Source organism: Vigna angularis, chromosome 4 (assembly GCF_016808095.1).
Source record: "Vigna angularis cultivar LongXiaoDou No.4 chromosome 4, ASM1680809v1, whole genome shotgun sequence".
Lineage (NCBI taxonomy): Eukaryota > Viridiplantae > Streptophyta > Magnoliopsida > Fabales > Fabaceae > Vigna > Vigna angularis.
In genome coordinates, this window is record NC_068973.1 from 1,867,176 (window position 1) to 2,011,354 (window position 144,179).

Below are 144,179 nucleotides of genomic sequence, written 5' to 3' on the forward strand. Positions count from 1 at the left end.
TTGTCAAAACGTAATAGGCATCGAAATTCCAACGGTAGTTTCTATTTTTCTTTTTTTTTTTTCATACTTATATTTTCACAACAGTGGTAAGAATTTTTCTTGGTAGGGAGAGAATTTGTTTCAGGCTAATGTATTAAACTTATATCACTTTTGGCTGATAAAAATAACATTCATCACACACATATGCAAACATTTTATCCCATAAAATTAGCCAAAAGTAGTGGCTTGCGAGGAATTATTGACACTCCAACTTGTATGACTTTTTTTCTTAATGGTAACATTGAATTATCTATTTATTTATTATATTTCTTTGACATTATTAATAATTGATAGGTAGATGTTGTCTGGCATTTAAACCACTGGAATTTACTGCTAGAAGTTCCTTGTGAATATGACCAATACATGAAAATAGGCACTCTTAATTCAGCATTAATTGTATACATAAGCAAGTAGCATTCACTGAGATGCAAGACAACTCATACCTTTTGACTCAGTTTGACTGAACATAAGATTACAACACAGTTTTTCTTTGTACTTTTCTGGTTGAACTTTATAGTAGAATCAGTATCCCAATGCATGCCTTGTAGCATCATTTCCTCAACTTCTTCATTTTGGTAGTAATTGTTCAGAGGATCCAGAGACAGAAGAAGAATACAAGAAAGCAGAAGAGAAAGAAAAACATGCCATACAAGAAATTTACTATAATTATTACAAGGATATGTAACACAAGAAAATGACTATTATTTGGTAACATTAAGAACAAAAATTTCACACAATTAGTCAAATAGTTGTGCTTGATCTATAAGTAATCCATTGTTTTGTAAAAGAATTTATTAAAACCATCATGCAGTGACATTTTCTTTTCCTTTTCTATCCAACATTCAATTATGCACACGTCATCTGAGGCTAAAAAGATGAAAAAAATCACCAATTTGGTCAATAAATGGAATTGAATGCACCAATACAATGTTCTCCATTATCCTTACACCCTATATTAGTTACTCATTATTGAATACTTTTGGGCAAAAGGAATCTTGCCTGGTGATCGCATTTCACATATTACTCCCCTCTCCAAACATGTATACAGAAACGATGACAACGGATCGGATCGGATACGGATATTATTTACCCGTAACTCGACTTATAAAAAAAATCTGATCCGTAAAAAAATACTTCAGAGTATTTTAAAACCCTCGGATATTCACAAATACCCACAAAAATTAAAAAAAATTATTTTATATATTTTTTAAATAAAATTATAAAATATATATATAATATAATATAAAGTAAATTAAATATAAATTAAAATTTAATTTTAATTAAATTTAATCTAATAAAATAAAAATTAATTTTATTTTTAATTAAATTTAACTTAAAAAATAAAAATTAATATTTTTTATTATTTTTTGCTGGTAACGAGTACCTGCGAGGTGGATAGTTTAATACCTATACCTGACCCGTTTAAAAACGGGTATTAAAATACCCGCTATCGGTTACCCGCGGATAATAAATATTCGCAGGTAATAAGTACCTGTCACGGATTTTTTTACCATCTATATATATATATTTTAATTATAAATATGCAAGTTTAACTTTCTGAATGAATTTTGTTATTTTACGTTGCTTTTGACGAAGAAAACAAAGTACAACATATTTACTATATAGGTAATACGTGAAGAAATAATTTGATTGGTGTTAGAAAATATTCAGAAGACTAAGTCAAACCTTCCCGTAAAAAGATTCACTCTAATGTGACATGCTTTACTCCCAGTAACATATGATGAAGGTACTCTCTTCCTTCTGTATGAATTAGTTATGGTGTTGGATATATGCAGTTTCACAAACCTAAAACAATTAGTTTTATCTTCATGCTTGAACCACATCTCTCTCCTAATCTTGGTTCCCTTCTGCATGAAATCTTGAATATGCAAGATTTATATAATGGATGAGACAAAGGAAAAGATGACTAGTGATATTTAAAACATATAAACATAACACAAAAACAATCAAGATTCATATAACTATAATATTAGCTTAGAAATAAAGTTGGAATAGAGGTTAAGAATAAAGTTGTCAATTTGATTCATTATTCATGGACCAACTCAGGTTCACTTTTCAAAGATGTCCCTTTTAAGAATGTTCCTGAAGTGAAGTTGAAAGAAAGTTTCTTTATTTTAAGTGGGTTATGCTTAAAATTTAGGTAAATTTGATTCTATTACAAGATTTGAATTAACTTTTGAAAAAAAAATTAGTTATATATATATAATTATATATTTCATTAGATAATCTACTGTATTATAATTTTATTATATTTAAATCAATATTTTTATATCATATTTATTATTATTCTATTAAATAAAATATATAATATATAGTTTAATGAAGTATTAATTATGATGTATTTACTAATTTTATCAATTTTTAATGAAAAAAATTTATAACATTCAATTCTATTACAAGACGTGCTAATATTTTTAGCCTACATATTTTATGCAAGACAGACCAACTCAATCTACATATTATAAGACATACAAGACATGTAATAAATAAATTGGGTTAGTCTGTCTTGCATGCCAAGTACAAAGCAAACCTAAATGCATCAGCTTCATATTTTACATATTTGATTAAGACCCTATTGTTGCTTTTGATTTTTGAAAAAATAATTCATAAAATTTACTCACCTCCTTTAACTAAAAAATTTACTATTATTTTTTTCTCCGGAAGTGGTTTTAGTCTTGCATTGAAAATAGAGATAATTATATAGTATAGTGAGTTTGGGATTTTGATTCCATTCTAATTTATACCTTTCAATCTATTTTTAGCAATAAAGTATTATAAAATCATTTTATAATCATCTTTCAATTATTTCCTAGTTTCATTTTGCGTATTCAGTTAATCAAAAAATCATTTTATAACCCGGTTCCTTTTTCAATTTGGATAGTTAAGTATTGGAACACCTTATTGCATTTTTCAACCAGTTCGCTTTGTTGAATTTTTCCCACTTTAGATAAGTAAGAGGACTCGTTGTTTTCTTCCATATTTTTACTAAACCTTAAGCACATATATATGATTATAATATTGTCAAATCTATAGCTATATTATTTTATACTTATTATTACAATTGTTTTGACTGAACTTCCTCCTCTCATGTTTTATATTTTATCATTTAAGTTAAAGATCGATAATTCAAAAAACTTAGACATATTTAATTTAAAAATAATATAAATTTATTTAGCAAATCAATATAATCTCACATCATTTTTCTCCTATTAGAGAGGTTCTAAAAAGACAGGTCTGAGTAGAATGAATAGAATGAAACATGAATTCACATTATTTAAATTCAAACTGAGACTTTGAGTACCTTCATTTTATATATATATATATATATATATATATATATATATATATATATATATATATCCAGAAACATAAATTCGAGTGTTGAAGTATTAAACGAAGTTGAAACTTTTGAAATGATTGATGTTAACATGAAGAACTACATGTCTTGTTACTTCATAAGCTATCATACAGTCTCCTTTCCTCTGGTCTGAACTGATCATTACTGAATAAAGCTTCAAGTCAATGCAATTGATCCATATAATCTACTTGAAGTTATGTTTTATGATTGCTAAATCTTTGTGTAGATTTCTAAATTTGGCATAATTAATATAGTATTTGAAATTGTGGTTATTGAAATAATGTAGTTTACTGTTTTTTTCACCGAACAAGTAAAGAAAAGAGAAAGAAGCAACTTTCTGACAGGTCTCAAGGAGAATTATGTTTATTGAAAACAACGGGTATGTGCATATCATGGTGTTCTTTCAGCAGCACGACAAGAGCTTAGAAAGTAGTTTGTCATAGATGGTTAGCAGTAACCATTCTGCAGCTTGCAGAAATGGGTGGACCAATCAACCATGTGATCAAATTTTTAGCATCTATTGTTCAACACTTCCCAGTTCAAAACTCAACCCCAACAATACAACAATGCTATTTCATATATATACATATATATAATAACATAATCAGATTTAAGATGTAATAATATCACATCATATCATATGTAAGGCCGGATGACATTATGGTCAATCACCGATGGGAAAAAAAATCTTAAACCTTTATTATTAAGTTATATGAAACTATTATAAGTGGATGAAATTAAGAGTTGTTTTTTAGTGAATAAATCAAAGAATGAAAAAAAAATGTATTAGACCTTTATTCTTAAGTTATATAAAACTATTATAAATGGTATGAAAAATATTCAATATAAAATTTAATAGTTTAAGAATCTCAAAAAGAAATTAAGAATTATGTTTTAATGAATAACTCAAGGAGAAATAATACACAACAAAAGTTCAATATAAACATTTCCAGCAGAAAATAGCTGTGAAACAATATATTTTAATGTTTAACTAATATTGAATTATCAAAGTTAACTGTATACCATCTTAAATGTAGTAACTTACTAGTCATATCAGATATATCATCTTAATTGTAGTAACTTATTAGTAGTGTATGTGCTGAATCTAATTATGAATTTAGTGTCTAAATTTTGGTTACTAATTCAATTAGAAATTTAGTCACTACATTAATTTTTAAATTGAAGTCATTCTCTCTCAATCTCAATCATTTCATCCATGTTTCAATTGTTATGATATAAGAAGTTAAATTAAGGCCCAATCAATACAAGTTAAAAATTACTTTCTAGACTATTAATTTTTTTTATGTGATCTATTTGGCTAAAAGCAACTTGTTCAGGTAGTGATTTATCTGTATTCAAACTTTCGTTTCTATTTTTATATGTTATCAATCTCTTGAAAGTAGTAGAACATCTTCTTCATGTTGTTTTTTAAGTGCTTATAAGATAGATGCAATCTTTAAATCACAATACTTTTGGTAGTTAATAATATATTAGTGTTTAAGTAATAATAATGCATATCAAAATATCGATGCAGTAAATTAAAAAGAGATCTGAATTAAACTTGTTAAACCTTAATTTTTCTAGGGACCAAGCAATTATTCATCTTTTATTTATAAAAATTAATCCCAAGTACATCTTTGTACATGCATGATAAACATTACTCGGCCAACTTGCATCAACAATTAAAATTTAAAGTTTCATCTCAATTCCCAAGTGTAGGTTCTATGCAATTTATTACACAAAAATTATTATTAGAATAAGTGAAGGAGAGAACACTTTCAAAACTGAGTCAAAAGAAAAGTTAAGAATGAAAGGGCAAATTTTCAAGTCAGCATCGGATTCTTATCACTCTTTTTTTTTTTGTCATATTCTGCTGTCTCCCTTTTAATTAAGATTACAAAACCTAAACTGTAACTATCTTTTTTTTACTTAATAGAAGTGTGATTAGTTTGGCGAATGTTCTCCAGCTGAAAATCTGTCATATGCAATTTTACAAATGTCAGCAACACTAAGATGAATTTGGAGATTGAAAACCAGACACAGCTCCCAACATTAGTAGACAGAAAGACTACAATTGGGTGTTTTGAGTCATTCAATAAATACAATAGTAACAATTTCAGAATCTCGATGAATTTAATAAAGAAAAACAAGTATACATAGTTCCAGCATTTGCAATTATATACGTGTCTTCTCTGCTGAAGATCCAGAATAAATAAATAAGAGGAGGTGAGAAACAGACCATGAATACCACTGTTTCGGATAGGTACAAAATGAAGGAGCCTTTGGTCATACGACCAGGCTAGAAACCGAGGTAGTGCTATGCCATAACATCATTAGAATAACCATTATAACAATATGTCTTTCAATTTACCACTATATAATCCACCAAATTCTTAGTTTTCTAACATTATAATAAATCTTTCAACTTGTTAAATCTAGAGTTATAATCATCCTAAATTATAACCAAATACACTCCTCACTGTCATAATATATTATTATACACAATTTGGTTCTTGCTTATGAAAAAAAAAATTTGGTACATACACTCAAACATATTATAATATTATTATATTTTGTTAATAATTAAAATGTCTCCTTGTAAACTAAAGGAAAGAAGTTCTTTAAATTTTGTCTCTAAATATTTAAGAAAATAAAAAAATAATGTTCTTATTTTTAATACATAAATTACACATGAGTTTTAATTTTTACTTAATAAGTTTTCTTGTAATTAGGGGTCATCAAGTGTATCAAATTTAGATCTCAATTTTAGTGTATTTAAATCACATAATGTGTATAATTGTTTTGAATATATTATATTTATAAATTAAATTTATAGTTGATCGTACTTTTATTTATTTAAATGATATTATTCTTTAATAAAATAACGTAGAAGAAATAGTATTGTAAGATAAAATAGTGATAAAAATAAATTTTATATTTGTAAAAAAGAAATAAAAAATAGTAGAATATAATATTGAATAAAAGTAGTAAAAATATTATTATTTTATTATTAAAATAGTAAATGATATTATTTGATTTTACTTTAAAAAACGTATTATGTTATTCACCCATACATTATTATGATTTTTGATTGATGACTGTAGCGTGATAAGAGCCAAGAGGAATGTGAACTCTTGACGTAACTGAATAAATATCATTTAAATTTGACCAACATGATTGATTGGACAGTACAGAGGCCATATTTTCCCAAGAGCTTTTGAAAGATTTAACACAATTTACTGTATATTGGTAAAAAAGAAACTGTACTTCTTTTCTTTTCTATTTTTCAAAATTCAATTTAGTCTTAAAAACCAATCATTACAATACTGCTCAATAGGGTTTTCTTTACTGTTTGGTTTTCCACAGTTTCAGTAATATCATTTTACATTACAAACCCAAGCATGTGTAAAGTGTTGCAACTTAATATCATCCAGATAATTTATATTATATGTTAGGGTATAAATCTCAATTTATAAATTAAATTTAAAACATGGAATTAATCTTAAATTTATTTGCTTGTTACAATGCAGCTCGTTGTACCAACAACAACTGTAGAAATGCAAAAAGAATTACTCATTATTCTTACTAATTAAGAGAAATCGCTAGACAGAAAAAAAAAAAAATATATATATATATATATATATATATATATATATATATATATATATATACTTATTCATATAGTTAACGGATATAACAAGGCAACAAAGAGAAATATAATAATTAATTTAATAACGAGAATTCAAAACATGTTTTATAAGATATTTCGTAAATAATATAATCAGTTCTCAATAAGTTTACTCAAAATAAATAAAAGTCATAGAAAAAACGGCAAAAGCATGTGGTGCATAATTTTTTTCTCAAAACTTGTCAAAAAGAAGTTTTTAAAAAAAATAAAATTATGAAAATAGACTACACTTGTATTGACATGAGTTCATTTAAAATAAAATGTATTAATTTTACACTATTTTAGTTGCAATATTTTTTAAATTGAAATTATGCTAAGATGACACGAAAAATCAAAGTTGTGTTAATCTCATACAATTTTTACTTTAACTAAATATTATTGTATCGTTATATCATATTAACAAAATTTTAACTTAAAAATAATTTTGCTAAAATTATTAATCTGATATGATTTTTCACAATCAAATTATACCAAACTAAAATGACTTGTCAATTTTCATAATTTTTTTAAATTGTCCAGTAATTTTGAAAAAATAAATATACATATTTTCAGGTCTTTGCTGTGAAAGACGGTAATTACAGTAAACTTTTATATATTTATAATTTTTTATTATTTTATGAATAAAATATTAGATAAAAATTGAGATTTTTAAATATTTTAAATAAATAAAAATATATTTTGAAAAAAATATATTTTGGAACAAAATTATAGTGGTTTATTTTGATTTGAAATATAATATAATTAAACGCATATCTGACTGTCAATTTTGTATGCGGCTTCCCCACATCTGATACATATATAATGAATACTTAAGTTTAATAGTTATAAATATCTATAATATAATACAGTTTTTTTTCTCTTATAATACAATTTTTAATATCTTGAAATAAACTGAAATATATAATTCTATAGATTAAAAATAACATGTATAAGGAATAAAAGGACATATTTTTTCAAGGACTTGTTTTTATAAATATTTGAAGAAAGAATTTAAAGCTGATGAATTATGTTTTTCTTTAGTTAAATTATATAGGTGACAAAAAAAAAGAAATTTTATTTTTATTTATATATTATTTCTCTAAAATCTCAATTTTTATTAGTTAGCCTCTTTTTAGATACTTTTGTGATAAATTAATAACTTTGGATGTTGATTGTTTCGAAATTTTGTATCATACTAGAGGTAGTGAACATGTAATTACACCATTTCTTCTTCTTAGCAAACAAAATTTAATTGTACAAAATATTTTCATAATTCTTAAAAACAATAATTTAGTTATTCAATTTTATGATTTAAAAAAACTGTGTTATGTGTTTTAAATTATTTAAACACTCTTGTGAAATATTTATAAATTTTATACGCTATGATTTTGATTGCTCTATTAAGTGAAAATTGTCAATATTATAAAATAATTAAAATTTAATGAAAATGGTAAATGTTATATATATAATTAAACTATGAATGAAAAAAAACGAGGTTCACTTTTTCAAATTATGTATTTTAAATTTTATTATATGATAGTAGATTATTGTATGGCTCAACACATACAATAATTTAATTTTCCTTTGCATACCCACAAAAAATATTAAAAAAAAAATAGCTACTTGTTAAATATTTAAATGATTTTTTAGATACTAATTCTAAAATAGGAAGAGCTTGATTTACACATTTCAACTTTATACAATCATAATTTAATTATTTCTTAAATTTTAAAGAGATAATATTATATATAGACACTTAAACATCAGTTTTATATTAACTAATAGGTAACTTTAAGCTCTCATAAGTACATATTCTTTATTTTAATTTCATCTATTTTATAACTTGGACATTGCTTTTCAATTTTATTTTAAAACTTTGTCTTTTATATATGATTGAATTAAATTGAAATTAAAATGTGCAATGACATATGCTATGAAACCATTCTAAAAAGATCTCATAAATTTTTGACTTATACAAAATAAATCACTCTACTATGTTTATTCACATATTCTTAAAATATAAACATTTCATGTCGGTTAAGTGATACTATTTGCATCACCGTTTCTTTGTAGAAAAATTAACATATGAAAATAAGAAAAAAAAAATAGTATCTATAATTTTTTTTATTAACATCATGGATAGCAAAATTTTATTAAAAAATTATTATTTACACCTATTTATATTTATATAAATGATTCTGGTGTTTATATTTATTTTTCAAATCTTTTAAATAATTTTTTTAACTAAAATAATTTTTTTTATTTTTTAAGTAAATATTTTTTGAATTTAACTATCTTTTTATTTCACTGTTTTTTTAAACTTAATTATTTTTAATTATAAAAGTATGTACAAAATAAATAAAAAACTATTTAAAGTGATTAAAATTATTTATATTTAATTTTATAATTATAATAATAATAATGTTATTATTTCTTTTTGTGGTTACATATGTTTATTCAATTTTTTAAAATGAATATCTTTCCTAAATTACAATAATTATTTTACTAGTTTTATTTTTTAAGTAATTATTTTTTAAAATTAATTTTTTTTATTTGATAATTTTTTTGAACTTAACTTTTTTAATTATAAATCTTTCTAAAAAGATAAAAGCTATTTACAGAAATTATTTTAATTTATAATTATAATAATAATAATAATAATAATTTTACACTCTTGGATTTTTATTGGTTTTACTGATATCTATAAAATTAAATTTTTATTATATTTCTGTTGATTACTCTCCGTTAGCACCCCCCCCCCCCCCCCACAAGATTTCAGGTAGAGTACATGTTTTTTTATTTAAAAGAATAGCACAGATAATCATTGATAAATTGGAATTCGATTGGGAAATCAAGTTTTATTCTTTTATGGACTAATAAATAAGAATAAAGCATGCGTTGTTAGAAAAAAGTATCAAAATTTAATTTATCGGTTTTATCATATTAAATGAAGATAATTTGATTGACAAATATTCTAGTTGAAAAAAAATATATACTTTTTTATCATATTCAACTTTGAAATTCAGGAGTTATAATATAGAACAGTAAAAATATAATTAAAAAATAAAAGTTAAAATTTGAATTAAATTGAGATGTTAATTAAAAAATTGAATAATTAATTATGAATTAAGAAAGTGATTGATTTACATTAGTTAGGAAGAATAAGAAAAAGAAAGAAAAGGGTTTTTATGTATGTATTTATAGAAACATACTATTTAGTTGTAAAGTGGTAAGGACATTTGGTCAAATGTAAAAGTAGAAGAAGTTAATAAATGAGTGGAGAGTGCTCAGATGACTGAGGGCAAAAATTGTTAGTATGCACAGACAGTACAGATTGGTGGGCTGTCTTCCCGCCATTAAAACCATTCATTTCTCTCTCCTTTTATTATTTATCATCATCATCATCTCTTTCTTTTCTTTCTCTCTCTCTCTCTCACCCAACCTCTTCTATAAATAGATCGAATAATACAGAGAGATATGTGTTTTTGCTAGGGTTCTCTTCAAATAAATCAAAAAGAAAGAGAGAAATCAACATCAAGCAGTTGACATAAGCAAGTAGCTAGCTAGCACAGAGGCAGAGGGCTCAACTCATAAATATCCATCATCCAAGGCTTTTCATTCATTCATCATCATCATCATCTCAGACACTCAAGAGAGAGAGAATTTCAAAACATGGTGAGAGAGAGAGACATCATGGGCACATACTCATCATCAAGAGCCTGTGGTGGGGGAGACATGAATGAGAAACCTGCATGGCTAGAGAGGTTGATGGCTGAGACATTCTTTGGTGCCTGTGGGGTCCACCAGGATCGCAGGAAGAACGAGAAGAACGTCTTTTGCTTGCACTGTTGCCTTAGCATCTGCCCCCACTGCCTCTCTTCCCACCGTTCTCACCCTCTACTCCAGGTATTATATTATTCTATTACTACATTCCAATTCTCATCATAATTTCATTCTATTTTCTCTTCTTCTTCTTCTCCTTTTCCTTCTCGTAATCCCTTAAAGTTCCCATTTTTGCTGCTTCTTCACCCTTTTTTCTTCTTCCTTTCAACTTGTCGCCTTCAAATTTCAAAAGGGTAAGTGCAGATTGTTCACGTGAACCTCTTTTTTCTTTCCAAGTTCGCTCTTTTCCTGCCTCCTCCAATTGTTTGATGGGTATTTCCAAACACCTGGACTTTTACCTGTTCCTAGCTATTTCCTCCTTTTTCTAGAATTTTCTTCTGAGCTTCTTCTTTTTACTCTTTCCTATTTTGGGAGCTTTTGCCTTTCGACTTTTTCCATTCAGATGCAGCTGGATCTCTCAGGGTTTTTATCGAAATTCTCTCTTTGAAGACTGCTTTTTTGTCACCTTATTTGCTTTCTCTCACATGCAACTTTGGAGGATATGCGTAATACCTAGCTACCACCACCTTCTGCTTTAATTTGTCTTCTTTTTTTAATTCTCTCCACTGTGCTAAAGTTGATTCCATCAATCAGCTACTGATTTCGGATGAATTACACAGCAATTTCCATGGTCACCCAAAGATGCTCTTCTCTTCTCATACAGTTCTTATCTGCCAAGATTTCACTCAAATCCCTTTTCTGGAATCTTGTAATAGTCTCAACCAAAAAAAAACAAAAAAAGAGTGAACTTAAATTTTCTCTTCCGCAGATGACGGAAATAACGAAATAAAAGATACCAAATTGAAATTATCAGTTTAACTTTGTTCATGCAATTTCACTTTTGAATGATTTCTAAGAAGTGGTCAATGGAATTACAGGGTTCTTCTGCCAGATTCTTTTTAGTATTTTTATAATCTGAAAAAGAAAAAGAACAGCAATTGAGTTTTGTTGTCTAAACTTAAAAGTAGTCTTTGGTTTGGGTGAGTAATTGCGTGGTTGAACTCACCAATATTGTCTCATTCTATTTGGTGTTTCCCCATATCTGTGTTTATGCATATTTATACATGGTTTCCATAAGGGTTCACCATGTCTTCCTTGATTCCCTTTTTGGTTTCGGTTTCTTTCCCATTAATGGAAGCTCTCTTTTTTATCCATTTCTCCCTCCAAAGGTTTCTCAGCTGTTCCTTTCATTGAAAGTGAAAAGTTTGACCCACTGGTTCCCAATTCATGCTGTGTCTCATTATTCAATAATTTGCACAGGTACCCACCACTTCTCTCAAATTATTCTCCCACTTCACACTTCATTTATTTTCTCTAGCCCCCTTGAATTCATGGAAGATTTACACCCTCTCTTACAACCAGATCCCTTTAACTTCTCACAATTTACCCTTTCCCTCTCAAAAAATATCACATTTCATTAATGGTGCTAGTAACTCTTGACAGTTAAGTTTACCCCAGATAAAATAAAATACACAAGAGAGATATAAAGGAGGCTACTAGAAACTTGAGCTAACTTTGCTGACATAAATATGGAAAGTATAGCTGCTTTATTTGATTTTTACTTGTTCAAAGTTAACCTCATTTGTTTGAAGAAGATCATCAATAATGAGAGGCTCTAATACCATGCCACAGGTGCGAAGGTATGTTTATCACGACGTGATTCGATTAGATGATCTGGAAAAACTCATTGATTGTTCCAATATTCAGGTCAGACAAATTTCTGCCAAGGAACAACATGAAAAAGCTTGCAGATTTATATATATGATTGAGTTGCCCAATATACATTTTAATTTTCATCGAGAAAGTAAATGCAATTAAATAAATAAGTGGCACTGATAAATTAATATCTGAATAATTTCAGGTTGGAATAATTAGATAAAATAATAGTCATAAAATGATTTTGTTATGTGTAAAGAATAATCCTAGTTATTATTATGAGACTGAAATGGACATTCTTTGTTTGTATTGGATACATGGCAGCCCTATACTATAAACAGTGCCAAAGTAATATTCTTAAATCAGAGGCCACAATCAAGGACATGCAAAGGTCCTGCCAATGCTTGCTTCACTTGTGACAGGATTCTTCAGGAGCCATTTCATTTCTGTTCTCTATCATGCAAGGTTTTTATCACTTTTCTCATACACTATTGTTTTCTTCTTCTTTTGGTTTAAACTTCCTGAAACAAATCAGCAGTCAACATATGATTAAGTTTTACTTTTGTTAAGTAAAATGTTTCAACATAGATTATTCTAAAATAAAGACTAATGGTACCTAGGTTTTGTAAGGGAATCTATGTGTGTGTTTGGTGAGGGATTCAAATCTTAGGTTCTCTCTCTATCTCTCTCTTTGTTAGTGATCATTTCTTAATTACTATTAGTTCACAGTTTTATTATAAAAGGATACAAAACATCAATTCCAATTATTGAGTGCATAAGTAAATATAGCAAAATGGGAATGTCTAAGGGAGATGAAAAAGAATTTTCATTTCTTTCTTGGCAAAGAAACACCAATATGGGGGACATGGATCACTTGATGGTAGAAAAAAGAAGGAAGAAAGAGAGAAAAAAATAGAAATCTATATGATAGGATTTGATCTATGAAATTTGCAAGGGTCCTTATTTGGGTAAATAAAATTACCCTATTGGATGGCATTTGTGAAACTGATAAAAGTATTTTTCTTTCACATTTATATTCAAGTCACTTTCAAAATCTTCTAATTTCCTTTGTTTAGAAGAAATGGTTTTGATTTTCTCCATCACTTTTCATTGCATATCTTTTGCTTCTTCTTACCACCATTTTTTTATTACGTCATTCATTACCTTTCTCCTTTCTTCTTTCTGTCTTTCCCTTTTTCTCACTCCACCACAAACATTGCCCTCATAAGAAAACGGGAAAAAGTAAGCAGAACAATGCAAAACAAAATTACACTTTAATACATCAAAAACTTTTTTAATTAACTATTTTTATATCAATTTTGGATGTCACTTTTTAGCCACATTGTATTACCTTAATTGTTATTGCATTTAAATATAAAAAAAAACTACTAATATAAATGTTGTCTGTCTACATTAATAATAGTTTATTAATTATGATGTATTGTACTAAATAAATAATATCATTGATATGGACAACTATAATATCTTGTTGATGCATTATTAAATATTATTAGAAATTTAATGTGATATGATCAGTGTAGTCTTATATAAAATTTACTTTCTTTAAATAAAATCTATATTAAAGGAAATAATTTTTCTCTGAAGATCCTAGCATACTAACAATACTTATATTTTTTGTCATTTAACTAGTAAATGAATCCTTTTCAGTAAATGAAAATGCTTTAAAATTTTGTCGGTGATATAAAAAATAGTTGATGTGATCCTTAATAAGCAAGTGAAAAGGTGAATGTAAGATTGTAATAATAATAATAATAATATTCATATAATTATTTCAAACACTAATTTTTTTCATTGATGTGAATAAGAAAGATTTACTACTGCATTGAAAGAATATTAGGTGAATGATAATCCATACACCAATGACAATTTTATATAACATTTACCAATGCAGACCATTGGATTGATTAACCAATCATCAAAAAGGAAAGACCCTTGACTCCACTTCATCACCAGAACCCATGCTTAATAAGTTCCAAGACCTTTTACCCATCCCATAAAAACATTATTAAAAAAACATGACATTTTTAAACACTCAATCTGACCAAACACATGCAAAACCATAACACCACCCTAGCCCTACTTCCTATGCTTGCCTCCAATATCACCTGCATGTCGCAGAACCTGCTTCTTCATTATCATCCATCTCACCAATGTCTGCTACAAATGTCAAACCATCATTCGTAACATATACATGCATGTCACTACAAATGGGAATATGTTATTTACTCTAAACAAAACAATGGGTTACATTGTTAGATGAAAAATGCATGTTTAATCGTAAAACGATGAAAAAGTGCAGGTTGATTACATGGTGTACGCGGGTCAAAGCTTGTCAAACATTTTACATCGATTCGATGAATCTGATTTTGCAATATCGCAGTTCGAGGGTTTAAGAGTGGATGGTTCAGAGGTAACTGATGAAGATACCCAGATTGCCCCTAGCTCCTCTTACTCCAACACTGAGGCCACCAGCAATTCCGTAATTTCATGTGAACCTAATAACAACGTGAAGAAGGGCAAGGGCAACACCTTCCTTCCAGGGATCGTCCTTTCTCTTGGCAGTAGAAGAAAGGGTGCCCCTCACAGGGCCCCCCTCTCCTGAATCACCACCACCTTCTATATTATTATCATCATCATTATAATAATAAAAATCCTCAAATTTTAGTTAATAATATATTATTATTATTACTATTAATTAGTATAAAGCTATGGCCACAATAAATATCCGGGTTTTAATTATTATTTGTCATATATGTATGGTAAAAAAAAAACTATATGTATTAATATGTGCTTTCTTTAGTAGATTTTAAGGGCGTGGTCAGTTTTAAGGGCTGTTTTATGAATGAATGAAGGTATGGTATGTGCATGATGCATGATGCAGGGTTAGGATTCTCCATTGTCATCTTTGGCGGTTGTTGAAACCACCGATTTTGTATTGGATGCCATGGAAATTTGGCTCATGCAGTGTTTATCAGATGTGTTGTATAAATGGAAAACACCTTATCTTATATTCTGTGTCTGGTTTTTCATTAATGACTTTTCAAAATGCTTGAACTCATACGAAGTGGTGCTCCATTTGATCTTCTGATATCAGAAGACTTTTGAGTTTTATGATTGTAACACTGTTGATTAATATAGAAAGATCACACACTTAATATTCTTAACAGTGGTAGAAGAATGGTATATTAAGTTTAAAATTGTTGAAGGAGATATTGTATTGTAGCGGGTGATTATCTGCAACTGTACTTTTGAAAGAACTTTTAAAACTAGATCCTAGTCTGACTTGGGATGGTGACTTCACTGGTAAAGAAAATCCTATTGTAATTGAAGGGAAGATGACAATGGTTTTAAGTTACACATAAAGTAGCTTTTTCTCTAAACATAATTTCTGGGGAAGAGGTTCTTGTAATAGGATCTTAGGCTCGAAGGTTCTAGGGCACAGTCACAGTACCTTTACCTTTTTGTTATTTCACCTCGTGATTCCTAGTAAGAAGACATACTAATTAATATTATTTATTAAAAAATAAAAAATAACCTACAAAACTAAACTCCCCAAGAGGTTGACCTATATGTAAAAGTTCTAACGAAATATAAAGGTAAAGGAAGCTATAACCCCATTAACAGTTTAGGCCGGTTTGCACAGTTGACCTGAAAGTGAAAGAATTCACCGTTTCTTTCATTTGATCCAATATTTTAAAATATTCTTCTGTTTTCATGTTTTGGTGAATTTGTAGAAATACCCTACTGTCTATCAACTTCGTTAAATGTCATTGTAAAATTCTCGTTAAACATCGGCTTTACCCATTTGACGAAAACAGGGTAACAGATCAAGTTTACTTATAAACTTCTTATTACTGTTTCTTAGACCGAATTCCATGATGTTGTTACTTATATTATACACGTACCCTAGTTGACGCACACGTGGCATGTATGTCTGTAAATAAACACGTTGTTTATAGTCCTTCTCCTATTACCAAGTGCGCTTATTTTATCACCGTCGATTAAAGACGTTAAACTTACAAATAACAAGGGCTGAGTGAAGAATGGCAGGATCAAACTCGAGTATAAAAAACGTTATTAGATGATATTCATCTTCATGAAATATTCTTATTTGAACGTTTCGCCTCGTTCTTCAAGGTTCTTTGTGGACAAAAAGATCTTTATCACTCCCAAGTTTTTTTTTAAATATATTTTTATCTAAATTTTAAAAATAAATTAATATAATTTTCTTAATCTAATTATATTGGTTATTTTTTATACATTAAAGGTTTTTTTAGACTAATTATAACCTGTGTAAATAACTAAAACGTCAATCTAAAATATAGTTTGATGAGTTAAAAACATTTTATTCAATTACACTATATTTATTTATTTTTAAAATTTGAAAATGAAATTATATCAAAGTTTAAGATATAGACCAAATTCAATTATGCAGTAAAATTTAAAAATTAAAAAATATTTAACCATTTTATTTTTCTTAATTATTCAACAAACACATCTACAACTGTGAAAGCTTAACCCAGCCCTTTATAAATTTGATTGTCAACTTTTCATTCTAAGTAATTAAAGGTCGAAACGCCATTATCTGAATAGGCTAAATGTATAAAAAGTTAGGTACGAACATTTATTTACACTTTTAACTTTTGAAACGATTGTTCTCAAACATTTACGTTTCTCATTAAGTGACAAAAGTTGGTTTTCAAGTACATAATCCTATGAATATCAGGTTAGGTTAGGTTATTCATATAATAAATTTCACGTCTTGTCTTATATTAGGCTTAGGCTTAGGCTTAGGCTAAGTGTTGCGCCCTTAAACCATTAAGTCTAATAAATCAGTCATGAAAGTCAACCTCGTATATTTAAATAACATAACAATATAAGACCATATATTATTAAAAATTGTCTTACTGTAAAATATGTTTAGGAAAATTAAATCGGTGACCTACATAGGTGTTGACCTAATATTAAGTCACATACGTGTATGCTTATAATTTTTATTAAAAATATATTTGTAAATATAAAGGTTTGAGACAGAAATGGTGTGTATTCTTTGATGTTAGCATAACAGAGACACTACATCAGAGGCTTTATGTTGGAAGAAAATAAGGTTTGAATAATGGAAAAGTGAGAGTAATGAGGGTGCATGGAGAATTGGTGGAAGCTATATCTGTAGAAGAATAGAATACAGCAGAAATAAGTACTAAAAGATAAGATTTTTTCCTTCAATCTTCTATTGTACGTGCATGTTAGGTATTTATGCTAACGTCATAACACATTCCACCTAGCTTTCAACGGATCTTAAATAACTATATATTATAAACTTTACAATGTTTTCTAGAAAAAACTTTACTATGTTACTAGGGCATTGTTCATCAAAACCTCCCCAAACATATAGAATATACATAACTCAAACATTTAATATCACATTCTTACTATTATTAGTCTATGAAGTAATTAAGGTTTTCAGTGACGGCTACCATAAAGATTTTCTTAAATAAAACTTATCCTTAACTTCTTAATATTTTTTATTTATTTAGTATTATATAAATTATTGAAAGTGCATGAATTTGATTTTTTTTTTGTTTAAAATCATTCTTCATAGTTAACTTTAGTTCCTGCATGAAAAAGTTCTATATTTTAATTGATATCCGAAAAACTATCTACAAATCCATAATCATTGTTTATTCAGATTATAATAGTATTTTACAGGATATATCAATGATGGTGGGATAATGAAACCAATAAGTGAAGCCACCAAAGAAGAAAATTATGTTAAGGAATCGTCAAATCTACATGTACTCTTCATACAATGTCTAAATGAAATATAACTAATATAAGTTAACCTTGTAACCACATAGTGATAACTTTCTCCCAACATCATTTTATCAGTAAGAAATCCCTAACATAAAAATTCCAATACTCGCAAGGATTAATATTGAAAAAAATATAATATTCATATATTCATATTTGTAAAACCATCCTACAAAAGAAATTGAATAACAATCTAATTTAGAGACAAAAGTATATAATGATTAATTTAAAGACTAATTTAAACACTAATTTTTTTTAGCTAATGTTAGAGACTAATTTAAGTCTAATTCACAACTAATTATAATTTTTCGTTCATAATAGACACTATTTTAAATATAAATATTTTTTAGTTTATAAATCTGCATTTATTAGTCATTATAATTTTTGTCTCTAAGATTGGTTGTTATCTAATGATTTTATTGTAGTGTATTAATAAAAATAACTTTTGTAAAACAAAATTACAAGAAAAAGAAAATAAAATACATTTGGTAAAATCGCGATTCAGGAAGGGTGACAAAACGAATTTGTAAGATCCACTCTTTGGCCCCTAAAAATAGAATGGAATAAACCGAGTCACCATAGAAAAACAACAGATTAAAAGTTTAGTTTGTCCCACCAAAGAACAGGTCGGTGGGCCAGTGGACTAATCTGTTAATTTTTCTTTAATTTCTATCTTTTTAAAATTATATATATATATATATATATATATATATTTAATTATATAAATATTTTGTAAATTTTTAATTGATTAATTTATGTCTTTAATTAGATAAATTAGAATAATATTACCTTTATTTTTTAAATGATTACGTTACAATTAATAATTAAAACAGGTAAATATAATACTATTACATATTTGTATCTTGAAATAGTATAATACAGAAAATTAATATTTAAAAAATATTTTAATTTTTAATTTAAAAAGACACAATGAACAAGAAGGTCGGTCCATCCCAAAAGTTAGGAGGTCGAAAATTGAAGTCTAACCTATATTTGAATTATCTTTTTAACAATGATGACAATTGCTTCCACAAGCTATCTTTTTAACACGTATTTGATGATTTTTTTTTCTCACATAAAAAAAAAAAGAGTTAGTGTTGTCCATAGATTTGTTAAATGCATGTAAAAAAATATGAGATAGAAGAAAAGATAAACTCCTATTAATTTTACCACTTTTATTTTTGTTACTATGGGTCTCGACAAAGCTTGGGTCTCGACAAAGCTCTCTTCTCAACAGGGTCTCACGCGGTCGGTCTTGACAAGCCTTCCGCTCAGTCTCGACATGACCTCACGCGGTCGGTCTCGACAAGCCTTCCGCTCGGTCTCGACATGACCTCATGCGGTCGGTCTCGACAAACCTTTCGCTCGGTCTCGACATGACCTCACATAATCGGTCTCGACAGGCCATCTGCTCGGTCTCGACATGATCTCACGCGGTCGGTCTCGACAAGCCTTCCGCTCGGTCTCGACGTGGTATCACGCGGTCAGTCTCGACAAGTCTGTCTTGACAAGGTGTTACGCGGTCGGTCTCGACAAGCCTTCACCGATCAGCCTTGTCATGACCTCACGCGGTCGGTCTCGACAAGCCTTCCGCTCGGTCTCGACATGACCTCACGCGGTCGGTTTCGACAAGCCTTCCGCTCGGTCTCGACATGACCTCACGCGATCAGTCTCGACACGCCATCCGCTCGGTCTCTACATGATCTCACGCGGTCGGTCTTGACAAGCCTTCCGCTCGGTCTCGACGTGGTATCACGCGGTCAGTCTCGACAAGTCTGTCTTGACAAGGTGTTACGCGGTCGGTCTCGACAAGCCTTCACCGATCAGCCTCGTCATGACCTCACGCGGTCGATCTCGACAAGCCTTCCGCTCGGTCTCGACATGACCTCACGCGGTCGGTCTCGACAAGCCTTCCGCTCGGTCTCGACATGACCTCACGCGATCGGTCTCGACAGGCCATCCGCTCGGTCTCGACATGATCTCACGCGGTCGGTCTCGACAAGCCTTCCGCTCGGTCTCGACGTGGTATCACGCGGTCAGTCTCGACAAGTCTGTCTTGACAAGGTGTTACGCGGTCGGTCTCGACAAGTCTTCACCGATCAGCCTCGATAAACAACTGAGAAGATAATGATCGAATGCTCCCATGAGTGATTGGCAAATAATTGAAGGAGAAAGTGGTGGGGTCTCCCGTTCACCTAAAAGGGTAGCAGCTGCGAGTGGAGGGTCCCTCCATCTCTAGTGCGCCAGCCATTACTAAATCCCATCATTACCTTCTAAGTGGACAGGGCATAAAAGAATGATTAGGGAATATTCCCTAAAATCAGAAAAGAAGAGAAGGTATGCATCTATTCTGATAAGAATGATATACTAATAAAAACCCATTCTGACTTGAGCGGCGGAGTTTTTCATTGTAGGTCCACCCCCCATTGCACCAGAGACCGGCAGCAGGAAGAGACGCGTAGAAGTGAGGAGAAGGAGTGTTTCAGGGCTGTGGCGGCATGAGTCTTCCCCGTTCCAGTTCGGCAGAAACATTTTGGCGCCGTCTGTGGGGAACGAGTGGCATCCACATGAAACCACATAAAACCAGAGATTGAAGACACCCAATGGTAACCACAAGAAATATGGAGGAGCAGAGTACCAGAGATTTAATAAGAGAGTTGCATGCCCAGATTGAAGCGCAGGCGCAGATTATACAAGCGCAGGCACACACTCAGCAAGAGATGCGGCGGAAGCATGAGGGGGAGATGAGGGCGCTAAGGGCCGAACGGGGACCTCCCGAGCGGTCCGCCTCGAATCGGGAAAACGCCAATGAGGCAAGCCACAATCGTGTCAGTCCGAACGGTCGGACTAAAAGGGAACCGACACCCTTGCAGGTCGCCCGACCAACCAGTCTATTGCCTTTCACGATAACAATCATGCAGACGCCAATGCCTGAAAGGACTCCCCCCGTATTAGATAAGTATGATGGTTCGGCTGATCCGGACAACCATTTAAGAACGTTCAGTAATTCAATGGCATTCTATACAGACAGCGACCCTATCATGTGTAGAGCATTCTCATTGTCACTAAAGGAAGAGGCCTTGGAATGGTACCATACTCTTCCTCCCAACTCAGTGGATTGCTTCGCTACTGTGGAAGACCTCTTTAAGAGACAATATGCGTCCAATCGAAAACAGGAGGTAACACCAGTGGATTTAATAAACACTAAGCAGGAGAAAGGAGAAACTTTGAAGGCCTTTATGAAGAGATATACTGAAACCACGCGACGAGTTAGAGAGGTAGATCAATCTTTTATTATTAATAATCTGCCTTCGTGTATGAGACCAGGATATTTTGCGGAGAAATTGTATGCACGACCGCCGAAAACGATGGAGGAACTCCAAGACCGAGCAGCTGAATTCATCCGAATGGAGGAAATGCGTTTGTCGCAGAAGAAGCGACAGCAAGAAGGAGATACAGGCGGAAGTGGAAAAGACGGTAAACGACCGTTCGGCAACAACGATAAGAATAGAGAGTTTCCCAGGCCATTCAAGTTTCACCATTATACGACACTCAATGCACCCAGAGCAAAGGTTCTTGAAGAAGCCTTTAGAGCGGAACTTATCACACCTTTAAGGAAGTCATCTCCAAGAAATGCAGACGAAAGAAGAAGTTGCCGATATCACCAAAATCATGGACATAATACAGAAGACTGCATCACGTTAAAAAATGAAATAGAGAGTCTTATCCGGGCAGGATATCTACGAAGGTATATAAAGGAAGCAAGACACGACCCCCCTAAGGAGGGATATTCGAGAAGGAACCCCGATCGGTCGAGCAGGAAAGACGAACGACGGCATGGCTATAGTCGCAGTCCCAGTCGTAGTCGGGAACCGTCGCTTCGTGGAGTGATTAACTAAAAAGAAGTATCAACAATTTTACTATTGTCATGTTTAAATTCGGTCTCATTTGATTCATGCTTCTGTTATTAACTTACGCTTTTATAAGAACCTAATTGAGGACGATCAATTGCTCCCGAAGAGGCTAAATAAAATCATATTCAATGAAAGCGGATAAGAGGTAAACTCCTCTATAAATATTTGAAGACCGACGGTAAATCCCGATCGGATAAGAGGTAAACTCCTCTATAAATATTTGAAGACCGACGGTAAATCCCGCTCGGATAAGAGGTAAACTCCTCTATAAATATTTGAAGACCGACGGTAAATCCCGCTCGAATAAGAGGTAAACTCCTCTATAAATATTTGAAAACCGACGGTAAATCCCACTCGGATAAGAGGTAAACTCCTGTATAAATATTTGAAGACCGACGGTAAATCCCGCTCGGATAAGAGGTAAACTCCTCTATAAATATTTGAAGACCGACGGTAAATCCCGCTCGGATAAGAGGTAAACTCTAAACAAATTGAAGCACCAAAATCAAACTCTTTAAAACAAGGGCAGCAAATCTCAAACTCATAAGTCTTATAGTTAACCGTTCGGCTAAAAACCAAACGCTTAACTCAGACTTGGGGGGCTTATGTTACTATGGGTCTCGACAAAGCTTGGGTCTCGACAAAGCTCTCTTCTCGATAGGGTCTCACGCGGTCGGTCTCGACAAGCCTTCCGCTCAGTCTCGACATGACCTCACGCGGTCGGTCTCGACAAGCCTTCCGCTCGGCCTCGACATGACCTCACGCGGTCGGTCTCGACAAACCTTCCGCTCGGTCTCGACATGACCTCACGCGATCGGTCTCGACAGGCCATCCGCTCGGTCTCGACATGATCTCACGTGGTCGGTCTCGACAAGCCTTCCGCTCGGTCTCGACGTGGTATCACGCGGTCAGTCTCGACAAGTCTGTCTTGACAAGGTGTTACGCGGTCGGTCTCGACAAGCCTTCACCGATCAGCCTCGTCATGACCTCACGCGGTCGGTCTCGACAAGCCTTCCGCTCGGTCTCGACATGACCTCACGCGGTCGGTCTCGATAAGCCTTCCGCTCGGTCTCGACATGACCTCACGCGATCGGTCTCGACAGGCCATCTGCTCGGTTTCGACATGATCTCACGCGGTCGGTCTCGACAAGCCTTCCGCTCGGTCTCGACGTGGTATCACGCGGTCAGTCTCGACAAGTCTGTCTTGACAAGGTGTTACGCGGTCGGTCTCGACAAGTCTTCACCGATCAGCCTCGATAAACAACTGAGAAGATAATGATCGAATGCTCCCATGAGTGATTGGTAAATAATTGAAGGAGAAAGTGGTGGGGTCTCCCGTTCACCTAAAAGGGTAGCAGCTGCGAGTGGAGGGTCCCTCCACCTCTAGTGCGCCAGCCATTACTAAATCCCATCATTACCTTCTCAGTGGACAGGGCATAAAAGAATGATTAGGGAATATTCCCTAAAATCAGAAAAGAAGAGAAGGTATGCATCTATTCTGATAAGAATGATATACTAATAAAAACCCATTCTGACTTGAGCGTCTGAGTTTTTCATTGCAGGTCCACCCCCCATTGCACCAGAGACCGGCAACAGGAAGAGACGCGTAGAAGTGAGGAGAAGGAGTGTTTCAGGGCTGTGGCGGCAGGAGTCTTCCCCGTTCCAGTTCGGCAGAAACAATTTTTTTTTTTTTTAGTATAGACAACAAAATATCAAACTATTTTGAAAATATAAAAATGCATATAGCAAATGTAATGTATAGAAGCGTAGATATTTTAGATATTTTTATCATGACAACTTCTAATGCGTTTGTTCTGCTAATATTATAAAGTATATCTTTGGTCCTCTAGAAAAATATGATTAGGGTAAACAAATTTTCATTACACTGATAGAAAATAATGAATGGGAAGTAAAAGGGAGAACAAGTGAAGTGTTTACCGTGAGATGGACTTTGAGCGTTACTCCCACCACAACACGGTGTTCCTGCATTTTTGTTTAAAAAACGTTATAGTTTTTCTTCTTTTCCTTTTCCTGTAATTGTTCTTTTTGAAAATAAAACAATTCAAAACAAAATCAATTAACTTTAATTAAATTAATAATAATTAATTTATTAAATAAAACAAAATTAATTTAATTATAAATACATAATTTACTTACAATATAATTATAGTTAAAATATAATTACTTAACTCTAAAAGTATTTAAAAATTAATTTACAAATCAATAAGTTAATAAACTAAAAAGTAAAAAAAAAAAAATCCTTTTAAGCAACAATAAAGTAAACACAAACAGAGGCGCATATAGAATCATTAACCTATATTGGAGACAACAATAAAGGAAGCACCAAACCCTACAACACCATGAATCTACCATAAATCAAGGAAAACCCACCACCAACCAAGCACCAGCATGAATCAAGCAAAGGAGAAGAGAACATTGACAGAAATGATAAATTGGAAAAAGAGGAAGATAAGAATTTAGGGAAAGAGAGATAGAAGAATGAGAGAGGAAGAGAGAAAGTAAGAGTGTGGGGGTGGGGATGTGATGTGCCTAAGTGAATAAGAGAGTAAAAAATTAGAATTTTAAAAAAAAGGTAAAAAAGGTAAAGGGTAAAAGTAAATAAAGATACTTTTATGATTAAAAAAAATTTGGAAAAGTGTAGAAAACAATGTATGGTGGTAGAAGGAGTAACACTCATGGCCTTTCCATGTTATTGGGCCCAAAAGTCGGTATCCGAGAAAGATGCTACTTCGATTTGCACCTATCAAAATTCTCTCTACACCCTATTACTTTGGATTTTATTTTCCTGAATCTATTAAATCAATTATGGAAACATTTTTCCAGAATATAAGTGGTGAGAGTTTTTAGGAAAAAGGTTTCTAGAATTGATTTAGTTCAGAAAATAAAATAAAAAATAATGGGATACATGGAGAAATTTTATAGGGTGCAGAAAGAAACAGCCCCGATTCTCGATTCTGTGTATGTCCTTAGGTCATCTTCTTGATAACAGTAAGTTTTAATTTATTTTTTTAATCTCACGGTCACATTATTATTAAAGTTTTACAAAAGGGCCTTATGGGTCTGAGATCCTACCCTACTTCAATAATTTTATTTTACATATGTTGAGAGAATAATTGTTTTGATTTGGATTCAATGAAAGGAATTATTGACCCATATAGTTACATGTTATGTCTAATTTTGTAGTGATATACTTTGAGTGAGTACATGTTTCAGTGGTCATCACACGTGTTGGTTGCGCAAAATTAATTCCTGTCTTTCACTTGTGTCCCTTACATTGAGTTATTAATTTAAATCTTTAATGCACTAGTCGGTCAGAAGCAACACAAGAGTTTCAGAAGTTCTTGAGTTTTCCCTATGGCGTCAATTCATGTTTTTCCATCAATTTCAGTCAAAAACGTGGAAGCTACTACGTTTTACTTTTAATAAGTTGCTTGTAAGACAGCCCAATTAAAATAGGTATCCATCCCTATTTGTGAGGGATGAGAGGATAAAAAAATACTAAATTGAATGACTGATTTTGGGAGGATGTGGATACTATTTGAGGGAGATAGATTTTGAGTCTCTCGAAATTCCAAAGTCATACCCTCATTCGTTGCAGTCATTCCAAGAATTTCACTATCCATTCACCAAAGTCATTCAATTCGAAATCAGAGTCACAGCAACTCGATACGAGGTTTCTTGATCCCCACTTCTTGGCAGCTATAATAAGACAACTACAGTAAACTCTATGTGCCCGTAAATGGGCTGAATAATTAAAAAAAAAATCAGGTATGAAATGTCTTTTGAAGCGTAAATACAAATTCAATATCAAGAGTAATACATTAGATGAAACGTCTCAACACAATTTACACATTAATCTCAATTCTCAACCTCATCAGAAAGAAAACACTAACTCAGGTACAGTCAATCACTCTGGTAAAAACTCTAATGTGACCAAATGTCAATGTTTACAAGAGCATCACGAATGCATTCCAGCAAGAAACCACATTCAAACACTATTCCCTACCACAAGGTATGATAAACCCACTCCACCCAGACGACCGCGAGGAATATTATATAAGATCAGCAACATTCATTGGCATTTCATCAATCTGAGTACTGTAGTATTGCTCAATGTCTCTCAAGATCTTGATGTCATCACTCTTCACAAAATTTATTGCAACACCCTGCAAACCATGATTGGACCAATTACAAGTAGTAATATATATTATATAAGACAGACAAGAGTAAATGGCAAAAAGAACATGCAATCAAACGGAAACAAAGAGTACTACGACCACGAAACAGTAGATAATCTCTCAAATTTGTTTTAGTGCAAAAACAAAGTTTTTCATATAAAAATTTAACTAAACAAACAACATTACTTCAACTATTTAAACGTTCCCAGTACCTTTCGCCCAAAACGTCCAGAGCGACCAATTCGATGAATGTAAAGCTCTCGATTGTTTGGAAGGTCATAATTGATAACTAGAGACACCTGATAACAAAAGTAAATGCATGACAATATCAGCGATTAATTCCTCCATCATGTACATACAGTTCAACATTAATTAACAATAGAATTTCTAAATATATTTCAGTTGATATTGATCAACTTGGTTATCAATATTCCTCCATCAGTTGAATATTGATCAACATTCAATTGAATTTATTAAGAACAAAAACAAAAAGCCAATATAAGCAACCAAGAATAGGGTTATTGACTCATGACATATTATCACATACCCACACATTTCGGATATAAATGATGTGAATTTATCTTATTCTACAGCAGATAAAACAAAGGAAAGTAAATACAAGAAAGACCGACACCACAACTTGCCTGCTGTACATCAAGACCACGGGCCCAAACATCAGTTGTTATTAGTACCCGAGTTGTTCCAGCACGAAATTCTCCCATAATAGCATCTCTTTCTTTCTGAGGCATGTCACCATGCATTGATGAGACAGTGAAATTATTGTTACGCATTTTTTCAGTTAACCAGTCAACCTGTACCAACAGGATAGAAACTATCATAACAAGCAAACAGAGACGGATGGTATACAATCCAAAAAACAATTATTCAGTGTGATTGAAGTGATGGCCTATCCTAGTAGGAAATGTTTGACAGTTCTCATGTACCTTCCGCTTGGTGTTACAGAATATAACAGCTTGAGTGATGGTGAGTGTATCATAAAGATCACACAGGGTATCAAACTTCCACTCCTCCCTTTCGACTGCAACAAAAAATTGTTTGATGCCCTGTAATCGTAGAGTGGGGCAATTGCATCAATATCCATTTAAAATCAAGCACCAATAAGAATATGAAAAATGCTTGCTTACCTCTAATGTCAATTCATCACGTTTTACAAGGATCCTTACAGGATCGGTCATGAATTTGTTTGTCATTTCGAGTATTTCATGAGGAAGGGTAGCAGAAATCAAGTTAACCTACACAGTTAAAACTCGGTTATTCAAACACTACAATATACTTTACAACATTAATCAGGCTTCAAAAGAATCCAAACAACAATGATCCACGAGAATGCAGTTTGAGCAATATGAATACGAATCACTTCAATAACATAGACTAGGGTTCCTGCAGATGCATCCAATTAAGTTATAAAATAAACTCACCTAGCTAGTTAATTTATGAATTGTGTAACAATCAAATGATCAGTGCTGGCCACTTACTGTGATCAAAAGCAGAAGCCCCACTATTTAGTTATTGACTTAAATTTTAACGTCATTGATTTTAGGTACATAGTTTTTAATGAAATGAAAAGTTGAACTAACTGGAAATTGTAAACAAACAAAATTTACAAAAAGAGGCTTCAGAACCCCCATTCTCCATTTATCCTTGAATTCTGGCCACAGTTTCTTTCCCCATCAATGTCACACTTCTAAATGATGTCAGTTTTCTAACAGACATTCATTCACAGCACACCTCCCATATCCCTATTTGATGGCAAAGTTATTCTGAATTGGAATTATGGTTTTTGCTTCAATGTCATTTTTTTCATTGCCATTCCTTAGGCTATAGTGAAGCAACTTAGAGTGTGGTTGAGTACAAGATATGAACTTATTCAACAAGCTTTTATAACATAAGAACTTGTCATAAATTTTATCATGAACCCAAACAATATTTGTTATTCTTCTCTGGTAAACGGTTGCCCAAAATTAACTACTACTATGCACCTCAACAATTGCAGAAATTTGATTCCAAAACTCGTACACATTAATAGAAAAGAGGACAACAAGGGAAACAGAACCTGAAGGTCAGGGGGGAGATATCTATACACATCATAAATTTGGTCTTTAAATCCTCTGCTCAACATCTCATCAGATTCGTCCTGTTACCAAAAGGAAAAAGATATATATGAAAGTCCTAGACACATGAAAACAAAATAAATTTGAAACCAACTATTCACAAGTGGAAGCAATGAACTCACCAGAACTAGCATCTTGATAGCCCTCGTGCGCAATGTTCTCCTCTTGATCATGTCACAGACTCGGCCAGGAGTTCCGGACACCACATGAACTCCATACTCAAGTTTCCTAATATCCTCACCCACACTTTTACCTCCAATGCAAGCATGTGCCTGTATGTTAATGAAATCCCCAATAGCCAATATAACCTTCTCAGTCTGAGAGGCCAGTTCCCTTGTTGGTGATAATATCAAAGCCTGAACCCTTCAAAAATAACAAAACAATAACCCTAAATAAATACTTAGTCAACAAACTCTAAAAGATAATACACTCAGTCAGAAGAAAAACACACACACATACAACTTGAACAAACATTCTTAGAGTAGGTTGGGTGGAGGCTTCCGTAGGAAAATGACACAAACAACAGTTTTCATTTTTAAATTTACGTTGTTACTCAATCCTCTCAAAATGAATAATCCGAACAGTTCTGGACAACCTATCAATTTCATTCCTTCCATTCTTAAGAAAAGAATCTTAATTTTCAGAATATTCCCTTAAACTCAAAAATTAACCCTCTATCAGCACCTAACCAAAGTCTCTTGTTTGCCACGAACAAGCTTTTCAAAATACGCCTACAAACAAACACAATTTCAGTCGCAACGTCAAGGTTTTTGCCGTCTGTGACTGCAATTTCAGCTGCATAGGCAGTTTAAAATCTCGAACCTATCTCAACACCACACTAATACCCATTGTCCGTTAACAATTCCCAGGAATACCGAAAACGGCGACGAAACCGTGAAAAACCCTAACCTAGAAATTCAAACTCTGGTAACAAAGAGAGGGCAAATAAAACAGAAGAAACGAAGGTTACTTACTCTCTGACGGAGGTATCGACAACCTGGCAAACGGTGAGGGCAATCATGGAGGTTTTGCCGGTTCCGGATTGAGCCTGGGCGATAACGTCACGGCCCTGAATGATTGGCGTGACGGCCCGTTGCTGAATGGCAGAGGGCTTCTCGAAGCCGTACTGGTAGATTCCACGGAGCAGATCGTCCTTTATCCCCATCTCCTCGAAGCTCGCGATCGCTTTCACACCCTCCGTCGTCTCGAAGTCCAATTCCTCCGCCGCGTTCACCGCCCTCCGCCGGTTCGCCGGCACCACCGACGTTGTTGCCATCGCCCGCCGCCGCCGCACTACGATTTGGTTTGGGTTGGAGAGAGTGGTAGGAGGCAACGAAAATTTGGGAGATGAGTTCACAGTGCTGCAGCCCTAAGTCAGGTTCAAACCTATATTATAATGCGTGTGGCCCATAACATAACGTAACCTTTTTGTTGAGTCTGCTTCAGCTTTATCCTCAGTTTCACTATATAATTTTAGGCTACATGTGATTATAATTAACCCTTTCTTAAGTTAGAGGACCATTTTTTTATTTTTAAAATTAAAATATTTCTACATACACATTATTGTTTTTATAAAAATAAATTAAACTTAATACACCGAATTAATAAAAAATAGTTATTTCTATCAAAGGTTTAATCGACAATATTCGTAGACCTATTTGATAGTATAGATATAATAAGATATGGTATTGATAAAAATAAGATAAAATAATTGGGAAATTTTATCTCATTTAGGATTTGTTCTTTTGTAGTGATTCAGGGAAGATGATTTAGGAGAGATGATTTGGGGAAGATGATTTTAATGGATTTGAGGGTAATTTTTTTTTTTGTTTTTTTGAGTGGATTTGTGGGTAATTGAGAGTAGATTTGAAAGTAAAATTTGTGAGAATTAGTTTAGGATTTGATTGATGTGACATATAAAAAATATTTGTTTAATTGATAGAAATTGAAGATTACCAAAATGTCCTTAGTTATTAATGTAATATAAAATTATAATTGTTAATGTTACATTTAATTGTAAAGAGTTTATAAAGAGTAAAAAATTAATATTAATTATTAAAATTATATTTAATATTATACAAAAAAAAAATTAATTTTTTAGATGAAAATAAATTGCATTATTATTATTATTATTATTTTATTATTATTATTAGTTGTATATAATAATAATATACAAGGAGTGAGTCTCAGTTTCTTGCATCTCATCATCGTTTTGACCAATCATAGAAGTTATCTCATAAATGAATAGTTTTATGTGCAAAGTCACGAGAAAGGATAATATTGTAAAACTTCATTCTTTACCTGCAAATCTCCTCTTCTCTGCGAATATATAATCTCTCTTCAATCCCGCAAATCATCGCTCGTAATTACTCTCAAATCGTTACAAACGAACAACCATGTCACTCGCATATCCATCTTTCTTAACAGTAAATCCCTCCATACGAACACAGCCTTAGGCTTTGTTCACATGTGTAGATTTGTGGGAGATGATTTGGGGGAGAGTGATTGAGTGAATTTGAGGGTAAAGTTTTTGTTGTTTGTTTGAGTAGATTTGAAGGTAATTGAGAGTGGATTTGGAAGTAAAGTTTGTGAGAATTAGTGTAGGATTTGATTGATGTGACAGATTTAAAAATTTTGTATAATTGGTAAAAAATAAAGATTACCAAAATGCCCCTAGTTATTAAAGTAATATAAAATGTTATTTGTTAATGTTATATTTAATTGTAAAAAAGTTTGTAAAGAGTAAAAAATTGAAATATTAATTAAAAATTATTTATAAATAGTAACAAAATTAATATTTAGTAAAATGAATTTATTTTTAAATGTAGTATTGCTTTTTAATATAATTTTATACCAAGTAGTATGAATTTATTTGTTGTGGAAGTTAGATTGATTAATTTTGAAGAAAGAAATATTTAAACGAAGTTATATAGTATGACATTACACACTTCTCCCACGCTGATATTTAAGATTTGACAGACTTGGTTGAAGGCAATTATAATCCATGGAATTTTTGGAACTGCTGAATCTATAATTGGATTTATTCCTACGACACTACCACACCCAATAGAAAGGATAACATACGTTTAAGAACTTAAAAATGTAATAAAAAAAAATGAGTTATCAAAACGAAAATAAACTAAACTCAGAAGAACTGAAATGCAATTGGAATTGCACCTGTGAATTTGTTGTACACGTACATTAGGGTTTTGAAAATTTTGTTGTAGAATTGACACGTACAAAAGATTTATGCAAGAAATGACACCTGTGAAGTGTGAGGATACTTCATCAAAGAAGGTTAATAATAGCTAATAGATTAGAATCAACACCTTTGAAATGTATAAAATTATAGGGCTCGTTATGTAGAGAATAAAATGTATATCAGTTTCAATTAATAAGTAGTGTCATCAGATCAGAGAATCACGAGACATAACCACCTGCATCAGTTCTCTTTTCTCTCTTTTCTTTCTGTTTGAACAAAGCAACAAGAAAGAAACCATGCATGTGGTACAAGTTTTCAGTATAGCACCAACTTTGGAATCAGAAGAATTACCAACTCAAACATCGCTTCCCCTCACCTTCTTTGACATACTGTGGTTAAGATCACCTCCTATTCAACGCATACTCTTCTATCAATTCTCTCACCCAACCCCACCCTTCTTCTATACCATTCTTCCCAAACTCATACACTCTCTTTCTCTTGCACTCGACCACTTTTTTCCTCTTGCAGGCCACCTTACTTGGCCCCTTTACTCCCAAAACCCCATCATCAATTACAAAACGGTTTCGAAGTTTCACCGGCCGAAGACTTTCAGCAGCTGTTCGAAGTTTGGTTTGGGAACCGAATATCACTCCTACGTAACCAAATACATATGTTTCGTGAATTTTTTTCGCTTCGCTGGAACCGGATACGTAGTAGCGAACCGAATACAAAGCTTTTGAAAAAACTTCCCAGGACTGGAACCGAATACCACTTTGAAACCGAATACGCCACCCTCATACTTCATTCCAAGCATTGTTCATCGTCTACTTTCGCTCTCAAACCCGCTCCTTCTTCATGCCATCAACCTGTTACCAATAAGGAGTATTGGTAAATCTTGAAGAGATTTGTTTTGATGATGCTACAAGAAGTTTTAGTTGAAGAAGATATTAGAATTAGTTAAAAGCAATTTGTAGAAATTAAATGTAGTAGGAAATTCTTGTAAACCTTGTAAACCTTGTAAACTTGCATTTTTAACTGCAATAATCGATTATGATTAAGCAATAATCGATTATCACAAGTCTTACTTGAATAATCGATTATCACTTCATATAATCGATTATCACATTTTTGAAAACCTGTAACGGACTTGAATAATCGATTATCACTTACAATAATCGATTATTCATGGCAGTTGGGAGCTGATCTTTGGCACTCAGTGTACTTGGCTATATATTTTGTTTTGGAAAAATTAGAATACAACGTTGTTGAGCAGAAGCTCTAGCAGAATACTGTTTGTCAGAGGAAGTTCTCAGAAGCTATAGTTCAAGTTCCCTTGCTTGGTCTCGTGAACAGGAGAGGCTCGTGTGTCGTGTGTCGATAGTCGGAGCAAGCTCTCTTCGAGTTAGCAAGGTGCTTTGCCTGGTCTCGTGAATAGGAGAAGCTCGCGTTTCGTTTGTCGATAGTCGGAGCGGTTCTCTTCGAGTTGGCAGAGTGTTCTTCTTCCGGTTCGTTCGTCGAAGGAAGGTTTATTTATCTGCTTTATTCACTATTTGTTGTAATCTGTGAAACCATTTTTAGTGAAAAAGGTTAATCACTATTTATAGTGATTAACGACTGGACGTAGAATCTTTTGATTCGAACCAGGATAAAAATTATGTGTTGATCTTCTTATTCCCTACACTCATTTTATTGTACGTACATCAACTGTTTGATAAATTTTCTCTAAGAAAATTGTTTTTCTAAAACGGACCATTAAACTTGATTTGTGACCGTAACACGCTTTCTAAGTATTTTATTCCGCTGCGCGACTCTATAACGGTACCGATTGTTCCAACAATTGGTATCAGAGCTTGCTTTGATAGTTTTTCAAAATTTGTGAAAATGGCTGGTCACAATCAAAACCATGTATATGCTGAGGGTGCTTCCATTAACAGACCTCCATTGTTTACTGGTGATAACTATGCTTTTTGGAAAGTTAGAATGGAGATTTTTATGGGATCTGTTGATAGAGGTATTTGGGAAGCTGTACAAAATGGCCCTTATATTCCTATGAATACTGTTGATGGTGTAGAGACTGAAAAATCATATTTTGATTGGACTGTTGAGGAAAATAGAAGAGCCCAATTTGATATTAAGGCTCGGAATATAATTTTTTCTGCACTAACCATTGATGATTTTTTCAAAGTTTCTATTTATGAAAGTGCTCAGGAAATGTGGGAATTTTTAAAATTCACTCATGATGAAGTATCGAATGTGGCTAAGTTGACTTGTTCGAATTCATGCTCTACATCAAATTCCTTAAGCTCAAGCGATTCAAATGAGCAAGAAAATCTATGCTTGATGGCCAACGTTAAATCATCTGACAGCCAAATCTTGAAGAAAAAGAAGGACTATCAAGGTTCTTCTTCAAGTTTCAAATGTTATGGATGTAGTGAAAGAGGCCATCTGAAAGCTGACTGTTCAAGCAACAAAAGAAGTAAAGAAAGAAAAGAAAAGAAACTTCACAAGAAAAAGAAGGTTCACATTGCTTGGGTTGATAATGACTCAAGTAGTTCAAGTGATTCTGTTGAAGAAACAAACTTATGTTTGACAACTAATGTTGATGACACTGCAAGCCAAGTAAGTTGTTCTAATTCTGAATCTAGTGAATTTGATTTGCAAAAAGCTTTTCTTGAATTGCTTGATGAATCTGAAAAATTGAATGTTGCTCATAAAAATTTGAAAAAGGAATTTAAACAATTGCAAATTAAGTATGATAATGCATTAGATGAGGAAGTCATATTAAGAAACAAAGTTAGTAATCTTGAAACAAAATTGTCTGAATCTAATTCAAATGAAAAACCTGTTGAGTGTTTATCTTGTAAAAGTCACATGTTTGACATTGACATATTGGAAAATTTACTTTCTAAAGAAATCAAGCCTATCTCACATGTTCAAAATGTTTTTAGGAAGAGAAATCTTAGAAATATAAACATGCATCTTCATAAAAAGTCTAAAGTTAAGAGAACTCGTAGAGTTTGGGTTGAGAAAGGGACTTTTGTGAAAAACAAGGTGCATGATGTTTGTTGTTTTTATTGTATGAAAAAGGGACATACTTCTAACAAATGTAGAATTAAACATTTTGATGTTCCAAATGGAAAATATGCTTGGACTCCTGTTATAAAGTAAATTGTCTCTAACCTCAAAGGACCCAAATGAGATTATGGGGACCAAAACTCTATTGTTTTTACTTTGCAGGTTAAGTTTTCAAAAGGATAAGAGAGCTCTATGGTATTATACTCTTTGAAGTGATGCTACAAACCAGGATGTAACTCCATCAAGTGGTATCCAAAAGCCTTCATTCAAGCACCAAGTATTTGAGCTAAGTGTTGTTTAAACTGTGATGTTACATCTTGTTTTTATTTAATTTTCCATTATTTGATTATTGTTATATTCATTTAAATGAGTTGGTTGATAGATTTTCATTGGCATTTTTAGATAATTAAGTTATTTGATGATTGAATTGGCATTTCCGTTTCAAAGATGTTTTCTGTGGAGATCTATTTATATGCATGCCATATGAGCTATGATTTGCTCCGCATAAAGCTTGATTACAAATTGTGAAAATCACTGTACAATAGTCTTTAAAAGCAGTTGTCGAAACTGCATTTCCTTGTTTGAGTCAATTTTCCAGTTTTAAATTCTGGTTTGCCAATATTTCATGGATAAAATCCATTGAACCAAGATAAACAATGTTATTGAATTAAATCTGATTACTGCATATTGTTGTTTTAATTTTTATATATGTTGTTTTATATGCAGAGTTGAATTCATTGGGTTAAACAGATTGGGATATGAGAGTGCATGAATCATAGTTTTTGTTTTGAAAGTTGTAAATTGTGTTGTCAAAGTTAGTTTTTTTTTTTTTTTTAACTGATTGTGCTAGCTGAAATGTTTTCATGTCAAACCTGTAGCAGCTGTGATCATTTCCATTTAAGCTACTGTTGCATTCATTTTAGTTTATAAATTGGTTGCTTAATCATTGATATCTTAATTGTTTGAAAAGTGGTTGTTGATTTTGTGGGTTAATTGAGTATGCTAAAAACTAAATTTGAATTGCATATTTAAGGGGGTATCTTTACTTTATGAACTTAGAAGAGAGTTAGAAGTGTTAGACATATCTTAGAATCAAAATCTATGCAAATTTTTGCATTTTTCGTAAACTTAACACTTCATAATCGATTATCACTAAGTTATAATCGATTATGCATGTTTAAAATTCAATTCTGGAAAATCTTGAGCAGATAATCGATTATCATTATGCATAATCGATTATCATGCAATTCTGGGCAGTAATTATTGAACGGATAATCGATTATCACGAGCCATAATCGATTATCGCGCTGACAGTTTCAAAAATAGAGCCGTTGAAGCATCCCATAACGGCTATAAACGACCATAAACAGCTAACTTTTCCATTTTTCTTATAAATAGCCCCCCATAATCTATGTTATAATTCTGTCTGTTATGTGTCTTCTTATAATGTAATATTTATTTTCATAAATAAAATGATCTCTTGATTATATGCATCCTTTGATTAATTGAGGGGGAGATCATTTTTAGGGGGAGCCTTTCACATCCGATCTTTTTGCTTCTGATCAAAAAGGGGGAGAAGAATAATACAAGGGGAGAAGTATAAATTATTACAAGTATTGCTAACCTTGTTGTTTTTTGTTAGCTTGTATGTTTTGCAGGTAAGCCAAACTTGCTTTTCAAATTGAATTTTTGATCATCATCAAAAAGGGGGAGATTGTTACCAATAAGGAGTATTGGTAAATCTTGAAGAGATTTGTTTTGATGATGCTACAAGAAGTTTTAGTTGAAGAAGATATTAGAATTAGTTAAAAGCAATTTGTAGAAATTAAATGTAGTAGGAAATTCTTGTAAACCTTGTAAACCTTGTAAACTTGCATTTTTAACTGCAATAATCGATTATGATTAAGCAATAATCGATTATCACAAGTCTTACTTGAATAATCGATTATCACTTCATATAATCGATTATCACATTTTTGAAAACCTGTAACGGACTTGAATAATCGATTATCACTTACAATAATCGATTATTCATGGCAGTTGGGAGCTGATCTTTGGCACTCAGTGTACTTGGCTATATATTTTGTTTTGGAAAAATTAGAATACAACGTTGTTGAGCAGAAGCTCTAGCAGAATACTGTTTGTCAGAGGAAGTTCTCAGAAGCTATAGTTCAAGTTCCCTTGCTTGGTCTCGTGAACAGGAGAGGCTCGTGTGTCGTGTGTCGATAGTCGGAGCAAGCTCTCTTCGAGTTAGCAAGGTGCTTTGCCTGGTCTCGTGAATAGGAGAAGCTCGCGTTTCGTTTGTCGATAGTCGGAGCGGTTCTCTTCGAGTTGGCAGAGTGTTCTTCTTCCGGTTCGTTCGTCGAAGGAAGGTTTATTTATCTGCTTTATTCACTATTTGTTGTAATCTGTGAAACCATTTTTAGTGAAAAAGGTTAATCACTATTTATAGTGATTAACGACTGGACGTAGAATCTTTTGATTCGAACCAGGATAAAAATTATGTGTTGATCTTCTTATTCCCTACACTCATTTTATTGTACGTACATCAACTGTTTGATAAATTTTCTCTAAGAAAATTGTTTTTCTAAAACGGACCATTAAACTTGATTTGTGACCGTAACACGCTTTCTAAGTATTTTATTCCGCTGCGCGACTCTATAACGGTACCGATTGTTCCAACACAACCTGCAAAAGCTCCTTCTTCGTCCCCATCTACAACCCTGCAAGTCAAAAACAACAATAAATTTGTACAAACAAGACACTACCTTACTAACCTCACGATTTTCTCTTCATCGTCAATGCAAAAGAGCCAACAACAAACAACTGATGGAATTTAATAAAACGATGAGGGTACATATGACTTTTTACTATAAATCCCTCTGAATCTCTTCACCATCGCGGGTGACCAAAAATCCATCCATCCTGCAAATCTGTCGTCGTCCATCGTTGCTTTTCCTCTCAAGCGAAAACGAAAGAAAGCTTAATTCCTCGCTCACTGTGTGAACAGTGAAATCGCTTCAATTTTGAATTTTCATTTTTCTTGGCATCTTTTGGAATTCGTAAATAACTGATAGTTTTATTTAGTTTTATAGAAATAAAATTTAAATGCATGGACATGTTATTACCCAATTAATTTTATAGTTGTAGTTAATTTAATAGACTTAATTGCACTATTAATTTTTCAATTTAATGCTTTGCTTCTGAATTTTTTTATGTTATATGTAAGATCTTCTCTCATATTATTAAGTTTAATTAGAGCGGGAAAAAAACAAGTTTTTATGAAGTTCAAAAAATGAAACATATTTTAAGATTAGAGTATCAATCATAAAATAATATAATTACAATACAAAATTATTGATGAAATAACTTTTTTACTTAAGAAAAAATAATAGTAAATAAAGTGACGTGTATAAAATGAGATTCAAGTTTCAAAAGATTTACAAAAATAGAGAATCCATATTCATACACCAATGTCTTGCATGAAGCAAGCAACAATACTATTTATAAACGTAAGTAGGGGAAAACTCAATATCATTATTTATTTAGGCTCAATAATATTACATATGAGGATTAGATTACTTTATAAGCATTTATATTAAGTTTTCCTTAACATAGATCAACTATTGGAAGGTTTTTTAAGTTCTTTTGATCAATGAAACATGACTAATTTTTTTTTCATTTCTTCTAAATAAATATATACTTTCAAAAGTAGGATGAAAAATCTAATGGATATCTCATTACTTGATTTAAACTTCGAGTTTAAGGTAAACTGTGATATATGGTTCCTACCCATTAAAGTTATTAAAGTTAAGAAGATGATTCAAATTGAGGGTTTAGAATAAACTTAACAAATTATTATGAAATAATTATTTTTTAACTTATTAAGTCAATATGTGAATATTTTCCAGATATTAATTGTGATGGTATGTGATTATAGACTTGTTATGCTTGATAATTGATTCATTAAAAAAAAACTCTTAACTTTTCTCCAACAATAATTATCATCCCAAAATTCAAGTTTTTTTTAGTATGCTTCCATGTTATTAATAACTATAAAGGAAAAAAAGTCATTACAGAAGTATATTAGTATATTAGAGACATGCATTCATGATTTTCCTACCTGATTCAACATGTCTTTATTTTGTAATGGTGTTTCATTAATATTGGTTCAATAAAAAAGTTTATTTTTTTTAAGGTTTCATAACATCTGTTTTGTGGGTCATTTAATGATAAGCGTATGAAACACTTTAGGTTTCATAAGCTTATATTATATAATAGTTTTGTTTATGTTTTAATTAATAAAGTTAGTATGATAAATGTCTCTCATGTGTCATGATTTTTGTTGAGTAATCTACATTGTGATTCATATTGTTAATTATATTTGTTATATATATATATATATATATATATATATATATATATATATATATATATATATATATATATATATGTATGAAGTAATCTTGTCTAAGATGCATGTGATGTGATGTTGGTTAAGTAAAAATATTCATTTTTAATATAAGATGGTACAACTTTAGTTGTAAATTTCAAAGTTTTATTTTTAGTTCTTTGAGAGAGATGAACTTGCTTATATTGAATTATTGATACATTATTAAATTTTTCAGATTTTCAATTTCAATTTTGTTGCTTAATTTTATGGTGAGTTTGAGGTATTCTTGAATTGTGTCACTCAAATGAACTTGTGTTGAATTCATAGCATAATGTGATGAGCATATAATGATCCAATGTTTACAATAAAGTACAAATTTGAGAAATTCATTAGAAAAAAACTATTTTGGATTATAGTAATCGAAGATGTGCACCCTTCTTGTTTGATAAGGTCTTTTAGTATTATAGAAAGTGAATACAAACTTTCTATTGTTTTGGTTGAGAAGGATAAGAAAATATTGTTGGTTATACGGTGTTGAATAAGATAAGAGTGTCAATTGGGTTATAGATAAAGCTCAAAAAGTTTTATATGATGAAGTCTCTAGTAAATAATTTGTATCTAAATAAGCCATTGTGTTTATATAAGATTACTAGTGAAAAGGCAATTAGTAAACTAGTAGATGAATTCAACATGATGATTCTCAATATGGAGAAAATCAACATGCATATTGACAATAAAGATAAATCATTATTAGTGTTGTATTTGCTATTAAGGCACGTGATAATTAAAGTCTGATTACTAAACTTTATTTGGATTTTGGATGTGCATTGGCTAAATATAGTGATAGATAAATTATGGATGTCAAAAGCATAATGAGAATACAAACTATAGAGTGTTTAAAATGAAAACTTGTCAAAGGGTAGTTGGACATGTAACCGAAGAAAAAATGTTATATGCACAAAGAAGAACTTCTCCTCATACCTCTCTCTACCATGACAAACATTATCAATAACGCTTACCCTTCTAAGGAACACAATGTCTCGGGACACTCCTATAAAAAAACATGGATGTTCTTTAACCAAGAACTTAAAATCCTATACCACCTGAACTTAGAGAATTGGGTTCTAACCAAGGGGTCTACCCACTAATACCCTTCCCTCCTAGGTAACAATGACTCAGCATGTTCTTCAACAGGGTCTTCCATATTCTCTATGATTACCTCCATCTCGAGCCCTATACCACAAGACGACACTGACACTTAACTATGAACACTACTATTACTATTTGATGCCTCTCTAGAGCTCGTGTTTGAACCACTATAAGACATACATTTGGACCTATAAGTAATTGATTTTTCAAGTAATCGACCTTTGAAGGGATGAACTCCTCGTAAAGATGACGACTCTAGAGAAATCTTTTGGAACTTGGTGATGAATTGTGTCAAATGAAGCCCTTATTTATAACAATTTTTGTAACGTTTTGCTTGCGCATCCCTCCCCCTCAATCGTTTATATCTATCTAGATCTAATGGCTAAGAGTTACGACTATTCTCCTTCAAAGAAATGCATCGTTTCATGTACAACACATAAGTCATATTTCTGCACCTCCTTCACCACGACATTCTTGACACTTAATCATTACAACATCTTCGTCACTATGTTGCTCAAGGTTAGGGGACTACTATACTTGCAAGGTTACAACTAAAGATACAATTTCTTTTTGCAAAACTCTATAGGACGACTACCAAGTATCGATTTTGTGGCTGACAAACTAGAAGTTGAGGACCAACTACCATTTTTTGATTTTCTTAATTTACATGCCTTTAACATGTCATGAAAAAAATTGGGATTGGTGTACATGGCTAAGTACTCCTCGAATTTTCCAGTATTGGTCTCGTCCTTGGACAATGTTGCACAATTTACAATTGAATACATCTTAAATGTCGACACTTAAACATGTTTAGTCAGTATGGTATGTGACTACTACTAGGTATCATGGGTGATTACCTATCGATCTATAAGAGCTAATGATGTATTGACTACTTTATAGCTATTATAAGGATACTATAAAACACTTGCTCTAATAAGGTAAATGAGCCATTGGACCTAAGTCCATACTCATCCAAGTAAAAGACGACAAACATCATAAATAACATTATAAATAACACAATCATCAACGTATTTTATTTATGTTCTCATTAATTATGCATTTATTATTCTGCTGATGAGTGTCTTTTGCAAACGCAACCTCATTCATTTTAGGAAAGACGAGTAATAAGAAGAACAAAGAACACTTTTTAATACCAAAAGTTGGTGATGTTTGTGGAGTTGTTGAAATCTTTACAAAATACATTATCGACTATGTAAGAACAAAATCCATAGTTTTTTCTTTAAAAATGGTTATAGAAAAAGTATATTTAAACAAATTCTAACCTTTGCAAACAAGCTAAAATATCAAATTTAAATAGTCCAACAAATTAAATTTTTACTTAATAATTATATTTTTATTTCAAAAGTTTATTTTATTTATAATATGAAATTATTATTTTATCAAGATATTATATAAAAACACAAGTATGCTAAACATGTATATATATAATATTTAATATTTAATATTAAGAGGGTAAATAACCTATTTCGGTGGAAAAAAATTACCCATCAGAGTTTTTTGACAAACTTGTTTAATTAGGTATGTTCTTTAAACGTATAAATTTAAAGCTTCTATTGAATAAACCAGACTTTAAATAGATCGATTGGCTAACAAAATAAAAGGAATTGTTCGCGTATTATTTTCAATATTCAATCTATAGTGATTCTTAAAATTTTTTTTTTACCATTCTCCTAAAACAATGGGCAGTGAGATCCCGTTACAATTCATTCATTGAAGAAATTGACAAATTAGTTAATTATATTGTAAAACTTTGATGTAAAAAAGGTGAATGATTATATCTTAAGGAGTAATTTAATATTAAATTACAGAAATAATAAGAATAAATCAAAATATTTATACTTCAATTTTTTTTTAAATTTATTAAAAACCTTTCCCAAGAAAATCAATCTCTAAGAGTAAGATCACGAAAATGTACACATTTCCCAGTCACATCCCACTTCTCTTTCTTTCCACGTTTCCATCTGAAACCCAAACACGTCTCTTGCACCTCCGTAGCTTCTTCCACTATCTCACTTCTCTTCTTCTCTGTCCCTTCTCCACACTCACTGTCAGATTCTTCGTCTTCTGGTATGTGAGTTCTTCCTTTGCCCTCTACTCTTCATGGGTCTCTCCCATCTTTCTGTAGTGTTGAGCTCTTCTTGACTGCACCCTTAATTACCAATTTTATATACTTGTTTGTTATGTCAATAATTTGATTGTTGGAGTTGTTAATGGGGGACCCTTTGAGCCAATGTTTTCATATTTGAAGTTGTTAATGGAGACTGCTTACAACTCCAGAGATTGTGAGAAAAAGTTTGTTCCGATTGCATATTTGTTTTTGTATATATTTGCAGTATTGGCTCTGGTTTATATTTTTTGTGTGTGTTATTTTCCTGTTAAATTATCTTGAGTTTCTCCTGTTGATTGGTTTGATAGCATAATAGGTGTCATATGCTAGTATATTTAAGTCGCTACATACCATTAGATTAAGTTTAATATGTATATTTGATTCACAAGGAAAGGAGAAAAGAGAAGTTTACTGATAACTATTACATGCTGTATATTCTACTCTTATGAATACATTGCTTTCGTAAAAAATGTTGTATCCTAAGATCTGAAATTGGCTTCTTGCATGATCCGTCGTCCACTTGTTCGTTCTGCTGAACTTTTGTTCTTCTATAGCTTGTTTCTTTTCATAGCTAGAATTTCCAAGGGCACAATTTATGTAGATGAGTTTTTTTTTGAGTTGGTAGACTGAATTTACTGTTGTGGCGTTGTGTAAGAAGGAATTGCTTGACAATCGCCGATGCTATTTCTGCGCTATGCTTTTTCCTGCTAATCACAGATATGATCAGTTAAATGACTCATATTTCAGGTCCTCTTCTTGACACGGATGGCAGCATCATTGGCATGCCTTGGTGGGAGTGGTTTATATACACAGAGCAATAAAATAATTCTTGGCAAGGAAGTCAATGGAAGACATCTCTTCTCATCTCATAGACTTTCATCACTGAATAAGGAATCAAAGACAATATTGGTCAAGGCATCATTGGATCAAAGAAAACATGAACGGAGAAGAGGATTTTTGAAATTGTTGAATGTCGGAGTTGGCTTACCGGTACTATTAGGAAGTGGGAAAGCTTACGCTGATGAACAAGGGACATCCTCCTCCAGACTGTCTTATTCTAGGTTTCTTGAGTATTTGGACAAGGATAGAGTTAAAAAAGTGGATCTGTATGAGAATGGAACCTCGGCTATTGTGGAGGCTGTATCTCCTGAGTTGGGTAATAGAGTGCAGCGAGTGCGTGTCCAACTTCCCGGACTTAGCCAAGAGCTACTTCAGAAATTCAGGGAAAAGAACATTGACTTTGCCGCACACAATGGCCAAGAAGAGACAGGATCTCCGTTAGCGAACCTGATTGGGAACCTGGCTTTCCCTCTAATTTTGATTGGAGGATTGTTCTTTCTGTCAAGACGATCATCAGGAGGAGTGGGAGGTCCTGGTGGATCAGGCTTTCCTCTTGCTTTTGGTCAATCCAAAGCCAAGTTTCAAATGGAGCCTAATACTGGAGTGACATTTGACGATGTTGCTGGAGTGGACGAAGCCAAACAGGATTTTATGGAGGTGGTGGAATTTCTTAAAAAGCCCGAGAGATTCACTGCTGTTGGGGCTCGCATACCAAAAGGTGTTCTTCTTGTTGGTCCTCCTGGAACTGGGAAGACACTTTTAGCAAAGGCTATTGCAGGTGAAGCAGGTGTCCCATTTTTTTCAATCTCAGGTTCTGAGTTTGTGGAGATGTTTGTTGGTGTTGGTGCTTCCCGAGTCCGCGATTTATTCAAGAAGGCCAAAGAGAATGCTCCATGCATTGTTTTTGTTGATGAAATTGATGCTGTTGGAAGGCAAAGGGGTACTGGAATTGGTGGAGGGAATGATGAAAGAGAACAGACCCTCAACCAACTTTTGACAGAAATGGATGGATTTGAGGGTAATACGGGTATCATTGTCATTGCAGCTACTAACAGGGCTGACATTCTTGATTCTGCATTGTTAAGGCCAGGCCGATTTGATAGACAGGTAAGATTATATTAGCTAATGCTTAATACACATTTGTGTGAGCCAATCTCTGAATGTAGTGCTTTTTTGCAGGTGACAGTTGATGTTCCAGATATTCGGGGAAGGACTGAAATTTTAAAGGTTCATGGTACCAATAAAAAGTTTGAAGCTGATGTTTCACTTGAAGTAATTGCTATGAGAACACCTGGTTTTAGTGGAGCTGATCTGGCAAACCTGCTGAATGAAGCTGCTATCCTAGCTGGTCGTCGCGGAAAGGCAGCTATTTCATCCAAAGAGATTGATGATTCTATTGATAGGATTGTGGCTGGAATGGAAGGAACGGTGATGACAGATGGGAAGAGCAAAAGCTTAGTGGCTTATCATGAAGTTGGGCATGCTATTTGTGGGTAAGCCAAAAATCAGGGTGTAGTTCTCTTTTAAGCAAATGTGTATGATTTTTAAGTAAATGTGTATGATGGCAATAAAAGCAAGGTGTATATAAGTGCAATCCAGAAAAAAAGTAGTGGTTCTTCTAATGAACAATAAAATTGTTCTCAAATATCTGTCTGTACTTGCAGAACTTTGACTCCTGGTCATGATCCTGTGCAAAAGGTTACCTTGGTTCCTCGTGGGCAAGCTCGGGGTCTTACCTGGTTTATTCCTGCTGATGACCCAACGCTGATCTCCAAGCAACAACTCTTCGCAAGAATTGTTGGTGGACTAGGTGGCAGAGCAGCAGAGGAAGTGATTTTTGGTGAGCCTGAGGTTACAACTGGAGCAGCTGGTGATTTGCAGCAAATAACCAGTTTGGCCAAACAGGTTGGTGTTCATGACTTTATTTTCTGTTGTGATGCATCAGTTTTCACTTGTTCTCCTTTCTTTTCTTGTTTGCTTTTGGCGGGGACGGATGGTAGCAGTATTTTAGACTATACAGAATTGGTAGTGCAATATGAATTTGGATATAATTTATCAGTACATTCAGTATTTTATTTATCTAGATCTAATTAATTGGTGAGAGCTGAAATGGGGTCTTGTCAAAATATTTTTTTTAATGCTTAAAACTCAATTCTTGTTTTTAGTTAACTGCAAGAATGACATTTCTTTATTTGGGAGGATGCATTTTTAATACTCATTGTCAAAATAATCTTTCTTATTCTCCCTTATTCTTAAGATTACAATTTTTGTTTATCTAATAAATGTAAATGATACTCTTGCAGATGGTAACCACATTCGGAATGTCTGATATTGGTCCTTGGTCACTCATGGACTCATCGGCTCAAAGTGCAGATGTGATCATGAGAATGATGGCAAGAAACTCAATGTCAGAAAAGCTTGCCGAAGACATTGATGCTGCTATCAAGAGAATTTCAGATGAAGCATATGAAATTGCATTGAGCCAAATAAGGAACAACCGAGAAGCAATTGATAAGATTGTGGAAGTTCTACTGGAGAAGGAGACAATGAGTGGAGATGAATTCCGAGCTCTCCTGTCCGAGTTTGTTGAAATTCCTGCTGAAAATCGGGTCCCTCCTTCAATACCCTCACCAATTACTGTTTGAATAGCTTATATGCCACTGAAACGTAGTTTAGCTTTCCACATGTTGGATTTCTGAAATTGTGAAATATTTGTAATATACCATCGATTCCAATTTTTGTAATGACAAAAGATCCTAGTTTTTCTACGTTTTTCTACGTTGGCAACAGAAAATGTATGTTTCTTCACAATTAGTACATAATGTATCCTTAGTGAATAGTAATAATATTAAGACCCATTTTATCATTGTAACTGGTGAGATGTCACATAATATCAGTGTTCTGCTCGAGTTCTCTCTACAGTAGAGAAATGAAAACTTAATATCTTGCTAGATGTCACAAAAGGGTGTTAAATGAGCTTAGGTAGCATAATGATTCAAGTGATGAGGGTCTATTTCAAGCAAATAATTGAATGATTATCATTAAAGTCAAAAGTGGTTTAGCAGTAACTTTTTCTGCCCTCTCCATGATCTTGTTGGATATCTATGTCACAGAATGGTGGCAAATATTAGGTAAGGTTCCATGATGAAATTTAAAGTGATGAGGGGTAATCAAGTAAACAATGGAATGATGTCATGAAAGTCAAAATATGGTGTAGCTGTGATATTTTTGCCCCCTCCATAACAGTTGGATTGATATAATTGATGTGTCATTATGGGAAAGGGCAATGTTAAGTGATGTACAAGTTTTGGATTGATTCCCCCTCTCCTGCTGATGTTTGATGTTTCATGACTTGACTACAGGCAGAACAATGTGAGGTGATAGAGAAAGTTTTTGGAAAAGGTTTTGCTATTTACGTCTTCTTACTGTTTCTTATTTTTAGTGTTTTTAAATAATTAACATTTCTTTAGAAATTTGGTCTCAATCAAATGGAAGAGAAATGCATAGAAGAGAATAGAAACAAATTAAGAGTATTGTAGAAGAGAACTGCTAATAAACGTAGAAACTAATTCTTTGGACACGAATGCTTTTATTTTGTTTTATTTTAATTTTTTATTTAATTATCATCAAATATAAAATTTTACTTTAAATTAAACAATATTTAACAATTAGAAAAATATAAATTAGTGGTATTTTTATGTCAATATTATTTAAAATCCTTTTCAATTTGGTCGATAATTTTATTGAGGTGGATAATGTTTTTTTTTTCTGGATTAGTATTGACTAATATTCTATTGATGGCAAAGGTAATTATTCGAGAACAAGATTAAAAAAAATGATGATTATACAATAAGTAGAAATAAGGTCAATGTAGAAGTGAAAATCAGAAGATCAAGAACTTGAAAATATATCAAGAAAGATATTTGCAAGACAAAATTAATATGGGTTTAGGTAGAATTGATGCATCATGAGTGATTTTTGGATGGTTATTGCAAACTATATAATTTTTTATAATTTAATTTTAGCTTAAATGCTATAAGTAAGAAGATATAAATAGGTTACTTATGTTGAAAAAAAAGTGTATTTAAAACATAAATACTTTAAGAACATGCAAACAAGATAATGATAAATCCAGCGAGAATGATGGTAGCAATTTGGATCATCGATTTTGTAGATTTCTTTTATAAACTTTTTTATGATAATTTATTTTTTTGCATTTATAAGTTTTAATCCATCTTCATCTTCACCATTCTTATCTTCATTTTTATCATTTCCACTCACATTTATCCATTTCCATTCTCATCTAAAATAAAAGAAAAATCTAATTATTAAAAGAAAATTAATGAATTCGTAATTGTCATCCACATAAAAAAATCAATTCAGTTGATTAAGCATATTCGTGAGATTGATCCATAACACAATCAATTTATATGTCAATTTTGTATTAATTATGAAATTTTAAATTAAAATACTGTAATTTAGACTAAACATAAGTTGTTTACTAGTTCTGTTACAAATAATTCATATCGATTTGATTTCACTTACTAAACACATATTGAATAAAATATCGTGTTAAAATCTTTGAAAAATAATTATTATGAAAAATTATAAGCAAAATTAATAAAAAACAATTCGTTCATTATATATTCCAAATTAGTTAATAATAATTTCTACATAAAAAATATTGATTTTTATATATTAGTTTTTTTATACACAGCAAGAAAATCCCAAGCACATTTTTTTAGCCCAATTTGTAACCTAAAGAAAGACAGAACAAAGATAAACATGAAAATAAAAAATTAACAAAAATTTTCTTTAAAGATAACAACAACATAGCAAAAATATAAAATTTCCTATAGATTTAAAGTTTTTCAAAAAGCTAAAGGAAAATATTAAATTAGGAAGAAAAAAATTGGTGACATGTTATTTATTAAACAATGATATATTCCATCTCCATCCAAAAGTAGATAAACAACTTGAAAACTTTCTTAATGTCTTCACTCTCTTTTTCAAAGATTCATATATAAATACTCAAACAATGAAAAAAAATAATGAGAAGACAAATCTGTTAAGAAAATTGTGTGATATTCTAGCCAATTTTTGAGTGTTTTTGCCAAGAAAATTTAAGCTTAAATTTATACATTTAGTCTTAACATTTTGATATGAGAACGAAAGATGAAAAGAAAAGGAAAATGAAATGTAACATGGGAATATAATAATTAAAACACTCGAAGAAAAAGAAAATACATATATTAAAAAATGTCCCTTCTAGTAAAACGAATACCGTACATTATAGGTAATTTTTAAGTTTTAATTAATTAATTAATTAATTAATTAATATCTCTAATTGAATTAATTAAAATAATTATTATGCTTACATATTAAATTATGATATTATAATAAAAAATTAAAATTTAATTTGTAAGTATTAATGACTTAAATTAATTATTAAATATTTGCATTATTAAGTAATATGTTACAGAAATATTATCTTTTAAATTATTCTTTATTGTAATTTTTGATTAGATAAAAAAAATGTTAATTCGATTTTGAACCACCAATTTGGGAGACTAAACATAACTAATTTAAATAAATGAATAGATTAGAAACTTTAAGCCAACTTACTAGCTTAAACATGTTTTACCATCATGCTCATGTTAATGATTTAAAAATTTAAGTATGAGTTTAAAATCTCATATTAAATGAAAATAAGAAAATTGAACACTAAAAATCTATAAATTTATAGTACTAAAATATTGTATTAGAAATAACGTTAATCTTTTATGTAAATTAAACTTATTTTTTATTAGTATTATAATTCTTTTGAAAATCTCTTCACTAATAAATTAAGCTTTAAGCCATAAATATATTTTATTTATTCAATTTATGCTTATTCTTTAAATTCTTAGTCTTATGTAGGCAGAAAAGGTAAGAGTTGAAGATGTTGAAGTCACAAGCAGGTTGACTAATATTTTCATTCTAATACCACTTTTAAAACTAGAAGAGTACAAATCATTTTTAAATTTAGGCACATTTGTCTCAGATTTGAAGAACAAAAATGTATCTAAGTCTGATGATTGTTAGTCATCGTATCAACAAGTATACGTTGTGTATGACAATATATCAAAATAAGTTGCTTTTACATTTTTAAGATGAAAAAAATCACTTTGTTCATAATTTTTTTAACAGGTCGGTTAACAAATTGCATCTATAAGATAGCACAATGTAGACAAAATGATATTTACAAATAATTAACGTCGTAATTAATAAAATTGAGTTTGACCATTTAGATAATTAACTTTATTTTTTCGAGGTTGACCTAGGTTGAGTTACTCTAAAATAGTGCTAATGATTAATAAACCTTTTCAACATTAATTTGTTCATGTGAGCCAACCAACATGAGGGCCACTTCCTATTTATTATTTAATAAAATCAACAATAAATTTTCTAAATTTTTTACTCATTTCTTGTTAGACTAATCCTTAGTCAGCGATTAAGTAGTTAATGATATAAGATTAAATATAACCTATAGCCGAACTTTGTTTACATCGTCATATATATGATTAAGATTGTGAGAATAAGTGCTTTGTATTATAATTATTTTTGCAAGCTATCTAAATTAATGTTATTATAAATATATTGCTAAAGAAGTTTAATAAATAATTGTTGTTATAAATATACACACCACAGTCATTGATAGAAAGATTTTTTCCCCATTAACTGAAAAGTCAATTGATTAATTATTCGATTCATTTAACCCAGAAAGCTTAGTTTGTTAAGAAATCAACAGAGAATCGCTCCAAAACTAATAATGAACCAAGTTGGCAACCAAACAAAAACTATTCACTCAATATTTTTTTAATTTAAAAAAAATATCTTTTGGCAAAAAAAACTATTTATTTGTAGGTTGTTGTTATTTAACATCTTGCTATTAGTTTCTCTTTACAAAACAAATTAATTTAGAATTTTATGTAATTTAATTTTTCTGATTTTGTATTTGAGTACCGAATCTACTAAAGTCAAATTAAGAAATCATAAATGGGTATTAATTTTTAATATTATTCCAGTGATCTTATAGGAACGTTTCTCCTTTTATAATTTTATTAATCAGCCTATTCAATTGAAAGAAACACTTGGAAAAATAACCATATATATCGTTTACATGGCGCAACACTCATCAGACAACGTTAATTTATTGTTCTTGGTCATTGCATCACTCATGATAAAACCAGGTTGGAATCGAAGTTATCCCTTCCATGTCATTTTTCATATGGGGAATAAGATTACCACAAAAATAGTGATGCATATGCATTCAATTAATATAAAGGAACAATCCAAGAAACAAAAACAAGTGGCTGTACTGTATCTAGTAGTTTCTCTCTCCTGGTCTGTGATTTTTTGTCTGTTGTGGGACACTGACAGTGTTCAGCCTTAACGTTACCCTTTTGGTTTTCTCTTCCTCACGACCTGAAAGTATCTTGTGTTGGATACCTGATGAATCTGAGCTTGCTCTTTGGTTCTGTGGCTGACACCAATCCGAGGCTAATACTGCTTCTGCTGAACACAGTTTGAGGGTGACAAGTACCAGGTTTTTATGACAGAGGGGAGGTGAGGATTGGTTTTCACCAATTCTTGAAGTTTTCAATTTTAAATTTGAGATTATTATGATTTGAGTTGAAAATTTTATAATCATATCTGATTAAGAATGTTTTCAGCTAAAAGTTTTGCCTTGACTAATTTGAATAATTGTATGATTTTGGCCCAACCGGGGACCAAACTCAGATGCTGGTGTTTTTGGCATATCTGTTAATCCTTAATACAAGCTTTTACTCTACATATTTCGTGAAACCACAATTCTAATGAGAATAACACCAAGAACACTTAACCGCCTCTGAATTTTGTCTTTTTTGGCGCTGTTAGTTTTATTCTTCTCATGTCTGTAGTTGGTTTGAATATGGTTTGCTTTGGTTTGTGAAGGCTAGGCGGATGCAGATTATATGTTGATAGAAATTGGGTCTGTAATTTTTTTTGCTTTCAAAGATGGGATTGATGGTGATGGAACCACTCATTGAAATAGCCAAATTTGCTTGCTTTTCTAAATTTTATAGGTTAGTTTGGATCGTTAGTTTTAGTGGGCATGGATTTCATCATAGTTTACTTTCAACTTTTGTTTGTGAGTGTTTGTTTAGATGACTAACTATTTGATGTTTCGTTTCAAAGATAGAGTAACAGAGGAAGTTATTGAAGTGAGCATAAATGGCTTCAACTGAGTTTGGTGAAGAAGGTGATAGCAGAGGCGGTATGTGGGTTTTGGAACAGAGGATTGACCAGCCGATGGATGAAGAAGCTGAAAAGCTCAAAAACATGTACAGAGAAAAAGTACGATGCAAATCCCTCTTGACATGATTTCTTTTGATGGATTCAGTTTTCTTTACTTAGGAGACTGCAATTTATCAGAATTAGGCTGACAAAAATCAAACTCCTAACCACTTTGTACATTTAAAAAGATATTATTCTATAGAATTTGGTGTATAATTTCATGATGTTATTGGTTTGATTTGTTCAGAAATTTTCTACACTGTTGCTTCTGCGGCTTGCATATCAGAGTCTTGGAGTAGTGTATGGAGATTTGGGCACTTCCCCCTTATACGTTTTCTATAATACATTTCCTCATGGAATTGACAACCAGGAGGATGTGATTGGAGCTCTTTCTTTGATTATATACTCTCTTACCCTGGTGCCGCTGGTCAAATATGTTCTTATTGTATTACGAGCGAATGACAATGGTCAAGGTATTTGTTTGATTTTGGTAATTAGAATTTTTATGGTTGGACTAAGGAAACAGCTAAGAATACTAGTATTTCAACGTATGACATGAACATGTGTATCTGTTGATACTGTTGGATATCTATGGAGCAGGTGGAACATTGGCTCTTTATTCTTTGCTCTGTCGACATGCAAATATTAGAACCATTCCCAACCAGCATCGTACGGATGAAGAGCTAACAACATATAGTCGATCTACCATCCGTGAAAAGTCATTTGCTGCAAAAACCAAGAGATGGTTAGAGGAGCAACCTTATATTAAAGATATCATTCTTATTCTGGCCCTTGTTGGTACTTGCATGGTGATTGGAGATGGAATTCTTACCCCAGCTATATCTGGTATGCATTGTGTCAGAAATTGATTTCATGAAGTGGTCTACCTCTTTATATGTATGATGATGTATTGCATAAGGCTGCAGATAAAATGATTCAGCTTCAGTACACTTTATTTTCTGCTTTAGTATATCATCTTGAATATCCCTTCAGTGAGTTCCAGATATTCATTACAAAATCTTTTGTTGCAGTTTTATCTGCGGTTGGTGGCATCAAGGTAAATCACGCAGATTTGAGCAACGGTACGGTCCTACACCTGTAATGTAACATTGCATTTTTCTTCTGCTTCTATCTACCATTATATGTGTTAAGCATTAGAGTTTCAAATTCAACTATTCTATGTTCTTGGTCTTGAAAATATTTTTTTTTCTCGTTTTTTCCTGAGTTGCAGAAGTAGTGGTATTGGTTGCTGTTGTTATACTAGTTGGGTTATTCAGCATGCAACATTACGGTACAGATAGAGTTGGTTGGCTCTTTGCTCCGATTGTCCTTCTTTGGTTTCTCCTAATTGGAGGCATAGGCATCTTCAACATCTGTAAATATGACAGCAGTATTCTAAAAGCTTTTTCACCAGTGTATATATACCGCTATCTAAAAAGAGGAGGTAAAGATGGTTGGACTTCCCTTGGTGGAATTTTGCTCAGCATAACTGGTATCTTCACCTTTTATATATAACTGTTGATTTCCTCCTTTCATTTCAGAATTGTTAATTATGTTACTTGAGCTTGGTTATTTGTGATGATTTATTTCAGGGACAGAGGCTCTTTTTGCCGACCTAGCCCACTTTCCAGTCTCTTCTGTACAGATTGCTTTTACTCTCCTAGTCTTTCCTTGCCTTCTTTTAGCCTACTCTGGACAAGCTGCATACCTTATGCATAACTTGGATCATTCAAATGATGCGTTTTATCGTTCTATTCCAGGTTTGCTATATTTCTCACATTTTTATTTTATTTTGATAGAAGTTCAGAATATGATCAACAGCCATGCTGTTACAGACAAACCTCTTGCTGGAAGTTCTTTCTTTAATTAAGGAGTCTTTAATGAATTTTAGGTATTGATTATCCTTAATTCTGCAGACAAAATATACTGGCCAGTATTTGTTGTTGCAACAGCAGCAGCTATAGTTGCAAGCCAGGCCACAATATCCGCAACCTTCTCAATTATCAAGCAAGCCAATGCTCATGGCTGTTTCCCAAGAATAAAAGTTGTACATACATCAAAGAAGTTCCTTGGCCAGATATACATTCCAGACATAAATTGGATCCTTATGATTCTATGCATTGCTGTTACAGCAGGGTTTAAAAATCAGAGTCAAATTGGAAATGCATATGGTAAGTTGTTATTCCTTTGTTGAATGTTGTGAAGCATAATTTTTCACCTTTCTTTTCTCAAAACTGTAAGTCCCCACATTATAATTGCAGGTACTGCAGTTGTGCTAGTGATGCTGGTTACAACGCTGCTTATGATTTTAATCATGATATTGGTGTGGCGCTGCCATTGGATTCTGGTTGTGGTGTTCACTGGCTTATCACTGATAGTGGAATGCACATACTTCTCTGCAGTACTCTTCAAAGTTGACCAAGGTGGATGGGCTCCCCTTGCAATTGCTGGAGCATTTCTTCTGATCATGTATGTATGGCATTATGGCACAGTGAAACGGTACGAGTTTGAAATGCACAGTAAGGTGTCAATGGCATGGATTCTTGGACTTGGACCAAGTTTAGGACTTGTTCGTGTCCCAGGAATAGGGCTGGTATACACAGAGCTTGCAAGTGGAGTACCCCATATATTTTCTCACTTCATCACAAACCTACCAGCTATTCATTCTGTTGTTGTTTTTGTATGTGTGAAGTATCTTCCTGTCTACACTGTCCCAGAAGATGAAAGGTTCCTTGTGAAGAGGATTGGACCAAAGAACTTCCACATGTTTCGGTGCGTTGCGAGGTACGGATACAAAGATTTGCACAAGAAAGATGAGGACTTTGAGAAAAAGCTTTTCCACAACCTTTTTGTGTTTGTTAAGTTGGAGTCTATGATGGAGGGATGCTCGGATTCAGATGACTACAGTTTATATGAACAGCAAACTGAGAGATCAAGAGAAGGTCTACTACTGAACAATAATGCAATCACATCATCAACGAATATGGATCCAACATTTTCTTCTTTGGATTCTATAGTGTCAGTTACTTCTCCATCACAGTTGAATGCTACTGTTAGGTCCTCTGGTCATGTGAGCAACCAAACTGAGGTTGATGAAGTTGAGTTTTTGAACAGTTGCAGAGATGCTGGGGTGGTTCACATACTGGGAAACACAGTTGTGAGGGCTAGCAGGGATTCAAGATTCTACAAGAAAATAGCTGTGGATTATATATATGCATTTCTCAGGAAGATATGCAGAGAAAATAGTGTGATCTTCAATGTTCCTCATGAGAGTCTCTTGAATGTTGGTCAGGTTTTCTATGTATAGCCTCTCCCTACTACCCTTCTCTTGGTAATTCTTGTATGAGCATAGTTTATGGCACAGTCAATCAAAACCATGTTAAAATAAATAATAAACGTAAAATTGTTTTAGTACTATTTAGAGGCTCTTTGGTTGATTGAGTTTGTAAATATTGCTCTCACACAAGAGTTGTTCCTATTGGCCCAAAAATGAGTGAGATTTATTATCATTTTGTGACTGTCATTTTAGTCACTGTTTTGTGTAGCTGCTATATCAACGATCCCTTGTGGTATGTATCATTCAATAGAGAATGTCTTCTAAAGAATGACTTTGGGTGGTTTCTTAGAAATCTGAAATTCATTATTCATTTGATATTCTCAATGCTACACTAAAGTTGTTAAACTCTTCTAGCACTAGGTTGTTACACTTTATGTCAATCATTATTCTTTCTTCTATCAAATGATGTTTAGGTTATTGAGATGTAATTAATCTTCTATCCACTTCTACACCAACAAAAGAGTCTAATTCATATAAATAATTTGATATCAATATTAATTTAAAATTTTAAAGATATTAAACTTATAATTTTTTATTTTTATGTATTTTTAAAAATTTTATTTCTATTTAATACTTGAATTTCTAAACAGTATATCAATTTTGTAATAAAAATAAGAAAAAATATTTATTGATTTGACAACTCAAGTGAAAGGTGTAACATAATGATTCAACATCTAAAATTGAATTGTAACACCCATGGATGTAATATGAATATCTATAATGCACGAATGAATGATAAAGAACTTACCTTGACCTTTAAAACCAAGCAAAATAGTATAAACAAAATTTGTAAGAATGTCACAATAAGCTATGGATATGAATTATGTAATGCAACTATCCTAAACAATCTAATTCATGGTTCCACACTCAATCTAATTTTTGAGAAGCAAGAACAAAGTCAATTCAATCAAACCAAAGCAACAATATTGCTTTAGGTTGTGTTCATTTTGGGGAGAGAATTTCGAGTGAGTGGATGAATTTGAGAATAAATTTTTTGTTTATTTTTTGTATGGATTTGAAGGTAAGTGAGAGTGGATTTGGAAGTAAAATATGTCAGAATTAGTGTAGGATTTGATTGATGTGACAGATAAAAAAATTATTTAATTGATAAAAATTAAAGATTACAAAAATATCTTTAATAGTAAAAGTAATATAAAATTGTAATTATTAATATTATATATAGTTATAAAAATTATTATAAAAAGAGAAAAAAAATAAAAATTAATTTTTAACATGAAAAAAATATATTATTATTATTTATTATTATTATTATTATTATTTTATTATTATTATTATTATTATTTATTATTATTATTATTATTATTATTATTATTATTATTATTATTATTATTATTATTATTATTATTATTATTATTATTATTATTCAAGTAACTAAGTTGAGTTATATAAGGATAATTTTTACCTCTGAATATTAGAAAGAGAAAAAACCCTTTGTTCCTTTTACTTTTGGTGTCATCTGCAAACTTTTTCTTTTACTAAACTTCATTTTTCTCCTTCCATTTTTACAGGTTTAGCTCTACCACCATCTGGGTTGTCTTCCTGTCCCTTCTTCTTTCATGTTTCTAAATCACATACTACCTGCAACACAAAGTAAATGAGTGAAAAACCATTAAAACAAAAGATGTCATACCTCGTTTTGAATGATAATAAAGAGTTAAAATAGGTTTTTCACATAAAATCACCGCAAATCTCTTTCCATCAGCGAAGATGAAATAAGCTCAGTATCCGACAAATCCCTTCTTTTTCATCTTCTCAAATTCATTCAAACAAACACAAAAAAACAACTCAAATCCGTTCTCCCAAATCACCTTATCATCCCCGAACACTTATAAATTGTGATACAAAAATTTTAGATAAGTTGTTCACTCTAAAATATTCCTCCCATGAAATAAGTAAAATCTCCTATTTGATTATTTTTCAATTCAAAATGTGAAATTTAAAAATTTAATCATGTGGTTCTTTTACCTGATTTCTGAAGCAACCAAATAAATTAATCTTTACCTGTAATACCGAAATTATTGTTTCTTTGTACTAAAACTGTATGCATTGATAGGAGACACGAGAGAAACAAACACGGCGGAACAATTTTTATGTCAGTATTTCTTTGGAAAAATGATTATTTTAATCTTTAAATATATAAGTTGACAAAAATTTCACTTTATTTAAAATTCCGATTTAACATCTCACTGTTACAAATGTGATAGTTATATTCCATCATTATATTTTTGAGACAATTTTGAAAAAAAATACTAAGTTACTTTTTAGGATTAATTTGAATCTAAAATATAAAATTTATGAATTAGTCTTTTATAAAGGTACATAATATGAGATATAATTTAAATAGTTTTTACATTTGAAAAGTATAAAATCAATTTTTTTTCTAAAAATTAATTTATTATCCATCAATATACACATTTTTAAAATGGGGTGTTCATCTACTCCATTGCCACAAACATCCAATGTCTAAGGACAAAAGAAAAGAAAGAAAGTGACGAATTATCCAATGTGAAAAAAAGAAAAAACATTGAAGTTAAGGTCAAAACGCGTAAATGTGTAAGATGACGTATTATTCCTTTGATTTGACTTAGAACTTCAAATGAGATAATGGTGTCAGGTTATTTTTTCATTCCTATTTATCCAAATATTTTGATGTAAAGACGGAGCTTTTTTTTTTTTCCTTTTAATTAATTTCCTAAACCTTTTTTTAATTTACTTTTTACATTAATTTTTTATGAGAATATTTTACTGAGATTATAAAAGCCTGGTTTATTTTTTATTTTTTACTCGTTTTCTTTATTGTCTTGAAAATTTATAAAATTAATGTCCATATTAATATTTTCTTAAAGTTTCACCGTTTTTTTTTTCTTTTACATGTGGTTTTATAATATATAAGAAAAGAATTAGGAATAAAAGAAAATAAAAAAACAAGTTTTTTGTATTATTTATTAAATAAAAAGCTTATATGATTGAACCCTTAATTAAGAGTCAAACATTTTAATATGAATAAAACAAACAATATACAAATATTAAAAAGATATAGAAATATTCAAATGTAATACATAAAAACTATTTAATTGACTATAATTAATAATACATCATTTAAACATAATCATACAAAAGTTTTGATAAGAAAAAAATATCTTCGAAATGTTAATAATTTTTGTGGATATAACACAAGCTAAACAATAAAAAGAAAAACAAATTATACAGAAAATATATATATATATATATATATATATATATATATATATATATATATATAATAAATTGTGCGTATTTTATAATTTAAATAAAAATGAGTATAGGAATGAATATTAGAACGAGATAGATAGGTACATAATCATATCCATCTTCATATTTAATTGAAAATAATAGGATATCACTGATATCTATATACATACCAAGTCATTGATATTTACATTGCTTATAATTAAAAATATAAGCAATGTAAATATGTTTTTCATTACGAATACAAAATCCTTAAATTCTTCCTCTATTGTCTTAAAAGCATGGAATGAAATTTTGAATTACATTGATAATTGTCTATTAAGGTAAGATGTTTAAGTAATACCTCTGATAAAGTTGTCTTAAAATTAATCTTTCATTTTTTAATTGTACTCATATTTTTATTTTTATTAAAAAGCTAAATACATAGACGTTATTAGTATATATATATATATATATATATATATATATATATATATATATATATATATATATATATATATATATATATATATATATATATATATATATATATATATATTTTAAACTCAGATTTCAACTATAAACTCATAAATACAACTTGAATTCTTCTAATTTATTCTTGTATCTCTTTTTTCATTGACACTGAACATACGACATTCCTCCATCTGCTCCCGTATAACGAATTATACGATCATCGCACATACACAAACACAAACAAGTAGGGTGAGCTAACATGCAACAAATCATTTATAAAACATGCATAATTACTTTGATACACTCAACAAACATCATATAATAATTATGTCAGACACCCTCATACCATCATACCACAATCACACCATAGATACTCATCTCATCATACCACAATTCCTAATAGACACTCGTCCCACAATACCCAATAAACACTCATCCCACAATACTCAATAGACACTCGTTCCACAATACCCAATAGACACTCATTCCGATGATATATTGATGAGCGGTCACAGGAGGTTATGCACTTGTGATGACTTCTACTTCCTCTTACAAATACACTTTCAAAATACTCCATACCATCCACAAGGTTAGTCCTCAACACTATATCCAAAATCGACACATAGACCAGGACTTCCTGCTCCTCTCACCACATAATTCATCTTTCTCTACTTGAGACTGAATGATTATTAGAGTATCAGGATAACATCCAACTACAGGACCCTCAACATCAACATATACACAAATACCATATCATTACTGACTCTCTCCACGAGACTCATACCATGCTCATATTCCTCAACTCACATTATACCCTTACAAAATCTTCCCATAATACTCATATCATGTTCAGATGCATAAATTCAAATCCAATAAAATCCAATCATCGCAGAAATCATACAAAATGAATATATCACAAAATAAATTAACAATACTAAAATATCACCATAAATGGTCACTGGAGAAGAATCAAATGTTTGATGAATCAAACTCACCATAAACGCCAGTACATATGACTAGTCACAACTTACTGGATTTGACCAGGACTGCTCTATGATCAGGGATGTACCGACTCCGGTTTTTAAGATTCCTCTATCCTACCATCACAATTATAATTCATAATTCCATATCTACCACAATAACATGAATTCATCAGAAATTTTCATTCCAACAAGATATATTGCACAATAATTTAACAGTACATAATCTGTTCAACAAGATTTAAGTTAAAAACTTGTTGAGTAGACTTCCAGAAAAGAGAGGTGCGTCACAATGGACAACTTAAGTATCAAGTCTTTCCTTAGCCAAAGTGTTCCTCAACTAGTTTTAACAAATTTCTTATTTACAGATTCAAAACAACAACATATAATATTAGCACAAAAATTCACTATAGATAGATATACAGTAAGCACCTATGTTTTTCATTAATAGTATTCACACAGAATTTCAAGACATGAATAGTAATAAAACAATACTAAATCATAATATAAAAGCTTAGAAAGGTTAGCTCCCCTACCTCTATTCCAGACTTAATCTCTTGCTCATAATTTGTTTATCCGAAAAGCCTCCAGAACCTCTACTCTTCTTGCAACTAAAAATTTCTTCCTAACTCTTTCTTCTCTATTTCTCAAGCTTTCTCACTTGATTCTTCCTCTCTTTGTGCAGAATAGCCTCCCCTCTCATGGCTATTTATAGTCCAAAAATTTTATTATTCACCAAGTCTTTAATATTATTTATTATTTTAATATTTTAATCACCACTTGCCTCCCCTCTCATGGCTATTTATAGTCCAAAAATTTTGTTATTCACCAAGTTTTTAATATTATTTATTATTTTAATATTTTAATCACCACTTGACATATTGGATCCCTCAATAATGCCTTCAAACTTGGAGTGCTTTATCCACTATCAATATTTTTAATTTTTTTTAAGAAAAAGGTAGAAAAGAGTTTGAACTCATGTTCTTGAAATCCCCACAATTTTCTACCATTTAAGCTACCAAAATTTCTTATTTAGCTTTCCACATTTTATAAACTTATTATATTTTCCATTCACAAAATATTTTTCATGGGTCTTACAATGAGACGTATTCTTATTTTTAAAAAATAATAAGAGTTAAATCATTATTAAATATTAAAATCGAAAAAATTATAAAAGCATATATTTCTTAACTTTTTTAAAGTTATTTTATCTATTTATATCATATTATTAAAAATAAAATTTGAATAAAACATTGGCCTAAGAATTAGCCATTAAAGTTTTAATTTGAGGAAATAAATAAGTATATTTTAAAATATTAAAAGTTATATACACTAGATAAAAATCGTTGTGGTGAAAGTAATATCTTGACCCAGGTTCTATGAAATGTGTGGAAGATTGAAGTGGGAAACTGTTACATTGAATAAATATATAAATATGAAAAAGTTATACAGAAAAAGATCACCAAATTCATTGAATAAAGGATTTCAGAGGTAGTATCAGCCTCTTGTATGAATTAAATTCAAATATTTAATATTTAAGATCCATAAAAATATTAAGGTCTGAACTTATATTATTTGAAATATTAAATAATGAGATTTGAAATAATGATGGCTGCATTGTGAGTTAGATTTTGAGTTGTTGGGGGAGTGCATATGTAACATAGATGGATCTATTATTCAACTGCATGTGTTAAAACGTAACCTTTTCACAGGTTCAACTCTTGAATTATCATGCATTGCTGTGTATTTTGACCAGGCGTTCTGAAATCATGGCGTTGGCAATATTGACGGAAAACCACCGCTGAAAGAAGGAAGAACGCGGTGTTGCTATCTGTCGTGGTTGTCGTCGTGCTTCTGATTCACACCGAGAAAAGGATTTATAATGGCAACCCAAAGAGAAATAACATTCTACCTCCACGACAACAACATGCATTTCTTTTAAGATTGATGAAATTCTCAATAATTCAAATTCCGCATATCTGTTTATATGTATTATATATTAATAATTATATACTACCACTGAGATAAATACTAGTTATTGTATCCCTTAATATTTGAAGAATAATTTCCTGATAAATTGGAAATGTCACAATAAGTGTGTAGTAAATTATATTAAAAAGAATTTATTTGTGCACGTAACGATGACCAATAATATTAGTCATTGAAACATTAAGTGAGTTCAATTCTTAAATTTAAAGACATAATTGAAACATTACTTTAGATTTAAAATTACTTTTTAAAATAATATGATATTATATTTACTAGATTTATTAGATATAATTACTAAATAAATTCAATATTTCTTACGAGTTTTCAAACATGTTCGTAAAAATCTTTATTTTATTAAATTGGTATAAATTAACTTTAAATAAAAATCAAACAACATGGTAAAAATTAATTTGACATCCAATAACTAAAGTTTTTTTTTTCTTCAGAATTTTTTTTTGTCATTTAAAAGAGTAAAAGTTTAAAACTTTTTGCAAGCAAAATTCAAGTGTGATTAAAAATATTTGAAAAATAATAAAAATATATAAGAAGTTATCTTATAGAAAAGTACTACAAAAATGAAAAAACTGTAAAGATAGTAATATAAAAAAATAGAAAAGGCATAGAAATATTTTTTTGCCAAAGAAATGAAGAGAAGAATAAATTTACTTGAAAAAAATTGTACACTACCTCTATCTTCTTTAATTATTAGAAGTTATTTGGATAATTTAAATAATTAAAAGTTATAAAAGTGCAGTGAAAATCTGGGAAAAAATCAATAGAATAACGTCTAGTATATGCCTTTTAATTATTCAATATAATGACATGTTTAATTAAGACTCAAATCTGAAATCATTAGTTAAGCGAAAAAATATTTTCAATAGACACCAATGATAAATTTGAAGCTATCCATCAGTATGAATCAAAATAAGTATCTGCTGTCTTATTAATTTGAACGTTCACGTTATAAAACAATACAATTTAGAATTATAATTAATATAATTATGCATTTTTATTATTAAATATATAAACAATCAATTTGAAATTTTACGAAAAAATAAATAAAGAGATGTTTATGTATTTGCTCATATTTCAATTTCTTTTATACATACAAGTGAAAATGTGCTTAGCGCATGTCTTCTCAATTCTATGATAATAAGAAATAATAAAATTCTAGTAATAAAAATTAATATAAGTAATTATTAAAAAATAATAATTTTATTTATTTTAAAGGTGAGTTTTTTTTATTATAAATAATTATTTTAGTTTTAAAAATTATTAAATTAAAAGGAATGGTCAAATAAAAAATAGTTAAGTTTTAAAAAAAGTCACTCAAAAGGTAAAATTGAAAAACAAAATATATATGCAAAAGAGTGAATTTATTTTTATATAATAGTATACATATAATAATATAATGAATTATCACACACAATTATGATATTTTCAATAATTTAATTTTAATATTTACACTAATTTATACATTTATTTAAATAAATAAATATTATTATTTATGTATGTAAGTTATAATTTGAATGAAAATAATATTAAAAGAGTGATATATATTGGATTTTCAACTGTGTTTAAAATAAGTTTTATCTAATCAAATCTATTTTGTCTTAGTATTTATTTTAACTAGAAAATATCTTTTAAATCAAGGTATATTGTGTAAGTCGCAGTATTGGGAAGAGAGAGAAAATAACTTGGCATATACACCTAGATCGTCTTGATAAAATTATTGTATTGGTTAATTTTTTTTGTAATTCTTCATTTTAAATGTTGGAATTACAAAATTTTGAAGGTTTATGGTGAAAGACATTAGTGTCACACTGTTGTTCTATTTATGTTTCTTTTTCTTTGTTCTTCATGTTTTAAAATATTATTACTTTGATATATAGATTGATTATGTATACTTTTTTTTGTGTTTTTTATTTAACTCTTTTATACTCATATTTAATTTTAATAAAACTTGATATACTAATTTATTTATGTGGATTTTACTTTACACGTTAACAAATTTATCATGATGATATTTTTTTATTATGGTTGCTATGTTTTTTTTTTATTTTTTATTGCTGTTATTGTGGTAACCTACAAAATTTAGTCTTAAAAGTTATATAGTGTTTAAATAATAAGACAATGTTATTTTAATATTATAAAATAACTAAAAGGATAAATAAAAATTTCATTAATGTATCATTACTTAAAACACAAACTATTATTCTAAAATTTATTCTTTAAGTTTTCTTTATCTTTTCTTTTCAAGTTCTAACCACAAAATCATCTATTTGAAGATTTGGAAGTGTTTAAATGATCATGGTATCAAGATTTTCATCTTTATTTGATCAGTTTTCTTAAAAGAATAAATTAATTTATATTTTTTTTCTTAAGTTGTATTCTCATTCATGTTTGTGAACAATCTTATGTTGCGTGTGTCTTATAAGCTTTATAGTATGTTCTCTATTGATAAGTGGTTCTAACTGTATATCACGATCATGATTTCATGATCTGTAGGTGTAGATAGAGTTATTTGAGTTGAGAGAATAATTATTGGTCTCTTAGAGTTGTTGAATCCAATTAGGTAAGAAAAACTAATTGTGTGTTTATAAAGTCTTAATAAGTTGTTAACATGTTTTGATGTGTTTTATTTGAAATGGAGTTAAATTAGTATGATATTGAATAGATAGCTTGCTCCAATATGATATTATGATAATATGAGTGTTTGAAATTGAACTATAAATATGTGTTATTTGAGTTGAAATAACTTTGATACGAATGTTTGTTGATTTTTGACTATCTAAATAACTTGAAATGATGTTATAAGATCATAATTGATTAGGTATTCTATTACTTATTGTTATAGTTAATAAATTTATTATAAATCTTTTAAATTATCTAATAAAGTATAATAGTTAATATAAATATTTGATATATATATATATATATATATATATATATATTCTCTATTTATAATTTAAAAAATTAAATATTATTCATAGCCATATTTTTACTTAATTAATACAAAATTTCTTGTCAAAATTTTGAATAAATACAAATAATATCAACAAACATATTTTTTTTTTCATCTCTATATTTCAATGAGACTTATTAACTCATCATAAGATTAATTACTCTCCACTTAAGTTTTCTTAAAAAATGTTAAATTAAGTGAATGTTTAATTTAGTTTTATAATTTATGATTCAATGTTAATATTTAAAATACTATTTTCATTAATTTTCTCAGTCAAACAATATTTTTCCTCAGACAATGTCACATCGTTTGTTTCGGTATTAAAATTCGTTAAGCAACATTGCTTAACTTTAATAAACTTGTATAACAAACTTGATTGACCTTACATGGCAATATTATTTTTTAAATGCTAAAGTTGATACTACTGTAGCATTAGAAAAACTACGTAATTTCGTAGTGATTAAAATACAACTTAAATTCATTTAACACTTTTTATTTCATAACATTAATATATATATATATATATATATATTCAAATTATCTCAATCATATTTATTAGTGATAATATCTAGTTTAAACATATGGTTTTGAAATAAAATAAAAATTAATTATAAGCCGTAAGAATTTGTTCATATTAAGTCTACTATATATGTCATTTTTTATATTTGAGTTTGGATTAAGTATTATTTACTTTAAGGAAATATATATTTTATTTATTTTGAAAATGTAAAGTATCTCATCAGTTTCACTTAGTTTCTATTTTTTAATACAAATCAAACTAATGAAATTAATAAAAATGATTTATTTATTGTTTTTTTCTTGAACAAATATTTGAACATTGAAGATTAAAGAAGTAATTTTAATTGAAGTAAAATGAAATAAAACGCTTTTTTAAGTGAAGAATTTAATAATTGATTGATAGTTTTGAAAATGATTTGTTAAAATTGAAATGACAATAATTTAATCTTTGTTTCCTTCTTTGGAGTAGCCGCCTAAATTGAAAGCTGTGGATGTAATCCATTTCTCTTTATCTAAGAATTTAAAATTGCATATGTTCCCCACCAAGTGCTTCTCTTTTGCTAACCTACCACGCCAAGATCTTCTACAATCTTCTTTTCCTATCACCAATTTGTATTGAATGCTAAAACTAAAATAGAAAGAGAAAGAGAAAAATAGAAAATATGCGTCCTCTGTCATTGTTTTACGGTATGGAATTAAATTATTTGTGATAAACTTAGGTAAAGATGCTGGTTCGAAAGCAACGTTATGAGTCTCGATAATTTGTTGATTTGAAGAATGTTTAGATATAAAACGAAATTAACTACTTACAAAAAATATATTAGTTAATTCACTTGTAAACGTAACTAACCGTGTTTAGATACATGATTAAGAATGTATGTTGGTCTATACCATGTATATTAGTTAAATGATTAAATTGAAACTCACTATTATTACAATCACATACAGAGGTGTTGATTTGAGTCATGGATTAACTTATTTCTAAATAATTTTTTTTTCATTGAGTTACTAAATGAGTAGGTAAAAAAAAAAGTCATATTTCTTAAAACCTAGTCTGGGTTAGGGTTAGAAACAAAGTGAATTTAATTCTATTATAAGACTTTAATTAACTGTCAATAATTTTAGTTTCGATCAAAGTTTTCGGACCGAGTGACTTTGACTTCAAGGTTGAGTTCCCTCAAATAGAAGATTTAGTCGACTTGGACCAAACTAAAGGTCGAATCTAGTCGAGACTAAAGACTAAGACGTGCTAGCTTTACTGACGGTCGAGATGACAAAACCACTATTAAAGGTCGAGAGAGGCTAATTTAGGTCAAATGTCGGAATGGGCCAACTCGTCATGAGTTAGCCTTAACTTGGGTAGATTTTTGTCGATGTTTGTCATGGGTTGACTTGGCTCAACCTTGAGTCCGGGTAAACTCATATTGACCTTTGATCTGAACTGACTCTTTTTGACCTTTTGCTCATGACAACTTAACATGATCTTCAACTTGCATTGACTCATCAGGATTTTTGCCCTAAGTCGAGTTTATTTGACTTTCGATCTTTGGCCTAAGTTGACTCATTCATGACATTTAGCTCATGTTAACTCGACTAAACTCTTTGACCAAGGTTAACTTGTTTCAACTTTCGGCCAAGATCGAGTCATCTTTACCTTCAAGTAGGGGCAACTTGTTTGAAACTTTAGTTTGGACCGACTCATCTCGATCTTCGGCCCAAACTGACTAGTTTCGACCATTGAACATGGTTGACTCATATTGAGCTTCGATCTATGAGTCTCGGCTCGAGCTTCGCTTAGGCCAACTCGACACAACTATTAGCTTGAGCTTCCTCATCTTGACCTTCAATCGAGCTTACTTGAATTGATCATTGGTCCTGATTGTCTCGACTCGACATTGAGCTCAAACTCACTTGTCTTGCCTTGTAATCTTCACCTACTTGTGTCGACTTTTGATTCAAGTCGACTCAGCTCAACCGTTGATCTAGGACAATCCGACTCTATCTTCGGTCCCTATCGACTTAACTAATTTGTATTTTTGAGTTATTTAAAGTTTTATGGTATGATCAAATTCACTTCCTAACCCTAAACCACTTTAAGAGAAAACTCTCGGAAATGAGAACTTTTTAGGTCCCTCATTTGGTGAAACATTAAAAAGGGAGATTTATTTATGAGTGGATTAGATTGACCCATGAACCATAAATCAAATTGACATATCTAACATATTATTTAGAGATGATGTACATAGAAATATTCTCAGCCTTTCCAAATACATATAGGTAAAAGAAATTCTAATAAACATTTATTTTCCACAATGATTTAATGTTGTAGGATACAAACTATTATTGTTTGCTTTTAATTATTAAACTTAATTTTTAAGAATATTTTTATTTACAACTTTGTCATTCTTATAATTCTGGTACAATGTTCTATAAAAGCTAACTTTAAAATATTATCTCTTGATACTAATTAAAGTAATATACAAACTCTAAAACAAATTAAAACACTAGACATTGTTGCGTAATTAAGTTAATCATCCAAAAAATATTGTCAATATGATAAGAGGAACATTCATATTTAAGTTACATGCAATTCTCATTTAAATTTTTTAAAAAACTTTCTCTTAAACAAATTTGATTATAAAGGAAAAATCTATCAGTAATGTATATCACGTTTATCAATAAAATAATCCGTCGATAATTATTAATAAATTTATAGAATGATGTTTTCAACAATAATTATTAACAGATCAAAAATTATCAACAAAATATATCGACAATGATTTTATCGATAGATATTAACAGTTGATAATTTTAATTTATAGGCAAATATTATGAATTACTGACGAATTTTGACTCTTAGTAATATGGAATTTTTTGTAAATATTATGTAGTTCTTATTAAACACTAAAACATAATGTAAGTTTTTAGGCTTCTCATAAAATATGTAAGTTATACATTGCATGGTTTTTGTTTTTACTTGTATAGATGATTTAATAATATAGTTATTACAAAACTATTTTTGTCTTCATATTGTTGTATAATTGTCATGTGATTTTTCTTTAAATCCTGATGTACATATATATTTATTTTAAGCGATTAGCAACTTATGGAAAGCGATTTTTTTCCTTTTGTTAAAATGCAACACATAATATGCAAGATTATATATTTCCTTTTCAATGTCCGTTTAAAGTATATTTTGCTTAACAAATTTATTCTTTCTATAAGCCCAAACAAAGTAATTAAAAATATCGATTCAAGTGTAATAAATTATTTATAGAACATTTGCACTTTAAATATTGCTTTCGATTGGCGTAACACAATTATAATAAAAGTTAATTTTACAAATAAAATGAAATCAATCATGTTACAACATTTCTTTTTATTAACGGCTAACAATTATTAAAAATTTGATTGTTTTCATGTATAAAGGTTGTATATATAATATCTAATTAAAAAATGATTATTTTAATACTTAGTTATAATAATAATAATTATTATAAAAATTTCTTAGGAAAAAGTCATATAGAATTCCTACACTCATTTAGACTAGACCATCTAGATCTTGGTATAATATACAATAAGTTTTTCTATAAAGACTATCTGAAAAATTATAGTAATAGTAACTTTTCGTTGATTGAAAATATAATTTTTAATGATAATACATAAAATTAAATTTCTTTGCAAATTCTGAAGTTTGTTTATAAAGTTGCAAAATTTGAATAATAAAATACTTATATTTTTTTTAACCATATTATATATATCATAAGTACCCACTAATTCTATTAATATAAATTACGTAATTTTTTTAAAACAATAAACTTAAGATTTTACTTCATAAATTCGAATCACCGTTTACTTTTATCATGAATATTAAGATTGTTATCTTTTATAATCCTTAATTTCCAAATATATTTATACTTAAAGTATAAACAAATCTGTACATGAAAAAAAATAATTAAAAAGTAAACCGTCGCATAGGATGAAAATGAACTAAATTTAAATACCAATATTGTAGCAATGAAATTTGTTAATCTTAATAATGTATAAGTATGTATATACGAAATGCGTATTAATTTATTTAAAAATGTTGATTATGTTGGGAAGGAAAGAGGATATATCTTGATGTATTTTTTTTTCTAATTTTATTTTCCCAATTACTATTTTTTAAATTTTAATAATTATTAATAATAGAAATCTATTTTTCAATTTTATTATTTTAATAACTACTTTTATAAATCTAAATAATTATTCACTATAATTTTTTTATATATTTTAGTAACTATTTCTTTAAATTTAAATAATTATTATAATATTATTTACACAATATTATTTATAATATTTTTTATTTTATTTACTAAAATTTATTTTATTTATAATTATATATCTATAAATATTTGCACATTTTATATTTTCAATTTTATTCTTTTAATTATTATTTGTAAAATTTAAATAATTTATAAATATTTAAAAAATCATACCCATAACAGTGTTTAAGCTATTGCAACATAAAGTCAGATAATCTAGATGGATCAATTCAAATGATGTTAATGTCAAATAATATCATTAAGGATTGCAAGTCTACTGATCTACAGGAAATTTGAATAAGGTTGCAGGTTACTGAATCTCCAGCAAATTAGTTAATGCAATAATTAATACGGACATTTATGAAACAAAATGAGAGACAAAGTCTTTCTACATATACATATAACTGTCACAAATGGTAATTCAACTACTCGATTATCTCTTGGACACTTATTGAAATTCAATCTGATTTATTTGTTAGTAAAATAAAAAAATTTGAATAAGTATGATTCGATTAGTCAGGTATTAGTAGGTTAAACATGTTGACTTTCTGAGTCACTTAATTATAAGTTTTTTTTAAAATAAAAAACTATAATTTTTTTAATTCAAATCTAAATAAATTTTACTCTAAAAAGATGTTAAGTTATAAAGACAATTCAAAATAAAAAGAATATCATACAATCTAAGCGTAATCCAAAAAGACGAACAAATAAGTTTTTAATGTTGATAATTTTTGTATCATTTATCCATTTATAATATTAGAGTCTTGAATAGATAAATCAATAATATTTTTTTCTCTTGAAACATCTTTTTTTATCCCCATCTACAATATAATAAAAAAATGTTAAATAATAATATTAAAACATAAAATAGTAAATAATTAAATTAAATTAGGTGGGTTTGTAAGCCAACTCGGCTCACCACGGATTCAACTCGGATGAGTTGGGTTGTAAGTTAGTCGGATTGAAAACTAACTCGTATAAAAAAATTACATCTTTTTCAAACCCAACCCAACTCAAGTCCGTGATGGGCTGGATTGACTCGCAAGTTACAACCCAGTTTAACAGGACTAGTACATATGTATAGATGCAAGTATAACTAGAAGAAAAAATATTATCTGACATTTTAAATTAGAAAAAAAAAGAAAATAATGGAATATAAAAATTTAAATATATAAATAATATATACTCTTGTATAAAATAATTTTTATATTATTATTATTATTATTATGCAATCACAGGCATATATAAATGTAAGTATATTGCTCTTTTTATAATATTTAAAGTTTATTAGTAATTATTTTTATGATAACCCAATAACCTTATACGGTTTAGAAGTTAAGATGAGTTTAAATATTCATTTTTCCTCCATCTATCTATGTGTTTTTAAAACAAACAATATTATGAATAATCTTAATAATATCATTTCTCCTCCCACTCACATATGTATCTTTAAAGAAAACATATTAATCTAATAATATCCTTCAACGGATTTGAAGTTGGAACCGTAATTATTTACATTTACAAATGGTTAACGATATTTTTTTCTAATATATATATTTTGTTATAAATTGTTATCAAAAAATATTTTCGGCCAGATTTCAAAATGTTGTTCAGCTAAATTTTAAAATTTATCCTTTTTCTAATAGATTTTAAACACATATTTCTTTTTTTACAAGGTAACGTTAGTATATAGATTTGATTAAGCTTTAAAATTGTTATTTTAAAAATTTGGATGTTAAGTTATTAAGTTGAAAATTTAACTATATTCATAATTTTCTTATTTATGAAATTGAAATATATAATTTAGCTTACTTGGTAAGTTTATTAAATATTATATTTTTATTAATCGTCTTTTCTAAATTTTTATGTTGGTATCCTGAATCTAGAAGTGTCAAATTCCTGATAACTTGTGTTGATTATATTTTTAGAAATCCATATTTTTAAGAGTTGTGGTGTTAATCTTTTGGAAGATTTATGTACAATTGAGTGAACTTTAGTTTTTGTATGAAATTCAATATAAGGAGTAATATACTACTTCTAATTTGAATTGTTCTCCTACGAGTATTGACCATCATTGAATCTTGACTTGTTTGATAGAATACTAAAAAATAATTACGTTTTAGTAGTTCATTTACATACATTTTAATCTACATTTTATTTATTTGATCTTGGATTGATTTTATGTCATTTACTTGCATTTCATAACCAATATACAAAATTTAATGTACACTTCAAAATTATTAGTTGCAAATATTAATTACATAAATAAACTTTTGTTTAACCTATTTTTGCATGGAGTAAATTAAATAACCTCTTAAGTTTTATACTCTTTGACATCACTTTTTACCATTAAATTTTTAATATACGTAGAGTAAGAAAAAACTATATTTTCTCCACCATTCAAAAACTGTTACAAGAGTTTATTTCCATTACTCTTAAAATATTTAAATCTCACTCTATTTCATTTTCAGCCCAGACGCCGCCTCATGCTCGTACGAGAATAAGAGACCTCCGAATGATGTTGGATGTTAACGTGACGATGCACAACACATGGCAAAATTTGTGCATGGGGTCCTGTCCCCACATACCTTTTTTTCTTGTCTGGTTATGGCTGTTCATTACAAAACATAAGCGAAGTCGAAGAAGAATCAAACTTTTACACTTCCTCGTGAAAGCTAAGAATAAAGTCATCGGGCACAAACAAAACTCATAGCTCAAACGCAACACGAGTTTTGGCATATAGCTAGGCTATATATATATATAGAGAGAGAGAGATATTCATATATGAGATGTAAGACATAAACCTCCTAAAAAAGGGTGCAGAAAAAGGGAAGGTAACAGCATATATATATATATATATATATATATATATATATATATATATATATATATATATATATATATATATATATATATATATATGGAGGATTCACAGAAGAGTGAAGCAGAGAAAGAGAAAGGAGGTGAAGAAGTGAAATACCGTGGTGTGAGAAAGAGGCCATGGGGTAAGTACGGAGCAGAGATCAGAGATGCAAGAAAACCTACGGGAAGACAGTGGTTAGGAACATTTGACACAGCAGAAGAAGCAGCTAGAGCTTATGATCGTGCAGCACTTCAATTGAGGGGTGCACTTGCAATCCTTAATTTTCCCGATGCATCAGCAAATTCTTCAACTACAGGCATTGGAAGTTCTTGTTCTTCACAACACAAGGAAGTTATCGAGTTTGAGTATTTGGATGATAAGGTGTTGGAAGATCTTCTTGAGTCAGAAGTGAAGAGAATGAACCAAGATTAAATAACTGATAATAAGGAGTCACTGTTTTCTACCCTTGGATTAATATCTCAGCTTGTGTTTTAGGTTTCTTTTCCAAAAATCTTCATTCCCCCACCCGCCATTTTTAGGGTCTTTGGCATTGATCTACTTCAACTTTGCATGGAAAATGGGGTGACCAAGTCTTTGTATTTTTCATAAATCACTATAATTTTATTCTGAAAGTAGTCGTAGAAATTTAGATGTAGGGTATATATATGAAAACTATGTTTAATTCTCACATTTATTTACGTTAACTTCTGTTGGTGTTTGGTTTGGACTAAGTTCTACAAATACGAAATTTTTGTTTTGAATGTTGTGAGCATGAGATTGAACCACCCCCTTTGAAAACTTCTTTAACAGGGTTGCCATGCATTTTTTCTACAATTCCTTTAAGTAGCCTTTTAATTATATCAAATTGAGTTACGTTAATTTTTTGATAATGTGCATAGCATGAAATTAGTTGGGCTTCTGAGATGATTTAATTATTCCTTCCCTGCACTGAACTTCAAATTTGTAGTTTTTGGCAGATGATAATGCGAGATGAATTTAACCTGATAAAAAATTGAGGTTGGCAGCTTCTTTACACTGCTTTTGCTATTTTTCATAGTTACTAGTTACTAGACTTTATATGATTGGCTAGTATTAGTGGAAAGATTTAGATGCACCAACTTTGAGTTCATTTTAAAATGGACATTCAATACAATATACAATCATATTACTATCTAGTGCAACAAAATGAGCATTAATTATATGATTACAAAAATGAATACAAATTAGTAAAGAGTGAAAAAGATCTAGTAGAAACAGACCACTAGTATGATAACCATTCAGCATTAACAAGATAAGATTACTAATTGGTTCAACAATATCGTTACATTTTATTTTTATATACGGTAAGAACATATAGAATTAGAAGAAATTTTTTAATTTTATTAAATTTATTTTCAAACAAATTCAAATTTATAATATAACTAAACCTAAACTAAATTTTTACATAAAATATCCTTCTAAATAAATTTTTTAGTAAACTCTTCTAACTTTTCAAACTTAGAGATAACAAAATTGTTCATATCTATGAATATTTATATAAAAAAGATTTGTTACGAGTAACAAGTGAATACATTAAATAATACCTAACGTTGTAGTTAAAATCGATATTTATATTGTAAAATCATAAGATCCTAATATTTGACATAGTATTTACAAATTAGATGTCCTGCATAATCCTAACACAGTGATATCAGTAAAATTTTCGAATAAAATCGTAAAATAATGTAAATCATTTTTTTTTTCTTCACCATTCACTATTATTTTTTGCATTTAACCTGATTAAAATTAATACAATTAAAAATTTACGCTATTGGTATTGTTAGTTGCACCATCACCCAACACTACCTTCTTGAATGAATTTCAATTAAACTAAAATTCAATCAATTTTAATTAAAATAAAATTCAAATCCAATTAAAAATAAAGGATGTTTTTTGTTACACCATTCAAGGGAATTTCAATCAATTAAAATAAAATACTACTTTCAGTTACACCCTTACAACTCTTATGGTTAGGATAGTAAAGGATTCACGAAAAGAAGTTCACAAAGTAATTAATTTTGTAAACTTAAGTTTAATGAAGTATTGATAGAAGAATTAATTTTATTTTAAAAATGTGCCATTTTTATTATAGAAAGTAAAATCTACTATTCGTATTACGATTCATGATTTACTATTTTATAAACCTCTTATGATCCTAACATAATCTCTATTTTAACTACCTTGGCCATAGATATTCATTATTTGTTTAAAATTATAATTTTATCCCGAATTTTCTTTAGATTATCTTATACTCTTAATTAGGCTTTCCATATTTTAACTACCTTGGTCATAGATCCTAACATAATCTCTATTTCTAATTTTATTTCTTTAGATTATCCATATTTTTTTCTCTAGTTGCTCTCCATCCAAATTTTCTGCCACACCACACCACACTCTTACTACTATAAATAGTTTGCTATAGTTCGCATCATCGTTTCCCACAAACAGGTGCTATCCATTCAGTTCTAACCATGAATTTTTCTTCTTCATTTTACTTACTTATAACGAATTTTATTTTTGTTTTCTCACTTACCCCAGCTTGTTTCTTCAACACCACCGTTTCTACTTAAATCCTTTCATGTTTTTCCTAGTTCATTTTGTTTTACAGTTTAATCATCTACTATTATGCTAGTTTTGCTTATTTATATTTGGGTGTGAGATAAAAAACTAGTGTTTAATTAGTTGGATTTAATTTTGTGAGCTCCTTGAGGTTGTATTTATAAGCTATATATGCAATTATTGTGACAAAAGTTTTTTGGGTGAGGCAAAAACAATGTACATTTGTAGAATCATTTCAAACCTTGTAAGCTTGGAACAACATGAATATAATTATATTATTGTAAAATTCACATCAATTAGAGATAAGATCAATTTATAATATAAGTAAGTGCAAATCTTATTTTACAATCTGATATAGACTTGAATTAGGTTCAAAGTTCATTTCTTAGTATGATATCAGAGTCAGATTTCAATTCAGAAACCTATGGATTAGGACATCACACCCTTCTGCTTATAGAATTGTTAAACCATAGAATTACATGTGGCAAAAAATAAATAAGGTTACGGTAAAGATAATAATCACATTACCTTGTTAACACAGAAATCTAAAAATAGGAATTTTTTTTAAATTTTTTTATATACAAAACAGATTGAATAATTTAGTTTACTGATCCACATAGACTTATATCACATAATCCACCGTCCACACGACTGAATAGACTTACCTATATAATCTGCAAAAGTATTTGTTAACATATTTTAATTTATAACTTACGTAAAACTCTTTTATTTATTTTGTTTTTCACCTTTGCCTAAATCCCTAAGTCAATTCTTTTATCTATATTTAACATTGATTAATTGTTATAATTTTTTAGTAACTTAAACAATAATTTATTTTATATTTTCTTTTCATAAAAGATTTAACTTTCACATATTTATTTTTTTTAATCTTAATATTACGCTTATTTAGTATGTTTTAATTTTATTTTCAATGATGGATTTTTGGAACGTAACAATAATATAAAAAATTAAAATTAAAGTATTATATTATTATTCGAAGTTTCTAATTTTGTTAAGAAAAGTCTCATGTTTTCAGTTATTTTTTTTCTCTCTTTATTTTTGAAAAATTAAAACTATTATGTTTTTGTCATTAATTTTTCAAAAATAAAGATTCAATTGAAAAAAAAAATAATTAAAAATTTAATTGAAACTTCTCAACAAAATTAAAAAACTCGAAAATGATTAAACCTAGTATTTATATAAAGTTATTTTTATATGGATAACTGGAAACTCACGGACCAATCACTATGCATGACAAGCTAATAATAACCTGCAATTCATGTGAGGCGGACAAATCCGATCAAATTTTCTGTAGATCAAATATGGAGCAGCTTAAACTGAGAAAAAACTAACTTACATTATTATCCCATAATTAACAAGTTATGAAAGTAATCTAACAAGGATTACAAATGAGTCTCATTAGGTAGTTGAAATATTTAAATGATGCATGCATTAAATGGAATGAAAATAAACTAATTTTGATATAAATAAATACCGTAAACAAGATAAACTAAATTTGTTAAACTTAATCTAAATCATTTACGTGTAATAATTTATATTTTAAAGGATTACGAGTTTTTTTTTCTCAAAAAAAAAAATCAAATTGAATCGTTGTGCAATTCAGGTCAAATTATCTACACCGGATCCATTTGAATAACATTAATGACAAATCACATATTAACGCAACAAGTCTAATATGATGTACAATATAACTATTAAAAAATTGATCTACAGCAATTTTGAATCAGTTTGGTTACGGTATTCTTAATTGCAGTCAATCAGTTAATCTAATAAGAAAAGATACGACAACAGAATGAAATGAACTGTATAAAAAAAATCTATTTATTAAATATAGAAATATTTTCTGATTGTACAAATAAAACGAAAATAATTACTCCAGCTTTATCTTTTAAATTAAAAAAGCAAGAAATTAAAATAAAATGAATATGTATGACTTACGTAAGGTGGTCATAATAGATACTTCACATTTATTCAACACTGTATTATTGGATATGGGATCCTTATTCAATTTTTGCTGTTTTTAACTTTATTCTGCTTATTGAAATCGGTAAATAGAAAATGTTATCTTGTGTTTTGGTTCAAACCTCTTAAGATGTGTCAACATCGTAGGGTTACTGTAGTTAAAATAATTCATAATAATTGCCCAAATAATAAAATAAAATATATGAACACTCAATTTTTTGCGACCCAGTAGCCACCTCAGCCATGAGCTACTAGAAAAAAAGGCCTTGGATGCAAAAGTGACGATCTTTGAACATCATGGAACCTGTCCAAATATACTCATCGTAGTACCAGTTCTTTCCAAAATATTATAAACCAAGTCAAAGAAGAGTCCAACTTTTACACTTGCACAAGAAAGCTCGAATCAAGTCAATAACAAGAAACAAAAACTAATAGTTACAACAAAGGCTGCTTTTATATGCATATATATAAGGAGTTGAAAGAAAGAATAAAAATACTGAAGAAAGAAGGAAGTTGTTTAAGCAAAAGATATGGAGAAAGAGAGATCAAAAGAGGAAGAAGTGAAGTACCGTGGTGTGAGAAAGAGACCATGGGGTAAGTTTGGAGCAGAGATCAGAGATCCGACAAAACCTACGGGAAGACAATGGTTGGGAACGTTTGACACTGCAGAAGAAGCAGCAAGAGCTTATGATCGTGCAGCCATTGGTTTGAGGGGTGCTCTTGCCATCCTTAATTTCCCCGATGAGTATTACTCTCATCTTCCTTTTCTACTGTCGTCAAATTCTTCTACTGTTGACAGTGGAAGTTCTTTTGCCCGAAAGGAAGTTATTGAGTTCGAGTATCTGGATGACAAGGTCTTGGAGGATCTTCTTGAGATTGAAGAGAAGAGAAGGAATAACAAAGATTAAAAACTCAACTGCATTTTTATTCATATCTGAACTGAACCTGTGTTATTGGGTTCAGCATTGATTCAATTGTACACTGTAAGCTTCAAAAATCTTGCAGTTAATGCAACAAAATCTTGAAATAATAACATATGGGAAAGTTGTTGCTTCTATTTGTTAATGTAGTAGCATTTGGCTCGTAGATGCCACTCTATTTCAGTAAGCATTTTTCTTATTAGGTGGATTTATCTCTAATTTATTCTCACAAAACCATCTTTTAAAATGAGATCTTCAACCATTAGGTTTATTATAAGTTAACTTGAGTTTCGTGATTAGTTTGGGATTAGATCTGTAGTTACTATAATATTTTCTTCATTATTGCTCTGAAACATTGTATGTTCTGCATTATACTGAGGTTCAACATCATCGTTCTCTTCGAAAATTTCATCAAAGCCATCGCCATGAATTCTGTCAGTCAATTTTGTTTATGATTTCGCAGACACTGAAATTTAATTTTATCTTCAAACGGGAGATTTTGCCAGATGAAGAAGCGATGCTGTAACCTGAGAAAATGGTTGGCTGTGTTGAGGTTGATGCCTTCTTAATCAGGTTGCGTTTGCTCTTTTTCTTTTAATTTATTCGTTTTAATTTTTATTTTAATGGCAGTTATTGAGACACTACAGTTGTAGTTGGTTAGCTACCGTTTATCAGGGATACGTTGTTTTATTTTTATTTAGATTATTAATATTCGACAGTATATGCAGATAAAAATCACAATAATATGTATTCATTTCAAAAGTGGATGAAATCTAAACTTTTATGCAAATTTAGTTGATTAAAAAGTTAGACATTTGCTGTTCAAAATTTTTCTTGCAGGTAATATAAAAACCTATTTATATGTAATATAAATAGTATTGTTTTTTTTACTATTCATTTTTTTTAATAATAAATTTAAATTATTAAATTTTTCTTTTCTAGTTATTAAACGCGTGGACTTGCATACAAAATTTGAAGTTTCTATATAAAATAGCTAAAAGTTGAATTTATGTTTTGTTTAAGATTCTTATGTTATCTTTTATATATATATATATATATATATATATATATATATATACACACACGTAATTGTATAAAGTATATTACAAAGATATATAAAAAAATAATTATTAATAGATCTATTTCGGCCAACTGTATAAGCCCACTTGTCTATTAAATGTATTACGATAATACTAAACAAGTTTGTAAGTCACTAAAAAATAATTTTATAAAAGTAAAATCAAGCACTAAAAAAATACTATAACAAATAAATAAAAGTTTAGATTAGCACGTCCTCACATCTTTTGATTTGATGTAATGAGGATAAAGTTCTCCAAATCTGTTCCTTAATTATTTATTAATGTTACATGGATAATTAAGTTCAAGTTGCAATAATTTACTTTATGCTCTCCCAGATATTTGGTTTTCTTCCCATAACCGACTAATACTACGTAGAATTAATGATGAATTGTACTTTTCTATATTTAAACATCTTTAAATATAATTATTTATCTTGGTTGAGTTAGTGAAAGGATATCATTAATATTCTTGATAAGTGGGTTTGTATATCAAAGAGACATTACCCTTTCGATTTCTGAGTGTTGTTGTGAAACTCTGCAAAGTTGACCTGATTTTGAAAAGTTTTGAAAGAGACTTATAACTAAGGTCATCAAAGCCCTCTCATAACTTGGGCTTCTTCTCCCCCTTTGAGCTAGGAAATGTTTTCTTTCTACACCTCCCTAAATTCTTTTATTTCCCAAATTTTATAATTAAGAATGTAAATTTGGTATTTTAAGAAGTACGATCCGAATAATTTTTTTAGTTTATATTTTGGAATGTTGAATATAAAATTTGTTTATTTGTATTCATAATAACATAATTTTAAGTATTTTTTATTTTTTAAAATATGTACTTTAAAATAAATTTTTATTTGGTTATCTAATGGTGTAAGTTTGCATATCTTTTTGCCTAAGTACTAATCACTTTTCCTTCATTTATGTTTTTTTTTCTTCTTTCCCTTAGTTAAACTCACAAGGATAGCATTTTGTGATAATAATATTATAAGTGAATAAATTTAAATAAAACTAGTTGTCACCATCACCATCATATGTTGCTATAAAAGGATGAGGTTTGATTTTCATTGGAGGAGGTTGTATTAATGCTAGATGTGTGGCTGAGTAGAAAATTAAGTAGCTAAAAACTTGAAGTTCTTAATTTCAAGTATGTTTTTTTTTCTTTTTTGTTAATTTAAAAACTATGAGACGAAACCCTCTTGCAAAATGTTTTCCAAAGTTTTAAAAATTCTATTGAAAACCTTGTTTCTTAAGTTAACATCAGCATTGAAAATACGAGATGGTTTTTTTTTTTATTATCTAAATACTGAACCCCTTTACACTATGCAAGGGGCTGTGAACCTCCCTGGTGTCTGGATCGTAATCTGACTTATACGTTCAACCTTTTCATGCTACATTTTGTACAACCCTAAGAGATCTCATTGAAATCTGAACCGATATGAACTGTTGCGACATGCATGAGTTGTTAAGTTATTACTTCTCTACCTAACCAGAAAGATACTAGATGAATAGCACATATCTCAACATTAGCAAGAAAGTGACACCTTCAATACTAGCACCAAACAGCGTTTTGCCCATTGATTCATCTACCAAAAAGGAAAAATTAAAGGCGTCTTATTCTAACCAAAAGAAGATTAATGTAGAATGAAAAGAATGTTTTACTCGAGAAACAAATATGAAAGGAATCTAATTATTGCAATATAGGTCAATTCAGTAAAAACCCAACCATGTATTAACATGCATGTTCATTGTTCTTAGCAAATTTGAATTAGGTCACAGTTAATTAATTTAATAATCAATTCATGACGCGCATTAAGCTAAAAATTGTCACCCCACATAAGCCTAATAGAAAAAGTGCACTGAACTTTTCACGTTAAAGTCACGGTCCATGTACAACATATGACATAATCGTCTTTACCCTGTTCAAATGGTCTTGTTTCGGTCAACTTGTCTTAATGTTTTCTTTTCAGAAGTAATAATACGCTTACAACAGTGTAATTTTATACAATTATCTTACAATTCTTTTTATTAAGTAGCTTAATTTATATTTTTATTTTATTATTGAAACAAGTTGTCGTTCAGTTATTTACTAAAAAAGGTAGTTTTCATAATATTGTTGTTCTTCCCTCGGTATAAGTCGATGAATCGAACTTTTACACTTCATCGCGAAAGATTCTAAGAACGTGACAGAATACTATTCAGGACGCTGGCTATATATGTATGCGTCAATGCATATGGCATAGGCATAACTGACCCTACAGATACAAAAGTCGTAATAGAAGAAAACAAGGTTTTGATAAGCAAACAGATTGTGACGTATAAGTTCCAGCAAAAAGACTGGTCTCTCACAGCATACTGAACAACGTTTGAGTTTCCGTTAAAAGAGGAATTCATAGCGAATATCCAATTGTGTCTGGATTAAGATTGTTTCTGTTACCTGGGAAAAGCCGAAGAAGAAGAGGTAATAACAACATGGAGGATCCACGTGAAGGGGAGAAAGAGAAGGAGAAGAAGGAGAAAGGAGGGGAAGAAGGGAGGTACCGTGGTGTGAGAAGGAGGCCATGGGGTAAATTTGGAGCAGAGATCAGAGACCCAACAAAACCTACGGGAAGACAATGGTTGGGGACATTTGACACAGCAGAAGCAGCAGCAAGAGCATATGATCGAGCAGCCATAGAATTAAGGGGTGCTCTTGCAATCCTTAATTTCCCTGATGAGTACCATTCTCATCTCCCTTTCTTGTCATCATCATCGTCTTCTTCTGCCAGTGTCATTGGAAGTTCTTCTACTGCACAAGGTGAAGTTATTGAGTTTGAGTATTTGGATGACAAGGTATTGGAAGACCTTCTTGAGTCAGAGGAGAAGCGAAAGAAGAAAGAGTAACAAGATGTGAACTATCTGTGTTCATGTTCTCCTACAACTTTGTGTTCTTCTTTCTGCGTTTTAAGTGCATTGGTTTGTGTCTCCCAAATATTCAGGTTTCAGTTATGATTGTTAAATTTAAAATTTATAAGCTAGCTTAACTTCAAATTTATAAGTTCATCGTTATATTTAACTTCGAACAGTTTCCTTTTAACTGGTATTATGTGACTGATTTTGTTGTCTTGTTACTGCATCAAGTCATTTCTAATGTCTGTTTTAATCAATTTTTTTATCACATCAAGGATACTTATTATTGTTATTGTAGATTTCTTTTATGTATAAACCGAAAGTAATGTAACTATTTCTGAACTCAATTTTCGCTCTTCTTCTTTCTTTGAGTTCTGTGCTCTTATGTTGCTTATGATCCATCAGGGGAATGACCTAGGATATTTGCATTATAGGCAGATAAATCTTTGAGGATAGTATGTCTAAAGCATGTCTCAGTTATACCTGTTACTTTACTAAGGTCTACAAGTTGGTGAATGGATGGACGTATAGGATTTGTAGTTGATCGTAGTTCATGATTTTTGCCTACATGGGGCTACAGTTGCAAGGATTCGAGTCTTTACCACTTAAGATCTTTAATTCGTTAATGGTAGTTATTTAATATCAATATTAATTGTGGACGAATAAGAGATTTCTGATTCTCGAAGTATAAATTGTACCGTGCACCATGATAAATTCTTTATATAAAGTCAGAGTTGTAATTCATTTACTTGAAACTTTGTTTCAATAAGATTTAATGTTAATTCAACCATTAAACTTTTCATCCACTTATATATTCTAAACTAGTTGGTAATAATTGATTTTAAGTGTTTTTATGTGTATATACTTTCATGAATAAATCAATCCCTTCATAACTTTTATCTTGTTTGCCTCCAAGTTTACTATGTTTTTATATTTTCTAATGTTTTAGTCGGTATGTATTTATTTTACTTCTAATATCTCTTTGAGTGTATGAAATAAGATAATTTGAATCAATTCTAGCGGAGGAAAACAAGATGAAACTTAAGAAAACATGATTGGATATACAATAATGATTTTTAGACAAATACCCACTCCACTGTAATCACACCCAACATTACACACATGAATAAAAGACTCATATAGGGATATACTACTATAAACCACCCTTAGACTGCAAAAACCACCATTGGACACCAAGCTAACTCGTTGGCTACTCGCTGGGCAAAAATGACAACCAAAACCTATATAGTATTTTAGTTGTCGGGCGAAAGTATGACTTCCCAACAAGTTACAAGTGAGAGAGCATGATTTTTAGGTTTTCTTGGACGAGAATGAAGTCATTGGATGAATCTGTCAGCCCTAATACATGAAAGTAGGTATTTAATTATGTTTTTCTAAGGGTTTTGAGGATTCTCTCCACCTAGAGTGATTGAGAGAGGTCCTTAGAGGTTTTTTTGGGTGTTGGGAAGCTCTTCTGTTACTCCTTGGATCCTCAATCTTCTTTCATAGGATTTTCCTCCAAAGGATCTACGAATTTGAGGTGCCGATATGAAGGGGAGGCGCAATTGGAGTATAGAGCAACTGCCAAGAATCTTGAGAGAATGCTGGCATCTTCCTTTTGGTTTTTATTTCTTCACTGTCTTTTCAATTTGTAAAACTCTAAGTTCTTCACCATGAAAGACTATTCTTATTTGTTGATATTAGTTGTAAAACATAGAAATCTTGTATAATTTTGTATTATTAATAATATATGTTTTTCAACTTCATGTTAGTATTCAATTTCCATGTTTAATGCTTGGTGTAGATTGATTCCATGCTTGATTTGTGATTCTTGATGTCTTAGGAAATATGACCTAAACCTAGAACTGAAATTGAACACTTAATGGATGTTTGTATCTAGTAATAAAACTTGATTTATTAGTAATTTCAAACTCTTGAAATTAATCATGATTTCACTTGTTTAGGATTTAAGGAATTGAAACTTGATGAGTTATTATATGTTCAAAGTCTTTAGGAATAAGATTTGAGTATAATTGTGAGTTGATTTTGACATTGAAGTGGAATTAAGATGATTATTAATGCATGAGAATGAAATGGATGAACTCTAGTGTTAACAAATTGTAAATAATTTATGTTATATTTTCTTGCATACCAACTCTTTGATGAAAAAATCAAAAAGAGTTTCTTGTGTTTTTGGCCACTTTAATGTCTAGTTGGCACTAGTACAATGAAGGGAAATGACACCGGTTGATTTCGCTTATACGCATCGGTTCTGCAACCGAGGTATATCCAGACGAGGTAAAAAATGATAAGCTTTATGCCTCGGTTGTGAACCGAGTCAAAAAAATGTGTGCTTATGCCTCGGTTCACTCCACCCGAGGTAGTATGATGAGTGCTTATGCCTCGGTTTAAATCTAACCGAGGCAGTAAAGTGATTTTTTCTTTTTCGTCATCATCAGCAATTATACAAAAATTACAGCAGAAAATCGAAATTCATGTATGAACATATATACATCTTGAAATCCATCAACCTTTCCACCCAAAGCCTTGTTTTGTCTATGCTCCTCTAACCACTTACTTACAAGACTATCCATTTTCTTGGCAGTGTCTTTCATGGCCTTCTCATTGCCTCCAAAATCAAACCATCTCAACCAAGGAACATCATCTCCCACTGTGAACACCCCGAAAAGACGCATGAACTCCTTCACAGCCTTCACACATCTCTGATAATGCTAAATTTTACCATATTTTAAGCAACATTTTAGTAGCAAAATCAACTCCTTTCTAACTTATAACTTGCTTAATCCTCTTGTTTTGTCTTGTTTTCTAAATAATTGTGTTTTTGGCTACTTTGATGTACTTTCATCAATAATCCCTTATTTTGTAGCTAAAAATGAGCTTGGAAGAGTCTCCAACAATGTATAGATGAACCAACCACAAGGCATGCAGAAACGCTCGGCGCCAGTGACGCCAAGTGAACGCTCGTCCTGGAGCAGAAGAGGACGTTCGTCCTGCAAGAGAAGTGGACGCTCGTCAACATGCAAGAGGACGTTCGTCCAGAGAGTTAAGAGGACGCTCGTCCAAAATGGAAGCTCAAGCGGACGCTCGTCCAGAAGAGAGAAGTGGACGTTCGTCGAGTGTGAACGAACAAGAGGACGCTCGTCCAGGAAAGAGGACGCTCGTCCAGGAAAGAGGACGCTCGTCCAGAAGAGGACGCTCGTCCCAGGAGAGGACGCTCGTCCCAGGCAGAAGTGGACGCTCGTCCAGCCAGGCAGAGGACGCTCGTTCGGCCAGACAAGCAGAGGACGCTCGTCCAAGCCAGGGCAGGACGCTCGTCCAACTAGCAGAGAGGACGCTCGTCCAAGTAGCAGAGAGGACGCTCGTCCAGCACGCTCGTCCAGAGGGATAAGATGACGCTCGTCCAACATTTAGGACGCTCGTCCAATTTCAATATCCAGATGGTCCGCGCCGGGCGCGACGGGGCGCCGAGCGCGGCTTTTTGCGAGAGGCTCGCGCCTGGGCGCGAAACAGAGAGCGCGCCGGGCGCGACTTTTCGCCAGATTTGAATTTTTGCGAGAGCTTCGCGCTCGGGCGCGACTGACAGAGGGCGCCCGGGCGCGACTTTTACTGATGTGGCAGACAACTTATTTAACCCTAAAACGCGAAGGGGAAAGGGTCTTTGGTCATTTGGAGGCGCGATTTCACGGCTGGAGCTCATGGAGGGCGTGAGGAGCTTGTGGGAACATCTCCTCCTCTTCCTTTGGGTCTCCTTCTTCTTCCATCTTCCATGTTTGTAAGCTTTAGGGTTCTCCATGGAAATGGAGAACCAAATTCATCTTTGTTGGGATTAGTTGTAGCCTTTGAATCCTTGTGTAATTGTTGAATGATTTGATTATATATATGCCTTTTCTATCAATTGCTAGTATTCTTGTTTCCGATCTTAAAGCTTGCATGTAATGGGAACGTTCATGACTTGATTTTGGGGTTTTATGGATTATGGGAACGTAAGATGAAATCCGGAACTGAAATAAGAGTCCTTGTGGGTCATTGATTCTAGGAATGGAAGATGATTCACATGTTGTCTTAGATCCCAGCTCTTTAATGCGGGTTTTGCTTGTTAGATTGCCAAGGAATTGGGGTTTGATAAGGAAAACCTAGGCTCTTTCACCTAAGGAATTAGGGCTAGAGTGTTTTAGTGGATTGACTTTAGTAAATTGATAGTGAGGAGATAAAATTGGTTATACACAAGAGTGCATTGGTGAAAACTAACCTTAACAATGTCATTTCATTCCATTTCTAGTCTTTTCCATTTCCAAGTGTCTTCAATACCAAAGTCCAACCTTGTAATTATGTATGAATTTACATTTCTGCACTTGTTCTGTATATTGATGTTATGTTATTGAGTCTATATGAGTTGTTAATCGCACAATTCTCTAGTATTACGAGTCTCTTGGGAAAACGATACCCGGTCTTACCGGTTTATTACTTGAACGATTCGGTGCACTTGCCGAAATCGAGCCCAACAAGTCTTTTTGAGCTAACAAGTTTTTAGCGCCGTTGCCAAGGATTTGGGGATTGAACCCGAGTCCTAGCAACGGCTAACAAGTTTTTGGTCTTATCAATCTCCCTGCCTTCTCATCATCCACGGTTCCTAAACTAAAATATCGCTTTCCCAAAACCATTTGAAGAACAACGTTGAATATCAAATGAGAAAACAATTGATGGAACCCTGAACTTCTAACTCCACCAAGGCATAGCAGCAATCGAAATCAGAGAACCCAGAGAATCAATCAAACAAAAAACACAATCCAAAATCAGAGAACCGCAATCCGCCACGAACGCTTTCGTCTCCTTGTCGGCCTCGGCCACGGCGTCAACCGCCGCTACGACGGCAAGCCTCGTTCCAGACGAAGCCTCCCTCTCGGCAACACAATCTGGAGCGGCTTGGCGACCGCAATCTGGAGCGGTGGATCGAGAGCGGCGGAGGCAGGCAGCAACGACGGAGGGCTCGCCGATCTGGAGCGGCTTGACGACGACGATCTGGAGCGGTGGATCTAGAGAGGCGGAGGCAGCGGCGGCGGACGCATCAACGACGGAGGGCTCGCCGATATGGAGCGGCTTGGCGAGGGCGATCTGGAGCAGTGGATCTAGAGCGGCGGAGGCAACAACGGAGGCAACGGCGGAGGACGTACAGCGGCGGAGGAACGAGGGGAGTGAGAGCACGAGGGGAGTGAGTAGGAAGAAGAGAAGAAGAATGGGAGACCACGGACAGAGAGAAGAAGTGAAAATGAAGAGTTAATGTGAGAACCGAGACCATGGACAGAGAGAAGAAGTGAAAATGAAGAGTTAACGTGAGAACCGAGTTAGGTGGCAAGAGTTGTATGCCTCGGTTCGTCTAAAACCGAGTTAGTAGTGCCCATTAGGCATCAGTTGCTGGACAACCGAGTTAGTAGCTCTTATCAGACCCAACAGTTGTCAGCGGAGCAGGTTTGGACATAATTTTATGCCTCGGTTTTATGTAGAACCGAGTTAGTAGCATGCTTTAGGCACCGGTTATAGGACAACCGAAGCATATATTTAAGCTATTATTACAACTCTGCCACCGCACTATTATACGCTTCGGGTTCGCTTAAACCGAAGCGTATACTGCGCTTTCTAATCCCATTTTTTTACTAGTGTGGGTTATGAAAGGAAATTGTCATGTTGCATAGGTTCCTTGGGAGATAACGATATAAATATTTATTATTTGATATGGAACAATCGGTGCACGTGTAGTTGGTTAATCACTAGCACCAGCCTTATCACTAGTCAATATGAAACTTCCAACATACCTCTTCACGTAGTGATTTGATAGCGGATAAAATAATGTATTCAACAAGTAATAAATTTTGCTAGAATAGACTCTAAACCATGATTTTAATACCATATTACACATCTCAAATTAATTTTATTGTATGTGTCTGTAACATATTGAAGAGAAGAGAGATATATAAGGAAAAAAAAGGTAAAAATGGAAAGTAAAACTAAAACTTAACAAAGTAATTCACAGAGAAGTATCACAAAAAGAAAGGAAAAAAAATTGATAGAAAAACCTTTGAAGGATGAACCAATTTTCAAATTCTTTAAAAAATCTCGCAATTTATTTGAATATTTTATTTGAAAAAGGGAATAAGGTCATATAAGTACATGACTTTGATTTTTCCAGGCCAGACAGTTTAAGAATATTTTAAATTACCACTCTTTTTATTTAAATATTTTATTCGGGAAAGGTGATATAGATTCAGTTTTTAGAAAATAAGGCGTATATCTTTATGACTTTGGTTTTTTCATACCTAAGACAAAAAAGTGAATTTTTTTTAAATTGACACTCTTTTTATTTATTTAAATATTTTATCAGGAGATGCGACCTCTCCTCAGTTATCTAACAACCGAAGCCATATATCTCTCTGACTTCGATTTTTCCAAACCCAAAATAAAAAATTTGTAAAATATTTAAAAATTGCCATAAAAAATAATATTTGTTTATTTAATTTGTAGACTCCAAACTTCGGTTTTTAATAAAATCAAAGCTATAGAGATATTATTGCTTCGATTTTAGGAATAAATGGAGCCATAGCCATAACTTTTACGAATTCATTATTGTTATCTGTCTTTACAATGTCATTTTCACGAACTTTCTTAGCTTTGTTCACCATTGCATCTGTTACGTTTACCACTGTTTGTAATTTCTCTCGTTTCTCTGTCTTTCCATTTTTCGTTTTACTCCCCTATTTCATATTTAGGGTTCACTGTTGTCCGTAACCCTTTTCGTTTTACAGTCGCTACCACATGCTAAGTATACTCGTTAGAGATGAGATATCATCGATCAAAGAAGAGGTGAACGAGGAAATGCAAAAACATTACATAAAATAAGTATTTTAACGATCACCTTTTGCAGTCGCAAAAATTTTCATGGCCAACGACCAAAACTACTAGCAATTAAAATTGTTTTCATAATAATATGAACCAAGATGTATTAAAGCAAAAACATTACAAAGAAAACGCAAAATAATGGAATATTTTATTGTTGGGTAAATAAAGCAGCAATTCAAACCTAAATATACCAACAATTTAATCTTTTCTTCAAACACTTCAAAGGCCCTTTCTTCTTCCTCAAATTCGGTGGAAAAATCAGTTAAACTCGTGAGCAATTTATCTTACAACATTTACTTATCATATTAATTTAAAATCTAATTAATGATTAATGTGATATTAAAGAGAAAAAACAAAACTCAGTACTGTAAAAAATATTGAACAACGAAGGAAGTGGTAAAAGCAAAAGGAGTTAGTAGAAAACATTGTCGGAGTTTAAAAAAAACAGGAATCGTTCGTCCTCTATTTTCTAAACAACAAACATAGAAAACGTTTTCTTTTTATTCATACATTACAATGAAATCTGTTACACAAACATTATAATGAAACTATGAATGAGAACATCAGAAATTTCACCTCAATTCAAGTTGTCAATACTTAAACTCAGGAATTCAAATTTTCAAAGTTGGATTACTTTGTTTCGCGTAATTATAAAATTCCAGTTCTGCAAAAGTGAGGTAGAATGGGGGTTACAAGATTCACATCCAAAACAATACATAATAGAATTTATATTCATATTGTTCATTAAGAATGAGTTAATCAACCGATCGCTATGCCAACAGGTAATATAATGAGTTCATCACCTTCATTTCTTTTTTAAATATTCAATATTCATAATTTTAGTTAGTTTTGTCCTCAATGTTTTTTCTTCAAACTTTGACACTATTCTGGAAATGATACAAGAAAGAAAGAACGCTCACGCGAACATTTGACTGAGGAAAAATCTTCTAACCAAAAGGGTTCTAGCAAAGGCACAGAGAAATCAAAGGAATTCACGGGATCTTTTGTGAGCGAAAAGAAAGGTTCTGAAGGAAAAAAGGGTTCAAGAAGCAAACGTTAAAAGTAAACAATACCAAATCACAAACAGATAACATTTCACCAATTTTTCTTAATTTGTAGCACCTGTTCCTTTGCAGTTACATCAGTTTTTTTTTCTTTTTTAATTGTTTTTGCTGGATTACTACTTATGTGGAAGGAAAATATGCAGCAACAAATTATACTATTACTTCAAAATTCAATGTTATTATTTCCAACTTGTTTAGAGTCTGTAGTTTGCAAACTAAATTCAGCTAAACAATAAGTCTATATTATTCTTGTTAATAAGTTATTATAATTTGGGATTCACATGTACGTTTATCTGTACGTTTATCAAATTCAAAGTCAATAATGAGATGTGGGTTAGTTCAGTTTTGTTGATGTAGATTTTAAATTTCGTCATATAAAATCATTAATGAAGCCCTAACCTGATTCTCTTGCAATTAGAGTTGTTATATTAATTATACCACTGTTGTTGAGCGAGAAATTTTTAAGCGCAAAATAAAGTTATAAAACCAAATCCAATATTAATGAAACAGTGACATCTTTGGTGAGTTTATTACAATCATAAAAGAATTCCTTACTCAAGGTTAAGGAAGGTGAAAGTGTGTAAAAGTGCATAGTGGCCATTACTCTTTTATGTGATTTCTAGCTTCAGTTACATTATTTTAAATCATATGAAATTTGCAAGAATAATCAGAATTGACACTAATGGCAATAGTAAAAATTCTTCATGGGAACAACATAATATTCCAATAACCCCACCAAATCTACTTCCCACGGAACTCCATTGGCAACTACTCCGAAAGTGATTTCAAAGAAGAAATGAGAAGAAGAGTTAAGAGGAAACATCGCATCGGAGACTTATTTCCCACCTTACCCTAATTTATTTGTTTGTTTATTTACTATGCAATTGCTTCTGAATGCTATGCGTCATTTCAAATTTCTCCAGCAGTAGAAAGGTTTGATTATTTAACATAATCCATTCCCTTTCTTTTTATCCAATGATTCGATTAGTTTTCTTCGTTTCACAACTAGTTGTTCTAGATTCGTCTGATATCTGCAGTATCTATTATACACAAATGGAAATTTCGTTTACTTTTATTCATAGTTTACAAAAACATTTTAAGCATGATGTTTGGGTAATGTGAGTCTTAGTAGTTCGAAGCAAACCGTGGTGATTTACCATAACATTTGTGCGTGAAAACGTATAGCTTGGTCTGTCATTAAGGTAGCTTGAGGAAGAAGCAGAGTTATAAGGATTTTTGAAGATGAATGTTGAATGAGGAAAAATAGTCAAAGATATGAAATGTATACGCATACACGCTGAATACACGAAATTGATATGTTTACTAAGTCAATAACTTAAATAATATTGATGATTACATTAATAGTAATTAGTTAGTAGCAGTTAATTATGAAATTAATTTAATTCACATGTATAATTTACATCTAAAAAGTTAAATTACATAAGAAAATTTCCCAGGAATAAGTAGCTGAATAACCTAGGAATTGCATTTGATATGAAATATGGTGTGAATGGCATTTACGTCGTTTGACAATTCAAAAATCGGTGGAAGCCTGCCACGTTTGCAATGAAAGCGCGGAAATAAGCTTGCTGCCGAAGCAATATGAGTTCGTTCTCATCAATACCAACCTATAAATATGTTGATATACTTCATCAAAATTCAATGAACAAAACCAAACATTGTTTCTTATAACAACTTCAAGAGTTCATTTTTAAACTTCTACACGCTCTTCGAAGGTTGACCACTCATTTTGAAGCAGCTACGCAAGGCACCATGAGTACTAAGAGCTTGATTCAAAATAATCTTGTCTATTACACTAGGCCTCCTCTTCCGACCAATAACCCTAAACCTAAATCCTCAGGAACTCCATTGCCAAAAGGCACCATGAGTACTAAGAGCTTGATTCAAACTAATCTTGTCTATTACACTAGGCCTCCTTCCGACCAATAACCCTTAACCTAAATCCTCAGGAACTCCATTGCCAACTATTCAGAAAGTGTTTTCAAAGAAGAATGAGAAGAAGACTTGAGAGTAAGCATCGCATGGGAGACTTTTATTTACTAATTTACCCTAATTTATTTCTTTGTTTATTTATTATGTAAATGCTTCTAAAAGCTATGGCTTCATTTCGAATTGTTCGTGCTGTATAAAGACTTGATCACTCTTGTTGTTAGTAATTGTAAAAAAATTCATTCCCTTACTTTTATATATATATATATATTAAGAAATCTACCCTGTGATTCCAGTGTATTTCTTCTGAAACATTAATTATTATGTGTAATTATAACATTGTTTTTATAACAAATAAACAATTCGTTTTTGATAGATACGTGTGAGTTATTCCGTTTCTATTTTTATTATATTTTTCAATGATCTTATTTGTCGGTCGATCGTAAACTAAATGCGCAGCATACACCATGCACTTAAAGAAATTCTTGCCGAGGGACACTGAACATTCCTTTTATGTGTTTCACAAATGCAGTCAAAAGCTGACATTTTATTTGAAAATGTTAAATGTTATTGATATATTGACAAAAACATTTTAAAGAAAACCAAGTATAGCAAAGTGATTGACATTAATCTTCTTCCAAATATATATATTTAACTCATAAGATCTCAACGTTTTTATAGACGGAGGAATAAACATAACATTCTGGATTGAATATGTCCGAGTAATAACACCAAAAACATTAGGCTATTGAGTTATGAAGAATCGATGAGGAGGATGGTGCATGGTGTTTCCAAGCAAATCATGGTCATCCACCGTAACATTTGCGTTTGAAAAAACAGCTTGGTCGGTTATTAAGGTAGCTTAGGGAAGAAGAAAGTTAAGGTTTTTGGAACAGCCAGCTTGCATGTTGAATGAAGAAGCAGTCAAAGATTTTAACTGAGGGGTTGCGTTGTATTTTGAAAACTTTTTATATTCAAAGTAATCGTAATCGTTAATGGAATTCAATCAAGAATAATTAAAATTAAAACTTTTTGTATTACAATTATATATTTTTTATTATACTAAAAATAAAATATGTTAATATTTAGTATATTGAACCGCTTATTTTTATTTTTTTTATGTGCATTAGCATATCTTTATATATAAAACAAAACACTTGAATCACTTCAAGAAATTTCGTAACCGTTGCTATTGCAATAAATTTCATTAAAAAATTTTAGAATTTTTATTACTGATTGATATTTAAATCGGTAAGGTGACATTTCAATTTTTTTTTTCTAAAATGTATAATTAATTAATACAAATTATATAATTAAAACAAAACTTTATTTCTCTCTTATTTAAAATCTCAACAAAAAAAATATAAATAGATTTTATTCAAAAAAACATAAAACAAATATACCAAACAGTTCTCATCAATATACTCTTATATAAATATTATTATAAGTAAAAATCACAACCACAAACACATAGATGATCAAACATAAACAATTAATTGTCCTAACAATAGTTTTCATCACGTTAAAAAAAACTATTCAATAAAATTTGCAAACTCAAATGTTGTAACTAGCGTAAAGATTCAGTTTAGAGGTTCTGAATTGCAACTCATGACATAACTTATTAACCTTTCACTCATGATTAGAGATGAACTTATCACCACTTGCTGAGATACACGCACAAACATATTAACCATCATCTCTTGTTTATACAGGATTTTCCACACAACATCAATACACCACCAAAACTCATTCACAAATTAGACACACAAAAAACAGAAAGTTTATATAAGTTAAAACAATTAAAATATAAAACATAAACAATTAAATTATTAACTCCCTCTACCTCTTACTCTTCATTTCTTCGTTCATTCTTGACTTGTTGTTGTTTTTATTAAAACTCTCTCCATAAACCTTGTTTTCCCATATATATATATATATATATATATATATATATATATATATATATATATATATATATATATATATATATATATATATATATATATATATATATATATATATATATATATATAAGTTTAATAATTATAAAAAAAATAAATATCAAATTTCGATAATTATCAACATATAATTACTATTAGTCAAAATCGTTTATAATATCATTAATATATTTTGATTCTTGTCATTATATCAAATAATTACTAACAAATTTTTACGGTTAGTAATTACCGAAGATTTTTTTTATCTATTGATTGGTAGAATTTACAAACGAATATATTATTAATGATTTTTTTTGCTTTTGCGTCAAAATTCTGTTTTACTAACAAAATTTTACTGTTAATGACTGTTTTTTCTTGTTAATTTTTTCTTTCTTTCTTGTAGTGAGCTTTTCATTTGAATAGTTATGAAAGTTTTTTTTTCTTAATATTGGTTAATTAAAACGTAATGTTTAAACCGAACCCTAAATTTGATAGCTCACTTTATAACATTTTACATTTTTTTAGTGCATATACTTGACATATGTTATAGATTATTATTTTCATTTCATTTACTTTAGATACCAACTTGAAATGTTGTTGAAAGTTTGTCAAATTTAAGAAAATGAAGTTCATTTATATCCTATAAGAGTAATGTTAAACACATCTTTGATGTTTTTGATTAATTGTTTAATATCAAACTTGATTATGTACATACTTCATTTGTAAGACAGGAAAGTTTTTGAAATAGATAATATGATACACATTATGTCCGATAGATGTTATAATACAATGTGATTTTCTCCTTTTATCTAAAGCGAACTCTTATTTTTCTTTTTTTATCAACAATAACAAATAAGAATTAAAATGAAAATAGGATTGTCCTAATTCTTGTAAAAAACAGAAAAAGAAAAATAGTGAAAAATCGTCTTATGAGCACCTCCCATACAAGACAAAGTTGAAACATACAATTAGACCATCAAAGATGATAAAAGCAGATACCTTTATCATTTGTCACATATGTCACATATACCTTTGTTCTATATCTATGTATAAAGACTATGCTCCTCCTTCATAAATGGGTACAAAGACTTCTCGATGCCCCTTTCTTTGCTCTATTTTCACCTACATTCACTTGATTTCTGACATCATGTTTGTATCATTGTATAAAATAACATCATTGGACATAGGTTACATGTATATCATTGTATGCAGATTTCACCATGTGTTTCTTCTCTCTTCTATCATTGGTTTATCCCGTTCAAATCACTCTCTTTTCCATAATATGTGTTGGAAGTCCTATGTTAACTAGAGATAAGATCAATTTATAATATATAAGTGAAGTGTAAACTTGACCTTAAAATGTAGTTTTGTGTGATTGAATTAGACTTAAACTCATTTCTTAACAATATGTTCCATTTCCATTGATACCCACTTTTAAGCAAACATTAGTATTACTTTATTTCCTTTAAAAATACTACCAATAAGAAGAAATATAACCATGATCGTTATTAAATATTGTTTTAGTATTCAGAAAGTGAAAATAATTTGGGTTTACTTAGATTTTAATTTACCACGTAGACAAATTTGGTTTCAAATTAATAAAGTAGGGTAATGACTTCTCTTATCACGATCGAATTGCAACAATTATACATATATGCATTAACATTTAGAATAATTTAAATTTTATTTTTATAAAAATTGAGCGTTAAATTCTCTGTTTGAGTTTTTCCAGGATCGGAGATAGATGCATATATGTTTGGGTTTCACCATATCCTGCATCTGTTATAGAGTTATTTTTGTTCTAACCTTTTTATTCCATCTCAACCTAACGTTTAAAATAAAATTACCATTTAAGTCATTAAATTAAGAGAAGTGTGTGAAAACGTAAAAGAAACAAAGACTTGTATAGTTTTTTGACCTCTCTGACTTTTCAAAACAAAACAGAGAGTAATGAGCTGGAACCTGAACGCATTAACCTCTCTCTGCCACGTAACAACGAAGCCGTGGAAATAAGCTTGCAGCTGAAGCTACACCATTGATCATTTCAATTTCATAGCAGCTTCTTTACGCTCACATATACCTATAAATACCCACAAAACCATTCCATAGTTTCATATCACAACTTCAAAACTCTAATCTTCAGCATCAAACATACGTCCATTCCCTCAGTCTCATCATCAAGTCACAACAACATGAGTTCTAACAACATGATTCTAAATACTCTTTGCTACACCACAAGACCTGCTCCTCGTACTAATAACACCAATTCTTCGTCCTCAAGATCTTCATCCACAGCTACTATTCAGAAGGTGTTTTCAAGGAAGTATGAGAAGAAGAAATGAGAGCAATTTCCCCTTCATTATGTTGTTGTTCTTCTAAACATTTCATATTATTATTTCATTACTTTACGTATTCACTTACATTCCGTCTCAACCATTGTATTCTAAACAGATTATTTTCATTAATTCAATAGTTCATATTCACTTTGATACATTAATAGCGTCAGATGTTCTTTTCTTACATTTATTTAAATATCTTTCATTTGTCTTATTACTCCACCGTTGCACCGGTCAGCCACCACCCTCTTCTGCTACACCACACCACCCGGCCACACTCTTCCTCTTTTCCTCCTCCTCCACTCCACGACCTCTCGTCACTCTTTCTCTTTCCCTCACCTTCTTCTCAAGTTCGATCTAAAAAACTCAACTTGCTATATTTCAAACATCTCACACGCAGCCCACCACATGATTTTAGAAAAAAGAGGTTTGCCCATGAAAATAGTTATGAAATAAGCGGTGAGTTTCGGAGCAAAGCATGGCGATTTACATAAACATTTGTGTGTGAAAACGAAACTCGTTGTTATTGTGCATGGCTTGTGCCACAAGGAGAGAAACCGTCAACGGTGTGAGTTTCCGCTACCTCCATGTATTTTCTCACAACGTAAAGGATATATATATTATAAATTAAGTAACGATCCGCGGTTCTCACACGGACTCAAACGGCGTCGTTAAAATGTATATTTCATTTTCGTTCACATTTTTAAGTATACCAGACGCCGTTGATATACTATAATGACGCTGTTTAACGTAGTGGCAATTTTGAAAAATGCTCGTAAGAAAAAAAAATAGAGATAATTATAGTTTTAATTCCTTTGAATTTGTTTACTTTTCACTTTATAGATTCTTATGGTTTTTTAAATGGTCTTCACTTTTTACTGGAAAATAAATAATGACTGTATTTTAATTCATAAAGTATTATACAAATTTGTTTAAATTATTTTAGGAGTTTTGGATGGATGAATCTCAATTCCAAAATCATGTGGATCTTTAAAAGTGTACTTTGATAACAAGTGTCGGTAATTACTTGCCATATATATTAATATTATTGAGTTCATAAATTATACTATTTGGAAATATATTACGAACAATATTTTGGAGACCTATAAATATATTATAAATTACAAAATTTAGGAAATATTACAGATTATGTAATTAAAATATGTTACTAGATTCTATATACCTAAAATTCATTTTGAATTATATAATTTAAAATATGTTTTTGAACTATGTTGTATAATTTAAAATATATTTATGGATTATAATTTTTCTAGTAGTACCGACAGACAATAAAAAAACAGTGAAATCGTCCTCATAGTTAAAAAGAACTATGAAAAAAATGCTTAAAAGAAATAACGATTTTTGAAATCAAATATTCGTTAAGTGCATGGAAGATATTAAGATCTACAATATGTCCGTCCTAAAACGATCAAGTTGTTTGAATTAAATGTACAAAATAAATGTAATTTTTAAAACATTTATTTTTCTCTAAAAGTCAAACCATTTTTTTTATCAAAAAATAATATTTATGAAATTATTTATTTAAATTTGGCTATAAACAAGGTAATGATGTTATAGGTGTGGTTTAAAAATTATCAAGCACAACACTCCTCAAAACGTTGCTTATTTATACCACATCTTTCTAAATATTGTCTTTAAATTTTGTGGCTAAAAGAAACAAAAAAACGTGACCTCTAAACTAAAAATATTTAATTTTTTTAAAATAACATCTAATTTTAATATATTTTATTTTACTAAACTGATTAACATTTTATATTGGGCCACTTATATCATTATTTATTTAAGTTAGTGTTGTTGTATTGGTTTTAATTGTTTTATGAAGTAAATATATTTCTTTTTGTGTCATAAAAACTCTGATATTATAACTTTTTAATAAGATGAAATATTATCACCATCTAAAGAAAATTACAAGATAAAGTTTGGATAAACGAATTCGGATAACATACATCGACACTAAAGAAATAGATACACGAAAGGTAGTAGATATAAAAATAGTACAAGTACAACTTGACCTTGTAAAAACAGCAGATAAAGAATAATGTATGAAATATTAAAATTTATTGAAGGCAAAAACAAACCCGACAAATACACTGTTGGAGTAACCATGTGCTGCATTTAATTGCAGTCTCCTTACGAAATTCAAGCTTAAATATACCATCAATTTACTCTTTTCTTTGATCAGTTCATATTCATCCGTAAGCCAACGCGTTATGTTTTCTATAACTATTTCTTCAAACACTTCAAATGCCCTTTGGTCTTCCTGAAATTCAGTGGAAAAATGTGTTAAAGTCTCCAACAATTTATCTTAGAACATTTACTCATCGTATGTTGATTTAAAATCAAATTATTTAAAATCAAACATGAAAAACGTTTTCTTTTTATTCATACAATGAAATCTCTTACACATATAACGAAACTACGATATGAGAACATTAGAAGTTTCACGTACCAAGACTTAAACTCAGGAATGTCCGTGTATGAATACCAAGTTCTGCAAAAGAGCCTTAATTTACTCTGAGTTACACAGCAAGTTCCTTTATGCAATGGTCTATAAAAGAAGTATAGAATGGGGTTACAAGAATCACCCAAAACAATACAGAATAGAATTTGTATTCATATTGTTTATTGAGAATGAGTTCATCAAATAGTCGTTATGCCACCAAGTAAGGGTTACACAGATGAGTTCATCATCTTCATTTTCTATTTATTTTTTAAATATTTATAGTTTTAACCATGATTATCAAACTCTCAAGTTAACTCGTTAATTTGATCGAGTTTACAACTTTACTCAATACTTCCGAGTTAACTCAAAACTGGTATAGAATCGGTAGGCTCGTTGATGGACTTGGTAGACTTGCTTGAAATTGCGAGCTTGCTTCCAATTTGTCGAGTTTGAGAAGAAAACTTTAAAATGTAAAATAAAGTCATTTTTGGCTCACCAGATTCGGTAGATTAGATTTTCTGATTTAGGGTCAGTGACGAAGCTTATCTTCTTCGTTTCTCTCTTGCGATTCACTTAGTGTTTGCTCTTGTTCTTTCAATTCATCTTTTTCGTTTTTCCTTGCGGTCTCACTTGCGCCCTAGCTTGAGTCGTTGCGGGCACACTAGTTCTTCGTCGCAAACGCACTAGTTCGTCGTCGTGAGAGCCTTGTTCATCGTCGCCTATCATCTTTTTTGTTAGTGGTGGTCATGCACCTCCTTTGCATGCCTATGTTTAACACTTAGCAGTGGTCATCATCTCACAATTCTTATGTTTTTCAAGTTGGTCTCTGCACTGGTTAGTTGTTCATGTATCTATGTTAAGTCAAATGTTGGACTGTGTTTTAGTTCTAAAGAAAGTCCTCTAGTGATTGGTTTTTATGCTTTGTAGTGAAAAAATTTATTTTTTTATGCTTTGAAACCCATCAAATTCATTATTAGTGGATTGCATTTTTTACATTTTAATTTATGTTTTATAATATTTATATGAACAATATTTTTATGATTTTTTTTATTTGAAATTATATAAATTTGTGGATTTATTTAAATTAAAATATTATTTATATATTTTCTTTTTATTTAAAGTAAATTTTTACGAATTTACGAATCGAATCTACAAGTTGAGATTACTGAACTCTCAATTCTAACTTGTTGAGGATATAAAACAATATTTCAATTAAAGGTGGCATTTATTTTCTTTATATATATTAATTACTTTTATCTAAATGTTTGACACTTACTCTTTAAATGATTCAAGGAAGCAAGATAACGCAGCAAAGGATTTGCTTGAGGTGGGAGATCCTTCTAACAGAAAAGGTGCTAGTAAAGGAGAAGGGAAAACAAATGGACCCAGCACCGGAGAACTTCAGAAACCCGATCCAGAGACTAAAGAACCAAAGGGTTCTAGAATCAAAGCTCGAAATTAAACAATACCAAATCACAAACAGGTAACAATATTTCACCAAATTTTCTTAATTTGCAGCACCTGTTCCTTAGGATTTACATCAGTTTTCTTTTTTAACTGTTTCTGCAGGTTTACTTTCAAGTGCTTATGTGGAAAGAAAATATACAGCAACTCCAAGATTCAGTGTTCTTATTTCCAACTTCGTTTAGAGTATAGTGTTTACAAACTAATGTGACCTAAGAAATAAGTGTAAGTTGTTATTAGTTAGTAAGTTGTTATTTGGGATTCACATGTCTTTATTTATTTTGGCACAAGTTTGTATTTGTATTTGTATTTGATAAAGTAGCACGTTATAATTAATAAGATTCAAGTTAATAATGAGATGTGGGTTGGTTGAATTTTCTGGATATACACTCTAAATATCTTCATATATATAGATCTTTAATGAAGCTATATATTAATAACCTGATTCACTTGCAATTCAAGCTGTTATTTTAATGAAGTATGAGGAGGATGGTGTATGGTGTTTGGGTAGTGTGAGCCCTAGTAGTTTCCAAGCAAAGCATGGTTATTAACCTTAACAGCGTGAAAGCACAGTTTGGTCTGATATATAGGTAACTTGAGGTGGAAGTTAAGGATTTTGGAACAGTTAGCTTGCAAGTTGAATGTTGAAAAACACAAAAAACATACACCCTCTGCAGTTATTGGTAATGATGTGTGTGTGTGTGTATATATATATATATATATATATATATATATATATATATATATATATATATATATATATATATATATATATATATATATATATATATATATGTTAAAAAAAATGTAAATGGCAAAGAACCTATATGGATTTACTTGATTCAATTAAGACTTCATTTTGAACTCATGCTAAGTTTACGCTGTTTGAGATGATATATCATCGAGGTGAATGCGGAAATGCGAAAACATTACATAAAATAAATATTTTAACGATGTTCTTACAGTCGCTAAAAGTTTCAAAACAGTGGCGAAAACATTTAACTACCAAAATTAATGGTCAATTAAAATTGTTTTCATAATAATGTGAGCCAAGATGTATTAAACCAAAAACATTATAAAGAAAACGCAAAATAATGGAGTATTTTATTGTTTGGTAATAATGCAGCAATTCACAAGTTATGACTCAGCAATTCAAGCGTAAAATTACCAACAATTTAATCGTTTCTTTCAGTTTATATTCATTCATAAGCCAACGCGTTATGAGTTCTATAATTATTTATTCAAACACTTCAAAGGTCCTTTCGTCTTCCTGAAATTCAGTGGAAAAATAAGTTAAACTCGTGAGCAATTTATCTTACAACATTTACTCATCATGTTGATTTAATATCAAATTAATGATTTATCCGATGTTGAAGAGAAAAAACAAAATTATGTTCTGTAAAAGATGTTCGATAAAGAAGGAAATGGTAAAAGTAAAACGACTTAGTAGAAAACATTGTCTGAGTCAAAAGAAAAAAAAGAAAAAGAAGAGAGTAGTTCCTCTTTTATTTTCTAATGACAACAAACATAGAAAACGTTTTCTTTTTATTCATACGTTACAATGAAATCTTATGCACATAAAATATAATGAAACTATGATATGAGAACATCAGAAACTCAATTTAAATTATCAAGACTTAAATCAAGAATTCAAATTTTCAAAGTTGGATTACTTGGTTTCGTGTGATTATGAAAATCCAGTTCTGCAAAAGAGCCTTAATTTACTGTGAGTTACACAGAACATTCCTTTATGCAATATCAGTTGGATATAAAGTAACATGTTATAGTAAGATTCAAGTTAATATTGAAATATGGTTTGGTTGTATTTTTATTTGTATTCATATCGGTATTTGATAAAACACATATTATAATAAGATTCAAGTTAATAATGAGATTTGGGTTGGTTGTATTTCTATCTGTACTCGTATTGCTATTTCATAAAGTAGCATATTATCATAAGATTCAAGTTAATAATTAGATGTGGGTTGGTTGTATTTGTATTCGTATATGATAAAGTCGCTTGTTATAATAAAATTTAAGTTATATAATAAGATGTGGGCTGGTTGTATTTGTATTGGTATTTGAGAAAGTAACATGTTATAATAAGATTCAAGAATGAGACGTGGGTTAATTGTATTTGTATATGTATTCGTAGTGGTATTTAATAAAGTAGTTTGTTATAATAAGAGTCAAGTTAATAAAGAGATGTGAGTTGGATATATTTGTATATGTATCCGTATTGGTATTTGATAAAGTGGCTTGTTATAATATAGTTAACACTGAAATGTTGGTTGGAATGTACTAACTAAACCGTACTCTCTTTTTTCTTTTTTTTTTTTAATTTCCAATGTTGTGTGGTTGTTAGAGTAACCAGGCGATGCATTTATTGCAGTCTCCCTATGAAATGCAAGTGTAAATATACCAATAATTTAATCTTTTCTTTCAGTTCACATTCATTAAGCCAACGCGTTATAATTTCTATAACTATTTCTTCAAACACTTCAAAGACCCTTTCTTCTTCCTGAAATTCAGTGGAAAAATCAGTCTATAGTTTGCAACAAATTCTACAATTAATTCAACACTAAATGTTATTGTTCCAACTTGTTTAGAGTCTATAGTTTGCAAACTAAATTCAGCTAAACAATAAGTTTATATTGTTTTTGTTAATAAGTTATTACAATTTCGGATTCACATGTACGTTTAATTATTTTTTACTCCATTTGTATTTAATCTAGCAAGTTATAATCAAATTCGAAGTTAATAATGAGATGTGGGTTAGTTCAGTTTTGTTGATATACATTCTAATTTTCGTCATATAAATCATTAATGAAACCCTAACCTGAATCCCTTGCAATTAGAATGGTTATATTTAGGATAATCATACTATATGACAACATTTTTTTGAATACATTTTAACATCATCGTGTCATTCTGTAATTGGTCCAAGTTGGTGTTTATGATTATTATTATTCATTGTGGAGTAATTTTAGACCAATCATACAATGACACGCAAATGATGTTAAAATGTTGTCAAAAAAATATTCTTAAAGTATTATTATCCTTATATTTATTATGCCATTGTTGTTCACCGACATCTTTGGTGAATTTATTACAATCATAAGACTTTTGCTCTGAAGGTCAGTAAGGTGAAATTGATAACTTTTTAGCAAGTATACCAAAATGTTCAAACCCAAGAGAATTTGAGTTACGTTATTCAATTAAAATTATTTATCAAGATCAATTACTGATAATAACATTTGTGATTATAATTTGATGATAACATTTGTGATTTTAATTTGAAAATTAGCATGAAATTAACAACGTAAAAAATTAAGATTGAATATACGATAAAAGATCACTGGAATTAGTCTTTGACTAACATTACAGTAAAATCCTAGACAACCTACATTCTCTGTTCAAGCATTCACATAAGAATGTCTTGGTTTAATTCCTTAAAACAAGTTCTAAAATTATTCATTAAATTATTAATTCCTTAATTAATTCAACAGATAATTTTGCATTAAGTTCAGAGGTTGAGAATGACCAAAAGTACAGAAGTTATTCCTTGCATAATTACTGTTATTTTCTTTTCTTACGTTTCTGGTTCTACAAATACTTCCCATACTTCCCACTATAGAAGAACTTTTAAAGAAAATTATAGTTTTGTATAATCAAAAGCAAGTTTAGAAAAGAACAAGAACAAAAACATATATTGCACAGGAAATTTACATTAATGTATTGTCATACAACCAATTCCAATGAACAGAAAGATTAGTCTATCCTAGACATCTCAAATGTACTCTTTACAGCAATTTCTTTCAAAAAAGTGAACTCTTGATGCCTTGGAAAGTCTCCTGAGTTGTCCAATATTTTTCTCGCTCTGTTCGTAAGATAATTTCTGTCTTTCTGTCTTTTAAAGCCACTTAACTTCATTAATTCGCTCAGCGCACATGTACTGGTGTGCTATGCTAATTTTCTTAACTGCTACACTTTAACTGTGATGTTATTCGCTTAGCGCATAGGTACTGGTGCGCTATGCGGATTTCCTTTTTCTAGCAGTGCGAATTTTGGTTTTCGCTTTGCGAAAATTGGCTAACAGAGTCTAAATAATGCACTCTTTCCTATACAATATTTTACATAACAATTTATTCTCTATTACAACTTTCTACTGAGAAGGAACATGAATAATTACAAAATTGAGCTAATTTATAAGTTTTAAAAGTAACTCTTTTTCACACTTATCAGAAATGTAAAAGTGCACTGAAGCATGAGAAAGATGGTGCATGGTGTTTGGGTAATGGGTTAGTTTGGAAGCAAACAGTGGTGATTTACCATAACATTTGTGCGTGAAAACGTACAGCTTGGCCAGTCATTAAGGTAGCTTGAGGAGGAAGCAGAGTTATAAGGATTTTTGAAGATGAATGTTGAATGGGAGAAACCATCAAAGATATAAAATAAGGTGCTGTGTTATAATGATAATAGATTACCAGTTAATTATGAAATTAATTTAATTCACATATATAATTTACATCTAACAAATTTAATTATGTAAGAAAATTTCTCAGGAATAAGTAGCTGAAGAACCTAGGAATTGCATTTGATATGAAATATGGTGTGAATTGCATTTACGTCGTTTGACAATTCAAAAATAGGTGGAAGCTTGCCACGTTTGCGATGAAACAGCGGAAATAAGCTTGCTGCCGAGGCAATATGAGTTCGTTCTCATCAATACAAACCTAGATTTTTCCTAGTTCGTTCTCATCAATATGAGAAGAAGACTTGAGAGGAAACATCACATGGCTGGGAGACTTTTTTCCTAGTTTACCCTAATTTATTTGTTTTGCTTATTTATTGTGTAAATGCTTCTAAAAACTTGATTGTTCTTGTTGTTACTCATTGTACAAAAATCATTCCCTTCCTTTTTTATACATATATATTAAGAAATCTACCCTGTGAAGTATTTTTCTTCTGAAACATTTAAATATTATGTATAATGTTTCTGATGTCTGCAATATTTATACACCAAAGGCAATTTCTTTTTGTTAGACACGAGTCAGTTATTCAGTTTTTACTTTTATTATTTTTTTCAACGATCTTATTTTTGGTCCATGCTAAACTAAATGGGCAGCATACGTAGACACGATCGCCATGCATTTCAAGAAATTCTTACCGAGGGACACTGTTATTAAGGTAGCTTAGGGAAGAAGAAAGTTAAGGTTTTTGGGACAGCTAGCTTGTTGAATGAAGAAGTCAAATATTTGAAATGAGGGGTTGTGTGAGTTGTATTGTATTTTCCCTCCATTTTCTCAGAACGTAACAACGTTAATCAATATTATAATAAATTACATCCACAGAGTCAAAAGGCCTTTATTTGTGAAGTATTTATATTATTAGTATGAAATGTTTATGGATTTTTCTATGACTAATATTTGCGTAGGAGAGTTTAACTAATTATCTTCAATAAGAGAGTTTTCACTCATACACCTTAGGTAAAGAAAACTTTACTTAACACTATTCTATTCACTAACATGTTGGTTCATATTTTTGTGCAGTAAAATTAATACAAGTATTAAATACATACCAAAGAAAGAAAATAAAGATATGATAAGTTCAGTTGTAATCTTTTTAAGAAAAATAAATATTTTGACTTTTCCTAACAACAGTAAAGGAAACTTGTGAAAAACACAGATCACATACAGCATAAAAAAATAAAGGCTTAATTACCTACTTAGTCTCCATGTTCAGTAATTTGCTGTTTAGTACCCGGTTTTAAAAATGTAGGCATTTGATACTTATGTTTTGAAATTTGTATCAATTGAATCCTACCCACTTAACGCCGTTATAATTGATAACGTTTTTCTGACTGTGTATGTGATTTGTGCAATCGTGGCAATGAGGTGGCTTAAGTGACTTGACGTGGCAGGCTGAATTGGGAATTTGAAATGGGGTTACATTTTTTAAATTGGGGAAATAAACTAATTAGGGTTTTTTTTATAGGTAGCTAGTAGCAGAGGTTAAAGAGGTGAACTGAGGTGGGGGTGGCCTTCGCCGCGAGAGGATCCTCTACCTCATCCGAAGTTTCGCCGGCGACGCTAAGCACCACCAGGACCACTGCTGGCGATGCCGTTCACGCCCGTCGGAGCAGTTCTGGCCGCCGCCTCCTCCAAGCAGACCGCCGCAAGTTGCTTCTGGTCTCTCTCCTTCTCTTTTCACCGTCGACCCAGCCACCCGTGCCACCACCTCTTGCGTCGCCGGCAAACCCCAAATACCACCGGATCCGTTCCCAACCGCGACGCCGTCAGCCTTGGAAGCCGCCGCCGATTGACTCTCCCCTTCTCCTTTATCTATTTTCTGTTTTTGTGTTTGGGTAGTTAGGAATGGTGGGTTTCTGTTGTGTGCGCGTGTTTCCTGTTCAAAGATTCAACTCCTTTGGTGGTGATTAGAGATGAAAGGAAGCTTGATGGCTTAGTCCCTGTATCTGGTTTGGTTTTCTGGAATTCTGGGTGGTTGGCGAAGGGATAATGATTGTTGCTAGAGGGAAGTTTGGTTAATGGGTAAAGTTGAACTGGATGCTGGTTGATGATTGTGATGTTGGCTGTGAGACGGTGGAAGGGAAATCACGGGTGTTGGAGGTGATTGAAGAAGATGAAGACATTAGGCGCAGGCCGTGAGTTGTTGGAGACGAACGCTCGTGAGGAAGACGAACGCTCGTGAGGAAGACGAACGCTCATGAGGAAGACTGGATGAGAATTGGCTGTGCGGTAGGTTGAAGGTTCAGTCTTGGAGGAAGCCTGCCACGTCAAATCATTTAAGCCACCTCATTGCCACGATTGCACAAATCACATACACAGTCAGAAAAACGTTATCAATTATAACGGCGTTAAGTGGATAGGATTTAATTGATACAAATTTCAAAACATAAATATCAAATGTCTACATTTTTAAAACCGGGTACTAAACAGCAAATTACCTCCGAACATGGGGACTAAGTAGGTAATTAAGCCAAAAATAAATTATTTGGAGTGTTTTAGGGTTCACCGTATCCTGCATCAATTTATCTACGCACTTGTTTTGGCAAAACCGGTTTGGCCTTTGGATCTGCAATCAATGACGTGTCTGAGGTTTGGCTGGCACTGTCAGAGAGATCGAAGTTGGCAAAGCTGTGTATGTTTTATTTAATTTGGCAGTGGTACTGACAGGAATAGAATTTCGTAAAGTGGTGTACTGGCATTCAGCGCCTCGTCATCCTGAGACTTTGATTCAATCACTTGAAACGCCTGTTCCTTAAAATCTTTCCCATTAGGGCTCAGCATAAAAGTGCAATTCGACCCAATTTTTTATTTATTTAATTAATTATAAAAAATTACTTATATTTAAAGTATTATTTTTTTTTTAATTTTTACTTTTATCTTTTCATGATTTTTAATAATATAAATTTTAAAAAATATCATATTAAAATAAAAATGAAAAAGTTGAATATTATATAAAAAAAAAGTAAGTAATCTCAATTATTACTTTAAGTTTTAGATTAAAATGGTGTTTTATTATCATTATGAGTTTTGGTTTTCAATTTGCATTTTCTGTGAATTCGTTTGAAAGATTAGTGAAGCATATTGCATCCCTTCCATTTAAATAAAAAAGTTCTATAGCTGCTAATTGGAAATGAGATTCATAGATCTAAGTTTATGATTGTAAATGAATAGATAATTTGTTTCTTAGTGATATTCAGATTTTAGTTGGGAATATAAAAGTTGTGGCAAGGACCCATTTGGGTGTCTCATACTTGTAAAGTTGGCACCCTTTTATGTTTTCTAAACCTAAGGAATCTAAGACACTTCACTGATATTTTAAAAAAGATGATGACATGCATCTCTAAACACTGTTTTTTTTTTCTGCATACCTATTCAACACTAATAAGATTTTTTTTTTTGAATAATATCAAATATTTAGCGATGAATTAAATAGGAAAATTAAAATATTAATATTTTATTAAATGGTAAATATGTGTAGAAGATTGAAAAGTATATGTTTATTCACTGATGATATGGTATCTTATTTTATTTTCTTTATACCAATAATAAATTGAATATGTGATATATTGCATAATTTTTCCACTGTATATCAATATGCTTTGGAACTAATTGAATTACCAAATTTCCAACAAAAGTTTAAGAAAATGTGATTAAGATTAATTATTTTTTTTCTCAAAGTGGAATAAATGGATCTTATGAAAGTAAAAAAGAAAAACAACACAACACCTATATAGACTCAAACACAAGTGGAGTACATAATCCGTTTTGGACATGTTCAATACGGAAGACAAACCCCTACCAGTGGCATTTGCTGTTACTTCACAAATCCAAAAAAATAAAAAATATTGAACTCATTTTTTAATATAACATTAGAGTTAGATTGTCTTTTTTATCATTATTCCAAATTTTAATATTTCTAATTAATTGAACTAACCATTTTTATTTAATTTTAAATTAAAAACCTCTTTTATTTTGTTAGCATAAACAAAAAGATTGTACAAGTTTTTTATTTTGAATTAATCATTTTCAATTAAAATATCAATCCAAATTTCATCAAGAGTTCTTAGATAAGTTTATATTGTTTACCTACTCTCTCTAAGCAGTTTATGATTTTGGAGAGTGAGGGGGTGTAAGCTACTTCAAATGAAACACATCAAGAGTTATAACATACTTCATTAATTTAGGAATAATTTGTTCGAATAAGAGTAATGATGTCAAGGAATTCATGGAATTTAATTTAGGAAATTAAATTGTAGAAAATTCAATAAATTAGGTTAGGTAACTAGTCTTTCTCTGAACAAACATGTGTAAAGCTGGACAATTTTCTCTGACCAAGCTCAAATTAACAACCAATTGGGAGAAAAAAAAATGAAAATTGTGTTCACAACAGAAACATTGGACTTTGACCATGAAAATTAAAATCTAAAGAATTCCTTCCGTTGACCATAAACAAATGGGAAAAGCAGAAACCAAAGGCCTATCAAGGACGATGTTATGGAACCTTCTACACTCTAAATTTTATAAATAAAGTTATATTTAGTAACAAAGATAAATTACATTCTTTGGACAATATCTATGAATAATTATAATAACTATATATATTTCTTTCTTTCAAATCTTGCTTCTTCTTTTTTTATCAAATAAAACACTTTTAAACAAAATAACAATAGGTGATGAAATCTGTTACCTTAATTTCGCACCAAAAGATGTAGCAAGAAAAAAGGCATTTAATTTCACTGTGAAATTAAAAAGTTTCACACATAAAGTCAAACAGTCAAAGACATGGCTTCTCCACTATTAAAGTCAATTGATATTGGAAAATTATATTTCCTCAAAAAGTTGCGATTTCTACAAACCAAAACCAAAAAAAAGAATATAACACGGCACGACCTTTTCTTAGTCATCATAAATCAAGTGTATCTTTTGCTTCCCACATGCATGGTCAATTTTTCTAGGTTACATAGTTTCCAGCACATACGTCATACGTCTGATCACGTAAGATATTGTTTTCCTGTAATTACTATCAAATTACTTGGTAATTTCCTTCCTTTGAATGTTGATATAGGGTGTTGGAATGACTTCAATTTCACTACAAATGCTAAATATTTTCTCATATATAAAACTGTTCGTATTCCTTTATTTTACTTTTTAATTATAGTGTTTATGAACAAGTGTTCTATACTTTAATACTTATAACCTCATTCTTTGATAGGAAGATAAATTGAAATGTAAATTAAGTTGAATCATTCCTTGTAAAAAAAGAATACGTATTGTTCACTTTCAAGTCCAAAGACTCTTTATTTGGGGATTATATTTGTTAATATATAGTTTAAGCTTTTATAAAATAAATATTTATATATTGACCATAAAAACCAGGGTAGTTTACGCCAGACCATATATGTAGAAACGGAAAATATTCCCAGTAATCACAATCAGATTAATTACTTGGTAAGTTCCTTCTTTGAATGAAGGCACATGCAAGCTTAAAATCATCCTTATAAATACCTCTGGGCGATATTGGAAGTGATGTGCCAAAAACTACACATAGCCATTGCTTAGGAAACTTCATTTTTGTTTTTCTAAACACCCTTACGTAAAATGAGTTCCAACAACACCAACATTCAGAAGGCCATTTGCCCTACAAAACCGCCACCTACGAGCACTGCCTCAACTTCTTCATCAAGCTCCCGTGGAAAGAAGCCACCAACTACGAAGGACATATTTTATCCCAAGAATAGATGATTTTCTAAAGGTACTATCTATGATAATTAGTTTCGTATACATTTCTCATATACTTATTTTGTTTTGATCTTCATGCAGGTTAACGTAGAAGGTTGATATAAATTGGAAGAAGTGATACTAAAAATAACAGAAGCATGCTGTGCTATGGTTTATTGTAGTCACTTTTTATTACTTTATTTGTTTTTCCGTGCTCCTGCACTTAGGGTTTCCTTCTCTCTTTTTTTTCATCTAATTATGGCGATTACAATTGCACAGTTCGTAATCCCATATTTACCAACCAAATAGTCCGTGTCTTTTTTTCTTTTGGTTTGTGTGTTTTGTACTCATCTGAAATTAAAGTTCAGCCAATGTACGAGGTATGACAAGTAATAAACAAGTTGTGATTTGGTGTTCCTTAACCATATGATCATTGATTTAAGGTAAAATTTAATGTCTTGTATTTCGGTTCAAATCTTTTGCCTTGTTGTCTCAAGTTATAGGATTGGTTTAGTTTTAATTGTTTTACGGTAAGTTCAAGTCCTTAAGGTAGAAAAGAGTAGGCAAGAAAGAAAATTCATTGATTTTCAGTCAAATCTCCTTTTGAATATGATATAACAGAGTTTTTAATTGAAAATCATAAGATAACGAGGTAAAGAAAATAAATTTAATATATAATTAAAAATCAAATTATGAAAACATCTATTAGCTTGAGAATTTTTAAGCTATACAAGATAAATTAATAATGAAGTCACATGTTAAAATAACAAAGTGCACATCATAAGATAACGAGGTTTTTTCTTACAAGAAAATCATTAATAATAATTAAATTTTAAGAAAAATAATTAGTTGTTATATTAATTCTTCTTCAAGCTGCCTTAATGACAGTCCAAGTTGTGTTTTCACACAGAAATGTTATGGCTGTGTTATAATGATAATAGATTACCACAACAAGAAAAATAAAAGTATATGCATATGCGCTGAATACGCGAAATTGATAGATTTACTATGTCAATAACTCAAATGAAAAATTAATGGTAGGCCTTTAGGCCACATCTACTAAGTGTGAGAAGTTTGACTATTGAAACCAAAACATGATAAAGTAGTTTGTTATAATAAGAGTCAAGTTAATAAAGAGATGTGGGTTGATTATATTTATATATGTATGTTATTTGATAAAGTGGCTTATTATAAATATACTTAATAATGAGATGTTGGTTGGAATGTCCTATCTAAACTCTCTTATTATTTTTTTTTAAATTATCTTATTGATTTAAAATCAAATTAATGATTCATGTGATGTTAAAGAGAAAAAACAAAACTCAGTACCATAAAAAATATTGAACAACGAAGGAAGTAGTAAAAGCAAAACGAATTAGTAGAAAACATTGTCTGAGTTTAAAAAAAAAACACAAGTCGTTCGTCCTATTTTTTAAACAAAAAAATATAGAAAATGTTTCTTTTTATTCATACATTACAATGAAAGCTGTTACACAAACAATATAATATAATGAAACATGATATGAGAACATCAGAAATTTCACCTCAATTTAAGTTATTCATAATTTTATGATAATTATAATAAATTTGAATTAATATGAGAAGATATAATATTATGAATATTATAATCAAAAGAACAAAACACTATTCTGATTTTTTTTATTCAGTATAGTTGCTTTAGTTGCTAAACATGGTTGACTAATACTAAAGGATACAATAAACTTAATAAATAATAAATTTGATTAATAAAAATTCAAATTTATTATATCAATATTATATTAAAAAATAAACTTTAAATTCAATTTAACTTTATTATAAATTTGTTCAATTTTTAGTCTATATATAGAATTTTTAACTACTATACTTAATATGGACGCCAAAAAAGTTGCACTAATTTAAATCAACCATTTATATGTTTCAAGCTACGTCCATGGATTTTGTTTTTCCGCTCACTTCTTCAAAAGTATCAGTGTTTTGTTTGGTTGTTATTATAAAGTAATCTAGAATGTCTCACTATTTATATTAATTTTATTTATGTTGGCTCTCTTTATTGTTTGTAATTAAGTTATATTAGCCTCTCACATTTATAATTCTTTTACTGATAAAAAAAACTACAAGTAACTTCCGGTAAACATTTAAACAGCCCATTGCACTGTGACATTTTTTGTAACATTTAAATTAGACAATAATTGATATAAATAATGATATTTAGCATAACATCTTGATCGATGCTATGTGACATTTATATTCTCGAAATTTTTGACTTCCAAAAGTAGCTATAAGTTAGCATTGACAACTTGAAGCTATTAAAAAAACATTGCTTTACAAATTAATTGTGCATTGATAGTTCTTATCATTCGAATATGTACATTAAAAATGAGGGTTATAAAAAAATTAGGATTTTCCTTGAGTTACTTTTATAAGACTCTTCAAGAACAATATTGGACATAGAAGCATAAGGTAAGACGAGACCCACTTGCCTACACCACCCATAGCTTAAGTACAGGGAACAAAACAAAGGAGGGAAAGAGAAAGAAGAAACGACGAAGTGAAAGAATAGGTAGGATGTTTAAAGTGGTCGAAATTAGGAACTCAACCCTAGAGTTTATATTTGTGCATTCTTCCAAGAGATTAGGTTTTCCCATTATGGTGATTTTTTGTTTTTCATTCTCCATTTTCCCCTTGTGAATGGGTTTTGTGGATTCTGAGAGAATATGGTGAAAATGCATACAATATGTAAATTGAATCCGCTATAACCCTCTAACCGTAGTTGTATGTTACGAAGAAGACACTCCTAAATACTACAATTATACATGCTATGGAGATGAATAGAGTTATGAGTCCAGATATCAACGTAGTGACTTGTAAAAGTCATACTCGGCATAACGTGACATGAAGGTAGACAAGAATATTAACATAGCAGTTGAACGATGAAAGCAGCTCCATCTGATATTGCAAATACCAAAAATGATGCTTGGTTCAAATAATTTGGTTTTTTTGTTTCATCATCAATACCACTTGCTATGTTAATCGCGGCAGAGAACATTTCTATAGTAATAACAGTCGAGATGAGTATGCAAAACTCTGCAGTAAGTTTCATCCACTCTTTTTTTTTTTCGCAACCCTTTATGCTGTATTGTGAATAGTTCCTGAGTAGTTAGGCCATCAGAATTGTTCATTATTACGTACGATGAAGGCATTATTTTTTTCACCTTCTGCACACATTTAAGAATTAGTATAAAAGATTGTAAAATATAACTATAATACATTTTATACACATTCTAGATTTATAGAAGGAATAGTATAATGTGAAAATGTAAAAGCATGCAAAGTCAAAGAAGTAGGAGGTTACCTCAAACCATATTATCTCAAGGCACATTTGAATTCAAGTTGATCTGGTGGGGCTGACCGTGTGATAGGTCAGCAGCGACAACACGTAAACTGACAACTTAGTAGATAGATTAATAATTATAATATTTTCATCACTAATTATTTTACTCGTCTAACCTATCTACTACTTCTTGTAATTAGGTGCTTAAAATGACTTAGAACATCTTCATCCATCTACCTTGTTAACATCAAGTCCGTTCTTGGTCTTTATCTCAACGAAATGCCTTCAACATGCAAGAACAACAAAAAAAACTCACAAAAAATCATTACCTCGATGACCTCTTTTGCTGTTCTCAACCAACAAAACTTCAGTTCACCACAACACTCACACAACTGCCTCAAAGTAAATACATATTTTAATGTGTTATTTTTCTTTTGGTATTTTAAAAAATTATGAGGATAAAAATGACATTTTATTGAAAATCACTACAAATCGCACTGAGATAGCAAGATGATCGAAAAGAACAAATATCGCAAATCAGCATAATTTCATCATAGCATATCAACCGAAACGAATACAATCAATCTCATAAACCATTCTTCACTTTTTCTCTTGAATAGTGTATTTCACTGGTGCGAACACAACCTTACAAATTAAGAATAACCAAATTTCGTTTTAATTAGTCATAACATTGAATGTTTTATCAGGTATACAGAGGAAGACTATTTAACCGTTAACACCTTATTTCATTTTTATAATAATTATTGACTATGTTTTAATTCAAATTAACATCTATTTTGCATGTCATTTCTAAATATTTTATTTATAATATTGTATAACGGGAAATATTACAAATTCAACAAATAATAACAAGGAAATATATGGTATATTCAAAAATATATCTATAATATATATATATATATATATATATATATATATATATATATATATATATATATATATATATATATATAAAAGTTATATGATACTAAAAATATCATTACACTGAAACTAAGACTATAAAGGATTAAAAAAAACATACCAAAAACAATAGAACATCGTCCTACTCTAGGTTTCAGCTCCATCGTCACCTAGCACATGCTCAACAAAAATATTTTTATCTGTTCATATCATTAAAGTAATCATTGCAAATACAAACACTAACTAAAAGAGATACAAATAGAATGGTAAGCTAATTTACCAAAAAGCAATCATATAACATTTTTCATAGAAGTAAACACTTAAAAACAAATACATCAATCAATCATAAGACATACAAGCATACATTCTAGACTTCACCAACTGGATACATATATTAATGTCAAACTTTAGGAGTTTTGCACTTGTGGTGGTGGAACAACAGGTCCACCCAAGCTACCATAGACAAGGTTAGTCCGTTAACCATCTTTGACCAAGGTAAAACCCTTATACTAGAACCTTCTGTTTCTCTCACCATATACTCCACCTTTCTCTACTTGAGATTTGATAGTTATTAGAACATCATGATAATCCTCAATACGGAATCCATATCAATACTTACACAATTGAAACGCCACCATATAATCTCTCCTAAGATTCTTAAAATTAAGTTATACACATAACTAATAACAAACTCATCATCATCCCAATATCATACATGAATAAACACCATGCATTCCCACAATCATACCAATAATTGTTTTTAGCATTCACATAATCACACACATTAAATATATCATAAGACATATATATGAAAATCTATTTAAAATTATGATATTTTTGCTTCGTCGCCATATCTGCTGGTTTAGTGAAAGCACACTTACTTAGCCATCAATATGCCTGCTCAGCTAATAGTGCCTAACAACACACTCATGCAACCACTAAATTTACTCACTTGGCGAGAAAATCATTGGAACATACAATTTTTTTTTTTTTTAAATTCGCGCATCGAGTATATTCTCGCCCAATGACTGTCAAGTCAATAAACTCTTTGACTTTGGCCTTGCCCAATGAAATTTTTCTCGTCCAGAGACTACTTTCAATAGCTCTCTAACTTAGACTTCGCCTAACGAGTATGTATAATTCTGCAGAATATGATTTTGTAGATTTATGTCATTCTAATCCTGCAGAACTAGTATAAAACTAATCACATATGCCAAAATCAATCAACCATCAAACTATATCCCGTTCAATGACTCAAAATACATCAAATACAATCTAAACCATGCAGTATATCAACATTCCAACATATGATTACTAAAGACGATTCACAACTGCTAACTCAACTATATAGGTCATAATTAATCAAATAACTCAATTTTTTTAGAGAAAGATTCCCTTACTGCATAAAAATGCCTATATATATATATATATATATATATATATATATATATATATATTATTAAAACATTCTGGTTATATACTCTTCCATATATGCCTTTAACAGATTTAAAATTATTCCGAAACAGTGAATATTATGCATTCACTACAGGAAAAAAAAAACAATTATATCTACGATCAAAATTCATATATAACAATCAAAATCCATAAATAATTATATTTACCTACCGTAAAAAAATCATACATAAATTCCTCATAAGATATATTACTTACGAATCTTCCTAAAAATATTGGAATTCTTACCATAATTATACATATTTATTTTTCCTACAATAATTATACAATCCTAAAAATATTGGAATTCTTCATAAAATTCAAAATAATTCTTGTAATAAGAAAAAATAAAGAGTTGATTATATATTATTAAGAGTGTCTTTAAAGCAAATAACTACATATACAATGTTCATTTCTAAGGTTAAATCCAAATATCATAAGTCCAATTCTATAAATTTCAGAATTTTTATCATCCTTCTTCGTCAACAACCTGTAAAAAATAAAATAAAAATTGTCACTTTATAAATTCTAAAACATTTACAAACATGAGTGAATCACACTATACAACACAGCAGTAAAACAGTAATAGATGTATTGACAATATTTGTTAGTATCAAGGTTTCGGCGGGACTGGTACTACATAGTTACTTTCTTTAAAGAGGAAAAGACATATCCCACATTGTCATAAGAACTGAAAATATTTTAAACTACACGGCTATTTTTCAAATGTTATCTCAATTTTATGTATATATCATGGGACCCACCACACCATGCATGCTTCCATTCATATAAGTGGATCGTGAGTGAGGTGCACATGTCTTCAAATTGAAATTAAAATGAGTCATGCAATTGAACCCAAAATTAGACCATGCAATCGTGGTCCCTACCTACACATACATTGTCTTTACTGATTACTTTCTTTATAAAGAATAGGTTTAATGTTTCCTGAAGTCTCTATTTTCGTCCAGAATCTCAAATAGGTCCCCTTCTTTTTCGGCGTCTTAATTGGGTCCTTATTTTTATAAAATTGGATCAAATAAAGACTTTCCGTCAAATTGATTAAACACCGTTAAATAGGATGTTACGTGGCATGCTGACGTGACTAAACTGTGTTTTTTTATATTTTTGAATTAAAAAATGAAGGATAAATAGTGCTGAAAGGGCAAAGTTGAAAATGAAATAAAATTAAGGGGTGAAAACCAGCTTTCCCTTTTCGTCCATACGATTCCTCCAAAACCAGTTTTCCCAAAATTCTCCATGATTCCAATTTCAGCTTCCAATCTTTATCCCATTACCATTCTTCTTTCCAAGTAAAACTCTCAAACGTCTACGCAACAATCATCCATCATCATAACTTTATTCTTCTTTTCAAGTAAAACTCTCGGATTTACAACAAATTAAAGAAAGAGTTCCAGCAAAACTTGGATAGGCGAAGCAACGTTCCTATGTTGCACTCTGATCTGGAAGTTTGAAGGAGAAGCGGCAGCGGTGGCACGTTCTTGCTCTGATAGTGGCTCGCGTGGGAAAAGAAAGAAGCTGGAACGATGGTGTGTGGTGGCACTTCCAGTGCGGAGGGCGTCGCCGGTGATGATTTTGGTCGGCCAGAGAGAGCCACAGTTGGACTGGTTCGGTAGAGGCAGGGGTTGCCGTGGAAGGGAGTGAAGGAGAGAATATAAAGGGAAAAAAAATTACATATAAACTTAAACTGTGTTGAATTCTGCAGGTCTTCTTTCTGAATCATCCTCCCCCTACCCCTTCCTATTATTTTATTCCCTCTTCCAAACCTCAGTCCTCTAACATGAACAAGGGAAAATGGAGAATTTTTCTCAACCCCCCTCCCTAATAGCATCTTGGGGCCTGCCATCCCTATAGCCCTGATGAGGCCCAACTTAACTTGTTAGCCGTTGCTAGGACTCGGGTTCAATCCCCAAATCCTTGGCAACGACGCTAAAAACTTGTTAGCTCAAAAAATACTTGTTGGGCTCGATTTCGGCAAGTGCACCGAATCGTTCAAGTAATAAACCGGTAAGACCGGGTATCGTTTTCCCAAGAGACTCGTAATACTAGAGAATTGTGCGATTAACAACTCATATAGACTCAATAACATAACATCAATTTACAGAACAAGTGCAGAAAGATAAATTCATACATAATTACAAGGTTGGACTTTGGTATTGAAGGCACTTGGAAATGGAAAAGACTAGAAATGGTATGAAATGACATTGTTAAGGCTGGTTTTCACCAATGCACTCTTGTGTATAACCAATTTTATCTCCTCTCTATCAATTTACTAAAGTCAATCCACTAAAACACTCTAGCCCTAATTCCTCAGGTGAAAGAGCCTAGGTTTTCCTTATCAAACCCCAATTCCTTGGCAATCTAACAAGCAAAACCCGCATTAAAGAGCTGGGATCTAAGACAACATGTGAATCATCTTCCATTCCTAGAATCAATGACCCACAAGGACTCTTATTTCAGTTCAAGATTTCATCTTACGTTCCCATAATCCATAAAACCCCAAAATCAAGCCATGAACGTTCCCATTACATGCAAGCTTTAAGATTGGAAACAAGAATACTAGCAATTGATAGAAAAGGCATATATATAATCAAATCATTCAACAATTACACAAGAATTCAAAGGCTACAACTAATCCCAACAAGATGGGTTTGGTTCTCCATTTCCATGGAGAACCCTAAAGCTTACAACATGGAAGATGGAAGAAGAAGGAGAACCCAAGAGGAAGAAGGGAGTGTTCCCACGAACCCTAGCAGCCCTCCAAGCTCTCCTCTCAGTGAAATCGTGCCTCCAAATGACCAAAGACCGTTTCCCCTTCGCGTTTTAGGGTTAAATAAGCTGTCTGCCACATCAGTAAAAGTCGCGCCCGGGCGCCCTCTGTCAGTCGCGCCCAAGCGCGAAGCTCTCGCAAAAATTCAAATCTGGCGAAAAGTCGTGCCCGGGCGCCCCTCTGTTTTCGCGCCCGAGCGCGAGCCTCTTGCATTTGGACGAACGTCCTTCAATCTGGCCGAGCGTCCTCTTTCCTGGACGAGCGTCCTCCTGGCTGGGACGAGCGTTCTGGACGAGCGTCCTCTCTGCAATTTGGACGAGCGTCCTCTGCCTGGCTGGACGAGCGTCCACTTCTGCCTGTCTGGACGAGCGCCCTCTGCCTGGGACGAACGTCCTCTCCTCTGGACGAGCGTCCTCTTCTCTGGACGAACGTCCTCCTTTCTTGGACGAGCGCCCGCTTCTGGGACGAGCGTCCTCGGACGAGCGTCCTCCTGGATGAGCGTCCTCCTGCCTGGACGAACGTCCACTGTGCTGGGACGAGCGTCCTCCTTCCTGGACGAACGTCCTTGCACTGCTGATGGAATTTTTCGTGCTAATTTCTTGGTCCAGTTCTATAGTTTGTTGGAGAGTCTTCCAAGCTCATTTTTAGCTATAAAACAAGGGATTATTGATGAAAGTACATCAAGGTAGCCAAAAACACAAATATTTAGAAAACAAGACAAAAGAAGAGGATTAAGCAAGTTATAAGTAAGAAAGGAGTTGATTTTGCCACTAAAATGATGCTTAAAATATGGTATAATTTAGCATTATCAAAATACCCCCAAACTTACAACTTTGCTTGTCCTCAAGCAAAAGTACTTCTCCTAGCAAACAATTCAATCACAATGGTCTAGCAACTCAAGCATAGTTTCAATCAAATAAACAAAATCAATCGTGCTTGCTCAACTTATAAATCACATTCAAGAGACAATATAGTCTTAGCAAGCTAAACTTCAATCATGGTGCTAACAGTTCAAAATCAAAAGATAGATGCAAATGATAGATCAACAAACATGGCAAGTTGTTTACAATGAGTGCATGGAACCAATCCTCACCAAAGAAAGTGTTTCACTCAAGCACAATGGTGTATATGGATGTGTGTCTAACTCTCAAATATCACAATGTTACACAAATCAACTTTGCCTTTCGTTTCAACAATTTCAAACACATTAACAAGCAAGTAACATCACAAGGACTTTTTGAAGCTTGTATTGTGGCTAGGCTAAGAAGAAAAATTGGTTTTTCTGGACAACAAAGCACCTTGAGATAAGAGACCAAACAATTTAGTTCATGATATAGCATAATATCTCTTTTTCTCCAAAATTGAATAAACCACTCTCAACTTATTTCCCAACTCTTTTTCATTGAATTCATGTTTTTGTCTTTCTTCTTCTTTCTTCTTTTTCTTTCTTTTTAACTCAACTTATTGTTTTTCTCAATGCTCTCCTTTTGACAAGAACTCCCCCAAACTTAGACCATTCTCCTCACTCTAACATATATGTTCATCTCAACTCAAGGTAAGAGGGCGCTCGTCCAAGTTGCAGAGAGGACGCTCGTCCAGAACGCTCGTCCAGCCAGGAAGAGGGCGCTCGTCCAAGTTGCAGAGAGGACGCTCGTCCAGCCAGACACGAGGGACGCTCGTCCATGCAGAAGAAACGAGAGGACGCTCGTCCATGCAGAAGAGGACGCTCGTCCATGCAGAAGAGGACGCTCGTCCATGCAGAAGAGGACGTTCGTCCAGCGAGCAGAAGAGGACGCTCGTCCAAGGAGGCGTTAACGCTCGGCAGCGAGAAGTGGACGTTCGTCCACTTTCAGCTTCCAGAGAGTTTCACGCCCGGGCGTGAGAAATGGGGCGCCCGGGCGTGACTTTCCAGAGAGTCTCGCGCCCGGGCGCGACTGACAGAGGGCGCCCGGGCGCGATTTTTACTGATGTGGCAGACAGCTTATTTAACCCAGAAACGCGAAGGGTTAGAGGTCTTTGGTCATTTGGAGGCGCGATTTCACTGAGAGGAGAGCTTGGAGGGCTGCTAGGGTTCGTGGGAACACTCCCTTCTTCCTCTTGGGTTCTCCTTCTTCTTCCATCTTTCATGTTGTAAGCTTTAGGGTTCTCCATGGAAATGGAGAACCAAACCCATCTTGTTGGGATTAGTTGTAGCCTTTGAATTCTTGTGTAATTGTTGAATGATTTGATTATATATATGCCTTTTCTATCAATTGCTAGTATTCTTGTTTCCAATCTTAAAGCTTGCATGTAATGGGAACGTTCATGGCTTGATTTTGGGGTTTTATGGATTATGGGAACGTAAGATGAAATCTTGAACTGAAATAAGAGTCCTTGTGGGTCATTGATTCTAGGAATGGAAGATGATTCACATGTTGTCTTAGATCCCAGCTCTTTAATGCGGGCTTTGCTTGTTAGATTGCCAAGGAATTGGGGTTTGATAGGAAAAACCTAGGCTCTTTCACCTAAGGAATTAGGGCTAGAGTGTTTTAGTGGATTGACTTTAGTAAATTGATAGAGAGGAGATGAAATTGGTTTTACACAAGAGTGCTTTGGTGAAAACTAACCTTAACAATGTCATTTCATACCATTTCTAGTCTTTTCCATTTCCAAGTGCCTTCAATACCAAAGTCCAACCTTGTAATTATGTATGAATTTACATTCCTGCACTTGTTCTGTATGTCAGGAGCGGCTGCAGCGGAATGGTTAGCGTGGAATAACAAACCAAGAGGGTTTTTAATACTAACGTGTGCCTTTTAATTTCTACTCAATTAAACTTACTTAGCAATTAACAAAGACAAATAAAGCAAGAGTAAGGTTGAGAGAAATTTGCACAGATGATTTTATCCTGGTTCGGATCTTACCAATCCTACGTCCAGTCGTTTATCTCAAACAAGATAAACCTTTTTACTAACACAAAACAATTACAAACTACAATCACAAAGATACAATTTGTAAGAGTTTAGAAAACACCTCTCTTGATACCACAAGAGATGAAACTACACCTCCTTTGAGTCTTCACAAAGGATGAACACCTCCTCCGAATACTTCACGAAGGATGAACACCTCCTCCGAATACTTCACGAAGGATGATTCTCTTCCGAACACCTCCTTAGACACACCAAGGATGAACCGGCTATTTCCTCTGTCACCGTAGTAGCACTTCACCAGCTCCACAGACAAGAGTTTCACAAGCCGAACAAGAACACACAAGTCTCAAGAATTTCTGAGTATTTTGAGCACAAGGGAAGAGTTTCTGTGTCTCTGGATATTTTTGAAATGAAGCCTTCCATTATACTTATAGGCTTCCATTCACTAAAAGACAAACTTAACGGCTAGTTTCTCCAACGGCCATAAACGGCTAGTTTGTCCAACGGACACAAACAACTAGTTTCTTCAATGGTCATAAACGGCTAGTTTCTTCAACGACTAGTTTCTCCAACGTCCGTGTTAAGTGCGATACTCTTCCCGTTAATCGTCACTATTCACGTGAATAGTGTTACTATTCATGTGAATAGTACTATAGTGTTTTGTTGCAATGATTTACTATAGTAATTTTACAAAACACTTTTCTTTTTCTTATCTAAGTCCTATACATATTTCTAAGAGTATTACAAAAGCTTTCCATCACAATACAAATCTTCAAATCATTTTGATTCTTGATTGGTCTTGACTTGATTTGGACATCATCAAAACTTCATCTTCATCATTTTGTTAACAATCTCCCCCTTTTTGATGATGATAAAAAACTTCTTGATTTAAAGCTTTTGGTAATAATCTGTATTTAAAACACAACTTAAGGAAGAAAAGGTGCATTAGTGAATAAGCACAAATAGGCAAATAAGCTTTAAACATTTTCTCCCCCTTTTTGATCATAATTAAAAAGTTGTGTTTGATGTTCTCCTCATAAGATAATACTCCCCCTTAATAAAAGCATGTATGCATATGAGCTAAAAATATTTCAAATTTAAAGATTCATTCAAACATGCACAATAGGATATTTAAAGCAAATATTTTTAGGAGAAAGAGCTTATAAAACATTGTTGAGATCTTCATCTTGAGGATTGTCATCAATCTTTGCTTCATTTGTTGTCTTCTAAAAATCTTCGTCATTGCCTGCATGTAATTCAACTGACTCAAGAGGTTTTGCCTCAAGGTCTACAATTTCATCAAAGACAACATGCTCACATAAAAAGTTTTCCGATTTAAAACTATATATGCTTTATATATTAGAAGATATCCAAAAAAAATAGTTTTATCGGTCTTGGAATAAAAATTTTCTTAAATTTTGTTTTAAAGAAATTTTAAATATTAAAAAAATAGGTACCCAACTATTTTGTATGGGTCCTTTGGGTTAGATTTAGAAAAAAGAAATCATTTTATAACCCAAACATATCTACCACTTGGAACACCATAATGCTTAATTTTACATTTATTTGAAGTATGACCCTTTTTCATACAATAAAAGCATGATACAACATTTGTGTTCCTATAAGTTGTTCCTTTTTCTACCCAAGTTCTACGGGTTCTATGATTATGTTTATTTTTAATTCTAGGAACATACTTATTTTTAACAACCTTATTTTCATTATTTTTACTACAATCTCCTAAGGTTGTGTGTTCTAGTAGTTTTTTAAAATTAACACAAGATGCACATTCATCACTACTAGTAAATTTACCTTTTTCATAAATTAAAACTTTATTTTTCAAATCTTTATTTTCTTCAAAAATATTTTCCAAATTTAATTTTAAATTCTTATTTTCTTCAAGAATATTTTCAAAGTCTGATTTCAAATTTATATTTTGTTCAGAAATATTTTCAAAATTTAATTTTAAATTTTTGAAATCCTTTTTCAATTTTTGATGGGCTTTATCTAATTTTTCAGATTCTACTATTAAAGCAGCATAAATTTCATGCAATTCATTTTCACTAATTTGACTAGAATTATCAGAATCGCTAGATGTACTTACTTGGCTTCCAGCGTCGTCATTCACCACTAAACAGATGTTTGCTTCTTCATCTGAGTAGCTTGAATCTGAAATGGTCTCATTGTCGTCTTCCCATGCGATGTACGCTTTCTTTTTCTTGAAGAATTTCTTTTCTTCACCCTTCTTTTGATTTGGGCAGTCTGCTTTTAAATGCCCCTTTTCTCCGCAACCATAGCATCGATAATTTGAGGAAGATACTGGATTATCTTTCTTTTCGTATCTAAATTTTCCTTTACCTTTAGACTTCATGAACCTATTGAGCCTTTTTATCATAAGTCTCAAATTTCCTTCATCTTCTGAATCTTCATCTTCCATTTTGCTCTTGCTCCTTTCTACCTCAGATTTCAAGGCTAGACTCTTTTTCTTAGTTTTTGCTTTTGCTTCTTCTTCATCTAGTCTTCCGAGGTCAAGTTCATGTTCCCTCAACTTTCCAAAAAGTGCCGCCATAGTCATGGTGTTGAGATTTTGTGACTCAGAAATTGCAGTCACTTTTGGTTGCCAAGACCTGTCTAAAGATTTCAAAATTTTTATATTAAGCTCATCAGTATCGAAAGACTTACCTAGTCCAATAAGATGGTTTACGGTGTTGGTGAAGCGTTTCTGAACATCTACTATTGTTTTCCCTTGCTTCATCCTGAACATCTCGTATTCCTGGATTAAGGTATTCTTTCTAGCTCTCTTAACATCATCTGTACCTTCATGGGTTACTCTAAGTACTTCCCACATTTCTTGTGCAGTTTTACAAACAGAAATCCTGTAAAACTCGTCAACAGTTAAAGCAGATGAAATAATATTACGAGCTTTTACATCATTACCAAATTTTTTCTTATCTTCAGCAGTCCATTGGTCACGGGGCTTTGGTTCCTGCATATTGTTAGTTGGAACAAAAGGACCAAATGCAACAGCATCCCAAATATCTATATCAATAGATTCCATAAAAATTTGCATTCTGACCTTCCAAAATGCGTAATTTTCACCTGTGAATAGTGGTGGTCTATTGATAGAAGCACCCTCTGCAAAGGTTTGATGTGATCCTGCCATTTGAATGACTATCAAAGCAAGCTCTGATACCAATTGTCAGGAGCGGCTGCAGCGGAATGGTTAGCGTGGAATAACAAACCAAGAGGGTTTTTAATACTAACGTGTGCCTTTTAATTTCTACTCAATTAAACTTACTTAGCAATTAACAAAGACAAATAAAGCAAGAGTAAGGTTGAGAGAAATTTGCACAGATGATTTTATCCTGGTTCGGATCTTACCAATCCTACGTCCAGTCGTTTATCTCAAACAAGATAAACCTTTTTACTAACACAAAACAATTACAAACTACAATCACAAAGATACAATTTGTAAGAGTTTAGAAAACACCTCTCTTGATACCACAAGAGATGAAACTACACCTCCTTTGAGTCTTCACAAAGGATGAACACCTCCTCCGAATACTTCACGAAGGATGAACACCTCCTCCGAATACTTCACGAAGGATGATTCTCTTCCGAACACCTCCTTAGACACACCAAGGATGAACCGGCTATTTCCTCTGTCACCGTAGTAGCACTTCACCAGCTCCACAGACAAGAGTTTCACAAGCCGAACAAGAACACACAAGTCTCAAGAATTTCTGAGTATTTTGAGCACAAGGGAAGAGTTTCTGTGTCTCTGGATATTTTTGAAATGAAGCCTTCCATTATACTTATAGGCTTCCATTCACTAAAAGACAAACTTAACGGCTAGTTTCTCCAACGGCCATAAACGGCTAGTTTGTCCAACGGACACAAACAACTAGTTTCTTCAATGGTCATAAACGGCTAGTTTCTTCAACGACTAGTTTCTCCAACGTCCGTGTTAAGTGCGATACTCTTCCCGTTAATCGTCACTATTCACGTGAATAGTGTTACTATTCATGTGAATAGTACTATAGTGTTTTGTTGCAATGATTTACTATAGTAATTTTACAAAACACTTTTCTTTTTCTTATCTAAGTCCTATACATATTTCTAAGAGTATTACAAAAGCTTTCCATCACAATACAAATCTTCAAATCATTTTGATTCTTGATTGGTCTTGACTTGATTTGGACATCATCAAAACTTCATCTTCATCATTTTGTTAACAATCTCCCCCTTTTTGATGATGATAAAAAACTTCTTGATTTAAAGCTTTTGGTAATAATCTGTATTTAAAACACAACTTAAGGAAGAAAAGGTGCATTAGTGAATAAGCACAAATAGGCAAATAAGCTTTAAACATTTTCTCCCCCTTTTTGATCATAATTAAAAAGTTGTGTTTGATGTTCTCCTCATAAGATAATACTCCCCCTTAATAAAAGCATGTATGCATATGAGCTAAAAATATTTCAAATTTAAAGATTCATTCAAACATGCACAATAGGATATTTAAAGCAAATATTTTTAGGAGAAAGAGCTTATAAAACATTGTTGAGATCTTCATCTTGAGGATTGTCATCAATCTTTGCTTCATTTGTTGTCTTCTAAAAATCTTCGTCATTGCCTGCATGTAATTCAACTGACTCAAGAGGTTTTGCCTCAAGGTCTACAATTTCATCAAAGACAACATGCTCACATAAAAAGTTTTCCGATTTAAAACTATATATGCTTTATATATTAGAAGATATCCAAAAAAAATAGTTTTATCGGTCTTGGAATAAAAATTTTCTTAAATTTTGTTTTAAAGAAATTTTAAATATTAAAAAAATAGGTACCCAACTATTTTGTATGGGTCCTTTGGGTTAGATTTAGAAAAAAGAAATCATTTTATAACCCAAACATATCTACCACTTGGAACACCATAATGCTTAATTTTACATTTATTTGAAGTATGACCCTTTTTCATACAATAAAAGCATGATACAACATTTGTGTTCCTATAAGTTGTTCCTTTTTCTACCCAAGTTCTACGGGTTCTATGATTATGTTTATTTTTAATTCTAGGAACATACTTATTTTTAACAACCTTATTTTCATTATTTTTACTACAATCTCCTAAGGTTGTGTGTTCTAGTAGTTTTTTAAAATTAACACAAGATGCACATTCATCACTACTAGTAAATTTACCTTTTTCATAAATTAAAACTTTATTTTTCAAATCTTTATTTTCTTCAAAAATATTTTCCAAATTTAATTTTAAATTCTTATTTTCTTCAAGAATATTTTCAAAGTCTGATTTCAAATTTATATTTTGTTCAGAAATATTTTCAAAATTTAATTTTAAATTTTTGAAATCCTTTTTCAATTTCTGATGGGCTTTATCTAATTTTTCAGATTCTACTATTAAAGCAGCATAAATTTCATGCAATTCATTTTCACTAATTTGACTAGAATTATCAGAATCGCTAGATGTACTTACTTGGCTTCCAGCGTCGTCATTCACCACTAAACAGATGTTTGCTTCTTCATCTGAGTAGCTTGAATCTGAAATGGTCTCATTGTCGTCTTCCCATGCGATGTACGCTTTCTTTTTCTTGAAGAATTTCTTTTCTTCACCCTTCTTTTGATTTGGGCAGTCTGCTTTTAAATGCCCCTTTTCTCCGCAACCATAGCATCGATAATTTGAGGAAGATACTGGATTATCTTTCTTTTCGTATCTAAATTTTCCTTTACCTTTAGACTTCATGAACCTATTGAGCCTTTTTATCATAAGTCTCAAATTTCCTTCATCTTCTGAATCTTCATCTTCCATTTTGCTCTTGCTCCTTTCTACCTCAGATTTCAAGGCTAGACTCTTTTTCTTAGTTTTTGCTTTTGCTTCTTCTTCATCTAGTCTTCCGAGGTCAAGTTCATGTTCCCTCAACTTTCCAAAAAGTGCCGCCATAGTCATGGTGTTGAGATTTTGTGACTCAGAAATTGCAGTCACTTTTGGTTGCCAAGACCTGTCTAAAGATTTCAAAATTTTTATATTAAGCTCATCAGTATCGAAAGACTTACCTAGTCCAATAAGATGGTTTACGGTGTTGGTGAAGCGTTTCTGAACATCTACTATTGTTTTCCCTTGCTTCATCCTGAACATCTCGTATTCCTGGATTAAGGTATTCTTTCTAGCTCTCTTAACATCATCTGTACCTTCATGGGTTACTCTAAGTACTTCCCACATTTCTTGTGCAGTTTTACAAACAGAAATCCTGTAAAACTCGTCAACAGTTAAAGCAGATGAAATAATATTACGAGCTTTTACATCATTACCAAATTTTTTCTTATCTTCAGCAGTCCATTGGTCACGGGGCTTTGGTTCCTGCATATTGTTAGTTGGAACAAAAGGACCAAATGCAACAGCATCCCAAATATCTATATCAATAGATTCCATAAAAATTTGCATTCTGACCTTCCAAAATGCGTAATTTTCACCTGTGAATAGTGGTGGTCTATTGATAGAAGCACCCTCTGCAAAGGTTTGATGTGATCCTGCCATTTGAATGACTATCAAAGCAAGCTCTGATACCAATTGTCAGGAGCGGCTGCAGCGGAATGGTTAGCGTGGAATAACAAACCAAGAGGGTTTTTAATACTAACGTGTGCCTTTTAATTTCTACTCAATTAAACTTACTTAGCAATTAACAAAGACAAATAAAGCAAGAGTAAGGTTGAGAGAAATTTGCACAGATGATTTTATCCTGGTTCGGATCTTACCAATCCTACGTCCAGTCGTTTATCTCAAACAAGATAAACCTTTTTACTAACACAAAACAATTACAAACTACAATCACAAAGATACAATTTGTAAGAGTTTAGAAAACACCTCTCTTGATACCACAAGAGATGAAACTACACCTCCTTTGAGTCTTCACAAAGGATGAACACCTCCTCCGAATACTTCACGAAGGATGAACACCTCCTCCGAATACTTCACGAAGGATGATTCTCTTCCGAACACCTCCTTAGACACACCAAGGATGAACCGGCTATTTCCTCTGTCACCGTAGTAGCACTTCACCAGCTCCACAGACAAGAGTTTCACAAGCCGAACAAGAACACACAAGTCTCAAGAATTTCTGAGTATTTTGAGCACAAGGGAAGAGTTTCTGTGTCTCTGGATATTTTTGAAATGAAGCCTTCCATTATACTTATAGGCTTCCATTCACTAAAAGACAAACTTAACGGCTAGTTTCTCCAACGGCCATAAACGGCTAGTTTGTCCAACGGACACAAACAACTAGTTTCTTCAATGGTCATAAACGGCTAGTTTCTTCAACGACTAGTTTCTCCAACGTCCGTGTTAAGTGCGATACTCTTCCCGTTAACCGTCACTATTCACGTGAATAGTGTTACTATTCATGTGAATAGTACTATAGTGTTTTGTTGCAATGATTTACTATAGTAATTTTACAAAACACTTTTCTTTTTCTTATCTAAGTCCTATACATATTTCTAAGAGTATTACAAAAGCTTTCCATCACAATACAAATCTTCAAATCATTTTGATTCTTGATTGGTCTTGACTTGATTTGGACATCATCAAAACTTCATCTTCATCATTTTGTTAACAATCTCCCCCTTTTTGATGATGATAAAAAACTTCTTGATTTAAAGCTTTTGGTAATAATCTGTATTTAAAACACAACTTAAGGAAGAAAAGGTGCATTAGTGAATAAGCACAAATAGGCAAATAAGCTTTAAACATTTTCTCCCCCTTTTTGATCATAATTAAAAAGTTGTGTTTGATGTTCTCCTCATAAGATAATACTCCCCCTTAATAAAAGCATGTATGCATATGAGCTAAAAATATTTCAAATTTAAAGATTCATTCAAACATGCACAATAGGATATTTAAAGCAAATATTTTTAGGAGAAAGAGCTTATAAAACATTGTTGAGATCTTCATCTTGAGGATTGTCATCAATCTTTGCTTCATTTGTTGTCTTCTAAAAATCTTCGTCATTGCCTGCATGTAATTCAACTGACTCAAGAGGTTTTGCCTCAAGGTCTACAATTTCATCAAAGACAACATGCTCACATAAAAAGTTTTCCGATTTAAAACTATATATGCTTTATATATTAGAAGATATCCAAAAAAAATAGTTTTATCGGTCTTGGAATAAAAATTTTCTTAAATTTTGTTTTAAAGAAATTTTAAATATTAAAAAAATAGGTACCCAACTATTTTGTATGGGTCCTTTGGGTTAGATTTAGAAAAAAGAAATCATTTTATAACCCAAACATATCTACCACTTGGAACACCATAATGCTTAATTTTACATTTATTTGAAGTATGACCCTTTTTCATACAATAAAAGCATGATACAACATTTGTGTTCCTATAAGTTGTTCCTTTTTCTACCCAAGTTCTACGGGTTCTATGATTATGTTTATTTTTAATTCTAGGAACATACTTATTTTTAACAACCTTATTTTCATTATTTTTACTACAATCTCCTAAGGTTGTGTGTTCTAGTAGTTTTTTAAAATTAACACAAGATGCACATTCATCACTACTAGTAAATTTACCTTTTTCATAAATTAAAACTTTATTTTTCAAATCTTTATTTTCTTCAAAAATATTTTCCAAATTTAATTTTAAATTCTTATTTTCTTCAAGAATATTTTCAAAGTCTGATTTCAAATTTATATTTTGTTCAGAAATATTTTCAAAATTTAATTTTAAATTTTTGAAATCCTTTTTCAATTTCTGATGGGCTTTATCTAATTTTTCAGATTCTACTATTAAAGCAGCATAAATTTCATGCAATTCATTTTCACTAATTTGACTAGAATTATCAGAATCGCTAGATGTACTTACTTGGCTTCCAGCGTCGTCATTCACCACTAAACAGATGTTTGCTTCTTCATCTGAGTAGCTTGAATCTGAAATGGTCTCATTGTCGTCTTCCCATGCGATGTACGCTTTCTTTTTCTTGAAGAATTTCTTTTCTTCACCCTTCTTTTGATTTGGGCAGTCTGCTTTTAAATGCCCCTTTTCTCCGCAACCATAGCATCGATAATTTGAGGAAGATACTGGATTATCTTTCTTTTCGTATCTAAATTTTCCTTTACCTTTAGACTTCATGAACCTATTGAGCCTTTTTATCATAAGTCTCAAATTTCCTTCATCTTCTGAATCTTCATCTTCCATTTTGCTCTTGCTCCTTTCTACCTCAGATTTCAAGGCTAGACTCTTTTTCTTAGTTTTTGCTTTTGCTTCTTCTTCATCTAGTCTTCCGAGGTCAAGTTCATGTTCCCTCAACTTTCCAAAAAGTGCCGCCATAGTCATGGTGTTGAGATTTTGTGACTCAGAAATTGCAGTCACTTTTGGTTGCCAAGACCTGTCTAAAGATTTCAAAATTTTTATATTAAGCTCATCAGTATCGAAAGACTTACCTAGTCCAATAAGATGGTTTACGGTGTTGGTGAAGCGTTTCTGAACATCTACTATTGTTTTCCCTTGCTTCATCCTGAACATCTCGTATTCCTGGATTAAGGTATTCTTTCTAGCTCTCTTAACATCATCTGTACCTTCATGGGTTACTCTAAGTACTTCCCACATTTCTTGTGCAGTTTTACAAACAGAAATCCTGTAAAACTCGTCAACAGTTAAAGCAGATGAAATAATATTACGAGCTTTTACATCATTACCAAATTTTTTCTTATCTTCAGCAGTCCATTGGTCACGGGGCTTTGGTTCCTGCATATTGTTAGTTGGAACAAAAGGACCAAATGCAACAGCATCCCAAATATCTATATCAATAGATTCCATAAAAATTTGCATTCTGACCTTCCAAAATGCGTAATTTTCACCTGTGAATAGTGGTGGTCTATTGATAGAAGCACCCTCTGCAAAGGTTTGATGTGATCCTGCCATTTGAATGACTATCAAAGCAAGCTCTGATACCAATTGTCAGGAGCGGCTGCAGCGGAATGGTTAGCGTGGAATAACAAACCAAGAGGGTTTTTAATACTAACGTGTGCCTTTTAATTTCTACTCAATTAAACTTACTTAGCAATTAACAAAGACAAATAAAGCAAGAGTAAGGTTGAGAGAAATTTGCACAGATGATTTTATCCTGGTTCGGATCTTACCAATCCTACGTCCAGTCGTTTATCTCAAACAAGATAAACCTTTTTACTAACACAAAACAATTACAAACTACAATCACAAAGATACAATTTGTAAGAGTTTAGAAAACACCTCTCTTGATACCACAAGAGATGAAACTACACCTCCTTTGAGTCTTCACAAAGGATGAACACCTCCTCCGAATACTTCACGAAGGATGAACACCTCCTCCGAATACTTCACGAAGGATGATTCTCTTCCGAACACCTCCTTAGACACACCAAGGATGAACCGGCTATTTCCTCTGTCACCGTAGTAGCACTTCACCAGCTCCACAGACAAGAGTTTCACAAGCCGAACAAGAACACACAAGTCTCAAGAATTTCTGAGTATTTTGAGCACAAGGGAAGAGTTTCTGTGTCTCTGGATATTTTTGAAATGAAGCCTTCCATTATACTTATAGGCTTCCATTCACTAAAAGACAAACTTAACGGCTCGTTTCTCCAATGGCCATAAACGGCTAGTTTGTCCAACGGACACAAACAACTAGTTTCTTCAATGGTCATAAACGGCTAGTTTCTTCAACGACTAGTTTCTCCAACGTCCGTGTTAAGTGCGATACTCTTCCCGTTAACCGTCACTATTCACGTGAATAGTGTTACTATTCATGTGAATAGTACTATAGTGTTTTGTTGCAATGATTTACTATAGTAATTTTACAAAACACTTTTCTTTTTCTTATCTAAGTCCTATACATATTTCTAAGAGTATTACAAAAGCTTTCCATCACAATACAAATCTTCAAATCATTTTGATTCTTGATTGGTCTGGACTTGATTTGGACATCATCAAAACTTCATCTTTATCATTTTGCTAACGCTGTATATTGATGTTATGTTATTGAGTCTATATGAGTTGTTAATCGCACAATTCTCTAGTATTACGAGTCTCTTGGGAAAACGATACCCGGTCTTACCGGTTTATTACTTGAACGATTCGGTGCACTTGCCGAAATCGAGCCCAACAAGTATTTTTTGAGCTAATAAGTTTTTGGCGTCGTTGCCGGGGATTTGGGGATTGAACCCGAGTCCTAGCAACGATCAACAAGTTAAATTGGGCCTCATCAAGTTTTTGGCGCCGTTGCCGGGGACTCGTGTCAATACTAGACTTTTGTGAGGTTTCTAACTTATGTAGACTTGATTTTGTATATAGAACTAACTCTTGTGTTGTAAATAGATTTTCTGTTTTTTTTGGGCTAATTTGTGGCTTTAGCCTAGTTGTGTCTAAGTGTATGCAGGGAGATGTTCATACAAGGAGGACTCCAGCCTCAAAAGCATCATGAAGACCCTGAGATTGAAGGAATTATAGGACACAAGGAGAAAACTATGTTGAGCATCACAAGCTGCCCCAAATTCTTCCTCCCTTGAAAATGCTCCAAGTGCTAAGTGAAAGATGAAGAAGAAAGGGAGAAGGAAAAGAGAAAGACTAGTCACCACCACCCTTTGATGAGAGACAAGGAACTCAAGCCTAGCAAGCCAAAGTTGATCAAGAGGATTGAGTATTTAAAGATGTCAAGGTAGTGGAAGGGCTAAAAAGAAGAATTCAAGCTATGAGAGTTGATTTGGTGGCTAGAAAGTGGTTCAAGAAGAGTTGGTGGAAGGAGCACACCAACATCAACATTTGCACTTCATTGAGTAATCCGTCAAGCTAATGACGTTAAACAAGCGCTTTTGGGAGGCAACCCAATTTTCTTACCCCTTTTTACTAGTGTTTGTGTGATTTTTGTGTTATTTGCTTTAGTAGCTTATGTTTTGTATGTTTGTGTAGTTTTGCATTTTTGTGATTTTTGAGTTTTGATGTTGTTTTATGGTTTGTATAAGTGTATTAGGTTAGTTTTAGCTTGTTTGGTGTGTGAGTGCATTGAATGAAGGTCTAGAACCAAAAATCACATGGTGAGTGGCCAATTTCGCAGAAATCTGCATTATGCAGAAAACTGATATGGCGCCCAAGCGCCCCCTGACTGAGGGGCGCCCGAGCGCGAGCTGCACGAGGGCCATCCTGCACCAACTTGACCGAGTGGCGCCCAAGCGCCCCCTGCAGAGGGGCGCCCGAGCGCGACCTGCACTAGTGGCGTCCAGCACAAAAAAATTTCTGGTTCTGTCTTTTGTTTTTGTTGATTGATTTTGAGTTTTCTCTTGCTTTGCACTCTTTCACACACTCCTTTTTATGTGTTTTTATACCTTTTTGTGTTGTTGTACCTTTGGGAAGCTTAATTCTAAGACTTCCCTCTATGTTTATGTACTTTTGTCTTTGTTTGTTTTGGATTTCTTTGTCTTGTTTCTTTGCTTTCTTGTGCATCTTTCTTTTAGTTTGTTTTATGGATTCTTCTCTTCAGTTGTTGACTATGGGATACTAATTTTGCTTTGAGCTTTCTTGTTACAGGATAAGATCTTCCTTAGGAATTAAAGAGTTTAAAACCACCAGTGGCCAACCTTTGAGGCATGCGTGAGTTGAGCACCATATGAAATGAAGATTTTGCTGCTCGTGTAGCATGGCCTGGGGGCCAGGCCCCTACTGATGGGGGAGGTGGAGCAGTTGCGGAGTATAAGCTACTGTTGGAGGAAGATGTTGCAGATGAAAGTGAAGCTAGTCTCCTACACTACTGGAGCTGCATGTTGCAGATGAAAGTGAAGCTAGTCTCCTACACTGCTGGAGCTGCAAAGAGTCCATTTTAATCGGTTTTTCAGTTTTAATTTCCAGTTCTTATTTGCTTTCAGTATTTGTGATTTGGATTTCTTTTTGACTTGCCTTGTGGATAGTTCTTGTGCAATTGGTCTGGTGATTTGAGTGAATCATTTTCTATGCTTGAATTGAATACAAATCTGTTGTGCTTGCTCTTTATCCATGAGAATTGTTTTGAAAATCTAATTGAGATTATGTGGTTGAGCCTGTTGAACAGAGATTGTGGTTGCTTGTATATGTTTAGATAGATGCTTGGTTTTAATTGTGATCAATATTCTTGGCATGATGTTTATCAAATTTTGGAACCTTGAGTGAACCTGTGAGATGTTGTGCCTCAGAGTTTATTGATGAATGTTATTACTTTGGAATCACATTTGATTTTGCCTGAGTTTCTCTATTTGAACTAGTTACTTGCATGTTACAAAGGATCAAGGCCATCTTGTTCTTCCACCTCTTCTACATTTTGAGCCTAAAAGCCAATGTATAACCTTTGAACCTTAAAGAAAACTTTCTCATTCCCGAAACCTTAAGCCTATTGAAAAATCATTAACCTCCTTACCTTGAGTAGAGATGAACATATATGTTAGAGGGAGGAGAATGGTCTAAGTTTGGGGGAGTTCTTGTCAAAAGGAGAGCATTGAGAAAAACAATAAGTTGAGTCAAAAAGAAAGAAAAAGAAGAAAGAAGAAGAAGAAAACAAAAACATGAATTCAATGAAAAAGAGTTGGGAAATAAGTTGAGAGTGGTTTATTCAATTTTGGAGAAAAAGAGATACTATGCTATATCATGAATTAAACTGTTTGGTCTCTTATCTCAAGGTGCTTTGTTGTCCAGAAAAACCAATTTTTCTTCTTAGCCCAGCCACAATACAAGCCAATCAAAGTCCTTGTGATGTAACTTGTTTGTTAATGTGTTTGATATTGTTGAAACGAAAGGCAAAGTTGATTTGTGTAACATTGTGATATTTGAGAGTTAGACACACATCCTTATACACCATTGTGCTTGAGTGAAACACTTTCCTTGGTGAGGATTGGTTCCATGCACTCATTGAAAACAACTTGCCATGTTTGTTGATCTATCATTTGCATCTATCTTGTGACTTTGAATTTGTGAGCACCATGATTGAAGTTTAGCTTGCTAAGACTATATTGTCTCTTGAATGTGATTTATAAGTTGAGCAAGCATGATTGATATTGTTTATTTGATTGAAACTATGCTTGAGTTGCTAGACCATTGTGATTGAATTGTTTGCTAGGAGAAGTACTTTTGCTTGAGGACAAGCAAAGTTGTAAGTTTGGGGGTATTTTGATAATGCTAAATTATACCATATTTTAAGCATCATTTTAGTAGCAAAATCAACTCCTTTCTAACTTATAACTTGCTTAATCCTCTTGTTTTGTCTTGTTTTCTAATTATTTGTGTTTTTGGCTACTTTGATGTACTTTCATCAATAATCCCTTATTTTGTAGCTAAAAATGAGCTTGGAAGACTCTCCAACAAACGATAGAACTGGACCAAGAAATTAGAACGAAGAAATGCCATCAGCAGTGCAAGAACGCTCGTCCCAGGAGAGCGGACGCTCGTCCAGAAGGCAGAAGAGCAGACGCTCGTCCAGAGTGGAAGCAAGAGCGGACGCTCGTCCAGGAGCTCATGGAGGACGTTCGTCCCAGATTGAGGACGCTCGTCCAGTCAGGCGGGCGCTCGTCCAAGAGAGCGGACGTTCGCCCAGGAAGAGGACGCTCGTCCGAGGACGCTCGTCCAAGCCAGGCAGAGGACGCTCGTCCAGCCAGGAAGAGGGCGCTCGTCCAAGTTGCAGAGAGGACGCTCGTCCAGCCAGACACGAGGGACGCTCGTCCATGCAGAAGAAACGAGAGGACGCTCGTCCATGCAGAAGAGGACGCTCGTCCATGCAGAAGAGGACGCTCGTCCATGCAGAAGAGGACGCTCGTCCATGCAGAAGAGGACGTTCGTCCAGCGAGCAGAAAAGGACGCTCGTCCAAGGAGGCGTTAACGCTCGGCAGCGAGAAGTGGACGTTCGTCCACTTTCAGCTTCCAGAGAGTTTCACGCCCGGGCGTGAGAAATGGGGCGCCCGGGCGTGACTTTCCAGAAAGTCTCGCGCCCGGGCGCGACTGACAGAGGGCGCCCGGGCGCGATTTTTACTGATGTGGTAGACAGCTTATTTAACCCAGAAACGCGAAGGGTTAGAGGTCTTTGGTCATTTGGAGGCGCGATTTCACTGAGAGGAGAGCTTGGAGGGCTGCTAGGGTTCGTGGGAACACTCCCTTCTTCCTCTTGGGTTCTCCTTCTTCTTCCATCTTTCATGTTGTAAGCTTTAGGGTTCTCCATGGAAATGGAGAACCAAACCCATCTTGTTGGGATTAGTTGTAGCCTTTGAATTCTTGTGTAATTGTTGAATGATTTGATTATATATATGCCTTTTCTATCAATTGCTAGTATTCTTGTTTCCAATCTTAAAGCTTGCATGTAATGGGAACGTTCATGGCTTGATTTTGGGGTTTTATGGATTATGGGAACGTAAGATGAAATCTTGAACTGAAATAAGAGTCCTTGAGGGTCATTGATTCTAGGAATGGAAGATGATTCACATGTTGTCTTAGATCCCAGCTCTTTAATGCGGGCTTTGCTTGTTAGATTGCCAAGGAATTGGGGTTTGATAGGAAAAACCTAGGCTCTTTCACCTAAGGAATTAGGGCTAGAGTGTTTTAGTGGATTGACTTTAGTAAATTGATAGAGAGGAGATGAAATTGGTTTTACACAAGAGTGCTTTGGTGAAAACTAACCTTAACAATGTCATTTCATACCATTTCTAGTCTTTTCCATTTCCAAGTGCCTTCAATACCAAAGTCCAACCTTGTAATTATGTATGAATTTACATTCCTGCACTTGTTCTGTATATTGATGTTATGTTATTGAGTCTATATGAGTTGTTAATCGCACAATTCTCTAGTATTACGAGTCTCTTGGGAAAACGATACCCGGTCTTACCGGTTTATTACTTGAACGATTCGGTGCACTTACCGAAATCGAGCCCAACAAGTATTTTTTGAGCTAACAAGTTTTTGGCGCCGTTGCCGGGGATTTGGGGATTGAACCCGAGTCCTAGCAACGGCCAACAAGTTAAATTGGGCCTCATCACGCCCTCTGCCTGGGACGAACGTCCTCTCCTCTGGACGAGCGTCCTCTTCTCGGGACGAACGTCCTCCTCTCTTGGACGAGCGCCCGCTTCTGGGACGAGCGTCCTCGGACGAGCGTCCTCCTGGACGAGCGTCCTCCTGCCTGGACGAACGTCCACTGTGCTGGGACGAGCGTCCTCCTTCCTGGACGAACGTCCTTGCACTGCTGATGGCATTTTTCGTGCTAATTTCTTGGTCCAGTTCTATAGTTTGTTGGAGAGTCTTCCAAACTCATTTTTAGCTACAAAACAAGGGATTATTGATGAAAGTACATCAAGGTAGCCAAAAACACAAATATTTAGAAAACAAGACAAAAGAAGAGGATTAAGCAAGTTATAAGTAAGAAAGGAGTTGATTTTGCCACTAAAATGATGCTTAAAATATGGTATAATTTAGCATTATCAAGCCCACACCACGAACAAGAACTATAAGCTTAACTTTTAATGCCACGTGTCAACACTCAATTTCGTCCGGGTTGATTAAATAAAATTTTATTTTTATCAAAAGGAAAAATATAAGAAAAAAATACAAAAAGGGTATATAATAACAAAATAAAAAAAAAAAAAAAAAAGAACGAAAGAAAACGTTCGTCCTCAACTGAGGGCGTTCCTCCTCTTTCGCAAAAAAAAAACCGTTCGTCCTCATCTTCAACCCGTTCGGTCATAATGTTTTGATGAACGATCGAGCTCAATGATATATGTCTTCAGCGCTCGGCTTTGGACGTTCGGCCATTTGTGGTGTTCAGCAAATAGCGTTCGGTCATTTTTTGTGTTAGTGAACGTTCGGTTTTGTTGTGTCTTGTGTTAGTGAGCGTTCGGTTTTTTATTTTTTTTAAGGAGCGTTCGGTCATCACTTGGACGCTCGGTTTCTCTTTTGAATGTTCGGTCTCCTCCAGCATTCGTATTCCTTGCATTCGGTTTTGAGCGCTCGTCCTTTGGACGATTCGTCCTTCCCCACTGTCGCTGAAACCGTTCGTCCTTCGCAACTGTTACTGTGGCCGCTCGTCCAAACAGTGACCACAGTGACCGTTCGTCCTTCCCTACTGTTGTTCAACCGTTCGTCCTTCCCAACTGTTGCTGTGGCCGTTCGTCCAAACAGTCACCACAATGACCGTTCGTCCTTCCCTACTGTTGTTCAAACCGTTCGTCATTTCCCACTGTTGTAACATTCGTCCTTTCTCACTGTTGCTGAAACCGTTCGTCCTTCCCCACTGTTACTGTTGACGCTCGTCCAAATAGTCACCGTTCGTCCTTCCCCACTGTGGCCGCTCGTCCAAACAGTAACCGTTCGTCCTTCCCCACTGTTACTGTGGACGCTCGTCCAAACAGTAACCGTTCGTCCTTCCCCACTGTTACTGTGGACGCTCGTCCAAACAGTGACCGTTCGTCCTTCCCCACTGTTACTGTGGCCGCTCGTCCAAACAGTGACCGTTCGTCCTTTGCACTGTTTAACCGTTCGGCATTTCCTCTGGACGTTCGTCATCAACCGTTCAGCCATTTGTTTATTTTACACGTTCGTCCTTAATCTTTTTATTCTCGGAAATTGAGTTTTAACGTTCGATCTTGGTTCTGTATTGTGAGCGTTCGATTTAGACTGCGAGCGTTCGGTTCATTGTTTTGGTTAGCGTTAGACCTGGACCAGTTGTTTTACCTTGTGAACGTTCGGTCTCCACTATTTGAACGTTCGTTCTTAATGTGGTTGGTTCTCGGTTTAGCGAGCGTCCATGCCGAGCGTTCGGTCTGTATCAGATTCTAAGCGTTCGGTCATGTAATATGAGCATTCGTTCATCTTTGTAATTGTCGTTCGTTTTGGTAGCTGGCCCCGTATTTGACCGTGCGTCCAAACGTTTTTATTGGTCTGACAGCAGAGGTTCCCACCTATCATCATTAACCTCCATGCTCCAACTCTTTCACGTCTAGAGCAACAGCTCTAAGACACACACAGCAGTAAGCAGATTTTCCCAGGAACACATGTGTAAGTGGATGCAGTTGGTCAGCACATGCACGTGGAGGTGGAGGGACATGGAAGAAGGAGAATAAAATGGTGTTTTGATGACATGGAAGAACCACTTGACAAGAAGGTAGTCAATGAGCACATATTGGAGTGTCCCACATGCAGCAATAATGAAGTAAAAAAAATGAAGAAATCAAAAATAATTCAAAGGGAAGCAACCCCACGCACAGGGTGTCCACCATATGAAGAAGAAGACAAGATTGGGAGGCCCTCACCCTATTTTCTCACGGCCAAAAAAACTGTAGCTCAGCATGCAAAGAAAAGAGGATCACGGGAAGAATTCTGAACAGATTGGGAAGCTCACGGGTTCTGAGATTTGGCTATAAAAGAAAGCAAGCAGCAGAAAAAAAGGGAGATTTTTTGGCTCTTAATCACTCCACAGATTCAGAGAATCCTTCCATTTTCCAGTGCTTCCTTTTCACTCATCAAAATCTAGCTCAAACCATCAGTTCGACCTCACTCTGCTCCTAAGGGAACCATCCCATAGAACCCATCGCCATCGTCCTTTTCCTCATCATTCCGCATCAACATCCTCATCTCGGGACCAACTTCATTCCAGCTCCCAGCCCGTAACCAATCAACCTCACCTCACGGCCAACGCTTGTTACAACCATACCTCCCTACCATCACTGCACAGGCGTTTTTGTTTATCCCCTCAAACCTGCATGAAATAGGATCCAAAAATCTTATCAAAAAAGGGAACAAGAGACATCTCTCCGACAAGAGAGGAGAAGGAGAATCCAAGAGGAGAAACGTTTTAAAGCTGCGCAAGTATGTTCTTTATCTAAACTCTCAGCCTTTTCTGTGTGAACGCATGCCCTCTGTTTAGATATGAATGAATGAGTTTGAGTACGAATGGATGATGTCGTATGTATGAAATATGTTTGATCAGTACGTACTAGTTTGCTTCACCTGTGACTTCACGGTTTGATCAAGAGCACACACCAATATGTAATTTCAATATCCAGATTCACTAAGTGTAAGTAATAATAGTTGAAACATGCGTGAACTGAAAGGCAGCCATACACTCATCAAACAGAAACCTCTAGAGAAACCGATTTCCTCCATCAAGCACATCACGGGAATCTACCATTCTTCAACCATTTTCATCTAAAACACCTCTGAACCACACCCATAATCACCTCCAGTGGCTGACTCCCTTTGCTTCTTCATCCTAACCCCAGCCCACCATCTTAAAACCTTTCTTCTTCATCTTCACTAAAGGGGGATACCCACGGCTACTGGGAAGCAGCTGACTCTCTCAACCTCTGACCAGGGCCTTTGCCTCTCATGACCACCACCCGTCTCAACACCCAAAACATAAAAACACCCTTCCATCAATCTTCATTCCTGGACGGCCACTGGAATCCATCATTTGCATCACATCATCATTTCAAACCTTTCTTCTTCATCTTCACCTTACCTCACTGCCCTTCCCCTTCAACAACATTCACCTTCCTCGGCTCATCACTACCCGCGATCACCTCCAATAGCCCATCCTCTTCATCCTAAACCCTTATCCCACGATCTATCCTCATTTTTTTTCACATCTCAGACCAGCCTTCATCCTTATACTACGGCCAACATCATCATCTTTACCTTACCTCACAGCAAAACACCCATCCTCCATATTCTCACACAACCAACATCATCACCTTCATCTCCAACACCTCACGGCCAACACCATCATCCTTATTCCCTCACCCGATCATCATCTTCATCCATATACCTCCAACACTGATCTCGAACAGCTCCACCTTCACCACGTTTCTACACCTCCACCGTGACCCAATCACGCCTCACCTTCCTCCTCCATTTTCATCGCCCAACTTCAAATTCGTCTTCCAATTATCAAAAACCCCAAATCAATACACAACATAACAAATCCAGTGCACACAATCAGACAATCCTGAATCAATCAATAATTGATAAAATTCAAAAAAAAAGAGAGAGAAGAGGTTTGGTGGCGTCAGCCACGGTTCGCGGTAGTCGGGTTCCCCCAGGCAGCGGAGGCGCGGCGATTTCCAAAGAAGCAGAGGCGCGGTCCTAGTGGCGGCTCATGACGACGACGGTTGGATGCAGTGGCGCAGCGGTTTCCAGAGAAGAAAAGGCGCGGCGGAGGTAAAACCCCTCCCTGGGTGGCCAGATCGAGACGCGGTGGTGAGTGGCGGCCAGCGCGACGAAGAGGCAGGAGATAGTGGTCCGGTGGCCGTTTCGTCGCGGTTGCTGGATCGGAGGGGCAGCGGCTGGTGAGCGAGAGCTGACGGAGGCAATCTCCTCCCCGAGGTGGCCGTTTGAACACCTTTGGTTTCTCTTGGTGTGATTGGAAGAATGGGAGGAACCCCTAAGGGTCTCCAGTTGAAGAACGAAAGGCCACCTGTTCCGAATCCAGTTTTCAAAATAAAAAAAAAACAAGTAAGAGATATAAAAAAAAAAAACTAATGAAAACCCTTTCTCCTTCACGCACCCCCCAGATTTCATCTTTACACCCCTGGTTTTTATCTCTGTACCCCTAAATTCAGTTGAGCTTTTCTCTTGTTTTGTGCTTTAGTTTCTTAATTTTATTATTATTTGTTTGATCATTAATTTTTATTGTGTAATCCCCTTGTAAGATGACCCCCATCCCTCTGTACTGTCTTTGTCTTGTTTATTTATCAAACACTGCACACACTCACTTTTTTTTATAATGAGCAAAAATTACAAAAATAAATAAATAAAATAAAAAATATGTTTTAAAGGTTTAGGCACATGTGTGATCGCACGCATCGTCCTTGTGCCAAAAACCTTTTCTCTTTCTTCAAAAAATACCCAAAAATATGTTTTAAAGGTTTAGGCACATGTGTGATCGCACGCATCGTCCTTGTGCCAAAAACCTTTTCTCTTTCTTCAAAAATACCAAAAAATATGTTTTAAAGGTTTAGGCACATGTGTGATCGCACGCATCGTCCTTGTGCCAAAAACCTTTTCTCTTTCTTCAAAAATACCAAAAAATATGTTTTAAAGGTTTAGGCACATGTGTGATCGCACGCATCGTCCTTGTGCCAAAAACCTTTTCTCTTTCTTCAAAAATACCAAAAAATATGTTTTAAAGGTTTAGGCACATGTGTGATCGCACGCATCGTCCTTGCGCCAAAAACCTTTTCTCTTTCTTCAAAAATACCAAAAAAATATAAAAATCCTCAAAAACCAAAAACATTCACTTTTTCAAAACTACAAACAATATCGCCTGCCAGAACTACGTGATCCTTGATTCTCCATCAAAAGTGGAGATACGTAGGAGCAAGGCCAGTCCTTGTCAGGTTCACTTTCCCAAAAATCCAAATTTATCCATAATCATTTTCCAAACAATTTCTCAAACAAATTTTAAAGCAGTTTTCTAAAAGAACTACGGAACCCTGATTTCTCATTCTTAATGAGAATACGTAGGAGCAAGGTCAATCCTTGTCGGGCCCAAAAAACTAAAAAAGTACATTTTGTTTCTTTAGAATTTTATTTTAGGGGATAGTTAAACATTTTGAAAACCACATCATATTCGCGTATTTAATTAAAGGTACTGCCTTAGGGCAGGTGTTGTAGGGTGCTAATACCTTCCCTACACATAACCGACTCCCGAACTTAGAATCTCATTTTCGCAGACCATGCCTTATCATTTTATGTTTTTTCCGTAGTTTTCCAGAATAAACTATGGTGGCGACTCCAAAATCTCTTTTCCAATATTATTAATCTTCTTTTTTTATTGGATCGTCGTCCCGTCGCGATTCCGGTTGCGACACCACGTAATAAAAAATTACATTGTCAGCATATTCTTCTTAACGGTGTTATCTCAATTTGACGGAAAGCCCCTATTTGATCCAATTTTACAAAAATAAGGACCCAATTGAGACGCCGAAAAAGAAAGGGACCTATTTGAAATTCTGGACGAAAATAGGGACTTTAGGAAACATTAAACCTAAAGAATATTAGTGTACATTCATACATAGAACTAGTCATACCTCGATTCTGTTCAATGGATTTTACTGTTTAAGCAAATTTGGAGAGACATATTTGTGGAATAATTTTTGTTTACTTTCATAAATTTAAAAAAAGAAAGAACGAAGATTTACGAGATATATTACATTATTTATCTCTGCTGATGAAAAGGGATTTGCATTGATTGTTTATGAAAAATGCATTTTATTCCTTTCATTTAGAAGGTACATGCGCTAGTATAATAAGAAGAAAAGACACCGGTTATTTTTTATTATTGGCATTGGTTCTACAACCGAGGCATATGTGGGCGAGGTAAAAAGGCCAGACTTTATGCCTTGGTCATGGACTGAGATAAAACTAGATAGGAATATGCCTCGGTTCTTAGATAACCGAGGCAATATCGTAATTTTTTTTTCAGATGCAACCTATTT

At 32.2% G+C, this 144,179-nt stretch overlaps 9 protein-coding genes across 19 annotated transcripts; 8 read left to right on the forward strand and 1 right to left on the reverse strand.

Moving 5' to 3' along the window:
- Positions 1-10,428: 10,428 nt before the first annotated feature.
- Positions 10,429-15,652, forward strand: LOC108321113 (protein RGF1 INDUCIBLE TRANSCRIPTION FACTOR 1). Of its 2 annotated transcripts, XM_017552762.2 has the most exons (4): positions 10,434-10,991; positions 12,600-12,674; positions 12,948-13,088; positions 14,944-15,652. In XM_017552762.2, the coding sequence occupies exons 1-4, from the start codon at positions 10,758-10,760 to the stop codon at positions 15,244-15,246; spliced, it is 753 nt and encodes a 250-aa protein (XP_017408251.1). In that variant the 5' UTR covers positions 10,434-10,757; the 3' UTR covers positions 15,247-15,652. The 2 variants fall into 2 exon arrangements, with proteins under 2 accessions (XP_052732748.1, XP_017408251.1); XM_052876788.1 differs by lacking the exon at positions 12,600-12,674 and having other exon boundaries at positions 10,429-10,991.
- A 5,406-nt stretch (positions 15,653-21,058) lies between these two features.
- On the forward strand, positions 21,059-22,354 carry LOC108321059 (uncharacterized). The gene has a single exon (XM_017552703.1). The coding sequence runs from the start codon at positions 21,059-21,061 to the stop codon at positions 22,352-22,354; it is 1,296 nt and encodes a 431-aa protein (XP_017408192.1).
- Positions 22,355-26,184: 3,830 nt separating this feature from the next.
- LOC108321142 (eukaryotic initiation factor 4A-3) lies at positions 26,185-30,136 on the reverse strand. Its single transcript, XM_017552803.2, has 8 exons — positions 29,675-30,136; positions 28,823-29,063; positions 28,643-28,723; positions 27,714-27,821; positions 27,513-27,632; positions 27,213-27,380; positions 26,781-26,867; positions 26,185-26,556 (listed from the first exon to the last, which is right to left on the reverse strand). The coding sequence occupies exons 1-8, from the start codon at positions 29,974-29,976 to the stop codon at positions 26,443-26,445; spliced, it is 1,221 nt and encodes a 406-aa protein (XP_017408292.1). The 5' UTR covers positions 29,977-30,136; the 3' UTR covers positions 26,185-26,442.
- A 12,286-nt stretch (positions 30,137-42,422) lies between these two features.
- On the forward strand, positions 42,423-46,255 carry LOC108321139 (ATP-dependent zinc metalloprotease FTSH 2, chloroplastic). 2 transcript variants are annotated; one of them, XM_017552798.2, is made up of 5 exons: positions 42,423-42,611; positions 43,395-44,594; positions 44,667-44,980; positions 45,152-45,392; positions 45,791-46,255. In XM_017552798.2, the coding sequence occupies exons 1-5, from the start codon at positions 42,450-42,452 to the stop codon at positions 46,130-46,132; spliced, it is 2,259 nt and encodes a 752-aa protein (XP_017408287.2). In that variant the 5' UTR covers positions 42,423-42,449; the 3' UTR covers positions 46,133-46,255. The 2 variants fall into 2 exon arrangements, with proteins under 2 accessions (XP_017408287.2, XP_052732749.1); XM_052876789.1 differs by lacking the exon at positions 42,423-42,611 and adding an exon at positions 42,658-42,832.
- Positions 46,256-50,815: 4,560 nt separating this feature from the next.
- On the forward strand, positions 50,816-55,411 carry LOC108321144 (potassium transporter 10). 9 transcript variants are annotated; one of them, XM_052876797.1, is made up of 10 exons: positions 50,842-51,095; positions 51,712-51,866; positions 52,054-52,279; positions 52,407-52,652; positions 52,838-52,888; positions 53,038-53,298; positions 53,399-53,566; positions 53,723-53,977; positions 54,068-54,399; positions 54,499-55,411. In XM_052876797.1, exons 2-10 carry the CDS (start codon positions 51,744-51,746, stop codon positions 55,111-55,113), a joined length of 2,277 nt encoding a protein of 758 aa, XP_052732757.1. In that variant the 5' UTR covers positions 50,842-51,095; positions 51,712-51,743; the 3' UTR covers positions 55,114-55,411. The 9 variants fall into 9 exon arrangements, with proteins under 9 accessions (XP_017408294.1, XP_052732757.1, XP_052732752.1 ...); XM_052876796.1 differs by having other exon boundaries at positions 50,851-51,095; positions 51,708-51,866; XM_052876795.1 differs by lacking the exon at positions 50,842-51,095 and adding an exon at positions 51,155-51,595 and having other exon boundaries at positions 51,708-51,866.
- A 17,111-nt stretch (positions 55,412-72,522) lies between these two features.
- LOC108321058 (ethylene-responsive transcription factor 14) lies at positions 72,523-72,921 on the forward strand. Its single transcript, XM_017552702.2, has one exon. It carries the CDS (start codon positions 72,523-72,525, stop codon positions 72,895-72,897), a length of 375 nt encoding a protein of 124 aa, XP_017408191.1. The 3' UTR covers positions 72,898-72,921.
- Positions 72,922-77,576: 4,655 nt separating this feature from the next.
- On the forward strand, positions 77,577-78,020 carry LOC108321124 (ethylene-responsive transcription factor ERF098). The gene has a single exon (XM_017552771.2). The coding sequence runs from the start codon at positions 77,577-77,579 to the stop codon at positions 77,952-77,954; it is 378 nt and encodes a 125-aa protein (XP_017408260.1). The 3' UTR covers positions 77,955-78,020.
- Positions 78,021-81,406: 3,386 nt separating this feature from the next.
- On the forward strand, positions 81,407-81,922 carry LOC108321057 (ethylene-responsive transcription factor ERF098). Its single transcript, XM_017552700.2, has one exon. It carries the CDS (start codon positions 81,512-81,514, stop codon positions 81,920-81,922), a length of 411 nt encoding a protein of 136 aa, XP_017408189.1. The 5' UTR covers positions 81,407-81,511.
- A 16,820-nt stretch (positions 81,923-98,742) lies between these two features.
- On the forward strand, positions 98,743-100,420 carry LOC108321056 (uncharacterized). Its single transcript, XM_017552699.2, has 3 exons — positions 98,743-98,811; positions 99,885-100,074; positions 100,161-100,420. The coding sequence occupies exons 1-3, from the start codon at positions 98,802-98,804 to the stop codon at positions 100,264-100,266; spliced, it is 306 nt and encodes a 101-aa protein (XP_017408188.1). The 5' UTR covers positions 98,743-98,801; the 3' UTR covers positions 100,267-100,420.
- The last annotated feature ends 43,759 nt before the right edge of the window (positions 100,421-144,179 follow it).

Bases quoted from the DNA above. Each gene is read 5' to 3' on its own strand.
- LOC108321113 (XM_017552762.2), top strand. From the start codon at position 10,758: ATGGTGAGAGAGAGAGACATCATGGGCACATACTCATCATCAAGAGCC. The intron at 12,675-12,947 runs GTCAGACAAATT...GATACATGGCAG, and splicing joins TTGATTGTTCCAATATTCAG to CCCTATACTATAAACAGTGC. The intron at 13,089-14,943 runs GTTTTTATCACT...GAAAAAGTGCAG, and splicing joins TCTGTTCTCTATCATGCAAG to GTTGATTACATGGTGTACGC.
- LOC108321059 (XM_017552703.1), top strand. From the start codon at position 21,059: ATGGTAACCACAAGAAATATGGAGGAGCAGAGTACCAGAGATTTAATA.
- LOC108321142 (XM_017552803.2), bottom strand. From the start codon at position 29,976: ATGGCAACAACGTCGGTGGTGCCGGCGAACCGGCGGAGGGCGGTGAAC. The intron at 26,868-27,212 runs GCAAGTTGTGGT...TTTTGTTATCAG, and splicing joins GTGGTCTTGATGTACAGCAG to GTGTCTCTAGTTATCAATTA. The intron at 26,557-26,780 runs GTACTGGGAACG...CATGGTTTGCAG, and splicing joins CTGGACGTTTTGGGCGAAAG to GGTGTTGCAATAAATTTTGT.
- LOC108321139 (XM_017552798.2), top strand. From the start codon at position 42,450: ATGTACACATTTCCCAGTCACATCCCACTTCTCTTTCTTTCCACGTTT. The intron at 42,612-43,394 runs GTGAGTTCTTCC...CTCATATTTCAG, and splicing joins GATTCTTCGTCTTCTGGTAT to GTCCTCTTCTTGACACGGAT. The intron at 45,393-45,790 runs GTTGGTGTTCAT...ATACTCTTGCAG, and splicing joins TAACCAGTTTGGCCAAACAG to ATGGTAACCACATTCGGAAT.
- LOC108321144 (XM_017552805.2), top strand. From the start codon at position 51,744: ATGGCTTCAACTGAGTTTGGTGAAGAAGGTGATAGCAGAGGCGGTATG. The intron at 53,567-53,722 runs GTTTGCTATATT...TTAATTCTGCAG, and splicing joins GTTTTATCGTTCTATTCCAG to ACAAAATATACTGGCCAGTA. The intron at 53,978-54,067 runs GTAAGTTGTTAT...TTATAATTGCAG, and splicing joins TCAAATTGGAAATGCATATG to GTACTGCAGTTGTGCTAGTG.
- LOC108321058 (XM_017552702.2), top strand. From the start codon at position 72,523: ATGGAGGATTCACAGAAGAGTGAAGCAGAGAAAGAGAAAGGAGGTGAA.
- LOC108321124 (XM_017552771.2), top strand. From the start codon at position 77,577: ATGGAGAAAGAGAGATCAAAAGAGGAAGAAGTGAAGTACCGTGGTGTG.
- LOC108321057 (XM_017552700.2), top strand. From the start codon at position 81,512: ATGGAGGATCCACGTGAAGGGGAGAAAGAGAAGGAGAAGAAGGAGAAA.
- LOC108321056 (XM_017552699.2), top strand. The intron at 100,075-100,160 runs GTAACAATATTT...CTGTTTCTGCAG, and splicing joins CAATACCAAATCACAAACAG to GTTTACTTTCAAGTGCTTAT.